We start from the raw sequence: 142,681 nt of genomic DNA, 5'->3' as shown, positions 1-142,681 counted from the left end.
CCAGAAGCCAGAAAGTGATTTCCACCCCTCCCCCACACCCTCTGCCCCAGGCCCAAATGCCTCGCTCTCCTCCCTCTGTCCTCCTATGGTCCCTACGGCTCATTTCTCGGTGAAGTGAGGGAAAGCCGGGCCAGGGACACAGTCCTCTCTCTGGCAAGGCGGCTGTCTGTGGTACTCCTTCCATCCCCAGCCCTCGAGGCTGGGTTTGTTTACCTCTCACCAGTGTGGTGGCAGCCAGGCCCAAGGGAAACTCCCTGGGATGCCCAGCCCCCCCAGTGACGCTCGGGGACCCTGCCAGGAAGACACAGCCTGTTCCATCTGTGTGCAGAGGGGAGGGGAGGCTTCCCACAGAGCTGGGGTGATGAGGCCTGTGAGGCTGAGAGTGCTGCAGGGGGCTCACAGATGTCCACAGTGCCCTCTTTCTTACTGGGGGGGACCAGAAAAATCACAGGCGCCCAACCTTCCCTCTCCACCCAGGGAGCCCCAAGGAGGCTCCTGATGGGGGCCTCTGGAGGCCCTCTGGTGTTGAGAAGGGGGGAGAGGGCCTGCTGGGGTTCTTTGCTGAGTGGGGATTGGGGCCAACTTGCTAGGGATGCCTGGGACGTACTTGATCCCTCAGCACTCACAGACTCATCCGGAGGGCCTGAGCCATATGGGGAGGAGGGTTATCCTGAGGGGACCAGCACTAGGACCTCCTACCGGCCACCTGGAGGCAGAGCAGTGAGACCAGCCACAGAAAGCACCTGGCCACTCAGGGCTGTCCTGGGCACCTTTCTAGCCATAGAAGGATGGGGCTAGGATAGCATTGCAGGCACAGCACACGGGCTACCCCTGTGGTCTCCCTGGGTCTCTGAGGGACCTGCCCTGGGCCACTATCTCCTGCAACTAGGGTACTATTCAGGGTTCCACCAGGGCTGGGGCCCAGGACAGCAGCTGGGTTCTGCCATCTCAGTTGACCTTAGCATGACACCTGCCCCAGCGTAGAACTCAGAACCAGAGGAGGAGGCTGCCAGGCTGAGTTGTGGGGAGAGTCCTCTTCCTGGCGGCCACAGACCTCACAGCCCCATACCCGTCTCCTCCTGCTTTGACCTGTGTCAGGGCTCCTCATTACTCTAAGCTGCTGAGCTCAGCCCTGGGTTAGGCTGTCCTCTTCCAGAAACTGTTAATCCCCCCCCCAGCTTTCCTCCTCCCTCTTCCTGATCTTCCCCCCCCCCCCCCGCTGCTTCCTCCATGGGGAGGAGACACCAGGCAACCAGTGGCCTCCTCAGCTCGAGGAAGGGCTGTTGGTCCCCTGAGGCTCCACACCTAGCAGCTGCGAGGGCAACGGAACAGAACAGACCCAAGCCCCTTCAAGCCCCTTCCTTAGGACAGGGGGGGAACCCATAACCAGGCAGGGAGCCCAGAGGTCTCTTTCTAGTCTGGGGCTATTTGAAGGGACAAGATTTCAAAACACTTCCGAGGGGAGAGGTGGGGTGGGGGAGTGCTAATAACACTGTTGACCTGGGTTAGGGGACATAGCTTGCCCAAGTTCAAGCCAGAGAGCAATAACTCTGGCCTCAGACCTAGACTTCTCACGGAACCCTGTCCTGTTCCCACAGCTTTAAGCTAGTGATGGCAGATGGAGGTCTAGCCAGCAGGTTTTGAATCTCATTACACCACCTGGCTGGGTCTCAGGTTTTACACAGACTCTTCAGAGTCTGGTGGGGGTGTGGGGATAGTACAGGTGCAGAAGTACAATCTGGAGAAGGGATGCTCCTGGTGTTCTGAAATGATACTTTTGCAATACCTTCTCCAACCAAGGCACTGCTTCCATCAAGGTCCCGTGTGCCCCAGCACACTCTCTCACCTCCTGTAGCTTCTCTCTACTGCCCTGGACCCTGAGCCCCAGTAGCTGGATTTCTAGGATGGGAGGAAGGATACAGTTGCCAGAACCACTGTCAATTCTAGAGAGCCAGCCTGCGGGGGCAGGAGGGGCCAGCCTTCACCCAGCAGCCCCTTAAGCCGTTAAAAGTTCTTACATAAGAGGCCAACCCCTGGGCAGAGCTGCAGGGCTAATTCCCCCAGACCACCGCCCACCCCACCCCCCCAAACCCAGCTTCCAGGTCACCTCCCCAAGCTGCTGAGCACCAACAGATGGGACAGGGAAAGAAGTCCAAATCCTCTGGACCGGAAGGACAGTGGGATTGCATTTCAAGCTGCGATACAATCCAGAGATTAGCCACTGTCTCCTTTTCAGTCAGTCCCCTGGGGCCCAGATCAACACCTCCACTCTTCCTCCAGTGACCCTAACAGACCCCAGCAGGGTAAGGGCAGAGGGGGTTTTGAATCTTAGGAGAGACCCTGGGGTGAGCTGCACTGGCCGCCTCATCAGACCTCAGTGAATGGTGAGGAGGGGACGGTGTCCTCACTCGACTCCGAGGAGGCCCTCCATCTGGACACCTACACCTGCCAGGAAGACTCTGAAGATAGTTCTAGGAGGAAACGGCTAAGGAGGAGTAAGCAAAGTTGGACATGGACTCCAATACGCTCGGTTTGAACCCCAGGAGTTGGAGCCACTTGGCTCAGGTGTGTAGTTGAGGTCAGATCCAGGACTAAAATTTTAGGGATCGTTCTTCCGACCTGCTCCCCGGTGCAACACAGCACTGAACCTTTTCCACACTGCCCGCCTGCATCCCCCAACCAAAGCTGGGTGCGGGGCATCTGAGCCCGGTTTCAGGAAGTGAGAGCTTGAGGCGGTAAGAAGGCATGGGTGGTGGGACCTACTCTTCCCCTCCCCCGCAGCGCTGCCTGGTTCCCAGAGCCGCCGCGCCCGCCCCGGATGCGCCCCGCGCGCTCTGCCCTGGGCGTCACCTCTCAGGCTCGTAGCCGGCCTGCAGCAGGCGGGCGCTGTACCGCTGCGCCGCCGTCTCGTGTCCCGGGTGCTGCCGGGCTCCGGGCTCCGGAACATCGGCGGCTCCGCCTCCCTGCAGCGGCGGTGGGAGCGGCCCCGACCCGGCTGGCGGAGCGCGCGGCTCCTCCATGCGGACGCCGCGGCTCAGGGCGGGTGGGCGGGAGCCCCTCCGCCTAGAGGCTCCCCGGCCCGGGCTAGGGAGTGAGCGCAGCCCAGTCTGGTCCGGGGAAGGGGCGGGGCCGCCGAGGCGGGGCCTGCGTGCCGGGGGCGGGACTCGAGTGCCGGGGACCTGGTCGCTCGCGGGAGGGAGTCCGCTGGGCTTTCCGCGCTGGCAATGCTCTCCCACCGGCCACTCTACGCGGCTGCCCAGATTCAGCTCGTCTCTCCCATCCCCGGATCAGCCACAGGATACTGGGAGACGGAAGTGGAACTGCAGAGGACCTCCACCCTTTCCCGCCGTCCAGACCTTCCAGTTTCTCCTGGCCCCTTCTAAGGAAAACCAGAAAAGAGCGCAGAGTATTATCAGAGGCCAGAGTTTTCTTCGCGTCTTGTGTGGGCGCCTCTGCCTCTTGCGAACGAAGGCACGGTCCTTTGAATCGCCTCCTACCGGCCAGCCGCAGACCTACCTTGCTAGGGCAAGATAGGCGGGGAGATTATCCATCTTCCTTTGCCTACTGCCCCCTTTGCCTGCTCAACACACTCCTTTAGACAGGAGGAAAACAGATTTTCCTTAGCCCTTACCTGCCACTACGTGAGGAAAGAACAAATAAGACTGCAGGCTCCTTAAGGAAAAGGGCCTTCTCTTCCCTTGCCTGGGGTACCCCATAACCAGGGAGTGGGGTTGAGCACACAGGTGCTCAAACTTCTTCATCTACTGACTAGAAAGCATACTTTTTCCTCTTTCGTAATTGTTATGACTAGCAACAGTGATTGAGCACCTAGCAGAGTTGGCAAGTAAGAGTCCTTGCCCTCGGGCAATTTCTTTAAGGAGACAGAATAGATAGAAAATAAACGGTTGACAATTCTCATACTATATATTTTTTTTTCACAAAAATCTGACAATCTGAGGGAGCAAATGGTAAATGACTGTGGGCTAAGATGCATTTTAAGGAGGCAGAGTTAAGGAGCAGACTTTTCAGCAACTATTTCACAAAGGAAATTGAATTTACACAATGGTAAGATCTTGGATTTTATCCTGCCTGGTACCTTTTCCTATACATGTACACACCCACTCCCCAGATTCGAGATCAAAACAATTTCTCTAACAGCTCAGCCACACGTGAATGCCATTATAGACAATTATTTTTGCTACAGCCTGAATGTTTGTGTTTCCTCAAAAGTCATATATTGAGGCCACTGTCACCTTCTGAGATGGCCCACACTCTGTCTGTGGAGTGTGTTTCTCTCTAAATAAATCCACTTCTGGGCTTCCCTGGTGGCGCAGTGGTTGAGAGTCCGCCTGCCAATGCAGGGGACACGGGTTCGTGCCCCGGTCCGGGAATATCCCACATGCCGCGGAGCGGCTGGGCCCGTGAGCCATGGCCGCTGAGCCTGCGCGTCCGGAGCCTGTGCTCCGCAACGGGAGAGGCCACAACAGTGAGAGGCCCGCGTACCGCAAAAAAAAAAAAAAAAAAGATTATTACCATGTTCCTGCAGGTATCGCAAAGAGGCAAGGGCAGACTAAGACTAATCTAAATTGTATGCAGTGATAAAGTCATTTTTCTGGTCCCTATTTGTGAACTGATCATTCTAGACACAGAAAGAGCCAAAACACAGGTTTATGACTGTAAACAGGAGAGGTAGTATATCAAAGATGACTGGGATTGGCAGTTAGGTGGGCCTTGGTCCAAATCTGTGTTTCTTACATATATTATATTATATATAATTCTTATATATATATTATATATAATTCTTATATAATTACCAAAGTCACAATCTCTCTCTGAGCCTCAGTTTCCTCATCTTTCAAATGGAGTTACAATATGTATCTCATAAGGTTGCTTTGCCATTAGTGAGATAACACAGGTAAACTTCCCGGCTCACGGTAGGCTCTTAATAAACAGAATGATTATTTTAAGCTAAGTAAGCTGTGGCTAAGTTCTACACTTTTGACCCACAACTAAATGCAATGTATTATAATTTCTATTACATATTCATTCAATAAATGCTCATTGGGCACCTCCTATGTGCCAACTGGGAGTGCATGCTGAACAAGATGGTCATTGTCTCTGCTGCCGTGGGCCTTAACGTCCCCTGGGGCAGAAGACAAACAGGCAGTGGGAGTACAATGTGCAGAGGGTTCTGACAGGGAAGGACCCCTCTCCACACAGCCCAGACTCCTGGGCAACACACAGAACATAGCCAGTTGTTCTGAGAAATAAATGAGTCAGGGTCCGCTTCAAAGATCCCTGGAGGTAGGCAGAATATGAAAAATAAATGACACACATACATGGTGAGTGGGCCCCGGCAGTGACTGAGACCTGGTCTCACTTACAGAGTGGCTCTGTCTTTTCTCCAGAGTTTGTTGGCTACAAATGAGATTTACCAGCAAACTATTCATTAAAACAATCACATAACCTGAGGGCCTCAGTGTGTCATATGAAGGGATTTTACCTGTAGTAATTTCTAGACTGTGGTTCTCAGGACATTTGTGATGTCTGGGGACATTTCTGAATGTCATAACTAAGGGGGGGGAGGGAGTATATTACTGGTGTCTGGTGAGTAGAGGCCAGAGATGCTGCTAAACTCCTACAGTGCATGAGACAGCCCTTCACAACAAAGAATTATCCAGTCCCAATGTCAGTAGTTGATATTGAGAGACTCTGGTCCAGAGGAACTATTTGAAGAAATGGGAACAAAAGAAAAACTACTTAATTTTCCTAAAGCCACAGGACAATGGACTGTTTTGGCTTTTTGTACGTGAAAGAGTTATGTATCCTCACGGGGCCTCCTCATCTGAGAAATAAGAGTATTAGATTTGATCTTGTAGGAAGTCCTTTCCAGTTTGAAAGTTTATGAATCAAATACATTTATAGGATTAGGATGCAATTAACATGGGGCTATAAGATTGAGGGATGGTGGTCAGTCCAGGTGCTAGTGTGTCTGCATTTCTTTACCTTCCAGACTTCCTGAAGTCAGGTGCATAGTCCATTCATCAAAAACGTATGGAATGAGGGCTTCCCTGATGGAGCAGTGGTTAAGAATCCTCCTGCCCTTCCCTCGTGGTGCAGTGGTTAAGAATCCGCCTGCCAGTGCAGGAGAGACGGGTTCGAGCCCTGGTCCGGGAAGATCCCACATGCCGCGGAGCAACTAAGCCCGTGTGCCAAAACTACTGAGCCCCTGTGCCACAACTACTGAAGCCTGCACGCCTAGAGCCCGTGCTCCCAACAAGAGAAGCCACCACAATGAGAAGCCTGCGCTCAGCAACGAAGAGTAGCCCCCACTCACCGCAACTAGAGGAAGCCCGCACACAGCAACGAAGACCCAACGCAGCCAAAAATAAATAAAATTTTTTAAATTACATTTTTAAAAATGTATGGAATGAGGGATTTCCCTGGCCGTCCAGTGGTTAAGACTTTGCCTTCCAATGTAGGGGGTGCGGGTTCAATCCCTGGTCGATCCCACATGCCTCACGGCCAAAAAACTAAAACATAAACAGAAGCAATATTGTAACAAATTCAATAAAGACTTTAAAAATGGTCCACATAAAAAAAAAATCTTTTAAAAAAATGTATGGAATGTGACTTCCCTGGCGGTCCAGTGGTACGACCCTGCGCTTCCACTACAAGGGGCATGAGTTCGGTTCAATCCCTGGTCAAGGAACTAAGATCCCGCATGCCAGTGCGGTGCAGCCAAAAAATAAAAAATGTATGGAACACCTATGGGCAAGGTGCTGTGCTTGGGTGTTAGAGGGATGCAAAGAGGAATTAGATACAGCTCTTGCCCTAGAGTTACCTACAATGTAGGAGAAGGGAAAAAGCAAGGATAACTATAAGACCAAATCAAAGACCAAAATTAATTGAGTATATATGCATCAGACACTAGGATAGACACTTGGCATACTTTTCTCATCAATCCTACTTCCCATTATTTATTATTTTTCAGGCAGGGAAACTGAGGCTCAGGCAGGGTAAGCAGCTTGTCCACAGGCAGAGAGCAATGATTGGTGGGACCCAGGAAAGGCCCTGGGCCTGTTTCCTCCAACACCTGAGGCTTTAAATATCTTCCTAGTAACTCTCATCTTCTCTTCCCTCGTAGGGAACCTGACACCATCAGCAGAGAATCTAATACAAGGTATATAGCCCATCGCAGGGGACTTCAAAAGATAGTTCAGATTATTTTGTGATTCAGATTTTGATCTAAGTATCACTTGAAATAAGTGGAGTTTAGCGTGGAAATATTTTTATTGTGGGTTCCATTTATTATAACAAAGTTTCTGCAGTTGATAGAGCAAAGTTCCTTGCCAACAATTGTTCCTCAAGATCTGATGGTGGGAAGAAAGTGGACTGACCTTTTAGAAGCAAATATGAATATCTCCAACCCATAAAAGCGTAACTTAGGCCAAAAGGTAGCTATCATAATAACTTCTACTTGCACTTTTAACATTTGTAAAGTGTGCATTGATTTGTTCAACAGATAATTATGGAGCACTTGAGGTGTATAATAGTGTGCTAGGCACATTAGGGCACACAAAGGAATCTAGCCTGGAAAATGAAATATTAAAAGCTAAATAACAATATAAAGTAATGGTTCCCAGCTGGGGACAGTTTTGTCCCCAGGGTTCATTTTGAGATGTCTGAAGACATGTTTTGGTTAGGGATGCTCCTGCGTGTTCTGGAATAATACTTATGCAATTGGTGTTTTTGGTTGTCACAGCCAGAGGGGTGCTATGGGCATCTAGTGGGTAGGGACCAGGGATGCTGCCGAAACCCTAAAATGCACAGGCTAACCCCTTACAACAAAGAATTATCCAGCTCAAAATGTCAATAGCACTGAGGCTGAGAATCCCCAATATAAAGCAATTACATTCTCGCTGGTAATGCCAACTATGTTTAGAGAAGTTGCAAGAAGAGACCCAACGCTACAGCTGGAGGAATCAGGGACAATTTCACAGAGGAGAAAGGACTTGCCTGGGTCTCTGAAGGAGTTAGGATTTAGGAAGGGAGGGGGCCTAGAGGGGACATTCTGAGGAGGGAATATTGCATGGGCGAAAGTGCTGAGGGTGAGGTGAACTAGGAGGTTTTGGGAACAGTGAGCAGGCCATCCTGGATGGAGCATTACCTCCACTCCACAGTCTGGGGGTTGGGTCAGGCTGGTGGTGTCACATCTCCAGGTGACAGATGAGGAAACCAAAACACAGAAAGCTTGAGAGCAGATCCTGTGATGGTCTCTGAGCTGGAGAAGAAGCCAGTCCTCCTGTTGCCCAGGCCCTGGGCTTTCTCCACCGTAGTCCCCCTCACCTGAGCCACGGTCCCACCCTGGACCGGTATCTGCCATGAGACGCATCACCCAAACAAAAGCTTCCTTCTGTCCTGAATCCAGCTGTCCTACTCTGGAAGATCACTATTTCTTTATCTGAAAGGACACCCTGTAGAAATCTAAACACACACACACTCACACACTTCTAAAGCCAGAAATGGAGAGAAAGGCTGGTAGAAAATGGAATCACGTTCTAAAGAACACAAACTCAAAATTAATAGTCAGTCAACAGACTAGCTGGGGGAAGAGCAGCCAGGTGCTCAATAGAAACAGAGCAGCTTCTCGCTGGCTGTGGTGCTGTCACATGGTCACCGTGCCCGGGAGAGGGGGGGCGGGGAAGCGGGGGGCAAGGAGCGGGGACAGGTAGGTCTTAGGTAGGTCTTCAGAGCAGATGAAATGGGGAGAAAATCTCACCTGGTGGAGGGAAAGGGAGAACCAGGAGTTTCCCACTCAGACACTCCGAGGAGACTAGACCAAGGTGCTGTGAGGACAAAGGCCAATGCTGATCTGAGGAGGGAGGGTCCAGGGTCCTGGGGAACCATCACAAATCCCCCTTCCTGAGTCTGTTCTGACCACCTGGAGTCTTTCCTCTCCAGTGTACATTTAGGGAAGAAAAGACCCAGAGGCAAAGCATCTGGGAACAGGGTCAGAAAAGGGTGAAAAGGAGAACAAAGGGCGGCTGTTCTAGGCTAGTTGAGATGATGCGGGGCCTGGGACTTGGGGAAAGCACCAAGTGGATTGCCAGGGGCAGCTACAGGCTTCACAGAGTCAAGGAATCATTCACCCGTGCCCTAAACATTGAGAAGGAGGGGGGTGAGGTCAGAGGAGAAGGAGCACGCTGGAGATTAGATGAGAGGTCCTGCGGGAGGCAGAGCCCCAAACCTGGGTCTCACTCCCACGCCTGCCGGCCATCCACATCCAAGGATGGGGTCCATGGGAGGAAGCGGGACCCCGGTGCCGGCATCATGACTCTTCTCCCTCACCCCTCCTTATCCCAGCTCTGGCCTCCAGGGCTTAAATAGACTGATAGCTTTGCCATGTGTCGCCCAGTTATTGATTGCTTTTGCATCTCCAGTGAGGATGAGGTTCTGGTCATGCAGGGTTGGTGCATGGGTGAGCGTGGAGCGTGGATTGGGGTGGTGGGTGGAGATCACTGGTCCAGGAAACATCTATGCCAAGACCACAGCAACTCCTTGTGCCCACGCCCACAGCATCCTCTGCACTGGATCCCCACAGAGATGCCCTTCCCCTCACCCCCAGGGGCACAGGTGGCACCAAAATCCTGTCTTTGAGAACAGTCTGTCCACCCTCCCACGCTTTGAGTTCCAACCATTTCCCAGCCTGGCTGCATAAGAAAAATGTAAGCGATGTGCAGACTGCACTCTTCTCCTGCCTGGGCGAAGGCAGGCCCCGACATCATCACAGACACAGCAAAGCCCGGCCTTCACCCCAGCCCACTCCTGCCTCTTGCCCGGGGCTTGAGCAGAGGGACGCAGGGCACTGGTGGGGCCAGTTTGGGCCCAGGGTGTCAGGGCAGGCCCCCTACCCTGGTCACCGCATGGTGTGGCCTGGGGAGTGGCTACTGTGGGTGCTTCTCAGTCCCCAGGGTGCTCCGAGGGAACCGAAGGCGGGAAGGGGATGATGTGCCCATCCAGGGAGGGAGGGTCATTGGGGATCAACTTTCCCAAGCTTGGAAAGAGACCCCTCCCTCCCTGCCTGCCAGCCCCTGCCTCTTGCCTCCTGCCAGGTCACAGTGGGCAGTGGGACAGAGGGCAGTGGAGAGAGGTGAATGGGGCCTCCACCTCCTCCTTGGACTGAAGGCCTGGATGTTGGGAGGCGGGGAGAAGAGGGGGAGGGCCCAGTCACAGGAGTGGTAGCCCCAGGCCCACCTCACCTCCCCAAGCCTCCCTCCACCCCCAGGCATAGCCTCCCACTTGCCTAATCCGTCCACGGGTACCACTGGGAGTGTCATCTCCCCACCCTGCTCCCAGGCCTTGAGACCCTGCTGGCTCCCACAGGCTGTACTCCCTCCTGCCCCACCCACCCACGCTGTGACACTATGAGGGGATGCTTGGAGAGGAATCATCTGCTCTCCTGTTTCCACCCCTGCCCCCAAGTCCTCCAGCTCTGACCCCAACTCCGTCCTCAGGGTGAGGGCTGCCCAGGCTCCCTGCTGGAGACTTGGGCCTCTTGGCAAATCCCCAGGGCCCCTTGCAGGCTTCAGCCCCACCTGGTTACCTGCAGGCAGGCCCTGTACCCACAGCACTGGCTTCCCCTCCCTTAGGTGCAGCTGGACCTCAGCCCAGAGCCGCTGGGGAGGCTAAGCCACCAAAGTACCCGGAAGGGCAGCTTGGGGGTAAGGTGGGGAGGCAACAGTTCTCCCCCTCAAAGGTACAGAGGTGGGCCTGAGGACCCCAGGCCAGGGTGAGAGCGTGCTGGGATGCCCTAGGCTCCTTCTCCCTCCGTACACTGAAGAAAGGAAAAAGGGCGTTATATCTGCAGTGCTAAAATGCTGGGAGATACTGCCCTGTTTAGCTTCCAGCTAACAAAAGAACCCTCCCAAGACTGAGAGCATATTTAGGAAGTGGTTCGGAAAGCTTACATCACCACTGACCTGCAGCCTAGAAACCTGAGCCAGCTGGGGGAGGGACCCTGGAGCGGGGTGTCTGTGACAAGACCACCGAGCTCACTGGCAGTTCTGCCATTGCCACCCTGGCATGGGACTGGCACGGGGAGTGAGTTCCTGGCACCTGGCCCCAGCCCTGGGCAGTGTGTCCCTAACATCGCGAGCAGGTGGGAGCCGCTGCGGCCACGCTGAACCAGGGCCTCTCTGCACGTGTATGTCCACTCCCCGGCCCATCACACCTTGGCTTCTGCTTCCGGTAATTCATCATTTGTTTTTCTGAAGCTTGATTGTCATTGTGACGGAAGATATTAAACAAAAGGTGAGGTAACTAATGAAGTAAGTTACTTGAAAGAGGTTTGACAAATGTCAAGAGCTGCACATACACGTTATTATTCTTAGCGCTTCCAACCATCAAGGAGTGTCGTGAGTCCTTGCCAGACTCGGAGGGATCTGAGAGTTCATGTGATCCAACTCTCTCATTTTGCAGATGAAAAACGTGAGGCTCAGTGAAGTGGTCTTCCCAAGACCACATGGAGGGGTTCAGCCAGATCTAGTATGCTGGCAGGAGCTAACTGTCCACTGAGCGTCCAACGCTATGCTATACTTATATTAAATCATTCTACACGACAAACTATCAGGTAGAAATATTCATTTTATAGATGAGGAAACTGTCTGAGGAAGGGTTTTTTTTTAATAAATTTATTTATTTTATTTATTTATTTTTGGCTGCTTTGGGTCTTCATTGCTGCGTGCGGGCTTTTCTCTAGTTGCGGTGAGCGGGGACTACTCTTCGCTGCGGTGCGCAGGCTTCTCATTGTGGTGGCTTCTCTTGTTGCGGAACACGGGCTCTAGGTGCTCAGGCTTCATTAGTTGTGGCGCACGGGCTTAGTTGCTCTGTGGCATGTGGGGTCTTCCCGGACCAGGGATTGAACCCTTGTCGCCTGCATTGGCAGGCGGATTCTAAACCACTGCACCACCAGGGAAGCCCCCGCATTACTTTATGCTGCCCCTTTGTAGCCAGCTGTACCCCTGCCACCCCTGGTCCCTGGCAGCCCCTAATCTGTTTTCTGTTTCTATAACTTTGCTTTTCCCAGAGTGTCCTATAAGTGGAGTCATACGATATGTAGCCCTTCAAGTCTGACCTTTTTCACTTAGCATGATGCAGTTGAGATTCATCCAGACTGTTGCCTATATCAGTAGTTGCTTCAACCACAGGTTGTTAATCCACTTATCATCTGAAGGACGTTTGGCAGTTATGAATAAAACCTCTAAAAACATTCACAGGCAGTCGGCCTTCTGTATCCACAGTATTCAACCAACGGTAGATAGCTTGGTTGGGAAAAAAAAAAAAAACCTCCAGAAAGTTCCCAAAAGCAAAACTTGAATTTGCCATGTGGAGTCTATTTACATGGCATTTACATTGTATTTATAACTATTTACATTGTATTCCGTAACATAAGTAATCTAGAGATGATTTAAAGTATATGGGAGGATGTGCTTTAGGTTACATGTAAATACTATGTTATTTTACATAAGGGATTTGAGCATCTGTGGATTTTGGTATCTGCTGAGGGTCCTGGAACCAATCCCCTGAGGATACTGAGGGACGAGGGTTACAGGTTTTTATGTAAACATAAGGCTTCATATCTCTTGGGCAAATAGGAGTGGGATACACAGCGAGTGTTGTTTAATTTTCTAAGAAACTGCTAAACTATTTTCCAAAGTAGCCATAGCATTTTGCACCCCCAGTTCTAGTTGCTCTGTATCCTTGCCAATATTTGGTATGGTCAGGGGTTTTTGCTTGCTTGCTTATTTTGCCATTGTAATAAGTATGTATGAAGAGGGTTTTAAAATTTGCTTAAAATCATACGTATAGTGAGTGGCAGAGCTGATATTTAATTGTAATCTATCTGTCTCCAAAATCCATTCCCCTTCCTCTACACATACTGCTCCTTAAATAATCCAGTTCCTGTACCTTGACTCAGAGCAAGTAGCTGGTAAACCCACTCTGCCAGTCAGAACAGCCTAGGTCACACTGCAGTAAGAACAACAACAAAACCCAAACCCCAGTGACTTCAAATAACAAAGGTTTCTTTCTCATTCATTCTGCATATCCTCTGTGGGTCAGATGGGACCTCTACTCCATGCCCTCCTTACTGTGAACTTAGGCTGATGGAGCAGCCACTAGCTGGAGCTTTACCACTTGCTCTGCAGAGGGGAAGAGAGCTCGGAAGGGCTCACAGAGACGATTAAATGCTTCAGCCTGGAAGTGATACCATCACTTCCACTTCCACCAGATTGGCCATACCTAGTCTATGGCCACCCCCAATCACTAGGGACCAGGGACCAGGCAATGCCATCCTGGCATGTGGTCAGAAGGCAGAGAAGAGGAAAAATCTGGTGAACAGCGTTAATACCTACTATATGTATTGTAGATAATCGTTGATCATTCAGAAGATGCAAGGTAACGCTAAATGAAAAGGGGTTCATATAAAGCATCGCATTATTCTAAAGGTTAGTCTTATCCAAGATTTTCAACATGCTTTTCACAGTTGCCTCAGAGAGCCTTGGCTGGGTGCAGAGGCCCTGCCACTACACAGGCAGGCCCTCCTGCTAATATTTTCCCTGGATTCAGGAAGAGCCCACATGACTTATAAACATAGTTTCCATTAAGGCCAAGCAATGGACTGAAAATCCAACCCTTCAGCCCCTTACTTTGTTTCTCAGATTCATATTGTTATTCCAGCCACTCCCTAACTCCCCTTGATTTGTGACTATGGGCAAGGACCTTCATTCTGAGAGTAGCTGCCAGGTACCCTCTGAGCCTCAGGGTCAGAAAGCTATAGGGCAGCTCAGGTGGGCTAGAGCAGGGAGCTGTGGGGAAGGATACCTCCTCTACATGGTCCTGCCTAAGTCCTTGGACTAGACCTCAGACAGTCTCCAAGCCAAAGCTACCGAGATTAGAACAGCTGAGTATGAGTACTAGAACAGCTCACGTGAATTACGGTGAGCTGGGCAGACAGAAGGCCTCCCTCATTCCCCCCACATCAGCTGTGTGCCCATGAGCAGAAATTCTCTGAGTTGTTTCTTCATCTGGAAAATGAGGAAGATCATGACCTCTGTTAACTTGCTATGAGGAATAGTTTGTAAATGAAGCATCTGGCACATAGTATTTGCTTAATAAAGGTAGCTATTATCACCATGATGCTTAGAGCTAAATAGAAGCTCTGTGCATTTTCAGTCAGACTCTGCTGTGAGTGAGTTCTAGCGACCTGGGACTTGATTTCCCTTGACCTTGGGGTATGCTTAGAGTGAAAGGATGGAGTATTATTGTTAATTGGTTAAAACTAGTGCTTTGTCTCCTAACTATTGAAATAACTATTTCACTGTTATTGTTTTCATTACATATGCACACCTAATTTGCATGGCTGATATATAAGCCCAGTATGAATAGAGATGTAATTAGCAAAAGTCCAAATGGTGATTAAAAAGAAATCTAGAGAAACTTTTCCTAAGATCTACTGCCAAAGGACTGCCAAAGAGCCTTAAGCAAGTAAAAATTAGCTTTCATGTCTTCTACAGTTTTTACATTGCTGTTCAGGTTTTAATTTTCGAGTTTGTAATTATTCAAACTTTATGTATTATGGTATAGTGGCTAATAAAAATAAATAAAATCTGTGAACATTCACTTCAACTTTTTCAAAACAAAATGGGTCTGTCTGATGGTTATACTCAAACCCGTCTGGGGCTGAGACAAGGCTGCCCCCTTCTGGAATTTTCCAATACTGTAATGATTCCTAAAAGAGGCAGGCTGTGGGCCTTTCACCCCAGCTGAGAAGGGGCCCATGTGTTTCCATCATTTCAGCTGTGGGTCTAAAGGTCTCTCCATGCTACACAGAACAGCAGACACAGTGGCCCTCAAGTTTCCTGAGGTTTTGTTACTCGTTGAAGAAAGCGATCACATTTTCTACTTCCCCACGATACATTGGTGTAGTGCTGTACAGTTTAAAGAGCAGTTTCACGCACTTTACTTCACACGTCATAACCCTGTGAATTAAGACTGGACAAAAGTTTTTGTCATTTTACATAGAAGAACAGAGGTTAAGAGACAGCAAGTGATTTGCCTAAGACCACACTACCCCTAAATGGGAAAAAGTTCTAGAATCCAGGACTTTGGTTACCTAGGCTTGTGTTCTTTCTGCCTAACCATAATAAAAATATGACTTTTATTTTTTAAATAGCCTATTTACGATGTGACAGTTCAGTGATTCTCAGCTTCGGCTGAACATTAAAATCCCCTGGGCTACTTTAAAAAGTAATTCCCATGCCTGGGCACCACCCCAACCAAATACATCAATCAGACTCTGTGGGTAGGGTTCCAGGCATCCATGAGTTTCATTAACTCTCCCAGGTGACTCCAATGTAGAGTGTCAGGCGCCATTGTGTAGGTACTTTATAAACACCTCAGTTAAACCTCATTACAATCCCATCAGCTAGGTATTGTTACCCACGTTACAGGTGAGGAAACCAAGGCACAGAAAGGATAAGTCCATTGCCCAACTCACCTTGGATATTCCCTATTACCACAATTCCCAAACTGTGTGTCACGGTGCTCCAAGTTGTCACAGTGAGGTTCCACAAGTTATTTGAAAAATTTCAGGGATAAATTACTCGTCATCTGTCAGGCATCATGTGCACTACTTAGCTGAAGGCAACTCACCGCTTCTACAGTAGATGGCGCTACATGCCTTCCAATGACGTCACTTTTTTTGCAAAACTGGATTTTTCAACATGAAATCAGTGTGAAACAGGAAATGAGTCTGGTGGTGTTCACTCTGATTCCAAAGTTAGAGAAGCAAGGCAATGCCCAAGAGTCATAGATATCCCATTAGTAACTGTGGTAATTTAAGAATGAATTAAAATATTTTCTCTTTCAACTTTTGTGTCATTTTTTTCAAATGGCTATGCTGTTAGGACAAAAATATTTATTAAGTTGTTCGGACCTGACTACTTAATAAAGGGAAATTTGTGGCATTTGGGAAAAAAGGCACTGACACACCAAGGGCATCCACTCTAATGTCAAAGTCACACAGTGAAGACGCAGAGGGAGGATTTGAATTTGGTCAGTCTGAACTGACCCAGAGCCTGAACACTTAACCTCTCCTCTTTTTTAAAAAAATATTTACTTATTTATTTATTTGGTTTCTCCGAGTCTTAGTTGTGGCATGTGGGCTCCTTAGTTGTTGCATGCTAACTCTTAGTTGCGGCATGCATGTGGGATCTAGTTCCTTTGACCAGGGATTGAACCCAGGCCCCCTGCATTGGGAGCGTGGAGCCTTAACCACTGCGCCACCAGGGAAGTCCATAACCTCTCCTCTTAACTGGGCTCAGTCAGTGCTTTACTTCTGTGTCCTGTCCTAGATGCCAAACCTTAAACACTGAGTTAGGAGTCAGCCTGGAAATGGTAAAACAGACATAAATTGAACATTACTATCAGGACCACAAATTATTACCATGTCCTTTGGCAAGTTACAGAATGTCCTGAGCCTCAGTTTCCTCATCTGTAAAATGGGGATAGCAACATCTACACTACAGTTGTTGTGAGGATTAAACAAGATAAAAATCATAAAGCATCTGGTATAGAACTGGTACTCAATAAATGTTCTTTCCCTTTCTTCCCTCCTCACTTCCATGACAGACCTGGAGGCAGAGGGACACACCAGTGTCCACAGAGGTGTGAAACACACACATGTAATCTAACCATCTGCCTGTGCCCAATCGTCAACCTCAAGTACATTGTATATACACACATATATACCTATAATCACAGCACCTTGGCGATTAAATCAGCACAAAATAAACTGACAGAACAATGAAGCAAATAAAGTTCTTGAACTCACTCCCCTTTCTCCACATGGCCTCCATGAATAGCTACTGCTATGGAGAGATCCTCTGCCAGCCCCACGGTATCATGCAGACTCAGTCAGATCCATGCCACTCTGCCTCACCAGTTGCCCAGTATATCACTGTACATGACGCTGGACCAAAGGGCTGCTCAGGACCTGAAAACATCTTCCATTTCATCTCAACACACACACTCGCCCGCCATTGGTTCTTAGCAGCGTCAGCCCCCGAACAGATGACCACCTTCCCAACATGTTACTCACAGGAGGAAAACCCTACAACCAGCCGAGGTACCTGAGCTTTCACCTTCAGATATTATTTCTTTGGGCTTGAAGGCTTTTTATAAAATAGAACTCTCTCTGTAAATCTTACGTCTTACCTGGCAGGTGGTTAAACTTCAGGTCAGCTTCTGGGGAGGAAGTGAAAGAAGAATCAGTGTCCCAAACACATTCATCTCATACACATCTAGTGAGCATCTACTATGTGGTAGGCACAGGGGCATGGGCATGAACAAAGTGCAGTCACTGCCCTCAAGGCTTATGGTCTAAAGGACACAAACTAGGAAACAGGTAATTACAAATCCCATGTGATATACGTTAATACAGGAAGGAAGTATAGGCATATGGGGGCACATAAGAGGGACAGAATCCAGACTTAGAGAATCAGCAAAGACTTCCTGGAAGAAGTGAGATCTAGATTGAAACTTAAAGGATGAAAAGGAGTTAGCCAAGTGAAAAAGGCGGGAAGCATTCCAGGTATAGAAAGCAAGAGTACACAGGATAAGGTCCAGGGATAGAAAAGCATAATGGGAATTAGGTGCCTACAATTGTGCAAAGGGTTGGGACATGGTTATGACCTGCTTTTGAGTCTTTTCAAGTCCAAACCCAGGCAAAATTTTCATGTAACAACCATTTACTGAACTCCCACCACGTGCAAAGAGTCTTCGCTGACGTGGGGAGGGTGTGTGTATGTGAGGAAACCTACACACCACGACAGCAGGAGCCCCACATTAACCTTCCCTATCTTGCCACGTCTGGACACCACCTCCTTAAGACTCTCATGATCCCAGGCTGGCATCCTACGTTGATGGCAGGCCTGGTTTGAGTCTTGGTTCTTATGTGTCCTATGGACATGCTTTGCATTCTGGCAGCCCTGATGAGAGAGTTCCAGCCTCAGGCCGGGCTTGTTTTATTCACCCCTCAGCTTCCAGAGGCAGTGGGTCAGAAGTGAGGGGACAAGGCTTCCCTGGTGGCGCAGTGGTTGAGAGTCCACCTGCCGATGCAGGGGACATGGGTTCGTGCCCCAGTCCGGGAAGATCCCACATGCCGCAGAGCGGCTGGGCCCGTGAGCCATGGCCGCTGAGCCTGCGCATCACGTACCGCAAAAAAAAAAAAAAGAAGAAGAAGTGAGGGGACAAAGCAAGGTGGCACTGCACCCATTCTGAGCTTGAGAGGCCTGGAGACATCTCATTGCTCCTATCAGAAACTTAAACACAGGGAAAGGTGGCAAAGGTGATATTTACAAAAGTAGCAGAGGGTTGGATGCCAGCATTCTGACCACAGCTGAGGAAAGGACGTGGCTTATTCTATTTAAACCTTTGACATTCCCAGGTTGTGCAAGGCAGAAGGTTGGGTGTTGTCAGAACAGCCAATCTCAACATGCTTGCTAACTCATGTCCACGTGGAAGCTCCTGGCATGATGTCCTGGGCCAGTCCGGATGTCCACCCCATCCTTGATTCCAAGCACCTAAAACACACACCTCACCACTTTTGTAAAACACCAAACTCACCATCTTTAAAAAAAAAAAAATTATAAGCAAAATCAGTCAGGATAGAAATGGTCCCCAAGGAGACAGTGCTTCTGAGAAGCCACTGAAGGCTTCAGGCCTGGCTGCTCAGTCCTTGACCTACTTGTAGCCAGGAAAGACCTATGCCCTTCCCAGCTTTTGGAAAGAGTCACTCTGGCCTTGCCTGCCTAGCCCAGCTTTGCTGACCTCATGGGTGCAGGTGGAGGTTTAGGAGGACCTTTCACCTCCTTCCTGCCCACTCATTTCCCTGCTGCAGCCAGGTCCCTACAGAGTGCAGGCAGACACCTGTCACACACAGCCTGACTCCTCTGATGTGTGTTGGAGAGGGGGAGGGGAGGATGGTGTGCTGGACAGGGGACAGGAGTTTGACAGGACTCTGCCACCCTACAGGGATTTATGATTCTGGCCCACCCAGGTTTGGGGGGCTCCCTAGGGCACGGGTAGCTGTGTGGCCATCTTCAGGAAGGTGGAGCAGCTGCCTCACTGGGCTCTAGGACCATTGCCTGCTGGAGGCCCCTCCACGAGAAGGACAGTCTGGACCCAGAGGGGTCTCACAGACAGACCCCTCTGCTAAGCCCCAGAAGAGGGCAGACCTGGTGCCCCCAAGCCACCTCCGAGCCCTCCTACCCTGCCCCGCCCAGCAAGCAGGAATACTGGTTCCTGCGGTAGGTCGGTGAGGGCGGGACTCTCCCCGCCTCGACGTCTCTGTTCAGGATAAAGGTGAGGACAGGCTCCTTCCCCTTAGGGCAGCCCAGAGCAGTTTCCGGCTGAGTCAGCTTCGCGGGGAGAGCGGCTCAGGCGAGCTCAGGGCTCGGCTCGCCAGCAGGAATTTGCCCACTCCCCTCTTCCGGCTCTGGGCGGCCCCTGGCTCGCCCCTGGGCCCCTGGCCGGTGGATGGGCGGATGGACAGACGGCCGCGGGGGAGCCCCGAGCACCAGCCTGCTAGAGGGGAGCCGGGAGCAGGTGGGCGAGTGCGGGGTCCTGGGCCCCTCGGATTGCCGGAAGCCAGCACTGTCCAGCCAGAGAAGGGACTCCTTGACGCCAGCAAGTCAGGGCCCTGCTTAGATTTCCCTTCCCACCTGGGACAAACTTAGTATCCTCCAGGCGCTTGCGTTAACGAGTGGTATTTCCCCGATCAGGACTCTCCTAGTAAAGTAACTATTGTTGCTAAAAGGAAGAAGTTGTTGCCGCTGATGGCCCCTTCCACTCTCAAGAAGCACGAGGAAAAGATATCTAGACACCTGAGGCTTAAGTATGAAAGGGAGCGTAAGGGACAGTTGAGAGTATGGCTTCTAGCATCCTGACCTGGGTTTGAGTCCTGGCTTTGCCATTTTTTGAGCCGTGTCACCCAAGGTGAGTTTCTGTTGTTTCTCAGAGGCCAGTTTTTTCACCCGCAAAATGTATAATAATTCTTATTGCACCTGTTCCTCTAGGATTGCTGTGAGGATTAAAGGAGACAAACGTGGAACATGCCTAACACGGTGCCTGGCACATAGTACCAACTCAGTACGTGGTTGTAAAATGTGCCTTTTATTGGACAGCACTTCATCCCAAAGAGTGGGGATTTCACACAAAAGGAAAATATATTTGAGCAGGCGGGTTTTGTATGGCCGCCCAAATCACAGAGTAGACGACAGCATGTTTCCCACCAGCCACTTCAGTTTCCCTCCTGGATAAAATGTAAGTGAGCAGGACCCTATGGGGCCTTCCCAGAACAGGACTCCCCCTCTTTCCCCCCACGTCCTCTGCCTGCCTTTCGTCTGTAGAAAAACTAGTCAAAGAATAAATTTAATCAGAGAGGTGAGAAAATGCAGAAAGAAAGAAAAACTGTCAAGCAAGACAAAGAAAGACAAGGACCTTTAGTTCCTGCTCAAGAGCAATAGGTAATATTCTGAGCCAGGTCCTTTGAGCTGTTTTGCAGATACTGAAACTTCTTTGTGGAAGAAGTTAACTGTATGCCACCCACAAGAACATAGACCCCAGACCGGCTGGAACCAGAAGGTTGAAGATATCCACTCCCACCAACCCATCAGAGGACTGTCCATGAGCTGATCACACACACCACAATCCTCCTCCCTCACACTGTCTTTAAAAACCTTTCCCTGAAAACCTTCGGGGACTTCAGGTCTTTTAAGCACTAGCGAGCGGCCCTGGATTCCTTGCTTGGTGCCCTGCAATAAACGCTGCACTTTCCTACACCACCAACCAGGGTCAGTAGATTGGCTTTACTGCACGTGGGCAAGCGAACCTAAGTATGGTTCGGTTACAAAAACAGTCCTAATTAAAGGCATCTAGGAACTAGGAAGCTAGAGTGCTTCCTAAAACTCCTAAAACGACCAATCCTCCCATCTGCCACTCCCCACCCCTACCCCCCACCCCCCCGTCCTCCGCCCCACACAAGGTCTCAGCCCAGTCTCCCAGAGCCACAAGCCAAGAGGCAACGTAGATGTCTCCATGTTGGCTTCCTACAATCAGTCTATTATTTGTTGTATTTTGCTTGCGGGATCTGAGTTCCCCAGCCAGGGACTGAAGCCGGGCCAGGGCAGTGAAAGCCTGGAATCCTAACCACTAGGCCAACAGAGAACTTGATATTTGGTTTTTTAATCATAGAGTATAGATTCTTCCCCTCCCATTTGTCCTTGTAACTTACCATTGTCTAATCTAGAGTTGCTTTCTGGAGGCACGAAAAATCTCAGCTGAGTCTGAAAAGATAAATAAGAGTTCATCAGATAAAGGAAGAATAGGTCATTTCAAGTATTGAGACGAGCACAGGAAGGCTCAGAGGCTTCCCAGGACATGTTCTGTGGAATAATATGTGGCTCTGTGTAAAGGAATCTAGGTCCCGGCTGAGGCACTATGGCATAAGAGCTTAGCACATGAACTCATGGGCTATACTGCCTGGGTTTGAATTCCAGCTCTATTACTTATTAGCAAGTTACTTAAGTTCCTTGTGCCTCATCTATAAAATAGAATCATAGTAATAATACCCAGCTCCTGTTGTTGTTGGGATGATTAAATAAGTTGATATATGGAGAGAACTTAGAACAGTGATGGTGCATAGTAGGTGTTTCATAAATGTTAGATGTTACTATTCCCAATTCATATGTAAGCTTTGGAGCAGCCCATCTTTTTCTTTCACCATTCAACCCAAGTACACCCTATACAAGAAACTCTTTGATTAATCTGAAATGCCTATCTGTTGCATACTACCCAAATGCACTTCATTTCTGGATATCAACATTTTAACAAACTCATTCTCTAACACTATCCTGGGGACTTGGTCACATCAATAGAGAAGGAAGTTTACTACAGGAAATCAAGGAGCTGTCTTGTGACACAATGACTCAGTTATACATTCAACATTCTGACAGCAAGTATTTATTGAGCACTTATTATGTGCCAGGCATCATGTTTCACATGCCTTCCCCTAGAGCCCCACACAGGAGAATTAGGTGGAGGGTGATTGATTTAAGAGTCTCAGAAAGATCAACCTTTGTCTCCAATCTTTCTCCTCCTAACTGCTTGAAAGATTTAGACTGATTTCACTTCTTCAAACCCTTCTTAAGGTGATGCATTCTGGTGGGTCAAAGTTCTAGGCTACCTAGAGAGGTCATACATTAGATATTTAATAGCAGTGAGAAGACCACTATCTGAATAACTCATTTTCTGGAGCAAATGGATCCATAAAGGGCTTTGGTGGGGCTGTGAACACTGGAAATCACGTGTTTGTCAATTTGTGCATTTTTCCCTAGGAGTTCTATGTCAGAAAACATAAGAATTAGATAATAGGACAATCTTCCCAATACAAAACACCTAAAACATAGCAAAGATTCTTTTACATGCATAGCAGAGCTTGAAGAAAAAAAAAAGTGGGGGGGGGAATCTATAGGGGCAAAAGACAAACAAACATACAAAGCAAAGAACAAAACATGTGCTGTTGTAGGTGTTGTCAGTGAAGCTGTGGCTGTCCTGAGCGTGCTGACCAATCCTGATAACCGAAACCTGGAGTACAGCAGGGCCCTCAAGGCTATGCTTTCCAGGAAGGGTGGGCCAGGAGAAATCTGGCCACCAGCAAAGGGAGGGGTCAGTGATAGGTGTTTGTCTCTACCTGCATTCTTGACTTGAATAAACAGTTTCCAGTGAGACTTTGCGCTTCCGGTGAATTTGAGAGTAAAATGTATACTACACGTGGTCTGGGAAGACACAAGAGGGAACATTAACAAAAATTGGAAATGGATTGGTGGTTCTTTGAAGGAGCTTTGTATAAAGCTTCTCTGGAGGAGTTCCCCCTCACCCCAGGCTACATAGGATTCCCACACAAAAAGTTTGGACAAGTAGAGCTCAAACTAAAAAAAAAAAAAAAAAAAAAAGCTAGGGAATTCCCTGGAGGTCCAGTGGTTAGGACTACGAGCTCAGGGTTCAATCCCTGGTTGGGGAACTAAGATCCCGCACAAGCTGCAAGGCGCAGCCAAAAGAAAAACAAAAAAAATCTAAAAAAACATAGAAAAAATCTCTATGAACAAATGTCAGCAGACCCAATAAATAGCTGCATAAGAGGCTTTCCAGCTCTGATAATAGAATTATTAGGTACAGAGTAAAAAAAAAACAAAACTTTTTTTTAATGTTTAAGAAAACTAAGAAGAAACTGAAAACATGAGAAAAGGACCATATGCTACCAAAAAAAGATGAAGGTTTGAAGAACAAATCAAATGGAACATCTAAAAATGAAAGCCATAATAGTCACAATTAAAAACTAAATGGGCAAGTTAAACAGAAGATTTAGATAGAATGGAAGACAAAATTGGTGAACTAAAAAAAAAAAAAACTAAAAATTACACAGAATGTAGTAGAGAGAGACAGAAATATGGAAAATAAGGAAAAATTAAGGGACATGATGATCAGAATGAGTAGGACTAATATTCATTGAATTGGCATTCTATAAGGAGAAAATGGAATAAAAAGAGGCCAAGAAGGCTTCCCTGGTGGCGCAGTGGTTGAGAGTCCGCCTGCTGATGCAGGGGACACGGGTTCGTGCCCCGGTCCGGGAAGATCCCACATGCCGCGGAGAGGCTGGGCCCGTGAGCCATGGCCGCTGAGCCTGCGAGTCCGGAGCCTGTGCTCCGCAACGGGAGAGGCCACAACAGTGAGAGGTCCGTGTACAGCAAAAAAAAAAAAAAAAAAAAAAAACTGTTGACAAGAATATGGAGAAACCCTTATACATTGCTAGTGGGGTTGTAAAATGATGCAGCCACTTTGGAAAACAGTTTGGCAGTTCCAGGAAATAGTAAATATAGAGTTACCACTCCTAGTTATACACTCAAGAGAATTGAAAACATATGTCCATATAAAAGCCTGTACACAATATTCATATCAGCATCATTCATAACAGCCAAAGAGTGGAAATAACCCAAATGTCTATCAACTGATGAATGAATGAGCAAAATGTTGTATATCCATAAAATGGAATATTATTTGGACATTAAAAGAAATGAAATTCTAATTTTTAAAAATTGTGAATCACTATATTGTACACCGGTAACTTATATAATATTGTACATCAACTATACTTCAGTTAAAAATGATATGAAATTCTGATACATGCTATAGCATGGATGAACCTTGAAGACATTATGCTAAATAAAAGAAGCCAGACACAAAAGATCACCAACTGCAGGATTCATTCATATGAAATATCCAGAATAATATTCCTTTGAATAGAATTTTTAAATTACACCTTTGCAAATCTATGTACCTATACATCTTTATCTATAGATATCTATATATCCATAGATATCTAGGTTTTGGGGGAAGGTTGCACAAGAGACTGTTGAAAGTGGTTGCCTTTGGAGATGGAAGATTCATGGATAGAGCATAGAGATGGGTTGGAAACCTTGTTTTTATTATTGAGGTACAACAACATACAATTAAATTCACCCTTTTAAAGTATACATTTGCTGGGTCATATAGTAACTCTTTTTTTTAATTTTTTATTTTGTATTGGAGTATAGTTAAAAATGTTGTCTTAGTTTCAGATGTACAGCAACTGTGTTTAATTTCTTGAGGAACTAGCAAACTTTTTTCCAAAGAAGCAACATCACTTACATTCCCACCAGCAGTTTATGAAGGTTCCTATTTCTCCAAATCCTTGTCAACACTTGCTATCCTCTTTTTTATTTTGTTTTGTTTTGTTTTGTTTTGTTATTGCCTCTGGGTCTGAAGGTCTATGAGAAGTGGCATAAATGTTGCTTTTATTTTATTTGTATTATAGGGTCTGTGATCTTTGTGTAGGGGTCACAAGGTTAGAAAAAAAATTTGCTCTCTGTTCACCCTTTAGAATTAGGAAATCAGCCTTATCCACACTAAAAATTTCCCCAGGGCTATTTTTAATATTTCAAAAACCCTGATATAGGACTTCCCTGGTGGCACAGTGGTTAAGAATCCGCCTGCCAATGCAGGTAACACGTGTTTGATCCCTGGTCCGGGAAGATCCCACATGCCATGGAGCAACTAAGCCTATGTGCCACAACTACTGAGCCTGCGCTCTAGAGCCTGCAAGCCACAACTACTGAGCCTGCGTGCCACAACTACTGAGCCTGTGTGCCACAACTACTGAAGCCCACACGCCTAGAGCCCGTGCTCTGCAACAAGAGAAGCCACCACAATGAGAAGCCCACACACCGCAACGAAAAGAAGCCCCCGCTGGTCACAACTAGAGAAAGCCCGCGTGCAGCAACAAAGACCCAAAGCAGCCAAAAATAAATAAATAAATAAATAAAATTTTTTTTAAATTTAAAAAAAAGAGAAAAGAAAGTGCTTTGACAACTAACAGTCCTCTGCATATGTAAGGGATGATTACAATTCATTAATTTTCCAAACATGTATTGTGCTCTTCAGTGGAACAAGTAATTTAAATTTCTGCCCTCAAAGAACTTATAATTCAAGCTTTTACTTGATTTAAAGTTACTTTTCTCAACAAGGCAGTGCAGGAAGGGATACGAGGCCACGTGTATAATTGAGGCTATCTGAGTTTAGTGTGGAAAACTCAAATCTCATTTGATCAAGTGTGGCAGTGGGAGTTGAATCAGGGTATTAGATCCCTGGGGGTAGAATGGGGCAGGCACCCTGTCTTGTTCATTGCTGCGTCCCCAGCACCCAGTACAGTCTCAGGCACATAACATAAGGATAATAATAACAAAATATAACTAACATCAGTTGAGCACATCAGTGCCAAACACTGTACCAAATGCTTTGTCTGCATAAATTTCATTTATTCTTCAAAACGTGGGACTTCCCTGGCGGTCCAGTGCTTAAGACTCCGTACTCCCAACACAGGGGGCACAGGTTCAATCCCTGGGTGGGGAACTAAGTTCCCACATGCCACATGGTGCAGCCTAAAAAAAAAGAAAAACAAAAAAAACCCAGTCTTATTGGAGTAGGCAGCATTAATCCCACTGAGAGAAAACTGAGCCTCAGAACGATTAAGGAGCTTGTCCAACGTCACCTAGTCACTGAGTAGTGGAGCTGAGTTTCAACTCACGTCCAGTTTTCCTGGAGGTCACTGCTCTTAACCCTGAAACACCCACATGAGAAATCCAGTCCTGTTGTATCTCTTCGTGGAGGCACAGTGAGGACAGCAGGCTGGTGGAGCTTGGCGGTACTCACCTCCGAGATGCCCCACCAGCTCCCCCAGCTCTGATTCTACTGCCCCGAGCTACCATCTGTCATGTTTTGGATCCCCAAATGGACTTTCGTACAGAGGAAAGAAAGCACTCCTCACTGTGATTTAATAAATGGAAATCAGTCAATAAGTATTTTAATGTCAATTTCATGTGAGTTTTACTAATATTGAGTTATAATAACTAACTTTATATTTTAAGTTAATGTTCCAAAATTTTATTAATGATATAAGTGAGCTATATATAAATTTAAGTGATAAACCTTAAAGAAAATCAGAGCCTTATCAACTAAAAGTATGCCTATACTATTAAACTTCTAGATCTATAAGTTGAATAACTGGGGTAGGAGGGAGGTAGAGTCCTAAAGGCAAGTAGTTTAGTCTCCAAAATGCTTCACCCAATGCTTATTCGTAGTGACATTTAATAAATAGTTGTTGAATAAATGTGTGTAAAAAGGAGGAAATAATCATAAACAAAATTAAAAGCAAATAGATGGGGAAATATTTTCATAAATACAATAAGAAAGGGCTCAATATATGAAGAAGGGCTCAAATATATCAAGAACTTGGAAAACTGATACAAAAAATATGAAATCTTTAATAGAAAAATGAAAACACCAAATAAATGAAGAATGAACGAATGGTTGGCTTGGAGCTACCGGAGAGATGCCTCTCCTGGAAGTCAGCACCTTAATTTTGCAAGAGAGCTTTGGGGACCATATGACGACAAGCGGACTTCAGGAATGTGAGAAGAGGGAAGTAATCAGAAAATGCATGGAGTTTAGCAGGGGAGCTGGGTTAGACCTCTTTCAGACAAGCCAGAGAGAGCAGGAGAGGGGTTGCTCTGGGGACTGACTGGGTGATCAGATGTCCCAAGTTGGAGAAAGCAGCCAGAAAAATCAGAGATATTTGGAAGCAGGAATGTGGCTTTACTGGGAAGAGGTTGGAGGGTGAGCTCACCCTCTGGGGACGAAATTCAACTCTAGCAGGTGGACAGCAGTCTTTGGGAGAGTGCTTGGGGAGGGGCAGGGCCAGCTCTGTCCTGCCCTGACAGGTCACAGGAGCCCAGCCTTGGGAGCAGGGCGAGTCGGAACGTGGGCTCTGATGATAGTAGCAACATGTCTGGCATGTGAAAATGTCTTTTCCTTGTGAGAAACCAGGTGAAGCGATGTGACTCAGGGGCTTAGCAAGTGCAGGACTGGTTACTGGGCTTGCTTCCAGGCCCTAGTCTTGTCCCCAGATCCTGGAATGACTTTGACTTCATGCCCTTCCCATTAGGGGTCTCATAGCTGAGAACTCATCCCCAGGAGATAAGGGTGACTTTCACAGTGCACACCCTTTGTGGGAAAGGGGCTGTTCAGGTGTGCTGGCCTCTGGAGCTTGGGGGACTTCCCTCCTTTCCTGGCTTGGAAGAAGTAAGGGAGCTTCAGGCAGCCCATGTCCACTATTTACCAGGTGATTCACTAATCCAACTAAAGAACCTCAACTTCCTGCAGTGATGAGCCCAGCACATAGTTTCAGGTACACAGATCACCAATAGTCACATGTCCCTTGACTAAGTGACCTGCACAAGGAGGCTGTGAAAGCTACATGCCCAGGCACTCCGGGCATCAGGAGTCACACTGACAATGAGAACATCCACAGGCTTGGAGCCACTGACAGTGCAAAGGTTCCTAGTGTGCACATGCTTGCCCTGAAGCACACACACCCATCTTGGTGTGCACACTCAGAGCCCCCTGAGCTCTACATCCCCCTACACACCAAGCTCATTCTTTTGGGTAGCCCCCATTTTGAGGAAGTACCAAAGCTGCTTGGTTCTTTTGCTGTGAAAGGAGATTCTCCACAACCCTCTGCTCTTCTTTCTTCTTGACTTCTCCCTGTTTAGCAGAGAGAGAAGAGGCAGGGGACAGCTATGAATTCATTCCAGAAGGCTGAGAATGGGAGGCTGCCAGGACCTCATAAAAGCACTGAGTTATAGAATCTAATCAGCTGGAAGGAACATTACAGAGCTCGGTCCATTTGTTTCACTGGTGAGGACCCTGAGGCTGAAAGGAGAAAGAGACTGGCCCATTGCTCTGGGCTGGGAAGGGCTGAGCCTGAGTTTGGTGACGTGCGTGCGTGGGACGGGCAGAGAGGGTACAGGTTCAGTCTAGCTAAAGGGTTTGGTGAGCTCAGGGGGCTTACTGATCTTCAGTGCTTGCACAAGATAGGAGATTGATCAACAGATAACCACTAAGCATCTGGTTTGCACAAGGCATAGACTAAGGAGATAATACATCTTTAAGTCTTAAAATAACTCTTCCTCTCAAAGTGATTACAATCTAACAGTGGAGAGAAGTGAATAAGCAAAATGTTTGTGATAATTTTTAGGAACAGTACAAGAGGTTCTCTAGACAGAACATGCTTATCAATCGAGAGGCATAAACAGTGAATGCTATGACATCAGGAAGCAATACTTGAATATGCAAAAGAACCACTGGTGGTGGTCTGGGGAGGTTTCCAGGGCCAAAGAAGAGAGCTGGGAGCCTAAGATACTGAGTAGTTTTAGTTGCCTTTCCGGATCCGTCAGGCCAGTGGGTTGGTGGGGGCAGGCTCAGGAGGGACCGGGCCATCCTGGTTGAGGGGAATGCAGGGGCAGATTCTGGCTGGACAGTGTTTCCCCACGGCAGCTTCTGCCCTTCTTGGCTGGGATAAGAGGCAGCAGGGCAGCCTGCATCTTCACTAGCCGACTTGGAACAGAGCCAAGGAGTTAGTCAGCTGGCAGCAGAAATGGCTGGGCATCTGTGTCTGGGGGAAAGGTGCCAGCCAGCCAGGAAGAGGAAGAATGCGCCCATGTGTGCACATATATGTCAATACAGGGCATGTGTGTGTAGCCACACCCAGAAGAGGGGGAAGTGTTATTGTAACTATGAATGAAAACAGCACAGAAATCAGGAGACCCCCATTGCCTCCCAAGTTCTCTATCCCAACGGCCAGCTCCCTGATAAGATGGCAGGACACCTGCCACCCCCTGTGGCTCCCGCTGCCACTTGCCAGGTGGCATGAAGCTCACTCCATGCCTGGCTTGGTCACAGCTGGCCTGGGCTCCCCTGCTCTCAGAGAGCCCACCTTGATCGCAAGACAAGAGGACAGGAGGGGGAAAGACTTCGTCTTAACGCTTAATAATTTTATGATTCCATGAAGGAAGGAGAGAGCAGAGTGTCAACACACAGATTTATCCCAAACTCTTGGATGGACATAATTTGGTAGATAGCACAAAAAGAGAAAACACTTTTAAATACATGTTTTGAGTGAGTTTCCCCTTTGATGCTTACTACCTACAGAAGAGAAGACTAGACCGTCCACAAGCTTTTACTGAGATGAGGAAACAGGGTTTCTTCACCCCAAATCCTTCCTAAGCTTTTTCATTAACATTTTTTCAAAACATTCATTGATTTTTTTCTTATTATTATACAATATATGCTTATAGTAGAAAATTGGAAACTATAGGAAACTATGAAATGAATCCATAATCTACCATCCACCCACTTTAAGAACTTCCACAGGCCCTCAACATGCCTATCATATGATGCCCCCATCACATTAAAATACACCCACATCCCACATTGATGGTTATCGAGATGAGTTGAAATTGTCTAGTTGAGATAATGTCATATTTTGGAGACTTTTGATTAAATGTTTTTTCATTTTAATTTTGCCTTTTTTTAATTTAATTTTTTTTTTTTTTTGGTACGTGGGCCTCTCACCGCTGTGGCCTCTCCCATTGTGGGGCACAGGCTCCGGACGCGTAGGCCCAGCGGCCATGGCTCACGGGCCCAGCCGCTCCGCGGCACGTGGGATCTTCCCGGACTGGGGCATGAACCCGCGTCCCCTGCATCGGCAGGCGGACTCTTAACCACTGCGCCACCAGGGAAGCCCCTCTGGAGAGTTTTTATCATAAATGGGCGTTGAATTTTGTCAAAGGCTTTTTCTGCATCTATTGAGATGATCATATGGTTTTTCTCCTTCAGTTTGTTAATATGGTGTATCACATTGATTGATTTGCGTATATTGAAGAATCCTTGCATCCCTGGGATAAATCCCACTTGATCGTGGTGTATGACCCTTTTAATGTGCTGTTGGATTCTGTTTGCTAGTATTTTGTTGAGGATTTTTGCATCTATGTTCATCAGTGATATTGGTCTGTAATTTTCTTTTTTTGTAGTATCTTTGTCTGGTTTTGGTATCAGGGTGATGGTGGCCTCGTAGCATGAGTTTGGGAGTGTTCTCTCCTCTGCAATTTTTTGGAAGAGTTTAAGAAGGATGGGTGTTAGCTCTTCTCTAAATGTTTGATAGAATTCACCTGTGAAGCCATCTGGTCCTGGACTTTTGTTTGTTGGAAGATTTTTAATCACGGTTTCAATTTCATTACTTGTGATTGGTCTGTTCATATTTTCTATTTCTTCCTGGTTCAGTCTTGGAAGGTTATACCTTTCTAAGAATTTGTCCATTTCTTCCAAGTTGTCCATTTTATCGGCATAGAGTTGCTTGTAGTAGTCTCTTATGATGCTTTGTATTTCTGCAGTGTCCATTGTACCTTCTCCGTTTTCATTTCTAATTTTGTTGATTTGAGCCCTCTCCCTCTTTTCAGTTATTTATTTATTTATTTATTTATTTATTGGCTGCATTGGATCTTCGTTGCTGTGTGCGGGCTTTCTCTAGTTGTGGCAAGCGTGGGCTACTCCTTGTTGCAGTGTGCAGGCTTCTCATTACGGTGGTTTCTCTTTGCTGTGGAGCACAGGCTCTAGGCACACAGGCTGCAGTAGTTGTGGCTCGCGGGCTCTAGAGCACAGGCTCAGTAGTTTTGGTGCACAGGCTTAGCTGCTCTGTGGCATTGTGGGATCTTCCTGGACCAGGGATCGAACCCATGTCCCCTGCATCGGCAGGCGGATTCTTAACCACTGCGCCACTAGTGAAGTCCCTAAAGTCTATTTTACCTGATATGAATATTGCTACTCCAGCTTTCCTTTGATTTTCATTTGCATGGAATATCTTTTTCCATCCCCTCACTTTCAGTCTGTATGTGTCCCTAGGTATGAAGTGGGTCTCTTGTAGACAGCATATATATTGGTCTTGTTTTTGTATTCATTCAGCAAGCCTGTGTCTTTTGGTTGGAGCATTTAATCCATTCACATTTAAGGTAATTATTGATACGTATGTTCCTATTACCATTTTCTTAATTGTTTTGGGTTTGTATTTTTAGGTCCTTTTCTTCTCTTGTGTTTCCCACTTAGAGAAGTTCCTTTAGCATTTGTTGTAGAGCTGGTTTGGTGGTGCTGAATTCTCTTAGCTTTCACTTATCTGTAAAGCTTTTGATTTCTCCATCAAATCTGAATGAGGGGCTTCCCTGGTGGCGCAGTGGTTGAGAGTCTGCCTGCCGATGCAGGGGACACGGGTTCGTGCCCCAGTCCGGGAAGATCCCACATGCCACAGAGCAGCTGGGCCTGTAAGCCATGGCCGCTGGGCCTGCACATCTGGAGCCTGTGCTCCGCAACAGGAGAGGCCACAACAGTGAGAGGCCTGCGTACCGCTAAAAAAAAAAAAAAAAAAAATCTGAATGAGACCCTTGCCAGGTAGAGTAATCTTGGTTGTAGGTTCTTCCCTTTCATCACCTTAAATATATCGTGCCACTCCCTTCTGGCTTGAAGAGTTTCTGCTGAGAAATCAGCTGTTAAGCTTATGGGAGTTCCCTTGTATGTTATTTGTTGTTTTTCCCTTGTTGCTTTTAATAATTTTTCTTTGTCTTTAATTTTTGTCAACTTGATTACTATGTATCTCGGCATATTTCTCCTCGGTTTTATCCTGCCTGGGACTGTCGGCGCTTCCTGGACTTGAGTGGCTATTTCCTTTCCCATGTTAGGGAAGTTTTCGACTATAATCTCTTCAAATATTTTCTCAGGTCCTTTCTCTCTCTTCTGCTTCTGGGACCCCTATAATGCGAATGTTTTTGCGTTAGTGTTGTCCCAGAAGTCTCTTAGGCTGTCTTCATTTCTTTTCATTCTTTTTTCTTTATTCTGTTCCGCAGCAGTGAATTCCACCATTCTGTCTTCCATGTCACTTATCCATTCTTCTGCCTCAGTTATTCTGCTGTTGATTCTTTCTAGTGTATTTTTCATTTCAGTTATTGTATTGTTCATCTCTGTTTGTTTGTTCTTTAATTCTTCTAGTTCTTTTTTAAACATTTCTTGCATCTTCTCGATCTTTGCCTCCATTCTTTTTCTGAGGTCCTGGATCATCTTCACTATCATTATTCTGAATTCTTTTTCTGGAAGGTTGCCTATCTCCACTTCATTTAGTTGTTTTTCTGGGGTTTTATCATGTTCCTTCATCTGGTAAATAGTTCTCTGCCTTTTCATTTTGTCTATCTTTCTGTGAATGTGGTTTTCGTTCCACAGGCTGCAGGACTGTAGTTCTTCTTGCTTCTGCTGTCTGCCCCCTGGTAGATGAGGCTATCTAAGAGCTTGTGCAAGCTTCCTTGCACAAGGAAGGGAGGGACTGGTGGTGGGTAGAGCTGGGTGTTGCTCTGGTGGGCAGAGTTCAGTAAAACTTTAATCTGCTTGTCTGCTGATGGGTGGGGCTGAGTTCCCTCCCTATTTGTTGTTTGGCTTGAGGCGATCTGACACTGGAGGCTACAGACTCTTTGGTGGGGCTAATGGCAGACTCCGGGAGGGCTCACGCCAAGGAGTACTTCTGTGAGGTTCTGCTGCCAGTGTCCTTGCCCCTTGTCCCTGCAGTGAGCCACAGCCACCCCCCAGCCTCTGCAGGAGGCCCTCCAACAATAGTTTGTAGGTCTGGTTCAGTCTCCAATGGGGTCACTGCTCCTTCCCCCGGGTCCTGATGCACACACCACTTTGTGTGTGCCCTCCAAGAATGGAGTCTCTGTTTCCCCTAGCCCTGTCAAAATCTTGCAATCAAATCCCACTAGCCTTCAAAGTCTGATTCTCTGGGAATTCCTCCTCCCGTTGCCGGACCCCCAGGTTGGGAAGCCTGATGTGGGGCTCAGAACCTTCACTCCAGTGGGTGGACTTTTGTGGTATAAGTGTTCTCCAGTTTCTGAGTCACCCATCCAGTGGTTATGGCATTTGATTTTATTGTGATTGCACCCCTCCTACTGTCTCATCGTGGCTTCTCCTTTGTCTTTGGATGTGGGGTATCTTTTTTGGTGAGTTCCAGTGTCTTCCTGTCCATGATTGTTCAGCAGTTAGTTGTGATTCTGGTGCTCTCACAAGAGGGAGTGAGCTCATGTCCTTCTACTCCACCATCTTGAACCAATTTTCACATCTGAAATATTTTTGAGAGTTGTTGTAAAGTCTATAGGCCGCAGGCACTGTGCCTGTTGTGACTAATGGATACAAGGCCCTGCTTAGTGAAAAATACTGTTAGTGTTAATATTTAAGAGTATATCCTATCAGTCTCTCAATATATATAAATTTTTCACTGTTAACTTATATGGCCCATATAGTTTTACTTATTTGTTTGTTTGTTTATTTATTTTTTGGGCAGCGTTGGGTCTTCATTGTTCTGTGCAGGCTTTCTCTAGTTGGGGCAAGCAGGGGCTACTCTACCTTGCAGTGTGCAGGCTTCTCACTGCAGTGGCTTCTCTTGTTGCGAAGCATGGGCTCTAGGTGCGCAGGCTTAAGTAGTTGTGGCACGTGGGCTCAGTAGTTGTGGCGCACAGGCTTAGCTGCTCCGCGGTATGTGGGATCTTGCCACACCAGGGATTGAACCAGCATCCCTGCATTGCCAGGCGGATTCTTAACCACTGCACCACCAGGGAAGTCCTATAGTTTTATTCATTTATTTATTTAATAAATTCTATTTATTATTTATTTTTGGCTGCATTGGGTCTTCATTGCTGTGTGCGGGCTTTCTCTAGTTGTGGCAAGTGGGGGCTACTCTTCGTTGTAGTGCGCAGGCTTCTCACTGTGGTGGCTTCTCTTGTTGAGGAGCATGGGCTCTAGGCATGCGGGCTTCAGTAGTTGTGGCTCACGGGCTCAGTAGTTGCGGCTCATGGGCTTCAAAGTGCAGGCTCAGTAGTTGTGCGCTTGGGCTTAGTTGCTCCGTGGCATGTGGGATCTTCCCAGACCAGGGCTTGAACTCGCATCCCCTGCATTGACAGGTGGATTCTTAACCACTGCACCATCAGGGAAGTCCTGTAGTTTTAAATACAATTTTTCCTACTGTGAATGGTTCATCCAGCATTTCCCAAATGGAGATTGGGGACAGAGGTCTATTGTGCCTTTAGGACTCTCCCTCTCTCTCTCTCTCTCTCTCTCTAACACACACACATACACACACACTATGCAGGCTGCAGCCTCTGAGTGCAGGTTCTAGAACCACAAACCTGTGAGGCAGAAAGACGTAGAGATAGCTCATTTCCCTTAGTCCTGCATTTCACAGAAGAGGAAACTGAGGCCTGGTGAAGTGATTTGCCTCAGGTCAGTGGGTAGTTAGTGCCAGAAGCTGACTCCGAATTGAGATCCCTGGCCTAGATAGGGGTGAAGAAGCCACTGTTTGCCTCGGGTGCCCTCTGCCCATGCTTTAGGGCTGGCTCTCCCCTCCATGGGCACCCTGCTCTGGTGCTCTGCACTGCCATAGCCCTCCCATGTCCTCCCACTTCCCACAGCTCCCAGGGCTCTTGCCCTGATTTCCCCATCCAAACTCACTCGGCTATTTTCCACTCATTGCGTATGTGTCATTGTCACAATGCTGCATAAGCAATTAATTTACAAAATGTTAGTAAGTTAAAATTTTTCTTCTAATGGTGTAAATAACAGTTGCATATGGGAGAAAATTTGAGGAAAAAAAGAAGCCCATAACCATATCACCCAGAAATGATCATTGTTAAAATGTTGTTGCACAATAAATACAAATAAATAGAACCAATCATTGAGCAGCTGTTCTTTTTTTTTAAATGTCAAATATCTGATATACAAAAATTATTATTCATTCATTCATTCAATATTTATTGAACACCTACTATATGCCAGACACTGCTCTGGGTTTAGGTATATATTAACTGACAAAATTGTCCAAGTCCTTGTCCTCAAGGAGCTACCTTCTAGTGAGGGAAGATAGACAATTAACTAGGAAATATAAAATAGGTTTGGTGGTGTTGAGTACTATGAAGAATAAATGAAGCAGAGTCAGGGAGATGGAGAGGGTGAGGAGTGTTGTTTTGTGTAGGGTGATTAGGAAGCCCTCTCTGAGAAATGACATTTGACGGGGTCCAGAAGGGAGGGAGAGAGTGAGTCCATGCATTCAACAGATATACATCAAATGATGTTTTAGACACTGAGTATACAGCAGAAAATAAGACAGACTTTCCACCCTGGGCCATGGTCCTTCTCTTTACTGCAAGACACCTGCTCTATTCTACCCAATGGCTTGAAGACTGAATTGTTCAGGAAGGGAAGGTTGAAGAAAAGCCACACTTAACATTTTAATACAGACTTCAAAGGTCTAAAATTAATCAGTATCTACCTTCCTCTTACAGAAGACATGCTCAACTTTCTCTGCTCACCAGTTCTATCTTAAACCTTTACCATTTTTTTTTGTTAGTTCACTTGCTGGTTTTATTTTGCCAAAGTAATCATTATCATTAAAAATGGTTTTAGGGGGCTTCCCTGGTGGCACAGTGGTTGAGAGTCCACCTGCCAATGCAGGGGATGTGGGTTCGTGCCCCGGTCCGGGAGGATCCCACAAGCCGCGGAGCGTCTAGGCCCGTGAGCCATGGCCGCTGAGCCTGTGTGTCCAGAGCCTGTGCTCCGCAACGGGAGAGGCCACAACAGTGAGAGGCCCGCGTACCACAAAAAAAAAAAAAAAAAAAAAGGTTTTAAATAGTCATTATTTGTTTAGATTTATTCATATGTTTTCTAAATGACTACTCACATTTTCTTGCATCTGACTATTTCCTTCTAATGTTCAGTTTTCTTCTTAGATACATGCTTCAAAAGTTTCCCTAATAAGGGTCTATAGCGAATTCCCTGGTGGTCCAGTGGTTAGGACTCTGCGTTTCCCTGTGAAGGTGCGAACTAAGATCCCACAAGATGTGTGGCGTGCCCAAAATAAATAAATAAATAAATAAAATTTAAAGGCCCTATAATGGTTAATTCTGTTTTTGTTTGTCATCTGAAGATATCTTTTTTTTTTGGGGGTATGCGGGCCTCTCACTGTTGTGTCCTCTCCCGTTGCGGAGCACAGGCTCCGGACGTGCAGGCTTAGCGGCCCTGGCTCACGGGCCCAGCCGCTCCGCAGCATGTGGGATCTTCCCGGACCGGGGCACGAACCCGTGTCCCCTGCATCGGCAGGTGGACTCTCAACCACTGCGCCACCAGGGAAGCCCTGAAGATATCTTTTTAAATAATTTTATACAATTTAAAAGTTACTTTCTGAGAATAGAAACATGCATATGTATGGCTGAGTCCCTTTGCTGTGCACCTGAAACTATCACAACATTGTTAATAGGCTATACTCCAATATAAAATAAAAAGCTAAAGAAAAAGGTACTTTCCATTTACAGTTATTGCAAAATATTGACTATATTCCCCGTATTGTACAATACGTCCTTAAGCCTGTCTTACGCCCAACAGTTTGTACCTCCCACTCCCCCACCCCTATACTGCACACACACCCCCACCACTGGTAACCACTAGTTTGTTCTCTGTATCTGAGTCTGTGAAGATGTCTTTAATTTGTCCTTCTTTTTAAAGAATAACACCTATTATTCAGATATAATTCACATGCCAAAATTCACCATTTTAAAGTGTGCAATTCAGTGGTTTACAGAGTTGTGCAACCATCACCACTGTCTAATTTTAGAACATTTTCATCATCCCCAAAAAGCTGTCACTCCCCATTCCCCTCTCCCTCCAGTCCCTGGCAACCACTAACCTACTTTCTGTTTCTATGGACTTGCCTATTCTGGACATTTCCTGTATATGGAATCATGCAATACGTGCCCTTTTGTGTCTGACTTCTTCACGTAGCATAACATTTTCAAGGTTCCTCCATATTGTAGCATGTATTAATACTTCATTTTTTATGGCTAAGTAATATTCCATTGTACCCCATTTTATTTACCCATTCATCAGTTGATGTACATTTGGGTTACTTCCATTTTTTAACTATTATGAATAATGCTGCTATGGACACTTGTGTACAGGTTTTTGTGTAAACCCATGTCTTCAATTCTCTTGGGTATATACTTAGCAGTGGAATTGATGGCTCATACGGTAACTCTATGTTTAACTTTTTGAGGATCCGTCAAATTGTTTTCAGCAGCCGCTGCACCATTTTACATTCCCAAGAGCAACGTATAAGCGTCCCATTTTCTCCACATCCTCATCAACACTTGTAATTTTATTTTCTGCCATCCTAGTGGGTAGGGGGTGGTATCTCATTTTGTACATCCTACCTTGTGAGTTTGTTTTAACACAAACTGTAGCATATACACTTGCTTTATCCATTGAATTTTGTGGAAATCATTTTCATACGTGCAAAACTACTTATTCTTTTTTGCTGGCTTCATGGGAACCCATTGTATGAATATGCAATTCTGCTACTGGTCATAGACTTAACCAGTCCCCTACTGATAAGCTCGCTGTTCTATTTTTTTCCCCCAATCTTCTGTTATTACAGAAAGTTCTGCAATGGCTGCCTCATATTCTATTCTTCACATGCAGGAGTTGCCTGTAATGATCATTCCTAGAAGTGGAATTCTAGATTAAAGGGCATGTGCATTCTTTTATTTTTGTAGGTATTGCGAAATTGATTTCCATAGAGAGTGTACCAATTTATACTCATCAGCAATGTGGACACATGTTCTTTAAATGGACCCAGGAGCATAAGATCAAATTTCTGAAGCTAATGTATTCTTAGTATGTACTCCTGTGTTAGCCAACTATTGAATCACTTCTTTTGAGGGGCTTGGGGATAAGGATACACCTCACATGGAGCTTTCCTTGGTTAGCAGTTTCCAAGGAGGAGGTAGACCCTGAAGCGGGTTTGCCTTGGAGCTCTATCCACCCTTCTTTGGTGGAACAGTGGGGACTCACTGAAGATGCTGGGCAAGATAATCATTTGTTCATTTATTCCTTTTATCAATAAATATTTATTGAAAGTCTCCAACATGGTGCTAGGTGCTAGGATGGAATGAAAACAAAATTAGACCAGATACTCCTTGCAGTGACTCAGGTTCTTGAAGGGTAGCAGACATTAACACAACTAAGAGTAAGGTAACAAACAGTGAGTGAAATGTATATCATGCTACTTGAGCCTGTAGCAAGGGTCTGAGGGTCAGCAAAGTGTTCCCAGAGGAAACATGTTTGAATTGAGATATGAAGGATGAATAAGAGACTAGCTAGAGGGAAGTCTCTTTTTCTTTTGGTGGAAAAAGCATGGTTAACACATAAAGAAAGGAGGTAATAATACCTACCTCATAGGGTTGTTATGAAAATTAACTTAAATAATTTATGTGCTGTATTTAGCAAAATGCTTAGCATGTCTGTTACTAGGAGAATGTTTATTTTGTTTCCACTGTTCCATTCAGTCATGAGGAATAGTAAAATTCCAGATCCCCAAGCAAAGCACTGCCACCCTAACTATGTTCTTACTTCATTTTTCTCAACCAGCCAGTTCTCTCTCTTCCTCCATTTTTGGGCTCCCAAGCACTGCAGTACATCTATAACAGTCCACCTTAGAAGCTAATGAGATTAATAACTACCACTTATCTTGTCCTAATCTACACTAAGTACTTTACATCCATTATTTAAGCTAATCTTCATAACAATCTTAGTAGGTAAGAACTATTACTACTCCCATTTTATAAATGAAGAAACCGAGGCAAGAAGAGCCCAAGGACAATACTTAGCAAATTGCAGAGCAGGGTTCAAACTCAAGTCTGACTAATTTCTAACCACTACCCTACCATGACTTGGGTTGCTAGTTATCTTTCTTAGGTCTTGTTTACCCAACCAGGTGACAAGCGTATTTTAGGATAAGAACCTGCCTTTATACATTTTAGTAAAGCAAGAGCTAATATTTATTAATCATCTACTATGTGACACATACTTTACATGCATTATTTCAAATCCTCACAACAACTCTGTTTTATATATTATTTCCCCCATTTTACAGATTAGGAGACTAAGGCTCAAAGGGATTAATTAACTTGGCCAAGGTGGTGGAGACAGGACAAGAATCTTGATATAGGTACCTACCCAGAGATGATGGTCAGTAGCATTTGTAGTTCATAGATGAGAAAGCACTGGGCTATATTCATCCAAACTCTGGTTGTTTCCATCTGGCGTGATGTTTAGACCATGGCAGTGAATATGGGGTAGGGAATTGCTGGAGAGGTGCCCATCTCTTCCTTTGAGTTATGTGAAAATAAAATTTTAGAGCTCCCAATAAGTAGAGCCCAAAGGGTTATTGTGGAATTCCTGTTTTCACTCACTGAACATAGTCTACTGTGAGCAAAGTCCCTCACTGGGAGTTTTGCAGTAGAGGATACAGATAATTTTAACACATACACAATGTTTTCTATGTGCCAGGCACCATTCTCAGTGCTTTATGTCGATTAATTCATTTAATTTCCAGGTGAGGACGGTTATTATCCCATATAACAACTGAAGAAACTAAAGTACCTAAAGGTTAAAGGTTTCGCCCAAGGCCTCTAACTAGCAAGGGTGGGGGACACCGGGTAATGTGATTTCAGAGCTGGAGCCTCTCCTAAATAACAGTGCAAGAGGAGAGCCACTGAGTCCAGCGAAAAAAGGAGACGAAACTCTAGTACAATGAAGAGCCAAAAATTCCTTCGGGCTGAGTAGAAAAGTTAATTTCAAAGTGCCTGCCTGCCTGCCTGCACGTCTCCATCTGCAACGTTCTCCCTTCCTGGCAGCCTTTCCAGCCCCTCCTCCTCTGACAGCGGACTGAGCCAGGAAAGTAGGTTAAAGGTCGCAGCTGGGATTTGGCTCTTCCTGACTCGTTTAGTCCCTTTTCCGCAGAGCACGCGGAGCCCGCAGAGACGAGGGAGCTCCTGGATTGTGACTCGTCCAGTCCAGGCACGCGGAACCGACAGTCCTAGCACTCAGTGGACCTGCTAGAGTCACCAGCCCCCGAGCTTTGGCCCTCTCCCCTCCTCCTCCCCAGGAGGAAGGCAATGAAACCACCGACAGCCTTCCGCGTGGACGTTCCTCCCCAGGGGCCTCCCCACTCCCAGCGTGTCCCCAGCACTCTATTTCCCGAGATCCGCCATTGGGTGCTCTCACGACAGAACATCGACATTTCTTGGGCTGGGAGGGTGGTGCTTAATATGACTTCCCAGCACCCAAATGGGCATAAAGTTGGACTGTGACCTCCTAGCTCTTTGGTTCAATCGCAAAGCATCCTCAAACTTCATTTAGTGGCCACATTTTAGACGAGGAAACTGAGACTCTGCGTGCAAAGGGACTCACTCAGCCACATGCAATTAAGCGCAGACACCAGGGCCAGGTGTTTCACATTTTCTTAATGTGACAAACTCATAGAAAACGGAATTTATGTTGTAAAAAGTTCTCACCATTCCAGAGATATCAATGGCAAATTAAACCTCAGGACTTGGAGGCTGAGGGGGTGGCGTCTGGAATCCTGGTACCTCTAGGAAATGAAACAAAGTCAGCTTTTCAGTCCCTGGAATGGAGAAAACTGGGAGCAGAGGGTAGGGTGGGGGTCTGAGGCCCTCTGACAGTCTGTGCTTTGTTGAAATCTCTGGTGAAGAACCCATCCCCCCGCCGCCCGGACTTCATCCCATGCAATATGCGGGCCCTTGGATTGGGGCGTCTCAGGTGTATCTTCCACCGACTTGGTATGAGGGAAAAATGAGCTTTCTGATTCCTTCAAAAGTTTCCTGCAGCACGAAAAGGCAGTCGAAGTTAACCCACACGCCTTGTCCCATTGCCCACCTCAATGACTCAGAGCCGCAGGACGTGCGTTTCTCGAAACAGCCCAGACCACAAGCGCAAAGAACCGCCCCGGACCCCAGACCGCCCTCGCCTAGGGGCGGGGCGACGGTCTTGCGTGAGTCAGCGCTCCAGTGCGCGTGCGCGAGCTTTGGGCCGCACCGCGGCTATAAGTGCGTGGTGTGCATCCTGTTCCGCGCTTTGCTGCGGGCTGAGCTTTTGTCTTCGGAGAGGCTTTTGGGTTGTCATCTCGCGCTGCTGGTTGGCCGACTTTCCTTCCGACTCCGCACTACCAGATATTACAGCGAGCGGGCCACTCACGGCCCTTCCTCCTGGAGGTGAGCGGCCCTGTGGGCTTCCCGGCTGCCCGCCCCCATCCCCTAGGCTGCTTGCGCCGCGCGCCTCCTGGCAATCCCCGCCTGGGACTACGCTGCCGGGAGCGTCCCCCATCGCTTCGCCGCCACCCAGGGCCCCACTCAGCCGCCCAGCCCTGCTTTCTCGCTAGCGTTGGGTTAGGCCCCCATGCCGTGCTCTCCCAGAGCACCCTTAGCATCTCCTTACTGTCACAGCCCTTGGCGGGTTGTTGTAGTAACTGCCTGTTTTCTTGCCTGTCGCCCCTGGACTGTAAGGCGCGTGAGGGCCGGGTTCGTGTCTGCAGGGCCTCCTCCGGTAGCCTTAGTACCTTCCAAGGTGCCTCACACGTTGTGGATATTCAAGGTGTACTTGTTAAATAGGTGAACTTGATAGATCTGACTCCCTTAGAATTATTTTGACTTTCAAAAAGTTTATGGTTGGGCTTCCCTGGTGGCGCAGTGGTTGAGAGTCTGCCTGCTGATGCTGAGAGTCTGACGGGTTCGTGCCCCGGTCCGGGAGGATCCCACATAATGCCGAGCGGCTGGGCCCGTGAGCCATGGCCGCTGAGTCTGCGCGTCCGGAGCCTGTGCTCCGCAACGGGAGAAGCCACAACAGTGAGAGGCCCGCTACCGCAAAAAAAAAAAAAAAGTTTATGGTTAACTCGAACCTGACTGAGGTGTGAGGGAGACTTCAAGGCAGGTTGCTTTTGCTTTCTCAAGGGCGTCTTCTTATATTCCCACCTCCGCCCACCCTCACCAAAACCTTGCTTCAGGAAGGTTTCTGGTCCGTGGACTGTGGAACAGGGGTTGTGCATACCCGACAGGAAAAGTAAAAGTTTTTTACTTTAAGGGAAGTAAAAGTCTTAAGGAATGCTCTTGAATTAGTCCAAGAGGCTAGACTAGTTCCCCAGCCATGGAGTTTACGGTGTAAATATACTTGGAGATTCTGCTATGGTCCTTGTCCCCCTGGCTGGCTGGGCCTCCTGCTTAGCTCCAGGGTCAAGGTCAGAGGCACGCATATCCCAAAAGGCTGGAGATTAACGTCGCTCTCTTTCCTCAGGATCCAGAGGCCTTCCAGAAGCAGAAGGCAGCTCTACTGCTCTACAGAGGAGTGGGATCCTTTGAGCCATGAAGCATATGTTGAACCTCTATCTCCTAGGTGTGGTGCTGACCCTGCTCTCCATCTTCGTTAGACTGATGGAGTCCCTGGGGGTCTTACTGGAGAGCCCATCTCCTGGGAGCTCCTGGACCACCAGAGGTCAACTAGCCAACACAGAGTCCCCAACAGCTTTCCAGACCATCCATCCAGAGGGGTGTGATAAGACCTCCCTCCACCAGCTGTAACCTTGGAACATTGGCCTAAATACGTCCAGCTGTACCAGTTCCTGGGTAGGCAAGCTCAGCATCAGTGTTATCAGGGAACTAACTCTTACTAGGCCCTTGAAGGGCCTCTCCACCTGCATACTCGTTGCTCTGGATAAAGCCTATTTAATACACTGATGTGAGTGGGTCGCCTGTGGCTGTGGAATGGAGTGATCTCACTCTTCTCCCCAGTCCGCCATATGCTTTGCTGTCCTTGGCAGCATGGCTCTGTCTTCTCTTCGATGGGGACTTGTGCTGCAACTTCAGCTGTTGGGAGATCGTGTTATTTTCAACCCTACTTTCTAAGCATCTGCTAAGAGTTCCTTTGGGCTTGGGTGTCTTATGGTCAGTTTATTTGGTGTTCAGTTTCTCTTCCATGAGAGCTCCTCTCTGTGTGGATAACAGTTGAAGAGGTGTGTGGGTTGGCTATAGGAAGGGGGAAGGGGGAGTATTCTATGTCCCGTTCTCATTGTTTTACATTTTTAAGTCATTCCTCCAACATAGCGTATATGTATGTGTGTACTGGTCTGAAGAGGGCAGTGGGATGACAGCGCCTGCTCAGGACGTGGGCATTTTGGCCACCGTGTGGCTTAAATAAATTTTTCTAATGAAATAAAGTTGAATGTATATTTCTACAATGTGTCTTGTTGACTTCTGCCCTTGAAATTAGTGGTAGGGAAGGGTCTTAATTCGCAGATCTGAGGTTTCACATCTTAAAACTTTGGAGCAGGAAAGTACATAAAACGCTTTGTTTAAAATATAAAGTTGGGATTTCCCTGGTGGTCCAGTGGTTAAGGCTCTGTACTCCCAGTGCAGGGATCGTGGGTTCGATCCCTGGTCGGGGAACTAAGGTCCCACATGCCGCATGGTGTGGCCAAAAAAACCAAAAAACCAAACCAAACCAAAAAAATACAAGGTAAATAAACCTCTGAACTTGGAGGCCAGCGTGCTTGGGTCTGCCCTGTATTAACCAGTTTTCTGAGCCTAGGCCAAGGCCATTATAGTTCTCTTGACTCTGTCCATATCTAAAGAAAAATGATCATTTCTTCCAGCCCCTCACCTTCAGTCTCTGGAGAAAAGAAGACTACCAGTCCAGCAGGCCATGGCTTTTTTGTCTACGTTCTTATCCACCAGACTGATACTCAGTTCCGATTGTTCTCCAGGTCAGCTGGTAAAATGTGTGGCCCTCACAGATGATTGTTGCTGCTCTCCCAGACCTAGCAACTTGGCCTTTCCATAAAAATAGAGGTCTTTTTTTTTTCCTTCAATTCACCCCTCCTCCATCCCCACCCCATGTTGAAGCACATTCCCTCCTCTGCCTGTGGTAATTTACACACTCGTGTTGGTGTACACATCATTTTGTTTACGGTGAGTTTGATTTACTTTTGCCAAAGGGTAAGAATGGTGCATGGTGTCCTCTGCTAAGTCAGTTTTACTTCCTGAGTGTTCTTAAGCTTAAGTGCCACTACCCTAGAAACCAGTGGTTTGGGCATCATTTATTGCACTATGGTAGTCATTAGAGCTGTTTACAAATATTTCCAGCTTCCCACTTTCTGGGCACATGATAAGATTGTACACCCTGGTCTTTTGTGGTTGGCTGGGCTTATGTGCCTTGTGTTGTAACAGAGTACTCTCAAAAATATAGTTGGCTTTTTATCTCTGATTTCAGGCAGTGTCATGTGACAGTAGCTGCCCTTTTCTAGACATATTTCTTAAATTTGATGTCTTTTCTCATTCTCGTGCCTCCCCAATTACTTTGGGGCATTTTGATCTTTTCAGTTGGAGAGCTGCACCTGAAGTCTCTTCCCCAAGCAGTTTAGCTTAATTGAAATGGTTTACTGGGTGCCACAGCCTTAATGAGGTCTTGGCTCTAAAACAATTTAAACTGCTCAGAGGTTTTAAAAAAGATATGATGGCCATACCGTTGTTTTGATCTTTCTTATGAGTAGGGTAAGCAACTGTCCCTGTGCCTGGCAGGGTTGCAGTACTTTCAGTGTTAAAACTCGGACAGTTCTGGGCAAACCCGTACGGTTGGTCACCCTCCCTACAAAGCTGAGTTTGAATTGTCACTAGAGTTTGAATTGTCATAGGAGGGACCTTTGTCACTCCAAACATTTCTCCATTTTATCTATTCCCACTTAGGGTTGAGAAGCAGTTGCTTCTGTGAACCAGTATGATTTCCGTAGTCTCTCTGGATCCCTATGGCTACTTGTAAGCTGGCCAGTTCTCTTCTAAACTCATCCTGCAGTGCTTTGTCAATGCAACCGATTGTATACAATTCCTGCTGCTAAAATTCTGTTATCTGATGCTTTCTCCTAGTTTATTAGGTAGATTATTAAAGTATGACTTCTAAGTTACTGCAGGCAACAGTTTTACCAAATACTTTGCTACTATATGACATGGATTGCCATCCTTCCAGCCTCCAATAAGATTTCTCTGCTGCCCTCCACATGTTATTGTCATACATATTAGGGTTTTTGTTTTTGTTTTTTTTGTAGTATGCAACACCCCCCTCTAGATTCCAATCTCCGCATCAGTCAGGACAAATTAGGTTATGCTGCAACAACAACCCTGAAATCTTCGCAGCTTCAAACAGAACAATTGCCTAAGGATGCCCTACCTGGGGGCTAGTCAAGAAATATTCCCTTCCCTCAGGGTAAGGGGCTTTCATCACATCTGCAGAGGGGAACATCACAATCACTAGGCTGCTGTGTCTCCCACTTGTCCCCTCTCTCCTTACTGCATTTATCCTGTCCCTGTTCCACCAATGTACATTAGATGTGTAGCACATGGCTTGTCTTTTTAGTTTATAGTTCTCTAGCTCACGCCACATCTGAAACTGGTATAGGAACTACTGTGCGTCACTCAGATTCTTTAATTTGAACTTGACGTTGTGACTGTAGGGAACTCTTGGGTTGTTTCCTTTGGTGGGGGGGGAACGTATAGTGAATATATTCCACCTGCCGAGGAATAGTGAGCTGGGAGATGATACTGACTAGCAGGGTCATTAGTAGTCCTCATTAATGTTCCCCCAATATTTCTGCCCTTGTCTTCCAAGCACATGATAGAATCGTACTTCCTGACATCCTTGTGGTTGGATGGGGCCATGTAATTAGTTCCAGCCAATGAGCTGTGAGTAGAAGTGACTTGTGTCAGTTCTAGGTTGGAGCGTTTAAGCACAGGTTCAAAAACCTCCAAAGCCCTCTTTTTCCTTCTGCCACAGTGACCAGCAATGCTCCAAATGGAACTGTTCATTAGTGTAGGTCCTGGAGTGAGGATGCCACGGAGTAGAGCTCTCAACTGGTTCCTGATGAACATGTAGTGTACATGAGAAAAAAACCTTTGTTGTCTTAAGCTACTGTGACGTAGGGTTTTTTGCGAACTTTGCCTATCCTGACTGATACATTGCTTACAGCCCCTACTGGGTGCCAGGCATTGACTAAGATCTCATCACTACCTACCTCAGATAACATACACAAGATGAAAGGGGGGATGCATATAAACAAATAATATTTCATGGTTTTATTATAGAATAATGTGTATAGGACAGTGGCTATGTAAAGTTATTTACGGCAGGAGATGGATGTTAAGGAAAATCTTCTTAGAGGATCTGAATTTTATTTTATTTAATTTTTAATCTTTTTATTTTGGCCAAACCATGTGGCTTGCAGGATTTTAGTTCCCTGACCAGGGACTGAATCTGGCCCACGGCAGTGAAAGCGCCGAGTCCCAACCACTGGACTGCCAGGGAATTCCCAGAGGATCTGAATTTTTAAAAATGAATAGGCTATCAAGTTAGGAAAAAGATTCCCAGTAGAGCAAACAGTGTGAGGAAGGGCATGGAGATGAAACTAAGCACAACATATTTAGAAAACTGCATGTATTTAAATATTTTAAAATATATATTATTAGCTTGAAACCTTAACTCTAGTGCTATCTCGTCGAATGGAAGGAAAGGAAGGAAATACTTCAAGTGTATGCTGTGTGATGCTTTCTGGGTTTGAAGGGCTGCACTGCTAAAGCTTAAGGTAGGTATCAGAAGATTAAGGACTGGAAGATATGATCTAGTTTAGCACTGTCCAGTAAAGATATAACGCAAGCCACATATATTATTTAAAATTGTCTAGTGGTCGTCACATTGAAAAGAAAAATAGGAAAAGGTATTTTAAACAAATTTTAGTTAACCCAATATATTAAAAATATTTCAATATGTAATCAACATAAAAAGTTATGAATGAGATGTCTTACATTCTTTTATTTTTGTACTAAGTGTGTATTTGTACTGGTGAGTATTTTATACTTACAACACTTCTGCATTTCGATTAGCCACATTTCAAGTGCTCAGTAATCACATGTGGCTAGTGGCTAGTGTATTGGACGGCGTCTTTTCATTTTACTACAGAGGAAACAGAAGGAAACTAAATGACTTAGACAATATCACTGAATTAATTGGTGGTCCATATTTCCAGTATGCAGCTCTTTTGTCTACAGCACGATTTTTTTTTCTTTTTCAAGGATTCCTCAAAATTCGGTACAGCAAAATAGGTCAACAGTGAGCTTTTTCACCCCTGAGGTAATTCTTATGTGGGCACGTGTGAGATTTTGTTTCTAAGCAAACTTCCTGTAACAAAATTAAAATTATAAAATGGCTATAATTTACGATGTTTATTTTACATGCTGCTTTGCTCATAGAATATCAGTAATGCCAACAAACTTGATTTGCTTTACAATGCAAACATGCCAACTTAACTCATAATGCATCACTTGAGTGCTGTCTTTATTACTGTTTTTTTTTTTTATTACCCTTTTCTCCTAGACCTTGTCCATACACATCAGGCATATCTATATTGTAAAAGTATGAGGTCAATTTGGACTCCTTTTCCCCTTTTGCTTAATATGAAATGCAGAATTAAATAATTGATAAAAGCAGGTCGTTTTATGTAATCTGAGGAATTCTAAATTGGAGAACGTTATATTCATAAGACTTATTAGAATTAGAATATTTATGTAAGAAGGGGTAGGAAAAGTTAAATGCACTATATTGGCATAAATATGTAGAAACATTGTCTAAAAGGATAAACGAGAGATGACAGCAATGGCTTCATTGTGGGAGAAAGATGGGAACTGAGCCAATGACAGGGGTGGGAAGGAGATTCTTCGTCTCCCTTTTGATACTTTGTGATGTTTGTATGTGTGAATGTGTTACTTGTTCAAAATTTTATTTTTAAAAATGCCTATAATCAATCTTTTCCTTTTATAATGTCTATTTTTAAAAGACTTCTGGACTTTTTAAAAATAAATTTATTTATTTATTCATTTTATTTTCGGCTGCGTTGGGTCTTCGTTGCTGCACGTGGACTTTCTCTAGTTGCAGTGAGCGGGGGCTACTCTTCGTTGTGGTGCACGTGCTTCTCACTGCTGTGGCTTCTCTTTTTGCGGAGCACGGGCTCTAGGCGCATGGGCTTCAGTAGTTGTGGCACGCGGGCTCGGTAGTTGTGGCTTGTGGGCTCTAGAACGCAGGCTCAGTAGTTGTGGCACACGGGCTTAGTTGCTCTGCGGCATGTGGGATCTTCCCGGACGAGGGATCGAACCCCTGACCCCTGCATTGGCAGGCGGATTCTTAAGCACTGCGCCACCAGGGAAGTCCCGGCCTTCTGGAATTTCGATTGGGATTTTATTGAATCTACAGATCAATTTGGGGTGAATTGTCATCTTAATATTGAATCTTCTAGTTCATGAACATGATATATCTCTCCTTCTGTGGTGTTGATAAGGAATTTTGTGTCTATGTTCACAAGTAATGCTGGTCTGAGGTCTGTTGCTTTCTTTTCTTGCATTGTCTTTATCTGGTTTTCGTAATGCTGGATTCATAAAACAAGTTGAGAACTATTTCCTACTCTGTTTCCTGAGTTTGTATTACATTGACATTATTCCTTAAATGTTTGATAGGCTCCTCCAGTGAAGCTCTGTGGGCCTAGAGTTTTATTTGTGGTGCGATAACAAATTCAGTATCTTTGATTTTTCCTAAATCAGTTTTTTAAAAGTCAGTCAAAGGAGCTTCCCTGGTGGCGCAGTGGTTAAGAATCCGCCCTGCCAATGCAGGAGACACGGGTTCGAGCCCTGGTCCGGGAAGATCCCACATGCCGTGGAGCAACTAAGCCCATGCGCCACAACTACTGAGCCTGCGCTCCAGAGCCCATGAGTCACAACTACTGAGCCCACGCACCACATCTACTGAAGCCCGCGCACTCTGGAGCCCACGCTCCACAACAAGAGAAGCCACTGCAATGAGAAGCCCGTGCACTGCAACGAAGAGTAGCCCCTGCTCGCCACAACTAGAGAAAGCCTGCGTGCAGCAACAAAGACCCAACACAGCCAAAAAATAATAAATAAATTAAAATACATTAAAAATATATGATAAATAAATAAAAATCAAAGTTTTTTCTAAGTCAGTTTTAGTAATTTCTACGTGATGCCATTTGTATAGCACATCTAAGCTGCCAAATTTTTTTTTTTTTTTTTTTTGCGGTACGCAGGCTTCTCACTGTTGTGGCCTCTCCCGTTGCGGAGCACAGGCTCTGGACGCGCAGGCTCAGCGGCCATGGCTCACGGGCCCAGCCGCTCCGCTGCATGTGGGACCTTCCCGGACCGGGGCACGAACCCGTGTCCCCTGCATCGGCAGGTGGACTCTCAACCAGTGCGCCACAAGGGAAGCCCTAAGTTGCCAAATTTATTGGCATTAAGTTGTTAAAACTATTTCCTTATTATACTTTTAAAATCCCCAAGCTCTGTAGTGATATCTCCTCTTTTCTGGATTGGCAATTTGTGTTTTCGCTCTTTATTTTAGATCCTGCTAGCTACAGGTTTCTCAATTTTTATAAATTTTATTGCTCTTTAAAAAAATATTAACTTTTGGGCTTCCCTGGTGGTGCAGTGGTTGAGAGTCCACCTGCCAATGCAGGAGACATGGGTTCGTGCCCCAGTCCAGGAAGATCCCACGTGCCGCGGAGCGGCTGCGCCCGTGAGCCATGGCCACTGGGCCTGCGCGTCGGGAGCCTGTGCTCCGCGGCGGGAGAGGCCACAGCAGTGAGAGGCCCGCGTACCACAAACACAAAAACAAACAAACAAAATTAACTTTTGGTTTCATTGATTTTTCTCTGTCCATTTCTATTTCATCAATTTCTTCTCTTTATTATTTACTTCATTCTATTTAATTTAATTTGTTCTTTTTTCTAGCTTTTTTAGATGGAACTTAGATAATCAATTTTTGGACTTCTGCTATGAGCATATAAAGCTATAATTTTCCCTCTAAGCACTGCTTTAGGTGCATCTCAAAATTTTTGATATATTGTGTTTTCATTTTCTAAAAAATATTTTATAATTTCCCTTGTGATTTTTTCTTCAGTGATGGGTTATTTAGAAATATGTTGTTTAATTCGCAAATAACTTGACATTTTCCAAATATTTTTCTTTTATTGATTTCCAATTTAATTCCATTATAAGAAAACATACCCCCTGTAATTTTAATTATTTAAAATTTATCAAGACTTGTTTTATGGCTCAGCGTATGTTATACCTTGGTGAATTTTTAAAAATAAACTTATTTATTTTTATTTTATTTTATTTTTGGCTACGTTGGGTCTTTGTTGTTGCATGCGGGCTTTCTCTAGTTGTGGCGAGCGGGGGCTACTCTTCATTGTGGTTCATGGGCTTCTCATTGTGGTGGCTTCTCTTGTTGCAGAGAACAGGCTCTAAGCACGCAGGCTTCAGTAGTTGTGGCATGTGGGCTCAGTAGTTGTGACTCACGGGATCTAGAGCGCAGGCTCAGTAGTTGTGGTGCACGGGCTTAGTTGCTCTGTGGGATGTGGGGTCTTCCTGGACCAGGGATCGAACCCGTGTCCCCTGCATTGGCAGGCGGATTCTTTTTTTTTTTTTTAACATCTTTATTGGGGTATAATTGCTTTACAATGGTGTGCTAGTTTCTGCTTTGGCAGGCGGATTCTTAACCACTGTGCCACCAGGGAAGTCCCTTGGTGAATGTTTAATGTGCACTTGTAAAGAATGTGGATTCTGCTATTGTTGAGTGAAGTGTTCTCTAACTGTCAATTAAATAAAGTTAGTTAATAGTTATTCAAGTGTTCTGTATTCTTATTGATTTTTCTGTCTACTTGTTCTGTGAATTTCTGAGAAAGGAATGATGAGATATCCGACCCTAATTATGGATTCGTCTATTTCTCCTTTTAGTTCTATCAGTTTTTGTTTTCATGCCTTTGAAACTGTGTTATTGGATGTATATACATTTAGGTTTGTTTTGTCATAATAAATTAAACTCTTTATCTTTTAAAAATGTCCTTTATTACTTGTATTATTCCTTGTCATGAAGTCCTCTTTGTATGTTATTAAAATAGCCACTCCAGCTGACATATGATTAGTGGCTGTGTAGTTTATCTTACTCTAGCCTTTGACTTTTAAACTTATTTCTTTATATTTTAAGTGGATTCTTGTACATAGCTGTGTTTTTTATGCAGACAATATGTGATTTTTAAAAAATATTTATGTATTTATTTATTTGGTTGCACCAGGTCTTAGTTGTGGCAGGCGGGCTCCTTAGTTGTGGCATGCGAACTCTTTGTTGCAGCGTGCATGTGGAATCTAGTTCCCTGACCAGGGATTGAACCCAGGCCCTCTGCATTGGGAGCACAGAGTCTTATCCATTGCACCACCAGGGAAGTCCCAATATATGATTTTTAATTGGAGTATTTAGGCTATCTACATTTATTATAATTATCGATAAAGTTGAGTTTAAATCTATCATCTTATTATTCCTTTTTCTAAGTTTCTTCTGTTCTTTGTTTCATTTTTTCTTCTTTTCTTTCTTCTTTTGGATTAACAGAATTCTTCAGTGTTCTATTTTACCTCCACTATTGATTTGTCAGCTATACGTCTCTGTTTAATTTTTTTTAATGGTTCCTGTATTCTAGGGTTTACAATAGACATCTTTAACTTATTATAGTCTACCTTCAAGTAGTATTATACTACTTCATGTATAATGTCAGAGCCATGCAACAGTACACTTTTATTTCTTCCTTCTCATCCTCTGTGCCATTCTTGTCATGTATGTTACTTCTACATGTGTTCCAAATTTGATGTTACATATTACATTGTTGTAATTTTTAAACAATTGTTATTTAAAGAACTTTAAAAATTATATGCAATATATATTTTAAAATTTTACTTACATATTTACAATTTATAATGTTCTTATTCTTTGTATAGATATAGGTCTACATTTTTTATTATATTTGGAAAGTTTCCCACCCTTATTTCTTCAAATATGTAGCTAAGACAGCACTGACCATGTCCACAACTCTGATCAGACTACATTTAGTGTTGTAGTGATTCTTCCAGTATGTGGCATACCTTGTACATAGTAGCTTTTCAGTAAATATTTGTAGAGCCATACACAGGATATTTCTTTAACGCTTTTTATTTTAAAATTTATTTATTTAAAGAGGAAATACAGGCTCATAGTAAATAATTCAAACCAACAAAAATATGTGTACTGTGAAAAATAAGTCCTTTTTTTCACCACAGTTACCAATGCCCTACCCCTCCCAAGGCAACCACATTTTTATCCTCCCAGAAATTTCTGGGCATGTTCAAGCATGTTCAAAGAATATATGGATATATATTCTTTTAAAATTCTTTTTACCCAAGTGGTAGCATACTAGATATACTGTTCTGCATCTTGTTTTAACTTAATAGGTCTTGGTAATCATTCCATATCAGTATGTATAAAGCTACCTTATTCTTTCATTGGCTGCAAAACATTACATCAGGACTTCCCTGGTGGCGCAGTAGTTAGGAATCTGCCTGCCAATGCAGGGGACACGGGTTCTATCCCTGTTCCGGGAAGATCCCACATGCTGCACAGCAACTGAGCTGGAGCGCCACAACTACTGAGCCTGCGCTCTAGAGCCCGCGAGCCACAACTAGAGAAAGCCCGCATGCAGTAATGAAGACCCAACACAGCCAAAAATAAATTTAAAAAAAATTACATCATATGGGTTATGGTTAGGGTTAAGGTTAGGGTTTGTATCATAATTTAACTGGTGCCCTGTTGATGGATTTTTGTTACTGCAAACAATGTTGCAGTGAATATTCTTCTACTTATTTCACACTAGAACTTTCTACACAAGTAAGTGAGGTACTCTAGCACATGTGGTCATACTGATGTTCTCTGTGTCATTTAAATTTTTGGTTTATGCTACAAACATTGTAAGAGAAATTTCCTATTTTTTGTTACAAGGAAAGGAGAAAAAATGTCAAGCACAGAGAGCACTGTAATTAAGAAAGCAAAAGTAATAACCTTAAGTGTGTTGGAATGTTTAGATGCCTGATATTATAGACTTTGCATCAATAAAAAGGAAAAGTTTTCTCTTCTAATGAGCAAGTCTTAAGAAGAAATGAGCTAATGAGATATAAGCTCCTGCTTCTGATGCAACAGCTTTGGGAAAACAATGAGAAGCAGGTTTCCCTTCTGATGATAAGAGAAACACCAGGAGATTTAACCCCGGTCATGTGTGGACTACAGCAGTGTGTGTCTTAAGAGTCTAAAAGACAAGAGAACTAACTTAACCCCTTGGCTTTTTCCTTGAATAAGCGCCAAAGTGAGAGAGCCTGTAGCTGTACAGCTGAAGTCTGAGAGGGATAACTGATGGCTCATCCCTCCTCGACTTCATGCTACCTGAAGAAGTCTTTAAGTGAAAGTTTGTCCTGATACTAGGGACAGGAGACTGCAGTGGGAGGGGAGGAGTTGGTGCCACCACAATGGTGTGATAGTAAATGTTTAACAACCAGCTTTCCGAGGGAAAAAATATATGTATAATACGTCTAAGTATACATGTTTTGTTTTGTTTATTAATAAACATCTTTGTTTATTTTTTGGCTGCACTGGGTTCTCGTTGCTGGGTGCAGGCTTTCTCTAGTTATGGCGAGCAGGGGCTACTCTTCATTGCAGTGCATGGGCTTCTCATTGCGGTGGGTTCTCTTGTTGCGGAGCATGGGCTCTAGGCACGCGGGCTTCAGTAGTTGTGGCACATGGGCTCAGTAGTTGTGGCGCACGGGCTTAGTTGCTCCGCAGCGTGTGGGATCCTCCCGGACCAGGGCTTGAACCCGTGTCCCCTGCATTGGCAGGTGGATTCTCAACCACTGCACCACCAGGGAAGTCCAGTATACATGTATTTTTTCTTAGTAAATTTTACTTTATAAAATTTTACTTAATAAAATTTACTTTATACATAGCACACAATTTACAACTAACAATAGAATATACAATACTCTTTATTGTAATTTTCAGATAGTCAATTGATTTTCATAGAAAGCTTTCATGGATTTTTGTCAAACTTTGTATTCCTAGCCAACCTGTGTAACTGACAAGCCAGTGTAGTTCTGACATGAATGTTGGCTGATTTTTCCACTTACATTAATGAATAAGGGGAATGTGAAATACAGTTGCATGTTGGAATTGATCTGTTAATGTTAAAGACAAGCAACTTCTTTACTAATTTAGATAATACCTTTCAAATACTGGAAGATCATTTCCTCAGATGTCTTTTTTTTTTTTGGGGGTGCCCACAATATAACAGCTACAGACACACTTTTAATCGGCATCATTGGCATTTTCTCTATCACCTTAGACAATCAAAACAACAATAAATCAAGGCCATATTTGTAGCTTTGGCTGATTTCCATGGTGTAAGTAACTCCCAGCATGGCTGGTCTCAAGACAGTGACCACCATGAATTTTCTGTACACACTGAGAAGAGAGAGGCAGTGGTAGCACAACATCATGTATCATTTCTACCGTGTAGATGTGATAGATGCAGATAACCTCAAGGGAATAGAGAGACATGAAATATAGTAAAATAATTAAGAAGTGATGAGTTTGGGCATTTATTACCTTGTTTTTTATATAACTTATTTAATTGTAAGTTTATATTATTAACTTTTTTTTTTTTTTTTTTTTTTGCGGTACACTGCTGTGGCCTCTCCTGTTGCGGAGCACAGGCTCCGGACGCGCAGGCTCAGCGGCCATGGCTCACGGGCCCAGCCGCTCCGCGGCATGCGGGATCTTCCCGGACCGGGGCACAAACCCGCGTCCCCTGCATCGGCAGGCAGACTCTCAACCACTGCGCCACCAGGGAAGCCCTACATTATTAAATTTTTAACAATGGCTGTGTTTAACAACTGGCTCATTAAAATTCCTGAAGATTTAACAGTTGGTTCTCATGGTCTTTTTTGTGATGCTCCAGCATACACTGTATCACACTTCCTCATTTGCTCACAGTTTCCAAATAAATAAACCTCTTTGGTTTGTTAATAGCCTGGTGTTAAAAAAAAAGAAAAAAAAAAACAAAAAAGAAAATTATCCCATGAGATGGGGGAGGGAAGATTGGGCTGAACTGCGGGCCCCATCCTGAGCTCTCCTGGCCCAGTGAGGGCCTGACATCAGGCGAACAGGTCACATTTACAGAGAAAATTTTTGTGAGAGGCTTCGCCCTGAGTAGGGAGGATTGAAGGCTGTGGGTTTCCCAATAGCCTCCCTTGCTGCTGTGCAGCTCGCAGTCTGGCCATAATCTTGGGAGAATTGTTTTCCTTGTGTGTGGGGAGATTGACTGAAAATTGGAGCAGGCTGGACTTCCCTGGTGGTGCAGTGGTTGAGAGTCCGCCTGCCGATGCAGGGGATATGGGTTCGTGCCCTGGTCCAGGAAGATCCCACATGACGTGGAGCAGCTAGGCCCGTGAGCCATGGCCGCTGAGCCTGCGCGTCCGGAGCCTGTGCTCCGCAACGGGAGAGGCCACAACAGTGAGAGGCCCGTGTACCGCCAAAAAAAACGAAAAAAAACAAAAACAAAATGGAGCAGGCTACATTATTGCTAGTTTGTAGTAAATAGGAAAGGGGAGAAAAACACCCTGCTCACTCCCCAGTCCTTCCTTGCCTCTTCTTTTTTTTCCCCTTTCCTGTTATTACCCGTCACATTCCCTGATGTCATTCCTGCCATTGTGAGCCGACAGGCCCTTCCCAGCCTGGGGGACAGCCGGTAAGTCAGGAGGGGAGGTGGAGATGTGGAGGTGGGGGAGTGGTGGTCACACCAACACCGTGGAGTTGGGCTGGGTCTGAGTGGAGCCCCAGGGATGTTCCCCAGCCCATCCTTCCCAAGAACCAATGAGTAAAATTAGGAGCCTCCCACCTGAGGTCATGGAACCAGGCCCTGGAGTGGAACTTGGGGTGGAAGACGGCCTCCTCTGTCAACTGATTCATTCTCCAGAATTCAACTTGTTCTCTGACTCGGTGGTGTTTGAAAGCAACTTTATCCAGGTACCCTTGTGCAGCTCAGGGCCAGCTCTCCTTCCCTTTCCAAACCTGTTCCCGGGGATTGGTCCAAAGATGCCAAGGCCTTTGAAAGCCCTGGGGAGGAGGAAGAAGCCAGGAAAGCCAGAGAAACGAGAGGGTCTGGGTCCCAAGTTCACCTCAGTTTGTGCCCACAGCATCACGGGACTCCCTGCAGGTCAAATGCTTTCGGGAAATAGAGTTACACCTGCAGAAGGAGACAGCAGAACCCACTCTCCAGGCAGGTTCATAGGCACCCTCCCGGGGCCGCTAGTCCACGCTGGCTGATTAGAGGGGATGAAAGCAGCTGTAGGAATCCGTGCTCTGAAACCCAACCTTCTTTCTGGGATATTATTATACAAATACGCTTGCATGAGACCAAGGTCCCTGGATAAATTAGCCTTGCCCAGATTCCACCATCCCCCAGAAGAGTAGTAATATGACCTATGGAAGTGAGTGTTTGTGGCCTGGGAAGCATGGAGACACCAGGAGTGCAGGGCAGTCATTTCAATCCGTGTGACATCTCACCAAGGTGCTACCCGCTTCCCTCCAGTGGTCTGGCTGGTGACCACCTGTGCTCCGTTGCAGGTATGGCATAACCAGTCAGCAAGCTGTGTGAGAGGCAGGAGATGCAAAGAGAGATCAGATAGTGTCCCTGGACAAGAAGCTTGTGAATTGGTAAGTTTAAAGGACATAGTATAAAATGGTAGCTGTTAAGAAAGCTCGGCGTCAGAGGGTTTGGACTAGCCGAACCCCAGAGCATGCGCAGAGCACTCCTTCAACCTGGGCAGTTGTGGAAGGCTTCCCAGAAGGCGGGGTCGTAAGCCGTTCTTTCAGGTCTTGCTGAGACTTCGGTAGAAGAGCAGGGGGAGGACCTTCCAGGCGAGAGGGACTTCAAGTTCCTGGGTGAAGGCAGGAGGCTGGAATGCACGGGAGGGTCTGCAGTCAGGAATCCATGCAGTGGAGTTGAATTCACAGAGCAGCGAGCTACTCTCTGACGAGGTCCCCCAAAGGTTCATGGCTCCAGGTGCCCTCTGGTCCCTGCACCGCCCCAGGGAGCTACAGAGCTGGGCGATCAGCTGGCAGCATGGGGGGCGTGGGGGGGGGCGTGCTCATGCCTAACACACACTCAGAGGAGAGTTAGCAGTATCGTGGGAAATCCAGACTCAAGATATCAAATTCTAGTCATGTCCTTGGGTGTGAGATTATGGCGGCAGGTTTATTCTCCTAATATGTTCTCTTTGGCCTAGTATTAAAACTGTTTAGATTCTCTGGATGGACGCTAGGTGACTCAGGCAGCAAGAGACTCAGACTGTGCCAGGGAGGGGGAAAGACTGCCTGTGAAGCTGGCCCTCGGCAGAGCTAAAAGCGGCCTTGAACTTATGCTGTTCCCTCCCTTCCCTCCCCTCAGCATCACCGTCACTAACGTCACCGCCAAGAAACCTCACCCGCAAACATTTACTTATTACTCTCAGTGTGTGTGGCCCTCTGTGTTTTGTAGCGCATATGAATTTCATTCCACAACATGGGCTCCAAGAAATGTTCCTTTTTTTTTTTTTCCAAAAATCAAAATTCACTTTTCTTGGGGCACCATCTACTCAGGCTTGTGGGAACTAACGTTTCAGTTATTCCTGGGGCTTTCGCCTGGTCCCCAGTTCCACCACGGGCTATGAATGGCCCCGATGGTCTTACAAAGCCTAGGATATCGGGAGAAGGCCCTCTGGTCTTGGGAACGCAGGGGTCACTCCTCAGGTGTTCCTTACCCTGGTCCCTGTGGTTCCTTAGAGGCCACAGACCTGGTGCTTCTCTGCCCGCCCTGGAGAGTGAGGTAGGGGTGTCTTAGCTGAGACACTGTGCCCCAGTGCCAGGCATCCATCTCCCTGTCCTGCCACAGCCCCGAGTGCTGCAAGAGAACAGGTCCTTATTACACTCAAGACCCAGCAACAAGCCCGGCACTCCCTCGTCTTGGGAGAAGCTCCCCAAACCTCCCTCAAGATGGGCTGCCTGGGTCTTCTCCGTTCAACAGCTCTTTCCTCACTCTCCTCCCCTTCTGGAACTTTCTTCTCACAATGTCCCTTCCAGACCATTAGAAACCTGTGCTGGAGCTTCCCTGGTGGCGCAGTGGATAGGAGTCTGCCTGCCAATGCAGGGAACACGGGTCCGATCCCTGCTCCGGAAAGATCCTCCATGCCGCGGAGCAACTGGGTCCATGCTCCACAACTGCCGAGCCTGTGCTCTGGAGCCCATACACCACAACTCCTGAAGCCCGCGCGCCTAGAGCCCGTGCTCCGCAACAAGAGAAGCCACCGCAGTGAGAAGCCCGCACACCACAACGAAGAGTAGGCCCCACTCGCCTCGCCGCAACTAGACAAAGCCCGCATGCAGCAACGGGGACACAACACAGCCAATAAATGAATGAATGAAGAAAGAGAGAGAGAAAGGAAGGAAGGAAGGAAGGAAGGAAGGAACCTGTGCTGGCTTCTTACTAGTGCATCCTTTTAAAATTAGTAATGCAAAGGACTCTAAGAAGGGCAGCACAGCGTTCCTGTCGCCCATGAACTTAAGTCTCTCTGGGGAGACCCACAGGAAGGATAGATTCAGGTCATGACCCAGTCCAGTGTGCCACACACCTGCAAGAAGCACAGGTGCTCTAAGCCTGTCGCCAAGTTGAAGAGCCGTTTTCTAGCATCTGTAACCTTCCACCCCTGTCTTCTGCTTCTCTCTGACCCATGTACCTGGGGCTGATTTCTAGGTCACTAAAGCCGGGAACTGGATGGATGTCTGTGACGGGTCTACCACTGTGATCCTCGGGGTGACCTCCTCGGTGCCCTCCTTGCCACTCCCCAACGTCCTCCTGATGGCCAATGTCACCTGGCCCCAGGGTCAGTTTTCCACCTGTAGCACACCTGATAGTGCCCCAGTCATCACCCTCAGCAGGTAAAGAAGGGCTTGAGGGAGGGGCCGGAAGGGGCAGGATGAATGACTGCGTTGTTTTGCAGCTGGACTTTACTTATTTATTTTTTTATTTTGTGGCCTTTGTGTTTGTTTGTTTTTTTAGCAACATAATTTTCTTTTTTTAATTGGAGTAAAATTGCTTTACAATGTTGTGTTAGTTTTTGCTGGACTTTAGCTGAGAAGAAAGAACAGTGTTCTTTAGCTGATGAACTATATAGACTTCATTCATTCATTTGACAAGTATTTACTTAGTATCTATGTGTACCAAGCACTGTGTTTGGTGCTGTGGTAGAGCACCAATCCCTGTCTCGGCCTAGTTTTTGAGAATCTTAGCTTCCTTTTGCTTATTTTTTTTTTTTGTCAATATTGACTTAGAGGTTTTCAAAAAGAAAGGTGAGTGATATGATAGTCAAATAGGATTATGAGGTGTTGAGATTGAAAAAAAAATACTGGATGTATAGGAGACCTCTGTCCATTTTCTTAATCTTTCAGCACAGTTAATCAGGATCTAGGGAGGAGGAGACCTGAAAATAGAGCCAGAAAACCTTAGTTCCATTTCCTACTTAAGAAGATCTAAACTTGGGTAAATCACTTAGCTTCTCTGAGCCACAGTTTCAAATTCTGTAAAATGGAATTACTACTACTTATCTTTCCTTCATCAAAGGGTTGTTGTGAGGACTAAACGAGATATTATACATCGACTCTCAGCCATTGTTATTGGTGTGGGCAGATTCTTTAATAACTAAGGCCCTGGAAATCAGAGAAGAGTCGGTCTTAGTGATCATTCCCACTCTCAGACTATGAGCTTTCTCCCTTGGGTGTCCCCCAAGCGGAGGTCAGCACCTAGTGAGGTTGACCCAAGCTCTAGGAAGGCACCAGCTTGGTTGATTAAAATCACTGATGCCTCTGCCATGGGAATTTCCTGATTGTGTCCAGGATTCTCCCACTGAAGTATGTGGAGCTACGAATCTGCGACCGGCTACAACGCATCCTGAGGGTTAGGACAGTGACTGAAAAGATCTTCTACCTGAGGCTCCACGAAAAACACCCAGAGGCTGTGTTTCAGTTCTGGATCCGCTTGGTGAAAATTCTGCGGAGAGGTCTGTCTATCACCACAAAAGACCCGAGAATCCAATTCTCTCACTGCCTGGTGCCCAAGTTGCCCTGCAGCTCCACCGAAACAGTAAGTTTCACCAAGATCCCGCCAAGAGATCCGTAGGGTCAACTGGGAATCGGAAACATATCACCTCCCGAGAATTGATGGGTATTACAGTCTAGTGTTGTGTGGGTATGAGCAGACTTCTTTTTCAAGGGTCAATGATACACACACACCAAATTGAGGTCTACAGACATAAAAACTAAATTAATTTTGTTTTCCAAAAAAAGAGCTATAAAGTACTTCATTCACTTAAAAATTGTTTGCTGTTTTTTGCTGTTTTTTTTTTTTTTCAGTGTTATAAAGGAATAATGCTCACTGAAGAAAATCAGAAAATTACAGAAAAATCACCCCTACTTCTCTCCAGCCCCAAGCAATCACTTGGAACATTTTGGCATATTTCCTTCTATTCGTTCATCTTAATTTTTAATTTATATATTTGAGGACATTAAATATATATACATTTCTGAATGTTGCTTTTTTTTCCAATTTAGATTATATCATAAGCATTTTCCCATTTCTTTCAGAAGCCCTTTATATACATCATTTTGGTAATTTCATGCTATTCAGTTGTATGAATGGGTTAAAATTTACTTCACCATTCCCCTAATATCATTCATTCAGAGTTGTTTCATTCAGAGTTGTTTAACATTCAGAGTTGTTTCTGACTTTTCATTATTGTAACTGATGCTACAACAAGCATTTATGTATCGTCCACATTTCTGATTGTTTTCTCAGAATTGATTTTTAGAAGCAGAATTCAAAGGGTACAGACATTTTTAAGGCTCTTGATACATACTGCCAGATTATTTCCAGAAAGTTCCTACCAAATTATACTCTCTCCAATAATAGGAGTGACTGTGTCACTGTATCCTTATCACAATTGAGAAGTATAAATTTTAATTTTCTAGTATGATAGGCTGAAAAAAAGTGGATTCTCTGATTTTTCAGTGAATCTGAACACTGACCTTTTTTTTTTGCATCGGCTCTTGTGTTCTTTGGCCATTTTTCTCTTGGCAACTTTGCATTTTTCTAAATTGATTTGTAAACCAGAGCTTTTTATATATCAGGATTTTTAAGCCTTTAATCTCAAGTTTTTGCAAATATTTCCCCTAAGGATTTGCTTTTCCCTTTTAGTTTATTTAAGGATTTCTTTTCTTTTCTTTTGACCCATAGAAGGCTTTCCCAGTACCTGCTTAGGGTAGAAGGTCAGGAAGGAAAAGTTTGATAGATTGGATAACCTTAAACCTTCAGATTTCAGGATGGAAACACTTTCCTCGTCTCATGTAAGTGGCATACTTTAGGCACTCTATCACTGACTTTGAAAGTCAGCTCTGCTGCTCTGGTTCACAAGGTTCAGAGCCTGTGCTCTGGGCAGATAGCCACAGCAGCCCATCAGGGAGAGGAGGCGATCCTGCTAGGGCCCCATTTTTGGTCTCATGATTCGAGGGCTTGATGTTGAAGGAGCAGGTTCCCAGGACTAGGCTGGCAGACACAAGTGAGTTCCTTCAAGGTTATGGCCCGAGGAAGCCAAGGGCTGTCGGGGAGCAGACCTGGCCATCTGACTGCACATTTCTCCATGCAGTCTGGAAGCGGCCTCCTGTCATCCTGCCAGTCCAGTGAAAGCTCCATGAAAGCTCTTGGCAGCCGAGCAGACCAGTGACTGTTTCTCGAATCTCTCAGGAAGGTCCCAGCTCACAGCAGACAGGTGGGTCCTCCGTGCAGGCAGCACTGGCATCCCTTCCCGCAGCACAGAGCCATGGTGCAGGGAGGGGTGGGGGGCGGGGGGCGGGGGCGGGGCAGCAGTCAGTGACACCCTCTGCCCACCCATCTCAGTTCCTTCTCTTCACTTTAGACCTTTGCATGTGACGTGTCCCCTTAATTTCATTATAAGCCTGTCCTTGGGAACAGGGTCAGTGGCTGATTGATCTTAATAGTCCCTAGGTAAACCCTAGTGTTTTCATATGGAATGTGTTCAGTAAAAGGAGTGAGGGATGAATAAATTAATAAAGCAGGCTCGTGGAGTTATATATTGACTATCTCCAGTCCCAACTCGCAAGGGTCCCTTGGGTAAGACAATCCCAAGGCCTCCTTGCCTCACTTGTCTATTCTGTAAAATGGACAGAATAGACGTTAACCCACATGGGAGACCACTGCTGGCTCCGAAGTTTTACTAATCTACTAAGTCATTGCGTTAGATTCTTTCTGTAACAAGAGATAGAAAACCAAAGCAAGATTGTTCAGTCGATACATTGAAGAAGTACAACTTGTAGGGTATCATCAAAATGCAAAATTTTTTTCCTTTCCTTTATAATTTTTTCAGCGGGAGAAGTTGTCTTCTTGCCCCTGGATAAAAGCTGATCTCTGAGCAGGTCCCATAGCATATATGGGCTCCCTCTTAGAATATAAAAGAGTTCTTTGGTCCCTTTAAACTGCAAAAGCAGCATCAGTTCTGAAATTAAAACATCCAGTGCCTGCAAATTATCAAAACTCTAAAGTGATCACATCACCCCCCTTCAGTCAGCTTGGCCTCATATTAAGATGGCCCTTCATGTGGGGACTGGACCTTCGCTCCTCTCCTTCTGTTTCCTGATTTTAAAGCTGGCTTTTTCTCTTAGGAGCTTTCTTGGGTTCCTTGAAGTCCTCACCCCAATGCAAGGCCCCCCGCTCAGGCCCTGGCTCTGCAGGCGTCCATGCACTCAGGCACTAGCTGTCAGAGTCCCCTCACCTTTAAGGGAGTCCTTGCAGGTAGTGTCTACAGTGGCTCGAGGCGGGCTCTTTCTCTCCGGTACAGTTGACATCTTGTCCTCAGGAAATGTCCTCTCAGACTTTGACCAGCTACTGGAGGGAGGACTGTGCCTCCTAGACACAGAAGCAACTCCTCTTCACTCTGTCATCAAAGAAACCTGCTCTCCCGGTTCTGCCACCCTCCATTGTTTCCTGGGTGGGAGTTGTGCCCCACCACCTACTGGGTCTCCCAGACCCCAGGGGCCACTGCTCAAGGTCTCTGGGTGTTCCCAGGAAGCCTCTGTGGTTTAGCTGGGGGGGAACGAAGGAGGAGCTCTGTACAAAGGACTCTCCACACCTCCTCTCTCTCAATGCTTTCATAGCCTTGCTCTGGGGCAGGGTCCCAGCTGTGGTCATGCTGGGTCAGTTCTCCCAGGTCATGGTGCACCTTTATATGTACTTTACAGTCTTTTTTTTTTTTTCAACTTCAAGATAGTATTCTTGAATTCTAATGTAAAATTTTCCTCTTTGGGTACTCTTACTATTTGTATGTTGGATCATCTTTGCGTATCTAATTACCTGCCACTTTCTCTTTTTTATTCTTGAAACTCTCCTGCTTCTTCCCTTCTGTTTCTCTTAAGGCATTATCTGCTTCGTTTGTTTTTGGGTTCTTTCTGGCTTTAGGCTTCATTTAGGAAGTAATTTTTATTTCTTTAGAAATGTCTAATTCTTTTCTCAGTTTTATCACCACATTTGTAAATCTTTTATTTATATTTTGTATTTTTATTCTTTAGGCTGCACCACGCAGCTTGTGGGATCTTAGTTCCCCAACCAGGGATTGAAGCCGGCCCTCGACAGTGAGAGCACAGAGTCCTGAACACTGGCCCACAAGGGAATTCCTATAAATCTTTTTTTTTTTTTGCACTACGCGGGCCTCTCACTGCTGCGGCCTCTCCCATTGCAGAGCACAGGCTCTGGACGCGCAGGCTCAGCGGCCATGGCTCACGGGCCCAGCCGCTCCATGGCATGTGGGATCTTCCCGGACCAGGGCACGAACCCGCGTCCCCTGCATCGGCAGGCGGACTCTCAACCACTGCGCCACCAGGGAAGCCCTATAAATCTTTTAAATTCTGACTTAGTTGTTCTTTCATATGTTCTGTCCTTGTCTTAACTTCTTTTAGCTCATTTTGAAATGCTAGGTTGCACTTTTCATTTGTTTTGCAGGCACATCTTTTTAGTGTGCATTCATTGTCTGTAAGGATTTATGATGCTTCATAGCCTCTTTTCTTTTTTTTTTTTTTTTTTTTTTAATTTTTGGCCGCCTTGGGCGGCATGCAGGATCTTAGTTCCCAACCAGGGATCGAACCCGCATCCTGCTGCATTGGCAGGCAGAGTCTTAACCACTGGACCGCTGGGGAAGTCCCAACCTTTCTTCCTTATATAATTTTGTGTTGCCTTGGATTATGATCTCTGATGTAAACGTTTTTCCTGAACCTTTGCGGGTGAAGGGCTGGTCAAGGCAGCTTTCTGGTTTGGGCTCCCGAGCTCCCTCTTGTGTCATTTTTGTGAAGTGTTTATGGCCTTGTATTTTTTACGATTCCAGGGCTGTGTTCCTCTCTCCTATCTTTCCCTGACCTTTCTCTTTTCTTTGCTTTTATTGTTCCTGTCCTACTCAATTTGGATTCCATTTCCAGTGGTTTTTCCTTGTTTGAGGACGCGTCCTGCAAGGGAGAGTGTTCTGGTGGTTTTGAGAGTTCTTAAGGCACATACTTCACCAGCCTCTTCAGACTGTACCATGGACCCCTTGCACTTACTTCCAGTTTCCTTCTTCTCAAATTGGCTGGCTGCACTTTCCACTGAGAAGCTGTGGGAGATATAGGAGCTCTCCTGTCTACAGGCACATCAGATGCCCTGTTGCTTCTCTCTCCTTCCTCTCACACAGATACTGACACCCTGTGGGCCCTGGAGCTGTCTGTAGCTATAATATTTTATCTGAGCTTTTCTCAAACAGGCCTTTTTCTGTGGGACTCATGTTGGCCTAAATTGGAGGGGCAAGGGTTAACCCCAAAGAGCCACTGTAAGTTTGGTTCCATATCAGAGATATTACTGGCTCAGGAGAAAAAAAAAATTTTTTTTAACGTAAGTTTTATTTATTTATTTATTTTTGCCTGTATTGGGTCTTCGTTGCTGTGCACGGGTTTCTCTAGTTGTGGAGAGCAGGGGTTACTCTTCGCTGCAGTGCACGGGCTTCTCATTGCAGTGGCTTCTCTTGTTGCCGAGCACAGGGTCTAGGCATGCGGCCTTCAGTAGTTGTGGCACATGGGCTCGGTAGTTGTGGCTCGTGGGCTCTAGAGCACAGGCTGAGTAGTTGTGGCACACGGGCTTAGTTGCTCCGCGGCATGTGGGATCTTCCCAGACCAGCGCTCGAACCCATGCCCCCTGCATCGTCAGGCGGACTCTCAACCACTGCGCCACCAGGGAAGCCCCAAAAGTTTTTATATTAGTTTCTCAGCTTGGAAGTTCTTGTACCATATATCATTTCAGACCTCAAACCAGTATTGGGACAGTCCCAAAGATAAGAATTTCCAGCAGAGACTTTTGTTTTGACCCAGAATCCAAGTTGATATAGATGAGCTTGTGGCACTGGATGGATTTCTTTCTGGTGTCCCAGATTTCTTTCTGGTGCCGAGAAGGTGGCTTTGAAAGTCCTGGACTTATGTAAATACCTCAGTTAATACCCTACCTAGCTCGGGCCCAAGACTTTATCTCCTGTGTCACGTGGCCATAAAAACCCAAGGCCTGGGTCACCAAGACTGGCCAGTCCCTCAGGCAGCCCCACTTTAGCTCATACTTCACTGATCTTTAATTTTGGTCCCTGGGATTTTTACTTTACTTTTTGTGAGTTTGACAATGCATTTAAAATTGTGTAGATTATATTTTATCCAGCATTTCTAGGTGTTTTGTGGCAAAGACATTTTTAGATATTAGGCCATATTGCCAGTCTCTGGCTAAATAACCCTAAAATTAATTTCATTGGAAAAAACAAAACCTCACTGTACTTATTTCTGAATAGTAAGTGTGAGTGATTTTTATTTTCTTTTGGGTGCTTTTTTATAGGTTTTTTTTTCATTTAAAATAAGCATGTATTTCACTTAAAATCAAAATTTTAAAAAATTTTAGCCCAGTGTGTGTTTTTCTAGACACACAAGTGGTTGTGATTATTTTTTCAGTTGTTATTGTTTTGGAGAACTGTCTGAGGTTTTCTTTGCACTTATGCTGATAGCTGGCAGACTATAGTGGGCATCAGGCAGGTCCCAGTGGGTTCAGGTCTTGCCTTTGACTCATAACATGTTACATTCTCAACACATGAAAGCAAGGCTTAAGATTTGGAGGGGTATCTGTTCCACTTCAGCAGAGATGCCTTCTCTCCAGCCTCCCTCCCGCTTGGCTTTCTCTGCTCAAGTTGCTTGTAGGTACCTCATGCCATAAATACGTGTTGTCACTGCCCATCATTTCCATATTTAGATCTAGGTTCAAGGCACTCATGCTGGAAAAGACGTAATTTTAAAAGTTTCAAAATTAGATTCTTAACAATGCTTTCTTTTTCTTCTATTGCTTTCAATGACCCCAATATCCTGGGCTACTCCAGAAACACCGATACCACCACTGAAATAGACAATTTCAACTGCTCTGACAAGACACCCTCTCCAGTGGCATCCCCTGTCAATTCGAATATACCCATGAGAGCCACCTTGAACCACAGTCTCTGGGAGCAAGAGAATCCAGTGGAGCACTTCCTGCAGGCTCCTGTAGCCGGTTCCCTAGGAGAGAACTTCCTGGGACCCTAACACCTAACCAAGACAGGGTCATCTTCCCAGGCTTCATTCAGTCCACTTGCTACAACCTTCTATAATGCTCTTTTCCTATTGTGGCCCAGAAGACCATGGGAAAGGTAAGATGGTGTTTATAACAAGGTGCTTCGGTACTTCCACCAATAAACCTCCAAGTGAGTCCCTAATTGTTATAGGTTGTGCTATGGGGGGTGGAGGTGGGGAGGGGCTGGAGAAGGACTAATTAGGAGCAATAGCTCGCTCCTTGGGAAATAAATGGAAAAAACATTCTATTAGCTCAGTTGAAACTCCCAAACAGCCGAGCAAAGCCAAGAAAGCCAGTCCGGAGGAAAGGACCTGGGGAGCAATCCAACTTCCTCTTACAAAGGGATAGGGGGAAACAGAGACAGGGCTGCTACAAGCCCAAAGTGAAAGAGTCCTGAGAATGATGGCGATCAACTAGGAGATGTTTTTGTGTTGCCCCACTTACCTCAAACAAGAACGTGAGTCTTCCTGCCCCATTCCCTGTGTTAAGGTAAAGCTATGAAAGGTCATCCTGGCCATGCAAACTTTGGTTGCTAATGAAGATGGGGCTTCTGTCAAGGAAGATGGTGACCCCCCATCACTGGAAGTCCTAATTGATTGACTCTTCCTACCCAGGACCTAATGAAACCCAAGTGGAAGACACAGTGTCTGTGTATATCAGGGATAGAACAGGACCCTTGACCAACCTCTGGACAAATGGGGAATACTGACTTGAGGAATACTACCACAGCATTCAGTAGGCATTTATCCAGCTCCTGCTAGGTGCCAGACACTGCACCAGTTGCTGGGTATATTAGAGAGAACAAGACAGATGGATATGATACTTGCCTGTAGGGAGCATATGGGAGAGATACTGAGCCCTGTTTTGGAGACACAGGAAAGCCATTTAGGTTGACATGATGTTTGAGCCACCTGGTCTGCAAATCAAGGCTGGAGGACCTGCTTCCCTATAGTTCACACGTGGGTAATACAGTGATGGAAGGAGAAGGAACACGACTGCCCGCCCCTCGTGCACGCTCAGTTGGGCTGAGTGGTAAATCCTAGCTAGACTGGGTCAGAAAAGACTGAGCTGAGAGGATGCCTAGTGTTTGTTGATTTCTTCCTGCCTCCAATAAAAATTAAAACAACAAATTTCCTTTCAGCATGTTACAATCAAACAAGCTGAGCATTGTTGGTGCTGGTGAGGGACATCTAGAAGCAGAACTTAGAAAAGACTAATGTGAAGGGTGACGACCCTTCCCAATTTATGCCTGTTGTTCTAGTATCATTATTAATGTGTACGCATTCCGCTCTCAAAAGTATCCCTAATATGATATGTTTACAAACATTCAGGTGATCTCCATCCTCATTTCTATTGCCTTGGTTTAAGCCTCCATCAACTCTCACCTAGATTATTGTGGTAACCCCAACTGATCTCCCAGATCTGTCATCATTGTAACAATAATAGCTAATTTCATTAGAAACTTACTATATGCCAAACACTATGCTAAGACTTTACAAAGAACACTTAAGCGACACACTCATTAGGATGTAGATAATCTATGATCACATTTTACAGATGATGAACCCGAGCCACAGAAAGGTTCAAGAACTTGCTTAAGGTCATATAGGGAGCGAGTAGCAGAACCGGGACCTGAACCCAGTCCGTCTAACTCTGAAGTTCATACTCTTATGAATTCGATTTACTCCCAATCCATTTCCCATCTATACTTCTAAAAAGCCATCTTTCTGAAACATAAATCCCTCACTTCACTCTTGATAAAAGCAAGGGTATCCCTTGCTTTTTGTATCCCTTTGATACACAATGGCCAGGCCTCTCTCTCCAGCCTCTCCACTGGCCACTGCTGCCCTTGAACCTCATGCTTCCACCATGCCAGATTTCTTGTGATTTCCGTAATACACCATGTGTTTAGATAGTGCAAGGATGTGGCACATCCTTCACTCTATTCAAATACCTGTCCTTGCATTTTCTACCTGTTGCTCTCATGATACTTGTCCTTACTGAGGGAGTTCTTCTATGCTACCATTGTGCCCTGCGTGTATCCAGTTTACAGCATTTCTCACTACTGTAGTTGCTTGCCTGTCTGTTTCCTTGGTGGGACTATGAGAAGAGATACCATTTTATATTAAAGTTTTCTGATTGCCAGTAAGAGAAGCTGACTCTAATTTAAAGCAAAAGGAATTTATTGGAAAAATATGAGTTGGCTCACGGCCTCAAAGGGACAGCTGAAAAGTCAGTCTTGGAATGCACTGACACCAGAACACCTCTGGGGATTCAGGTAAGGATAGCTAATTGAACATTTCATCAAATGCTGCAGCAGGCTGGGTGGTTTCCCCAAAGGAAATTGGGGGCTGTTAGAAAAGAACAATTAGGGGAATGGATGTCTCGTGGCTGATAGTAACAAATGTCCACCACAGTGTGACTTTGTGTTCAGAGAGGCACTCTGCCATGGCCTCAAGCATCTCTGTATATCCTTGCTGAGGAAGCCAGATTTCAAGGCCTAGCTGTCCTCTGACCTTGAGCCATTTGTGTAGCTAGTCACATAGGCAGTTAAATAGATCAAGGTGACTAACACATGACTACCTTACGATGACTTGCTCTTGGGGAAGGACACTGGTTTGGTTACTGTTGAGTTACTGTTTGCTGAGCCCTTAGACCTGGGTTCCTCAGCTGCGGTGTAATCCACTGCAGGCATAGCCCTCACCTGGATCCATCATGTTGCCCTGTGGGGATCGGGGGCCTGGCACTGCCATGCTGATGCTCCTGCTGTTTGCTGTGCTGTTATAACAAACTGTCTTGCTTTGGTCCATTGACTCCTTTTTTTTTTTTTTGGCTGCATTGGGTCTTTGTTGCTGTGCGTGGGCTTTCTCTAGTTGTGGCGAGCGGGGGCTACTCTTCGTTGCGGTGCACAGGCTTCTCATTGTGGTGGTTTCTCTTGTTGTGGAGCACGGGCTCTAGGTGAGCAGGCTTCAGTAGTTGCAGCACGCGGGCTCAGTAATTGTGGCACGTGGGCCCTAGAGCCACAGGCTTCAGAGTTGTGGCACTCTGTAATTGTGGCTTGGTTGCTGTGCAGCATGTGGGATCTTCCCGGACCAGGGATCGAACCCTTGTCCCCTGCATTAGAAGGTGGATTCTTAACCACTGCGCCACCAGGGAGTCCCGATCTATTGACTCTTGCTGTCTACTTTGGGCAACTTTGAGCTTTTGGTAAGTCCATCTGATTGCTTCCTTAGTCGTTTTCTTTGGAGTCATTTCTTTGTTTCTCCTTGCCATCCTCTGTGAGACCTGGGTTCTTCTCTGGTACTGTCCAAACCCCTCGTATACACTCTTATTCTATAATTATTTTCAGTATTAAAAATAATCTTCAACTAACATAATGCCTGTGTTTGGGGTGGGGTGGGGGAATCTCTCTTTATAGGGAAAACACAAAGCCTCCTCAATTACTGCATCCATTTCCGAATTTGGGTTCACTGGGCAATGTCTATTCTTCCCCTGGTTTGTTTCTATCTTGCCTTTATATTCCAAAAATTCTATATCAAATGGTAAATTGAAATGCTCCAAATACACCCTATGTATAATAATGAGAGAAGGAATAACATAAATTGTATATTTCACCACAAAGAAAGAAATACAGGTGGAAGTTCTTGTTTCTGCGTCTTGGTAACCAGGCAGTAGCTAGTATTTATGACCTTCCATTTCAGGTACATCTCGCTTTAACGAGCACCTCAGCCGGTCGGGATTCTTCTCTTAGTAGGGAGACCACAAAAACTTAATTCCTGAAAAACCTAAGCCCTCGCTGGTCTTGCTGTGTAGGGTCACGTGCTCTTCTGTTAACTGAGCAGGTGCTGTAAAGAGGCATTTCAAGGAACATCTGGGTTCCACTCCTACTCCTTGCTGCCCGTATCGTGTAGAAGCAACACTTTTTGCCTTTGATAGTGAGTCAGTGCTCTCAAACAACTCCAGAACCCCCTTTTATACATAATCGCCATGTTCCCCTAATGGCAAGAGGAGCCCAAAATAGCAGCATCAGGCTCAGTTTTCAATCAGTGGAATGATTTTTGTGCCTCTGGTGCAATCATTTCCATCCTTAGGTATAAAAATCTCCAAACTTTGGACCTGAAACTTACGAACATTTTCCATACAGCTCTTTCTTTGGAAACTTCCGCAGGATGCACTCCATTAAAATTCCTCAGAAGGAGGAAAACATGGACCCAGGTAAGGGTTGGGTTCAATGTGGGAGAGAAGTGAAGGAAATCCAAGATGTCGATGAAGGGAGAGCCTGGAATGACAGCAGAGCAGTTGGTTGTTATTGGAACTAAATGTGCCTAAGTGTGTCTCCACAGAGGTCACACTGGTGGAATACCTGATGTGCTTGAATGTAATGAGAGGAGGTTTACACATATGGCAGAGTTTAGGGGTATATTAAGAATAGTATATAAAACCAAGCAACCAAAACGATGCTATAATTATTAACTCCAAGAAGAAAAATTGTACTGAAAAGAAATATAATTCAAGTATATGCTTTGTCTGTGACTATTCATAATAGTATGTACATTTAGATAGAATATAGATTTAATCAAAGATAGCAAGAGCTGTATTTGGAGGATGGGTGAAAGGCAATTGTGTGGAGGTTGGGGGGAAGGTGTGGGAGAGGAGGGAGGTGATAAAGAGGACATCTTCATCTTTTATAGTTGGAAGTCAGTAGCTAATACCCAAAACTCAAAAATCAAGAAGTAACAATGTAAGTGTGTTTTTGAGAGATCCGAGGATAACTATTCAAAGAAATACCTAAAAGAGTTTATTTATTTCTGAGAAATGAATGAGGCAATGGAGGGTATGTGGACAAGTGACTGCTTTTTTTTTTTTTTTTTTGGCTGTGTGACATGTGGGACCTTAGTTCCCCCACCAGGGTTCGAAACCACACCCCTGCAGTGGAAGCATGGAGTCTTAACCACCGGACTGCCAAGGAAGTCCTGTGACTGCTGTTTTTGATAACAGGCCTTGATTTGACTTTGTATACCATGTTCATGTAAAATGCTGATGAAAATAATTTAAAAATGAAGATCAAATAGAAATTATGCAGGAGAAACTTGCATCTTGCTATGCAGTTGATGAACAGAAGTATTGGCTGTACAGCTGAGGTCCCTCTGTCACCCTCCTCAGTTAATCAGTTAGGTCCTCAGTTCCTTGAACCCCAGAGGTGAGGATTATTATCCTGAATTTGCTGCTTATAATTTACAATTAAAAAAAAATTTATATATATATATATCTCCTTCTAGAAGCCTCCCTGCCCTTTTGTAATACCTCTAATCCTCCCTCCCCTTGAGTGTAGGCTGGATTTAGTGACTTGCTTCTAATGAATAGCAAGTCACTTTCAAGGTTGGATTATAAGTCTGTATGTCCATTTTGCTGGCATTCTCTCTCTGGCTGTTCTCATGTGCTTGCTCCAATAGGGAAGACCACCTGGCCAGGAAACAAGGGTGGCCTCCAACTAGCAGCCAGCGAGGAATTGAGGCCCTCAATTGAGGCCCTCAGGCCAACAGATGGTAAAAAATTGGATCCTGTCAACATCACAGGGTGAGCTTGGGAGTGGATCTTGCTCTCCTTGAACTGTAGGGTGACGGTGATCCTGGCCAATACTTTGATTACAGTCTCATGAGAGACCCTGGGCCAACACCTCCATTGCAGCCTCATAAGAGATCCGGAAGCAGAGACCCCAACGAAGGCATGCCTGGATTCCTGTCCCATAGAAGCTGTGAGATAATTAATGTGTGTTTTGGGGATAAACATATGAAGTTTTGGGAGTAACCTATTATGCAGCAATAGATAACAGATAGATATGTATATCTCTATATATCATTAGGTATCTCTATATCTGTCCATATATTATATCTGTATATCTATCTACCTACCTACCTACTTACCTACCACCTACCTATCTCTGAGTGGTTTGTAGGTGGTTTTACCCACGTGCATGTTTCAGATAGGGATAAAATGTTTAGACAGATGACGTTATATTCTGTATGTTCCTCTGAAACAGTTTTCTTACTCAACATTGAATCTGAGGCATTCCGTTTTGACTGACAGACTACACAGTAGCCTTTTGGGTCCCCTCACTGGTGTTAACTCAGAGTCCCCGTGGTCCCTGAATGTTTGTGCATTTCCCTTTTACGAGGGCACATTATCCTTGTCAGTGGCCTAAAGTCTTTTGGGGGATGCTCAGGAGAAAGATTCCTAGTAGGTGCTCTATGGTGTTTATAACAGGGTCCTCGGTTAAGGGTTCCGGCCTTCCCTTCATTTGAGGAGCTCTGGGTCTGAGTATTGACTGAGGCTGGAAAAGTGGTAAGCAGCCGTGATTCTGTAACCCTATTCCTCAGAGCTAGCTATCATCATTCTTTTGATGATGCAAATGACCTTAGTCACTGCCTATCAATTTTATTCCTAGAGACCTTAAGTCAGCCCTGATGTTTTTAGTTGTCAACAACCAAGTCTCACTAGTTCAGGCATAAAATGAACATTGCACAGGCTATCCAATAGCTGACACACTCTCCAGAAAGGTAAGAGAGAAATGGCTTGAAGGCTTATGCAGCCAGGACAAAGAATGATGGCCCAACCACAGCAGGACTGTTCCAACAAAGACCCCACTCCCCACTATTGCACATACACTACAGCTCCCACCAGTGACCCTGGGCCAGGAGTCTTCTCAAATCAGACACTTCTACTGCCACCTGGCCCAGAAAACGAGACTCTGTGCAGTGCTGGCTTCCTTATAGTCTCACTCCCAAGCAAGTGAGTCTGCTTGGGAGAACCCAGGTTGCAGGATGTACCTGAGCTGAAACAGAGTCTGGCTAAGTAAGGTCTGGCTTCCTCCCAAGCGAAGTAAAACTCACAAAGTGTAAATCCCCAAATAGAAGTACCAGCAGCCAGAAGCCATGAAAAATGTCCCCAAAGCACCCTTAATTAATTAACTACAGACCCAGATCTCAAAAGGTCAAACCATTCTCAGCTCTGATTACCAAGCCTGACTATGCTTCTGCTCCTTGAGCGCTCCCCAGAATCCTCTTTTCCCCACTGAGCTCTCCACTGGAGCCCATTTACTGGCTTGCAGAGAGCCTATTAAACGTTCTAATGCTTTCTCAAAACCTTGGAGATGTACAAGTATTCAGGGTCTTCTCAAAGGACAGAGTTGGATGAGGACAGGTACATGATAGATGAGTCAGTATTCTTGCCTCCCAGAGCCTTTGAGTTCCTCTTTCTACATCGTATCAAGGAATTTCTGGCCTCTCACTGTTCTTTTTTTTTTTTTTATGGGGGATTTTTACACTGAAAGGACATTTGCCATCACTTGTATATTTTACACATTTTTTTAATTTTTGAATTTTATTTTATTTTCTTATACAGCAGGTTCTCACTAGTTATCTCTGATTGTTCTTTAATGTGAACTGGGTTGAATGCAAGCTCACTTTAACCAACACAGGAAACTATGAGAAACATACAGAGCTGTGAGAAATAGCACAATCATTACATAATCTCTGGGAAGAGCACCCATATCAATAAAATCAGTCCTATCTAAAATCATGTTCTCCCTCTTTGATGGAGTGCCTTAAACTTTATTCTAATAGATATTCCCAGACTTTACAGATACAAATTGTCAAATTTCTACAATATGTTTTCCTGGGTAAATACTTTCTCTTCCCTACATTTATTTCTACACTTATCTACCCAACACCCACTGGACATCATGGAATCGAATTCCGGTTATCAGCCTCCTAACACTGAGGGGAATTTTTAGCGTCCTCCTGCAAGAAGGGAAAGGCTTCCTCTCACAAGGGATAGGCAGTGGGAAATTTCCAGAAGGATTTGAGGATTTGGGTCTTCCAAATCTTGTCAGCTATTCCCGTTCCAGTCGTTAGAGATTCACTCTGTTTCATTGTGCCTCTCTTTTACATAAAAGACTGGATTGAAGCTGTGACTTCGGCAGTCTTCAAAATTCAACCCGAAGAACCAGATTCTGAGTTCTTTGAAATTTTTTTCTCTTTCTTTGAGTTATTCAGTGTCATCAGAAGCACCCATTGTACCCCAGTGTCCTGGAAGTCTTCATACCCTTTATATTGTCCTAAGGCAGCAGCCACCTTGTTCTCCAGATGCCCTCAGCCAACAAATGGTCCTCATTATCAACAACTTATAATTTAATTAGCTGTGGGCCATTGACAGGTAACTTCCCCTCCCACAATATTGCTGGAATCTTGCTGCATTCTATTCCATCTTGTTAGGGTAATCAACTCCCTGGGGGCCTATAACCTGCAATCCACTCTCTAGTACCAATTTCGGTATCAGAGTCCTTTAGCTGCAAGCAATAGGAACTACTATATCTTCGGCAGAAAAAGCTTGGGTTTTGTACCCCCCACCCCATGCCATTGGAGGCTGACTCACAGAATCAGAGACAGTTGGAGAAACAGGCTTAGAAAATGCAGACCCAGAGCAGCACCAAGGATGTAGGACTTGGATTTAATGTACACTTTGTTTGGGACACTGTCACTGGCTTTAATGGCTCCGCCATGTTTTCTGTCCTTGTGGTTTTCCATTTAACATTCAATGACCCAGGAACCTAGCTTTGGCCTTGTTCCTACCTGTGCCAGTTACCTTCCCTTTTCTCTCCAAACCCACTCTCTCCCTTCTCCACCCTCTCCATGCCCCAGAACGCCTATGGTTCCTGCCTGTTGTACAAGTTGATCTGTATAGCCTACATCAAAGGGCCCATTGCCTGTGGTCTCGAGGTGGGTTTGGCCAGTGGGAAGTCCAGGTAGGAGATCAGAGGGAGAGGGGAGGATGGGGTCAAGACAATTATTCCCTCCCTTGTAGTAGCATAAGGCTGGCTGTGTGTCCCTCAACAGAAGGAAACTGCTCCTCTCATGGCAGCCTCTTCCAGTCAACTATCTCTTTCTGGTTCCAGTTACTATTCCCTCCCCTCACCCTTCAGGTCCATTATGGACTTAGCTAACTGGATGCTCCCTCCTGAATTTTATATCTTGAGCAAGGATGTCACTTATCCCCACAAACGAAGGTGTGGCAGTGGGGGCAGCATCCTGACCAGGTACTGCTGGTTATGTGACAGGGGCGGGGCATCCATCCAGCTTATTGCTCCTCTTTTGATTCCTGACAAGAACCCAAAATCCCCCGAGTCTGGTTCCCTTAACTTTCAGCTGTTGTCAAGACCTCCCAATAGTCTTCCAAAGAATTCTCTTCGGCTTAGGTTGGCCTGTCATTTCCTGTGTCTACAACCATGAAGTCTAATTGATGTGCCGCTATCCCCAGAAAAGTGGATGCTATGTAAACATGGCAACCACAGGTGTCTTATTCATTTGTGTTTCCTCCAGTGCCTGGTTCCTGCCTGGTACCCAGTTAAAGGTTGTTAAGTAAATCCATTTCTGCCACAGGCAGCTCTGGCTGCCCCATGTTGTTCCTCCCCGCAAACGAGGGAAGAAACTACAGCCTTTGCTGAATGAACTTAGTGAAATTGACTTCCCAGAGACTATTTCTTAGATGAAAATAACACAACATAAGGGATTGGCAAAGCTTTTAATGGCCAATAAACACATGATTTAAAAGGGAAAAGGGATAAAACGTTGTTATCCAGAGTCATTTAGAGCCTACCAGGACACGACATTTGCAAAAAACAATCCCCCAAACAATGTAAGAATGCATCTTAAAGTTTCTGAAATGGAATTCAGAGAAAAGAGAAAATGTCCTCAAGGAATAATACCAAGATGGACCCACTTAAAATGTGTGATGGAAGTGAGATGAAATCTTCACAAATGCCCTCGTAAGTCTCAAGAGAAATAATCAACAGCGGGTCTATTAAGACTCTAGTGGTATTGATGAGACAGCAGGTAGGGGAAGCAGAGAACCTGGGGACAGTGAATATGTAGAAATGAGAGGTCCTGACCTGCATCCTGGGGCCACCAAGGGATCCACTAATGAACTCTCAGAACCACAGGCCATTGATTTAGAAAACAAAACAAAACATGTCTCATCTTCAGCAAGAATCCTGTCGGTCAGTTTAGCCAGAATCCTCCTTACCCCTGATGCTTCCTCTTAGTAATTTTCCGTCCACTTCTCCTCACCCTGCTCCTTGGCTATAAATTGCCACCTATCCATCTTGCATTCAGAGTTGAGCCCGATCTCTCTCCCCAGCTGCAAAATTCCATTGCGGTGGTCCCTCCACCTGTTGTGTTAGTCCCCCCACCCCTCTTGTCCCAAATAAAGTCTTCCTTATCTTGCTTAAAAAAAAAAAAAAGCCCACAAGGGGTCAATCTTGAGAAATCCAAGACTATGGCTTCAAAAGAAAAACAACCACTGAGAATGGTGAAGCTTCATAAAATGAGCATTTTAAATGAAAATCTAGGGGCTTCCCTGGTGGCGCAGTGGTTAAGAAATCCGCCTGCCAGTGCAGGGGACACGGGTTCAATCCCTGCTCTGGGAAGATCCCACATGCCGCGGAGCACCTACGCCACAACTACTGAGCCTGTGCTCTAGAGCCGGTGAGCCACAACTACTGAGCCCGCGTGCCACAACTACTGGAGCTTGCGTGCCTAGAGCCCATGCTCTGCAACAGGAGAAGCCACTGTAATGAGAAGCCCTCGCACCACAATGAAGAGTAGCCCCTGCTCGCCACTAGAGAAAGTCCGCGCGAAGCAACGAAGACCCAATGCAGCCAAAAGTAAATAAATAAATAAACATATATTTAAAAAGTTACCAATGGCAATTTAAAAAAATAATAAATGAAAATCTAGAATTATTAAATCTAGAATTATTATCTAGCTCACTTTCAGGAGCTATAACTTGAATGGAAACAACCAGAAATACAACAATCTAGAAATACAACAATCTAGAAATACAACAATCTAGAAATACACCGAGAGAGGATTGTTCAGGTTTTTGAATCTGTCTCTGATTCCTGCCTGACTTAGGATAAATCAACTCATTTCCCCATTGGAGAGATACGTTTTTTTATTATGCCCCCAAGCAAAACCCTGTTTTTGAATGTTAATAGTTGCAACAATAATCGGGAACACACCATGTGTCCATGACAAACAAAGAAGTAGTCATAATTTATTCTAAGTTGGTCTTATAGCCCCCTAAAGTCTCCACGCTGCCTTGCACAAAGAACGAAAGGAATTTCTGTCATACCTATCCCTCCCCTCACCACCATTCAAGGGCCATGCCTAGTTGCAAGAAGAATGTGGCAACTAGTGGTATCGGATCATCACACACGCGCACTCGGGACATTCCATTTGTAAACGCTTTGAATTTTTCAAATTGTCTCCACTTCTACAATCTAATGTAATTTTCCCAATTGTGTGAGATAGCTGTTATTTTGAACTATACCTTACAGGTGAGAAAAGTAAAGCCCAGAACAGCTTGGCAGGAACTTTGGGCAGCTTGTGAGTCTCAAAGTCCAGAGGGCAGTAGGGCCAATGGCCTCTGGGCCTCTTCTCATAAGTGTCAGTCCCTCTTGCGCCCATTTCTGTCAGCCGTCATCACTGAGACCTTTGGTTGCAGGCTCAGCCCAGCCTAGTTGCTAAACCAGGGGCCCAGCCCAACCCCAAGACCCGGATTCTTAACGATGTAGCAGAGCGAATGACTGGCACCAGGTGGCGCCACACTACAGGCGGGACCCCAGTGGATTGGATCTGCACCTCCCAGCCCCCTGGCTGAGTAGGCTAACCCCAGGTACTTTATTAACTTCAGAATAACGCCACAGCGCCTGATTGACTATTTGGGACCTCACTTGTCAAACTATAGTGGGCTTTTACTGTTTTTCAGAAGCCAGTTCAATACACCTTCAAGGGTATTTTTTTTTTTGTAACTACTGCATTCTGAGTACAGGTCTCTGATTAGCTTTCATTCTGACTTCTAAGAGTCATACACAAGCATTTACATATTAGAATATATATTTTTATTATAGTTTTTCCTTTTGTATGACAGTTGAGCTAGCACATCGATTTTGAAAACCTATATGTGTATATATTTATATTTCTATATGGTACAATCACTGTATTTTATTTCAGAACAGCAGAAGAGGTGTTACGAAATATTTGCCATGAAAAGGGGACTTGGGTCGGGCAAGGTTGCGGACGATCATATGGGAGTATTGACCTTCTCCTGGATATTTCCTGGTTGACTTGATGATACTTGAACAGACAACTTTAAGCCTTCTTTGCTGTCTCCACTTTCTCCTGCTCTCACCTCACCCTGGGGCTGCTCCTTTGCTCTGCTGGTCCCACACCTCCGTAGCTCTCAGGGAAGCAAGTCCCTGACAGCATCACTCGTGCCCTGGTGCAATCCCATGAGTGCCATGGCTCCCTCCTAGGCTCTCTCCCGCCCTTTCCCAGCCCCTCAGCTACATCCTGCCTGTTCTGCCCTCACTCCAACTTACTTCTCATCTCCAATCTCTTTTGGACTGTCTGTCCAGGTGAGATCTTGGGCTGTGCTATCTCTCCTGATGGCCCTTTAAATGTCCTTTTCTCTAGTTGGAGATGCATCCTGTTCTCATGGAATAATCTTTGTCAATTCAGCCTGGAGATCTGAAAAACGGTGAGCCCAGCTGAGCTTTCTGCCTCTGCAGAGGCAGTGCTCTGATCAATAAGGGCTTCTACTCTTGAAGATTTTTCTTACTGTTGTTTTCCCTGAGCTGATTACTCATGACTCTGGCTGCCTGTCTCCTTTTGGGGGTGGTGGGTAATTTGTGAGAACACACACAATTATATTAACTTGCTTTCTTTATTATCAGGCCATACCTGGGTTTTCTGTTTTCCCTATCCTTTGGCCACCACGTAACCTCTTTCCTGGTTAGAGTGTCACTAGTTAAAATTTTGCTGTTAAAAAAAATATATGTGTTTACTGTGGATGTCAGAGGGAGTAATTCTGTGACATGCTTCTTTACAGAGTCTGCTGATAATCCACCAATATCCTTCATCCTTAAATAATAAATAATAGAACTCTACAGTTCTACATGGGCTCATGGCCACCCAGCGAAAAGCTACATTTCCCAGCTTCCCTTGTATCTGGGTGTGGCCATGTGACAGAATTCCAACCAATGGGATGTGAGCAAAAGTGATTATGCCATTTCCAGGCCATGCCCTTAAAAGGAAAGAGTGTACACTCCCCTTCCCCTTTCCCCTTCTCACTGGCCAGGATGCAAACATAATGGCAGGAGCCAGAGCAACCACCTTGGAACCCACCTGTTGAGAATAGCAGAGATACTCTTACCAGCTATGGACTGCTTACCTTTGGACCACTAAGTAAGAGAGAATCAAAATTCTGTTTTGTTTGACTCACTGTATTTTGGGGGCTTTTGACTACCTAGATTATACTCTAAGTAATACAGCTTCATGTTACTACCTTTACCCAGGAGCCTGTACTTCCTTATTACTTGTACTTATTTGTGTTTTCTTATTTCAAATTTTATGTTTTATGTCTTCCTTTTTTAAAAAAATTTTATTTATTTATTTATTTATTATCTTCAGCTGCATTGGGTCTTTGCTGCACATGGGGTTTCTCTAGTTGTGGCGAGTGGGGGCTACTCTTTGTTGCGGTGCACCGGCTTCTCATTGTGGTGGCTTCTCTTGTTGTGCAGCACGGGCTCCAGGTGCATGGGCTTCATTAGTTGCGGCATGTGGGCTCAGTAGTTGTGGCGCACGGGCTTAGTTGCTCTGCTGCATGTGGGATCTTCCTGGACCAGGGCTCAAACCCATGTCCCCTGCATTGGCAGGCGGATTCTTGACCACTGCGCCACCAGGGAAGTCCCAGTTTTTTTTAAAAATAGTGACACGTATTTAAATGGAACATATTTACCATGAAGATAATAAAGCTTAAGCTTCAGGGTTCCTTAATCACAGGGGCTATTCCAAGGCCCTAGGAGGACCTCCAGCAATTTTGTATCATATTTTTGTAGGATTTTAAAATTTCATTTTTTATGCTCCAGCATTTTTTTTAATTGTGGTAAAAGACACACAATGTAAAATTTACTATTTTAACCATTTTTAGGTTTACAGTTCAGTGGCAGTACATACATTCACATTGTTGTGCAAACAACACCACTACGAATCTCTGAGGCCTGGTCATCTTTCCAAACTGAAACTCTGTACCCATTAAACAATAACGCCTGACTCACCCCTCCTTCCAGTCTTTTTTATTTTTAAGAGTCTCCAAAATTGTATAAGCTTTAAACCCCACAAAACCTGGGCCCAGCCTCAACTGACAACCAGATATCCTGATCATTCTTTTTTTTTTTTAAGATTTTTTTGATGTGGACATTTTCAAAGTCTTTATTGAATTTGTTACAATATTGCTTCTGTTTTATGTTTTGGTTTTTTGGCCCTGAGGCATGTGGGATCTTAGCTCCCTGACCAGGGATTGAACCCGCACCCCCTGCATTGGAAGGTGAAGTCTTAACCACGGGACCACCAGGGAAGTCCTTCCTGGTCATTCTTGAGAAAGCTTTTGAAATGATACCCAACCCTGCCCAAGTGACTTTAGCCTCAAACCAAAGGACAGTCAACATAGTCGAGGAGACTCTAACCAAAGTGCTCATCAGTAAATGCGCAAAAGTCAACAATTGTGACAGCATCAACATCAATGTATACACAGAAAAACAAAACCAATAAATTACTCATATTACTGGAATATATATTTATACAACTTTTTCCAGAAATTATGTTTGTCATTCTTAAGGTCCAACTTGATTGTAAATTAACCCTATTTTCTTCATTGCTTAGAATTATTGGTAAATAGTACCATAATTGCCTGTAAAATTTGCCCAGAAGAGTAGATAGTCATTTTATATAGTTCTATCAGCTTGTTTTAAGTCTGGCTCAAAGTCACAGAAAACCTTTATTTCTTTCATACTTAAAAGAAGTCTGGAGGTACAGAGTTCAGGACTATATGATAATTTTATGATTCGCAATGAATTGGAGCCCTTTTATCTTGCTATGCTACCATCCTTGGCATGCCACTTCATGGCCCAAAAGGGCTGTTCCAGCTCCAGCCGTCAAGTCTGTATTCCAGTCAGAAGGGAAAAACAAGGAGTGGAAAAGAGCATATCCCCTTCCCATAATGATTCCTCATAGAAATTTCACCCAACACTTGAGTTTACCTCTTTTTTTTTTTTTTTGTCCTATGGCTTACCTAGCTATAAGGGAGGCCAGGAAATGACATATTTATTCCAGAAACTTGTGTCCAACTAAAAACCAACCATTCTATTACTAAAGGAATGGAGAGAATGGATATTGGGACAGACAACTAAGTATCTGTCAAATGTTTTTTTAAAGATTCAGTGTGCTAGTTTTTGAGGTTTGATGGGGGCAGGTAGGAAGGAATAGGAACTTAAGGCACCATTTTATCATTGTGTAGCATTTTGTTTAGAGCTGAAAACTTGCTTCCTCACAATTAGCTATTTAGACTGGGTGCTAAAAAGCCACCCTCTACACACCACAAAAATGGGCTCAACAGGCTTGTAAAGAGAAAAAGTCATCTTCCATATTGAAGGGAATGTTTGAATGTCTCAATGGCCAAATATATCCAAACCATGTATCTAAGCCAATAAGATTTACTGTTGCAGGTAAGCTTTAACTGTGAAAAGCATCATATCCGCGTATGACTGCCATCACTTTTGTACTGTATGTTGTTTCCAGGGAAATGCAAACCACAGGATGCAGTCTCTGACCCCATCCTTAGAGAATGTTACCATAGAGGACATTTCTCCCACGTGGTAAACAAAAGAAAACAAGGAACGTGAGTGCAGAAGTTGCTTTAGCCATGAGGGAGCCGATAGAGCAGGGGCGTAATGGAAACGACTCAGAGAGGGAGCTGAATGAATCAGATAAGGGAAGCCTCGTGACCTTTCAGCCTTCTCCCTGACTTGTTAATGAAACACAAAAATAAACCTCCATGCTTGTACTTTGCATATGTTGGTTGTCAGATTGCTTTTCTAAATTGACTGTATTTAACCTTGATGGTGAATGTTCCTTGATGATTAATAGATTCTGGAATTTTGTCCAAACTAGAATGTGATTTCTCCCTGAAATAGACTTGAATAGCAGTCAGGCTGCTTGGTTCTTTGCCTCTGATCTAGCCATCCCAAGATCTGGGCTCTTTCTTCCTCTGGCTCAAGGATGAGGAAGTAGGGCTTGTTGATCCAGCAGAGCTACTTGTTGGGATTCTGTTCCTCTCAGCTGGTACCCTCACCAAGCCGGCCTCTGGGTAAGAAACTACTTGTTTCTACGGTTCTTCAGTGTGACTTCCTCAGGGAAATAAGGCCCGCAGAAGTAGCCAGCCAGCTGTAGGAGAACGCAGAGCAGGCACCTACAGCCCCTCAACTCCTTCCAGAAACAGCAAAGGCTACTGCAGATAAACCAGGGTATGTGGGGCCCACATGGTACAAAGCTCAGGAAGGCTGGGTTTTAAATTGACAACAGCCTTTAAAACTCTTTGGGGAAAAAAAAATAAATAAATAAATAAGAAAACTCTTTGGGGGTAGTCGCATTCAGAGTAAGGGAGGGTTGAAAGGCAGGGAGGGTATTTTCCTTTTAGAAGCAGAAGGAGATTCCTAACAGCCTTCCTTCTTTGCTTTGTGCCTGGTTCAGTACTTTCTTAGCAAGTTCTGGGGGAGCTCAGGTCCTGAGAAGGGCTGGGGCCTGTCAGGGCACTAAACAAGCTGTGAAAGCACCCTGGAGGAAAAGGGAGGCTCCTCTGCATTTCCCTTTCCTGCAGGCCTGCCCTGGTTTTTCATGATGTCATCCATTCATCATTGTGATCTGATTGGTGGTCCCAGGCCTTGGCCAGCTGCCCAAGGCCAGAAGGGAAGAGAGAGATCCCAGGACAAATGCGCAACAGGCCCCTGAGCATGTGCGGAAATGCTGTCATCAGTTCCACATAGAAAGACTTGGAACAAATCGAAGAAGGCAGCCAAAGTCACAAGATCCTATCCAACCTTCCCTTCCCTGAATGCCTGGGAAGAATTCAGGGGCCTCTTTCCTGTGGATAGGGAACCAAATCCTGGAGTGGGCCTGGGTGTGGAGGAGGCACTGCTCTGCCAGATGGTTCATTCTCCAGAATTCAACCTGTTTCCTGAATCAGTGGTGTTTGAAAGCAACTTTGTCCAGGTACTCTTGGGCCGCTCAGAATGGCACTCCTTGATTCCTCTAAATCTGTTCCCACAATGTGACGGAGAGTCTGTCCCTGGAACTGGAGTGGAGTGACAACTGAGGCAAAGAGAGGAACCTGAGGCAAGGCTACCCCATCTGACCCTGACTTTGCAGAGCTCCGGATAGGTTTTCTCCTGCAGTCACTCTGGGGAGAGAGGTCAAGTGTTGTCTGCTCTGAGTGGAGGATTTGGTAGCTTCCTCCCTCGATTTACTTCCTCCTCCAGGCTGTCAGCTCAAAGCAGATGAACAAAGAGGCAGTAAAATGAGCTGCCCTTTGAGGGTTCAGAACAGAAATGTTGGTGGGTGAAAGAATAGGAGCTGGACGCCCAGAGAGATCTGGGCTCAGAGTCCAGTCCACTGCTTTCTTATCAGGAGGTGTCATCAGGAAGGTGACCTGCACACCCTGAATCCCAGTTTCCTCTATTGTAATAAGGGTGGGACTGACCTGGCTGTTCCGTGAAACACAGGAGGCAAAGGCCTTAGTGCAACGGCACTCAGTGCATTTTTGTTTCCTTGTCTGGGCTCCCCTCAGGCCAGATGGAACCCAGAATAAACAGAACTTGGAAGTTACAGGGACCTGACAGTGCAGAGAAGGTGCAGGAGATAATAGGGCCCCTCAAGAAAGTGCCAAAGGACAGGTTCTTCAAAGAAAATCCAGGAAACAGTCTGGGGAGGATTCACAGAAGTGTGACACACGTCAAGGAACCCTTGTGGGCAATTGCTAATAGTAGGTAAAGTAAATACTGGTACAGTTGTTTAACCAATATAGGTTAAAACTGTGGTTCCCAACAAGCGATGATTTTGCCCCTGCCACCAGGGGGCATTTGGCAATGTCCGAAGACATTTGGGGTTATCGCAATTTGTATGGGGGGAGGGTGGAGATTGCTCCTGGCATCTATTGGGCAGAGGCCATGGACGCTGCTAAATATCTTACCGTGCACAGGACAGCTCCTCCCCCACGCAAAGAATTATCCAGCCCAAACTGTGAATGGTGCTGAGTCTGAGAAGCTCTCGCCCAAAACATACTGCTGCTTCTGCCAGTGCTCAGACTGTGCCCTGGGGGTGCTGCTTTGCAGGTCAAAAAGAGCAGGAACTGGATAGACATCTACAAAGCCTCCAACACCATGGCCCTTGGGGTGACCTCCTCTGTGCCCTGCCTGCCTCTTCTCAACATCCTCTTCATGGCCAACGTCAAATGGCACCATGGGCAGAGCCAGACATGGAACCAACCAACTACAGCCCCCAAGATCATCCTGAAGAGGTCAGCATCCTGAAGGGGGGCAAAGGGGGGCCATAAAGTGGACAGGAGTGAGGGCCAGTCTACACGCCCTCTTTCCTTCTCGCTGCATTCACTGCACTGAATTCTTAGGAAATCTCTCCACTTGGGGCCAAGGGGCAAGGAAGCCAGGCAGTCTGGCAGATGAAGCACTGGCTGGGAGATGCAGGTTCTAGTCCTTATGCAACTAACTAGACTCAAATAATTTTTGAGTCACAGGTTACTTGCTGCATTGCAGTCTTCCTACTGGTAAAGTGAGTGGAACGAAATCTCACTTGGAGCTGTAACATTATGCTTGTCGGGGATGAAACGGCCCTTTTAGATGTTTGAGCCTCTTCTGTAGGATATCTCAGGAATCTCTAGATATTCCCAGAAGCCCAAGCAAACCCTTCATTGCTCCATGTTGCTTCGGTGATAGACCTCTCCATTATGTTCTAGGTACACCTATGGCAAGTGCAGCCCAGACCCAGCTGACTAATACTAGATCCAAAGCCAACTCCTTGAATCTTAACTCCTTTGGGAGGAGTAATGGAGGCATTGAGGTCAATGAATGGACAAGCTGGACAGTGGGACCCAGCTCCTGTTGTGCTCTCAAGAAGGAAATTGAAAAGCCCTATGATCCCAGCTACCTTACTCCCGGGCTGTCCCTCTCAAGCAGGATCCAGGGAACACCAGCATGAGAATCATGGCAGGATGGGTAGAGGTTAGAATGCAGATTCCAGGGGCTCACCCCAGACCTACTGAATCTGAATCTTTGGGGTTATCTTGAGGCGTCTGCATTTTAAACAAGCTCCCCAGGTGAATCTGATCTCCCCAAAGTTTGAGCACCACTGTGCTAAGCATTCTCTCTCCTACCCACCAAAGCCTCAGTTCTGAAGGAGACACTCCTCATTTTCATGAAGACAGGGTTGGATCAGAAGCAATATGTGTCTTCCCTCACGCCTTCAGGATTCTCCCTTTGAAGTTTGTGGAGCTCCAGGTCTGTGACCGCTTTCAACGTGTCCTGCGGTCGAGGACAGTCACGGAGAAGATCTACTACCTAAGGCTCCACCCTGACCATCCTCAGACTGTCTTCCACTTCTGGATCCGACTGGTTCAAATTCTGCAGAAGGGCCTGTCCATCACCACCAAAGACCCTAGGATTCTCGTCACTCACTGCCTGGTACCCAAGAACAGCTGCAGTCCCTCAGGAGACTCACAGGTAAGTGGGCACCATTGGCTCCTCCAGCCAAGGTCAGAGCTGAGCTGTAGAGCTTCAGTGAGCTGATACGGGGGCACCCTGGGAAGCCTTGCCTTGGGCCTTTTCTAACCAGCTTTACTGATTAAAATTCACCTGAGTGTACAGTTCAGATTTTTCAGTAAATGTATAGAGTTGTGCAACCATCACCACAATCCAGTTTTAGAACATTTCCATCACCTTAAAAAATTCCCTCATGCCCATTTGCAGCCATTCCCTGTTCCTACTTTCTGCCCTAGGCAGCCATTGATCTGTCTTCAATCTCTACTCATATTTCTGAAACATTTCATATAAATGGAATCCTATAATATATAGGCTTTCATGTCTGGCTTCTTTCACTTAGCATAAGGTTTTTCAAGTTCATCCATATCATAGCATGGGGCCAACTCTAGGGTAGAGTCACAGATTATCAATAACTTATTCCTTTCAGTTGCTGAATCGTATTCCATTGTATAGACATACCATGTTTTATCTATTCACCAGTTGATGGACATTTGGATTGTTTCCAGTCTGGGGCTATTATGAATAATGCTGCTGTGGACATTTGTGTACAAGTTTTTGTATAGATGTATGTTAGGGTATGTTTTCATTTGTCATGGGTAGATTTCAAGGAATTGGAATTGCTGGGTCATATGGTAAGTTTATGTTTAAACCGGCAAACTGTTTTCCAAGGTGACAGTACCATTTTACATTCCCTCCAGTAATGCATGAGGGTTTTAGTTTCTCCGCATCTTCACCAGCAATGGTATTGTTGGAAATTCCCTGGCGGTTCAGTGGTTAGGACTCTGTTCACTGCTGAGGGCCTGGGTTCAATCCCTGGTCAGGGAACTAAAATTCCACAAGCCACATGGCCAAAAAAAACAAAAACAAAACAATGGTATTATCTTTTTGTTTGTTTTTTTGCGGTATGCAGGCCTCTCACTGTTGTGGCCTCTCCCTTGGCGGAGCACAGGCTCCAGACGCAGGCTCAGCGGCCATGGCTCACAGGCCCAGCCGCTCCGCAGCATGTGGGATTTTCCAGGACCGGGGCATGAACCCGTGTCCCCTGCAACGGCAGGTGGACTCTCAACTACTGCGCCACCAGGGAAGCCCAGTATTATCTTTTTAATTAAAGTCATTTTAGTGGATGTGTTATGTTTTTAATTAGGGTTTCCTGTCGAGCAACTTTACATGGGCCTATTAGTCATTTATATATCTTCTTGGTGAAATTTCTATTCAAATCTTTATTGAAACTTAAATATATATATATATATTTAATTTATTTATTTGGTTGTGCCAGGTCTTAGTTGAGGCAGGCCGGCTTCTTAGTTGCAGCTCACCTGCTCCTTAGTTGTGGCATGCAAACTCTTAGTTGTGGCATGCAAACTCTTAGTTGTAGCATGCATGTGGGATCTACTTCCCTGACCAGGGATCAAAGCCAGGCCCCCTGCAGTGGAAGCGCAGAGTCTTAACCACTGGACCACCAGGGAAGTCCCTTGCCTATTTTTAAATTGATTTTTTTCTTCTTATTGAGTTGTAAGAGTTCTTTGCATATTCTGGATACAAGTCCTTTATCAGATGTATGATTTGTAAATATTTTCTCCCAGTCCGTGAGTTGTCTTTTCATTTTCTTAATGATGTCTTTTGAGGAGCAAAAGTTTAAAAATTTTATTTTATTTATTTATTTTATTTATTTTTATTTTTGGCTGCGTTGGGTCTTTGTTGCTGCACACAGGCTTTCTCTAGTTGCGGCGAACAGGGACCACTCTTCATTGCAGTGCACGGGCTTCTCATTGCGGTGGCTTCTCTTGTTGCAGAGCACGGGCTCTAGGCGCGCAGGCTTTAGTAGTTGCAGCGCGCGGGCTTAGTTGCTCCGCAGCCTGTGGGATCCTCCCGGACCAGGGCTTGAACCCGTGTCCCCTGCATTGGCAGGTGGATTCTTAACCGCTGCACCACCAGGGAAGCCCAGAAGTTTAAAATTTTGATGAAATGCAGTTTATCAATTTTTCCTTTTATGGATCAGGCTTTTGGTGTTGTATCTAAAAACTCTTCGTTCAACCCAAAGTCACTAAGATGTTATCCTATATTTTCTTCTAGAAGTCTAGAAGACTTAGCTCTTACATTTAGGTCTCTGGTCCATTTTGAATTAATATTTGTGCATGATGTGAGGTAGGGGTACTTTTTTTTTTTTTAGCCTGTGTATATACAACTGTCCTAGTACCATTTGTTGAAAAGCCTATCCTTTCCACATTGAATTGTCTTGGCATCTTTGCCAAAAATCAATTGACCATAAATGTAAGGCTCTATTTCTGGCTTCTCAGTTCTGTTCCATTGATTCGTTTGCCTATTCTTGTGCCAGTCCCACAATGTCTTGATTAATGTAGCTTTATAGTAAGTTTTGAAATTGGGTGTTGTAAATCTTCCAATTTTGCTCTTTTTCAAATTGTTTTGGCTATTCCAGATCCTTTGCATTTCCATGTAAATTTTAGGATCAACTTGTCGATTTCTACAAAAAAAAAAACCACCTGCTGGAATTTTGATAAGGACGTGGAATTTATATATCAATTTAGGGGAAATTGCCATCTTGACAATATTGAGTCTTTTAATACATGTATATCGAATGTCTTTCCATTTATGTCAATCTAATTTAGTTTCCCTTAGCAATGTTTTGTAGCTTTCAGTTTACAAGTTCTACACTTCTTTTGTTCAATATATTCCTAAGTATTTGGTTTTGTTTGTTTGTTTGTTTGTTTGTTTGTTTTTTGCGGTACGCGGGCCTCTCACTGTTGTGGCCTCTCCCATTGTGGAGCACAGGCTCCGGACACGCAGGCTCAGCGGCTATGGCTCATGGGCCCAGCCGCTCCGCGGCATGTGGGATCTTCCCGGACCGGGGCGCGAACCCATGTCTCCTGCATCGGCAGGCGGACTCTCAACCACTGCGCCACCAGGGAAGCCCTATTCCTAAGTATTTGATTGCTGTTGATGTTATTGTGAATGGAATTGTTTTCTTAATTTAATTTTTGCATCAGTCATTGAAAATGTACAGGAATACAACTGGTTTTTGTGTATTAATCTTGTTTATTAGTTGTAGTAGTTTTTGTGGATTCCTTGGGATTTTCTACATATGTGCATACATTCATGTCATCTGCGAATAAAGACAGCTTAACTTCATTTCCAGTTTGGATCCATTTATTTGTTTATTGCCTTATTGCATTAGTTAGAACCTTCAGTACAATGTTTAATAGAAGTAGCAAAAGTAGACACCCTTGCCTTGTTCCTGGTATTAGGGGAAAAACATCCAGTCTTTTATTAAGCATGATGTTAACCATGAGATTTTTGTAGATGCCCTTTATAAGGTTCAGGAAATTCCCTTCTATTCCTTGTTTATTGAGAATTTTTATCATGAGTGGGTATTAAATTTTGTCAGATGCTTTTTCTCCATCTTCTGAGATGATCACATATTTTGTCCTTTATTCTATTAATATAGTATATTACATTAATTCACTTTTAGATGTTAAACCAGCCTTGTGTTCCTGCAATAAATTCCATTTGGTTACAGTGTGTATGATCCTTTTTATATATTACTGGATGTGGTTCACTAGCATTTTGTTAAGGAGTTTTGCATCTATGTTCATTAGAGATATTGATCTGTAGTTTTCTTGTGATAGCCTGGCTTTGGTATCAGGGTAATACTCACCTTACTGAGTAATTTGGGAAGTGTTCCCTCCTCCTCTGTTTCTGAGTTTGTGACGATTGGTGTTACTACTTCTTTAAATATTTGATAGAATTCAGGGAAGCCACCTGGGCCTTTTTGCCCCAGGCCTTATAGTATAATGAACAGAAGCCTGACTTGAGTTACAACACAAAATCCATGAAGGCCGAGATTTTTATCTGTTTTCATCACTTCGATTCCCCAGTGCCTGGCACGTAGTTGATATTCAATAAATATTGAATGGCTATGAGCAGTGTGCACAACTGGGGCATCTCTGGGGTATCACAGGCAACAGGAAAATAGGCAGTTTTACTCTGGCATAAAAAGTAGCTCAACGTAGGATATTTCTTAGAGAAATGAATTTGAAAAACATTAAATTCCTACAATAAACATTTAATCCCCTTCCATTTAAATATAAAACCAAGTAGCATAAGCTTTATTAAAGTTTATATTAATAGGCTATTCAATAACATTAAGGTATGTTAATAAGAATAGCTTATCTACTAAATTATGTTTAAAGTTTTCAGGGACAATGTTATTCTTGGGACACCAAAGGATATTTATAACAGTATGGAGGTATAAACAAACAGATATGGCCTCAGAATTGCCTCTCTATGCAGTTGGCGTGGCTCTGTCTGATAGGACAGCTGAGTTCTAACCTTTAGGGTCTGGACCATGATATTAGGAAAATGCAGAGACGCTGAGAACTTAACCACCTGGTTTTGCTTTTTTCCTCCATCTAGTTAGTGCAGAAGAAACTCCAAGCCTCCCAGCCCAGCGAGAGCCTCACGCAGCTGATGGCCAAGGGGGAGAGTGAGGCCCTCTCTCAGATCTTTGCCGACTTGCACCAGCACAACCAGTTCAGGTACATGACTCAAATCCAGCCAGCATGACGTTCCAGATGGTCTGTGCTGGGAGATCCAGAAACCAAGTTATCTTGGTTAATGGGCACAGGGAGGTGCATGAAGTATTGCCCCTCAGTATCCAGTCTGTATTCTTGACTCAGGGCAACCTTTTCCTGGTCTCTTTGCCTAATTCTCCTTCTCCACAAGCATCGTGGGCTTGACCCCAGAGGAGGAATTTTATAAAAAATGGAAAGTAGCTTCTTCAATATTAAGAATAAATTAGTAACACAGGTGGAAAAGTAAAACCTAATTTCTAAACTCGTTTCTAGTCCTACAGAAAAGTAATCAAAACGTTGTTTAAAATGTCATCATCTGTCCCTGGGTTCCGTTACCTACTTACCTGGCCTCTGCTTGAACTTTATGGAGCTTCTATAGTCACTTTTTTTTTTTTTTAACGTTTTCTGGAAAGCTCCCTCCTGCAGGCCTGTCTTCTCCATGCCTGAGGAAATGTCCTTACATGTACAGATGACTAAGGGTTGCGTCTTAAGACTGGTTGGTATGAGAGAGACAGAGGTCGAGAGCACTTAGACCACAGGGCACCACGGCCAGAGAGCAAAGATAAAATGGGAACCGGGGTCCTAGTGAACTTGATTTGTTGTGTCAAAGAAAAGGAAGAACAGAAAAAAATTAGTAAATGTCACCAGAAGAGAAAAACGAGGTGTCAGAGAGAAGGAGATTTTTGTCGTAACAGGGACCAGCAACTCAGAGACAGAATTTAAAAAAAGAAAGTTTTCTTTGTGAATGCCAGTGATAAACTGAAAACCAGGAGAGCTCAGAGGATGCAATCCCTCATAATGGGTAAGAGCTCACACAACCCTGGGCCCAAGTCACCACTCTGACTATGAGCCCTTGGGGGCATATTGCTTAACTCTGCTGGGCCTCGGTTTTTACACCCATAAAGTAGAAATTGTGGTACTGCCAACCTCAAGCAGATCGTGTCAGGATTAAATGAGCTCACGTGCATCAAGTGCTCGGCCTAGCCTCAGCAAATTTACAGGAGGATGTAATAAACTCTCAATTAATATTAACTTGCAGGGGATTCCCTGGCGGTCCTGTGGTTAGGACTCTGTGCTCTCACTGCCGAGGGCCCGGGTTCAGTCCCTGGTCGGGGAACTGAGATCCCGCAAGCTGCGAGGCACGGCCAAAAAGAAAAAAATTAGCTTGTATTTTTAATTCTAACTTGAGCTGGAAGTAGAAAAACTATTAACACAAGAAAAAGATTTGTTAGTTGCCCGCTGTTAAAGAATTTATACTGGGGTTGTCACTCTGTATATCATACAGAGATCTGTAATGAAGGAAGATGTAAGATGGTAAGATGTCACATTGCTGAGCTGGAGAGCCCTGGACTCTAATGGAGGAAGATATTTGATATCTAATAGCGAGATATTTTGACTGTCTTAGAATGTTAACTTACAGATTTTCTTTATTACTCTGGGAAGGACGGCTTCTGTTTATACCTCACTGGTCACAATTCAGTCACATGGCCACACCCAGCTGCAAAGGAGGCTGGGAAATGCAGCCTCCATTCCACATAGCCATGGGCCCAACACAAAATTAGATGTTCTGCCCCGGAGGGAGAAGGGAAAAGGGCATGCTCGGGACCTACTGGCAATCTCTGGCACAGACAGCTTTTAATATCTCCAGGAGGTCAGAGGAGTCAAAGACCTGAAGGAGAAACATGCACGAGCCAGTTAAAGGGTGGAGAAAGCTGTGCAGGGTAAGGCAACAAATGAGGCTTCGCCCTGAGGAAGCAGCTTGGTGAGTGCAGAGAAAGGGAAGGAAGGCCAGTAGGGAAGTGGGGATGGTGGTAGGACGACATACATAGAAGTGGGCAGGGACCAAGCCAGGCAGGGGCTGGGAAGCCATGCGAATGGATTTAGGCTTTAAGTGTAATGGGAGCCTTAGCAGCATTTTAAACAGGGAAGCGGCGTGATCCCATGTACATTTTAAAAAGGTCATGCTGGCTGTTGCAGTGACAGTGATTTGAAGAGAGGGAGGCTAGGTGTGGAGGGACCAGCCAGGGAGCTACGGCAACTGAGTCTGGGCTGTCATGTACAAGACGGATCAGAGGGATGTGAGAAACAGGGAACATTGAATTTTTGCTTCCTTGTCTCAATAATTGCTTTGTACAGACATTTAGTTTCTTCTCTTTAATTTTTCAGCATGAAGCCCCGAGTGATGATTTTTCTCCTCGTTTAGGCAGGTTCTAGTCTGGTTGCGGTTATAGCAGTTTTTGCACGTTGGCAGCAACATGCAATGTACAGCAAATAAAATAAATGGCCAAGACGCAGGACCAAACAGATGGAGTCACACCCACTCCACCTCAGCAAAATCAGCAGCCTGGGTTCTGCTGCCCAAACTCCACCCCATCCCGCCTCCCCCTTCCCTATTTTTTCTTCTGCTACTTTAATATGCGTCACACCCACCCAATATAGTCACAGCTGGCCTTTTTCACATTTATATCTGCCTCTAAAGCTTTTGTTGCATCAGGAAAAATATAACTGGAAACAAGATTTAAAATGAGAGTTTCATGCTCTATTCTTTTCCTTTTGATTTCCATTTTCTTGATCCTGAAATGGCTGGAGTTCCAGGAGCAGCAGAAAGACAGAGAAAAAAAAGGACAGTCCAGGTAACGGAGGGCACGGGGCACCCTTGTCTCGGAGAATTTTCTGCTCGGCAGATATAGGAGTAAGATTGCCTCTAGTACCCCACCCCAACTTTCCTGGTGCTGTCAGGGTTGCCGTCATCCTCCTGTACCTTAGTTTGAGTTCCTCCGGGATCTTTGGCCACCATAGTCAATTTGGCATCAAATCCTATTAATTCCTTTCTTTCAAATGTTTCTTATATTCTTTACTTCATTTCTACTCCCACAGATCCCACCCTAGTCCACTTTATCATCTCTTGCCTGGACCACGGCAGCGATCTGCTAGTTCATTCATTCATTTATTCATTCAAAAGCATGCACTGAGCACTTGGTAAGTGCCTAACACTGTTGAAGGCTTTGGAATCACAGTGAAGAAAGACACAGCACCCGCTTCAAGGGGTTTATAATTTTTGGAGTCAGATGGGTAAGTCCCCAAATTACATAACCTCTCCTTCCAGGCAACATTCAAAGCTCAAGCCTGGGGTGCCACAGGAGCACAAAGACAGGCCTCCCTCCCTCCTCCCGGGAAGCTGTCCCAGAAGGCCTGGGGTCTGAGCTGAGTCAGAGAGGATAAGTACGAGTGGGCTGGCCAAGGCGGATGAGGCGGGGTTTCTAGGAAGAGAGGCAGAGTCTGTGTGAGACAGCATGACCCATTCTGGAAACAGCAGCCCTGTTCCCGATTTATTTCTGGGTTCTAGTTTACCCCAGATCCACTCATTTTGGCATGGATGATCCTGCATGAACTTTCCCCTCGTACCCATCTCACCTGGTCACTGTCCCCTCCTCAAATGGGAGCCCTCTGACTCCTCCTGTTCTCCAGCCCAAATCTTCTGCTCTGGTCAAACCTCAGCTACCCTTCCCCATGCCTTATTCATCCCCCTCTCCTCCCTTCCTCCTGATGCCACCCTAAATCCTACCTAACCTTTCAGGTCCACTCACGACACCTTCCTGCCCAGACAAATCTCTCCTTGCTCATAACCTCTCACACAACATACTATCCCTGATTGTTTCATAGGCTTAAGTCTTGTTTCTTCAACCAATACTAAATTTTTCTGGTGCCTCTGAATTTCTACAGTGGCAAGCACAGGGCTGGGAGCACAATAGGAGCTCAATAAATATTTGTGCACCACACCACTAAGAAATTATTCCTCCAAATTGGCTCAGGAGGCAGTCAGAATATCATGTTATATTTAGAGATTTAGAGGAATGTGTAGATCCCAGGGGAGCTGTGCCAACTTTTATCCAAACCAGGGGTTGCAGCTCAAACATCTGCAGGGGGTATAGAGGAGTAAAGAGTCTAAGTGTCATAGATATAAGAAATGGCTGGGTTTTCTCTCAACTCTGTCATTGGTAAAACAACAGCTGGGCTGACACTTGGTTTCAGCATTGAGGAGACAATAGGGAGTGGTGGGGACAGTGGCATGAAAAAGTGAACGTTTCAATTAAAGCTTCAACTAATTGTTGCCACGCTGCAACACAAGCCTGGGGTTGCCAGATACTCTGATTTTTCAAGAAAAAACAAAAATCTGAATTTTTATATCACATACCCCCTCTCCCCACTTCATAAAATACTAAAGTACAGTACAGGCCAACACTTAGTGGGCAAACAAAAGGTATCCACAGACCAAAGTGAGCCCGGAGGCTGCCAGTTCACAACCCCTGTTCTATATGGTAAATAGAGCTGATTGCTGGCCCATGTTTTCTCCAAGTCTAGAAGTGCTTTCTCATGTTATGTGACTGCTAATACAATGGTGATTCATTAATTAATGTTTTTCCACATACATTCAAACACAGACACACACACACACATACACACATACACACACATACACATACACTCAAAACATACCACATGAGATTAGAGTTGAAGAAGACAGAAATAGAGAATATTTCAAACTTATTTCTAGGATTTGAGAGAACAGCTAGAATTTCAGACTCACAGGCCATCTGTGTCGTGGGAACTGTTGTTCCCAAGATGCCCCTAGGCTGATTTCAATTAATCATCCTGGGGTGTCCTCAGGACCCTGTTCTTTCCTCAGAGCTGAAGGAACCCCTCTTTTCTCTTTGGGCCAGGTAGTGTACCCTTTCAGTTTGGAAGGACCGTCACACCCCAGCCTCTTGGAACTTCTGGATGACTAGAGAGAGAGAGAGAGAGAGAGAGCGTGGGCGCTACATTTGGAAAAGCCAGCATCCCCAAGCTTACCTGTGTAGTTGAATCTTTCAACTCCCTATCAGTCGGTGGTGTGACCTATCACAGTGCTTCCCAAAATATCACGTGCAAATGATCCCCTGAGGATCTTGTTAATATGCAGATTCTGATTCAGTGGGTCTGGGTGGACCTGAGACTGCATTTTTCACATGCTCTAGGTGATGCCGAGGCTGCTAGGCTGCAGCTTTGAGTAGCTGAAGCCAAGTGGACCAGGAACAGGCTCTGGCTTCAGGCCATCTGGGTTCAAGGCCATTGCCAGTTCAGCTAGCTGAATCTCCTAGGGAAATTCACTTGGTTAACCTCTCCAAGCCACGTTGGTTGCCTCCTTTTACTGGTACTGCCTTGTTCACATGACGTAGTGGTAAAAACACGGGCTCTGTTGCCTGGTTATCTGGCCTTGAATTCTGGCCTTGCCTCGTCATTTTGTGACCACAGGTAAGTGACTTAAACTTGCTGGGCCTCAGAATCCTCATGCAGCAAATGGGGACTGTGGCAGCACTGACCTCTCAGGGGTTGTTGTGAGTATTAAAAGAGCATTGACGCCTGTAACTGTTTGGAACAGTGCCTGGCCCATAATAAGCACCTCGCAAATGTTGGCTGGCCTCTGTGAGAGTGCTCTGTGAATTAAAGTACACAAATGCATTCCCTTTTTGACCTAGAAAAAAACCGTCCCAGCGAAGGCTCCATCCCTTGCACCCGTGACCTCAGTTGGAGGGAGTCGTTCACCTATGGAGAGTGGGAAAGAGAGAACCCCACTGGGCTGCAGCCCCTCTCACTCCTCAGCACTCTGGCAGCCTCCGCCGGCCCCAGCTGGTACCACTCATAGGTACGGTGATGGGGTTAATCCAGCTGCCATCCTGGGACAGGCCTGGAATTCTACCTCAGGCCTGGGTTCAGGTCCTAGGGTCCTGGGGATGATTCCAGGAGGCTGTGGGGTGGGAGTGGGGGGGCCTCTTTCTTTCTTTTTTTTTAAATTATTATTTTATTTTTTAATAAATAAATTTATTTATTTTTGGCTGTGTTGGGTCTTTGTTGCTGCGCGCGGGCTTTCTCTAGTTGCAGTGAGCGGGAGCTATGCTTCGTGGTGGTGCGCGGGCTTCTCATTGCGGTGGCTTCTCTCGTTGTGGACCACGGGCTCTAGGCGCTCAGGCTTCAGTAGTTGTGGCTCGCGGGCTCTAGAGCGTAGCCTCAGTAGTTGTGGCACACGGGCTTAGTTGCTCCGCAGCATGTGGGATCTTCCCGGACCAGGGCTCGAACCCGTGTCCCCTGCATTGGCAGGCGGATTCTTAACCACTGCGCCACCAGGGAAGCCCTCAGCCCTCTTTCTTCCTGCCCTGTTCTTCTTTACCTCCAACAGGCCTGAGTGAAACCCTAAGTATGGCACCTCCAGGGCCACCAGAGGCCCCTGGGAGTTCCTGCAAGTGGCTCTGAAGGGACAGAGACTAGCAGGACGCTGTCGTCACTAGAGCTGCCTTCTCCCTGCAGTGTGGGAAGCATGAGGGTCTGCCTCTGCAGCGGGGAGGGGGGAGCTCCTTTTCCTTCCCTGAGCTCCTTGGGGGCCCCAACCTTCCACTGAGGAGAGTGGGAAGGAGCTAGAGGCCCTAGCTGGGGCCCAGCCCTTATCTTCCCAAACTCCAACCCTCATTCATCCATCCATGTATTCATTTAACAGTTATTCATTAAGTACTTCCTTTGTGCCTCTGTCTGACCAGAGAGACACCCTTAAAGAAGGTAGAAGTGGTTATATGTTTTCCAGAGTAAAGTATTATCAATAAACCACTAACTCTTACAAGTTACCTGTTATTAATAGTTGACAATTTTAAAAATTAACAGAAGTATCTAGGTGCCCACAGAAGAGCTTTTGAGGTGTTATATCTTATTGAAAGTTTTTCGCTCCTACTCCTACAGGAAGTTCTATTTGAGCCACACTTTCACACTGGAGAGAATCTATGCAGCCCTCGCCAACGCCACTCTGCAGCATTCAGCTTTCTGAGGGACTCTATCTGGATGGAAGGGAGGAGAAAGCTGTAACTAAGGAAGAACTAGAATAATCTCACGCTGACAACATAGCCTTTCCCTGGAGAACCACTTGGGAGCATGGCTCCTGGATGAGAAGCATTATTCCAGCATCATTCCAGTCCATAACTTCATGTCCTCACCACTGCACATCACCACACCTCACATCCGTTCCAGCACAAGAAGGTGTGCGCTCAGAAGGACCAGGACCAAGAGATGGAGAGAAGGAAGGAAAGAGAACCAGGACCAGAGAAGAGGTGGAAGAGAACAAAACAGGGGTGAAGAGGAATGTGGAGGGTGGAAATCAGAGAAGAAGGAAGATGCAGAAAAGTGGTGACAGAAAGAAACAGAAGAGAGGACAAGAGAAGTACACCTCTGAGAGAGGCCTCACCGAGCTTCTATTATCTAATTTAAAACTTGAAAGTAAGGCCATATACCAAAAGCGATATGTGTTTTCTTCTCCGCTCAGATTCCTCTGGATAAGGAGGAGGAGACAGAAATGAATTCCAGCCAAAGGCTTCTCCTTAAATGTCCCTTTTTGCCAGTTTCTCTTGCTAGTCCCTCTTTTCTGATTCAAGCTTTAGACCTTCTTCCTTAGTGCATTCCCTAACTTGAACTTGCTAGCCTGGCCCTGCTGTTCCAAATGGCGGTTTGGGTTTGAGGCTGCAGAAAGTTTCCTGCAGGAGGTTGTTAAGACAAGGTCTGTGAAATAGGCGGAGTTTCTCTTTTGTGTTCAAACTTTCAAAGTTTACTATTGTCTCAGCCCTACAAACACTGGCTCACTTCCTTTTGCATATGACACCCCCTTGAAATGTTGACATATCTTGTTAGCGCTTATTAGAGATTCCAAGGAGAAGAGACACAGGCTCAAAGCACAGGTAAATCAGAGGTTCCAGGCTCGAAGTATAGGTAAAATCAGCGGTTCACAAATTATAGATCAAGAGAGTCACTAAGGAGGGTCTGTCAGACGGCCCATGGACTGACCTCTATTTAAAATGCACAATATTTCACATTCAATAAAAACCAGACTATGAGTATTTCAGAAAAGCTACCCAACCTTCTAATTGGAAAGCTTTTTTGGATGTCTTGCTTTGATTTAGGATACCCTAGGAGGGTCTTTTTCTTCACTGAAGTGGGTTTTTTTTTGAGGGGGGGGGGCAGTGACAAAATAACTTTTTTTTTAAACTTTTTATTTTATATTGGAGTACAGTTGATTAACAATGTTGTGATAGTTTCAGGTGATTCAGTTATACATATACATATATCTATTATTTTTCAAATTCTTTTCCCATTTAGGCTGTTACATACTATTGAGCAGAGTTCCCTGTGTTATACAGTAGGTCCTTGTTGGTTATCCATTTTAAATACAGCAGTCTGTACATATCAATCCCACACTCCCTAACTATCCCTTCCCCCCATTCACTGAAGTGGTTTTCAGACTGAAATGGTTGGAGGGCTAAAAAGTAAGTTCCTGGACCACCATCACTCTTGCCAAGGATGAGTTATGTCCTAATTCTTGGTGTTTTCAATATCCACATAGATGATCCTTCCCATACCCTGGTCGCTGTTACTGTCCTTCACCCTCCTCAGCCACGGACCCCCCTGATTTTATCCTAGAGTTTGTCATTAATAACTGCACCCCACCCCATTATTCCTACTCTCCAACTATGCCATCTCCTATATTTCCCTGAGTTCAATAATCCTTCAACCCCACCAGTCCTGCAATCTCTTGCTCCTTCTGGGTTTTCACTATCCCTCACTCTCCTCACATCCTCAGTCCCTTCCCCTCCAGCCTAGATTCCAGAATCCATCCTGAATATTATCACTCCCTCTCAAGTACCCTCAGCACCTTTGTGTCTCTTCCACTTTATTCTACTCACCGACCAAGTCCAACTCTCCACCAACTGCACCATGCCACTAAACTTGCCTGGAGAAAAACCACATGACATACTAACCATTTTCACCTTAAAGTCATCATCTCAGGCCTCAAGAGGGTCCTTGATGTTGCCTGGAGATCATACCATGTTCCCCTCATATGTTCTCTCTGTTGAATGGCTATTTCACATCTTCTCCCTCTTTAAACCCCCCACTGCCTCCTGATGACCCAGCTTCCCATTTCACTGAGAACACAGAAGCAACTGAAAGAGAACTCCAAGTTCCCACCACGATGCCTACCACTTATCTGGAATCGGACCAGTAGATCAAGTTTCTCTCCGTATTAATATAGAAGAACTGTCTCACTCTAAGCAAAGTCCAACTTTTCCCCTTTTGTACTGGATCCCATCCCATCTCCCCTTCTCAAGGACATTGCTCCAGCAACTCTCCCCTCTCCCTACATCATCAGTTTGATTCTCTCTCCTAGGTCCTTCCCATCAGTAACAAATGTGTTGGTATTTCTCCGAAACATAACTGTTATTTCTTCCATTTGAAAACATAACAAAATAAAACAAAACCTCTCTTGGCCCCTCTGCCCACTCTGCTCCCCTTTATAGTAAACTCCCTGAAAGGGTTTCCAACATCTTGCTTCGCATTCTCTCTCTAACCCCTCCACTGCCCCACCAAACCTGATCTTCACATTGCTAAAGCCAATGGTCAATCTCTCCTCAGCTCACTGTTAGTGCATAACATACGTGATTTCTCCTGGAAACACTTCCTTCACTTGGCGTCTAGAGCACTATGCTCTCTTCCTCCTTCACTGGCTTTTCTCCTCAGTTTCCTTTGCTACTTCATTCTCATCAACACCCCACCACCACCACCACCATCTCCAAACACTAGAAATTTCCAGGACTCAGTCTTGGGTCTCTTCTAATCAAAACACATGGTTTTATACCACACATAAACCAGTTACTCCTAAATTTATATCTCTAGTCCAGACACTGTGAGCTCCAACTGCCTACTTGACATCTCTGTTTGAATATCTAATAGGCATCTCAATATGTCCAAAACTAATCTCTCAATAGTATCCCTCAAGACTTGCTCCCCACAAGGTCTTTTCTATCCTAGTAAATGCAGCTCCATTTTTTTACTTGCTCAGAACCTTGCCGTCATCCTTGACTCCTCTCTCTCCACCCCATTTCCAACCCATCAGGAAACCCTTTTACACTATTGATACTTTCAAGATATATGCACAATCTGACACTCCTCACTGTTTCTACTGTTACTACCTTGGACCAAGCCATCATCACCTGGATTGTTGCAAAAGCCTCCGAAGTGGGTGGCTTGTTTCTAATCTTAACCTCCTCAATCTAATGTGACCCTTTTAAAATCTTAGGTCATGTCACTTCTCTGCTCCAATGAGAAGTGGAAACCTTCCAGTGGCTTCCCATCTGTATTAGTTAAGGTAATGCTACCTCTGTAAGAGATAAACCCCGATATATCAGTGGCATAAAATAACCAACAGAAGTTCATTTCTCACACACAGAAAAGTCCAAAAAGGGTGTTCATGGAGTGGCTCTTTAACAGGACCCTGGGCTCCTTCTATCTTGTGGCTTGCTATCTGCACTACACAGTTTCCAGGGTTGCCACAGAAAGAGAAAGAGCTTGGAGAATGGCATGTGGCAGGTTTGCATGGCCAGTACTGGAAGTAGTGGACATCATTTCTGCCTCTCTTCCCTTGGCCAGAGCTCAGTCACGTGGCCATGCTGTAAGGGGGCTGGGAAATGTCTAGCTGTGTCACAGGATGAAGAAGAAACAGTTTGGTAAATAATTAGCCAGTCTCTTCTACATCACTTCACTCATAGTAGCAGCTAAAGTCCTTACAATGGCCTAAAGGCCCTGCATGGTGTCCCTCTCCCCTTTACCGCCATCCCTGCTACTACCTCCCTGACCTCATGTCCTCCACTCTCCTCAGTTACTGTACCCAGCCACCCTGACTTCCTGCTGCTGCTCAAACACTCCAGCAGGCTTCAGCTCAGGGCCTTTGCCCTCGCTGTTCCCTTTCCCCGGGATGTTCTTAACCACCTTCAGATGTTCACTCACATGTCATCCTCTCCATAAGCCGTCCCTGGCCACCCTCTCAAAGACTGCAATGCCACTGCTGACAGTCCTGACACCCACTTTTCTCCCTTCCTGCCTTATGTTATTCCGTGGTACCTATCACCACTTCTCATTCTATATATTTTGCTTTTTTATCTTGTTTATTGGCCGCATACCAGAATATGAGCACCATGAGAGAGTTTGTTCCATTGCGTTCACTGCTGTATCCCCAGTGCCTAGAAGAGTGTCTTGCATACAGGAAACAGTACATTCATTTGTGGAGTGAATGTTCAGCAGCACCACATGAGCAGAGTTGGGATGCTTGCAGAACACCATCAGCCTTTTGAGGCCGACATCACGATACCTGCCATAAACAGTCCTTCAGTGCTTCTCTCATAGACAGAATCCACAGTTAGATGGGCCTTTGATACAGCTATGGTGACACTTCTTATGTGTGTCAGCCCTCATGGCCTTTTCCTCCTCTGCTTTCCTTCTAACTCTTGGGCTCCCATGAGGCCTAATCTGTTTTGCTCTCCTCAGAAAGCTCATGTGTTCTCATGGCTCCACCAGCTGCTGCCTGGCCAGTGACCCTAAGTATCTCCTCCAACCTATTGGTTCTTTCTTTATCGATGTTCTGCCATCACCTTAACTCATCATGTTTTGAATTCAACGCAGTTCCCCCGTCTTCCACTCATCTAGCTCATTCTCCCAGTTTCCTATGATTACAGCTTTAATTTTTTTTTTTTTTTTTTTTTTTTTTGCGGTACGCGGGCCTCTCACTGTCGGGGCCTCTCCCGTTGCGGAGCGCAGGCTCCGGACGCGCAGGCTCAGCGGCCATGGCTCACGGGCCTAGCCGCTCTGCGGCATGTGGGATCTTCCTGGACCGGGGCACGAACCCGTGTCCCCTGCATCAGCAGGCGGACTCTCAACCACTGCGCCACCAGGGAAGCCCTACAGCTTTAAATTTTTGAATGCACCTTCTTCATTTCCTTCTTCCAAGGCGTCACTGAGTCCAGGAAATTGTTGTTCCCACTTTTAAAAGTTCCCTTGTATAGAAGTATTCATTTGCATTTCTCTTGCTTTGCCTAGGCCAAGCCCTCATCCACAGGGAATCAGGGCTGACAGGCCCCATCTCTGGCAGAGTCCCACTAGCTTATCCAGCTTCTTCTAGGACACTTCCAGGATGGTGGCTCTCCCACTAGGCTGCACGTCCTTGAGGGCAGGGACCGTGTCCTATTCTTTGTGGGTTCACCAGCACCTAGTGCAGTGCCTGACTTCAAGGAGGCATTTTCAAAACAGTTTTTTAAATATCTTCTGATGCAACCTATTCTATTATAGTTAACCCCTATTAGGAGATGCACCTCCCTGAAAGAACACTTTCAACCTCATTCCATCTGCCACAAAGGTACAAGCTTAGAAACCTTCAGAAGAAGACCCACAATTCCCACTGCCTTCAGCTCAGGCTCCTCAGAGCTCAGGCTCCCCCCTTCCCCTCCTTTTTTTTACATCCCTCATCCCCTACCTGACCTAAGAAGTTACCTCCTACTCTGTCCCCTGCTTGCCCTTGTTCCTCTTATTCCTTTTGCTGAATAGGGCATTCAGGAATTTCTTAGTCTAGCCTGAGTCACACCTTCTTAGGAAGCCCTCTCTGGTTGCCACCAAGGGTCAGGGCCACAACTGAATTCCCACTGGTTGTCAACCTCTCATATTTTTTTTTTTTTTTTTTTTTTTGCGGTACGCGGGCCTCTCGCTGCCGCGGCCCCTCCCGCTGCGGAGCACAGGCTCCGGACGCGCAGGCCCAGCGGCCGTGGCCCACGGGCCCAGCTGCTCCGCAGCACGTGGGATCCTCCTGGACCGGGGCACGAACCCGCGTCCCCCGCATCGGCAGGCGGACTCCCAACCACTGCGACACCAGGGAAGCCCTCAACCTCTCATCTTGATGTTTAAAGTAAACTAAGTTGCTTTGTATTTAACTCTCTCATGAGCATACTACGTGTCTCAACTGGATTTTAAACTATAGAGGCTTTATGTGCTAAGAACACAGGTTTATAGTCCATTGACATTGCAAACATAGTAGCCCTTATTTAATTTAACTTTAATTTCATGACGTGAAAATGAATGAATAAGTTAATAATTTCCTGTGTTCCTCTTCAATCAGGGACATTCTATGGGTTCCACCCATTCAGTTCACTTAACATTATAAGGCATTTACTTTGAACTGGGCAGTAAGCTCAAAGTTGTAGGTACAAAGATGAATAAAGGCAGATCTCTCCCCTGGAGCTTTGTCTGGAGGAGGACAAATGGATAAGCAGCATTATATAGCAAAATTTGGCAAAGTGTACCAAAGATGCAAAGTGCTATGAAGGTAAATAAGGGAGGAATTACTATGCTTAGTGAGGTCAGGAAAGGCTTCTAGAGCTAACATCTAAACAGTGATTTCTGTGAACCGGGACTTCTATTGTCATTCACAAGGCAGAGAATCTGGAAAACGCCCTCACTCCTGGTTGATAATGAAAGACTGTGGAGATGTGAAAGGGCGGGCAGTTAGGAAACACCGAGATGGTGGTGGCCCGAGCGCGACACCCGAGAAGTGGTGGGAGATGAAGCCGGAGCCAGCGACTGAAGTTCTGTACGATACTCCATTTAGGCGTCAGAGCTGAAGGGAAAGGAAGGGATGGGATTATTCAATATATCAATAGTTGGCGACTGATTAATTCAGATTAATTAGTCGGATTAATTCGGCCCTGGGTTCTCGTGGGCATGAAGATAATTAGGATAATTTAAGAAGCCCTATGGAGGCCGAGTCAAGCGCTGCGAACCAGGACGTGGCGGTCGGACAGCCGCGCCCACACGCCCCCCGGAGTAAGGGGCTGTGGCCCGCCAACCCCACAAGTCCAGGGACGAGAATTGGGAGGGAATCCTGTCCACGTAACTCGGCGCGCTCGCGGGGACGTGGCGCTTTCCAGCCAATCCGGACCACGAGACCGTAGGGCCAATGGCTGTCCGGGGAAGCTGTGCGTCCGCGGCGGGCTTGTTGGTGATTGGTCCGGAGGCTGCCGGCGTGGAGGACAGCGGCGGGGCGCGGAACCGCTTCCGGTTGGGCGGTGCTTGCGCGCCAGAGCTGAGCCGGTGGGTGAGTTGCAGCCGCGGCATCCTGGGCAGTGGGCGCAACGGGGAGAGGTAAGTACCACCGTGCACGTCCCTTCGCCGCCGCCTCCCCCTTGTTCACTTTCTTTTTGTCCTCTGGGCCTCGCTCCCGGCGCGGCAGGGCCTCCTTGTCTCAGGGCCCCTGTTTCTGCCAGCTCGGGGTTCCGGGGCCTGAGGCTGCTAGCGACTGCCCGACCCTCGGTGCGCAGCCTGGGTCGGAGGCCGCCGCTCGCCTTCCCTTGCGCTTGGGGAAGGGGCCTGGGTCCCTGCGAACTCCGGCTCCCGGCTTTGCGTCCTGTGGGGTACAGTTTCGTGCCTGGCTTGCCACGTTGTCTGGCCCTGGGCCCCGCCAGTCACCAAGCCCCTCGTCCGAAAAGGTCACTCTTGTTTACCTCCTGAAGGTCGGAGTGCAGTCAGATAACGGTATTGTTACAGCTCCCTGCCACTTCCCACACTTGGGCCTGCTTGTGTCCGCCAGCTCCGCCCCAGGGCCACATCCCGAGAGGACATCTGCATCTGCCAAGAAGGTCGTGTTCGCTGACTTTGAGGGTGTAGAAACAAGGGGGAAGAAAGCATGAAGACACTATGTGATTTTTTTTTAACTCTCTATAATTTTAAAGAAAAGACGGAATATTTCGAGCTTCCATGTTTGGCCTCACGCTTCGGTCAGCGAAGGAAAGTAGTTTTAAAAGCTTCATTAAAGGGTTGTATCTTTACCTTGTTTCGTTGCTTCTAGCTCCACACCCTAGTTCTGATTTTTGGCATACTGTGTTCATCAGTAAACTTAATTCCCTACAGCTGCCCTGATTAAGAGTCGAGTGATTTGCAGTTCCAAAAGCTGCTTTTGCATGAAGGCAAAAAGCTCCCTGGGTCTCCTACTAAAACGTCAGGGCCTTTGATCTGAATTCCTAAGTGTACAAAGTCCCAGAATAGTGTCTTTGAGAGTTGAATTACATTCACTTCCTGGCATGAACCATAAAGTCTACGTTAATGAGTCAGGAATAAGGTTGCTTCTAATTTGTTTTTGTAGCTTGGAGGTAGAGAACCGTGGAATTTTTGATAAATTATTCTTTGCCATAGAATGGCACTTGACACAAGACAAATGCATGTTTGACCTCATTCAGTAGATTTAGTTAACCGGGTTCCAAACGGTGGTCATCATTGAAGAATTTATGTATTGTACTACAAATGAGGGTCCAGAGGTAACCTGTAAATTGTATTTGTGTGGCGAGAGATCTGAGCTTACCTGGGCCTAATCTGAGATTTTCAGGGATTCAGCGGTCTCCAATAGGATTCTTTTGAGAATCACAACTAGGAGAAACATGAGCTAACAAAGATGAATTGAGTATGCCTGAGTGGATAGTAGTACTCAGATACAGCTTTGAAATCAACTCTTAATCATCACTGTTAATATAATCGTTTGCTTCCATTCATCCAGTGATGTGTCAAAAGATACGGCATTTTATGTACATTTCACCAGTACTGGAGATCAGTACACTGATTTTAACACACATTTTCTCTGTGTGTGGCACACGCATGGTATAGCCAGGGATAGCCATTAGAGATGCTTGCTAGGCCTAGTTGTAGGGCCTAGTTGTAAGGTCCTAGTTCCCTGTCTTTATGAACTCTTAAATACGGATGTTGTTGATGCTGTGATTTATGTATTAGAGTTAAGACAGCTGAAATAACACTTTTCTTGTTGCTGGCTGATGGCCAGATCCGGTAAGGGGAATTGGGGGTTGGGGAGCACTGGCAGCTGGCAGGAACTTTGTTGCTCCCAAGTACAGTCCAACTAATCCAATAAAATGTTTTGGTGTACAGAAAGTGCAAGACACTGTGTTAAGGACTATAGAGGGGAATTAATTTATATTAAGCTGAGATCCCTGCCTTCCAAAAATGTACATCTACAGAGGAGCTAAGGAGACAACTTAAGATAGCCTATGATCCTTATTGTGGAATGGTACGAACAAGTCTTATAAAAGTTGAGAGGAATGTGTGCAGATCACTTCCAGCTGGAGTGATCATAGTAGGTAGGTCTTTTCATCTAGGATTTTTAAATTATATTTATTTACATTTGGCACTAAAGCAAGGATTCCCAAGCATTTTATGCATGTTACACATGCACAGCAAATTACAACTAGAAACCAAAACTCTTGTCTCTACATTTTACATGGTATTCCTACAGTAATTAATTATGTATTGAAGTTTCATCTGCCAAAAGGAAACTTTGATTCTCCCAGAGTTTCTAAGAACTTATTTCTTAAAGGAAATTTTCTTTACTCTGTAGCAAGAAAAATTTTAAGTTTATACTGGGTTGCTTTGGTTATAGAACTAATGAAACCTGAGTAATAGTTTGTCATTTCAAAGCTTTTCTTCTACAGCCAAAGTTTGCACTTTTATATACTCAACTGTCTTATAAACGTATGCCCTCAATTACACAAATAATTTAATTAGGATATATTAATGAACTAGAATGAATTAGAATATATTAATGTAAATTTGTTCCATCGATCACTAGAGAAATGTTGAATAAATGGTTTGTCATTATCATAACTTTTATCAAATCATGAAGGGTGACATTATTACTTTTTTTTTTTTTTTTTTTTTTTGCGGTACGCGGGCCCCTCACTGTTGTGGCCTCTCCCATTGCGGAGCACAGGCTCCGGACGCGCAGGCTCAGCGGCCATGGCTCAAGGGCCCAGCCGCTCCGCGGCATGTGGGATCTTCCCGGACCGGGGCACGAACCCGCGTCCCCTGCATGGATCGACAGGCGGACTCTCAACCACTGCGCCACCAGGGAAGCCCGACATTATTACTTTAATATGATAGTCCATTGGTGGTACTTGTACTAAAGTCTGAAAGTGAAGAATGTCAGATAGATAACCAGATACCTTTAATTCCCAGACTTTATAACCTGAGCCTTAGTATAGTTAAATTGCTGTCAGGCTCTTGCCCTCAATCCCCAATTGAAGTAGACACTTAAGCATTGAGATTCTGCTTTTGCTGCACTATAAAGGAATGCCTTTTTTTCTCCCCCCCCTAAATATCCAACTCACAGAACTGGAATTTTACCACCACACCCATTTCTCCCACTATTAACATTGAGCAGTGGGTCTTTGTTCAACCAGAATAACTGTGGGGTCACCCGCTGTTAATGTTCTTGAGAAGTTGAATTTAGTCTAGACATCTAAATTCCCCTGAAAAAACTTACTTTTAAGTGTTCTGTGACCAGTGGATTTTTATAAAAAATGATTGGGAAGGAGGGGAGAAATGGCATGAATTTAGAGCTGTCAAGCAAATTTTTGAATGGATAAAACTAATTCTTAAGGCTTATCATTGTTTTTGAAAGAAATTCAAGTCTATGCTGTTACCTTTTTTTCCTTATAAATTAACTGGAACAATTCATGAAAATAACTTTGCAGGAGACCATTATTGGTGACATGTTGCAAAAGTATGATAGTAACATGATACCTTTTCTGTTCTAGCCCTTTATTTGTGTCTCTAACATCGTGTGATGCAGTAGAAGTATAATACAAGCCATGTATGTAACTTTAGATTTACAGGTGAATATTTTAAACATGTGAAATTAATTTTAATAATTTAATCCAGTACACACAAAAATACCATTCTTTTGACATAAAGTGTAACACACCACTTGTTAATTCACACTAGCCACATTTCAACTGCTTGGTAGCCACATGTAGCTAGTAGCTCTTGTCCTGGACAGTGCAGGTCTAGTTTTCTGTTTGTTCAAGAAAAAATATTAAATGTTACCCTTGGTGAGGGAGGGACAGAATTTGAGGAAGAGAAACTTATAGGTCATTTGAGAAATGGGAGATGGGGAGATGCATTTTTCACAGCCATTGATTTACCTTTAGATCACATGGTAAGTTCACAGGCCTTCCTCAAAAAAGAAAAAAAATCTCAAATAACCTAACCCTACCACCTGAAAGAATTAGAAGAACAAACAAAACCTAAAGTCAGCAGAAAGAGGAAATAATAAAGATCAGAGAGGAAATAGAGATTTAAAAAACAATAGAAAAAGTCAGCAAAACCTAGAGCTGGTTCTTTGAAAGGGTAAACAAAATTGACAAACCTGTGGCCAGACTCACCTGGACCATATGGTAAAAACTCATACAACCAAGTCCTTCATTTATGTATTATATTACGTTTTCCTAATGTTCTGTTATCCATTGATGAATAGCTGTCATGACGGAGAAAGAGAAGGATCTTAGCTTTCTATTATTTGGTTTCCATTTGGTTGAAAAGAGAAAGATGCTTCAGAAATAACTGCACTAATGTAGTTCTTCAGATGCCTTGTGTAAGAAGTTGTTTTATACTCCTTCTCACATTGTCCCACATTATATATCCTTTGTCTTGAGAGATATCCTTTGTTTCTATTTAGACATTTTTATGTGTATATGGATTTAGATAAATTTAGTAGTCTCTTTTTTTAGTGTCTGTATTCATAAAACAAGGGGCCTTTTGTTAGTTTCTAATAGCCAGGAGTTGATATATGTGGGCACAAAGTGCATAGTTTTTAAAACTTACTAAAGTGCAGATTTTTCATTGCCCACTGCAGAGAGAGAAAGGTAGGACCATTGCTTTGTCCAGCAGGTGGTCCTTGATGACCTTTTTAGGCAGTTTCATCAGTAGTGATAGAAACCTAGATTTCAGGGTGACAGTAGGTGGTGAGGAAGCGGAGACAGCAGTTTCTAGAGACGGTATGGGTGAAGGAAAGGGAAGAGCATGCTTGAAGGAATAACAGGGTCTGAGAAAGACTGATTTTGGATTATGAAGACCTGAGAAGTATTGATTGACAGAATGGAGGAACCTGTAGAGGGGCAGGATTGAAAGTTTAATTGAGAAGGGAAAGGATAGAGAGATGGATAAATGATAAAGCTGAATCACTTGGCTTTTATTCTGAAATTCTTCTTTTGTCACTGTATCAAGATGTTACACCTCAATCTTAAATGTAGTTTTCCCTCTAGAATCAGTGAGTCAATCTGTTACATTTCTTTATGTTACACAGTATCAAAACTTTACACAGTATCCTTCCCAGGCCCTGATAGTGTTAGTGGGCTTAAGCATTAATTCATATTAAAACATTTGGGGTTTGCAGAAGTTGTCAGGGTATTATGCAAGAGTTGTTAGAGTATTATTCTCGGGATGTAATTAGTCATTTATAAAATTTTCCTAAATGGGAAGCCCCCTTGTTAATAGACATAAGGAAAATCCTCTGTTGCAGTGACTCTTGATTTTACTTGATTCTGTAAGCCTCTAACATTATAGATATTATTTGGATATATCACAAAATAACAACATAAAACTCATTCCTTATCTCTGTAAAGGATTTTATTTGTCTAAAGAATTATTTGTAATTTGAAATGGAAGTTTCATTTTGTCCTAAAATAAAGGCATACTGTGATGTTTGAGAGAGCCACTGAATCTAATTTTCTCTTTACTGTTCCACTGATCTGATTGATTGTATTCAATTATTGGAGAGTGGGCTGGAGGGTTATTCTCCTAGGGCAGTGTTACTTTACTTTATAAAATAGGATTTGTGTCTTAAGAATAAATATGTGTTTTTCCTTCAGTCTCCTTTTCCAATCTGGAGAAATGGCTTGAAAATGTTTGCTTTGCTACCTAAAAATGCAAAGAATTTTTATGCTATTGTTTAGAAAGTAATACACATAAAAAGATAATACACGACTGTGTGCTCATTTACAAAAAATAAGACAACACAGCAGTACAGTAGTGAAGTTCACTCCCCACGAACCTTACCTCCCCACCCCATCTCTTCTCCCTTCAGCGTAGGGCTTATTGCTGTTTACAGATAGATGTTTATCCTTCCACACCATTTTCGTGCATATATGTTATATTTTATACAAATATAAACAAGCTGGGGAGATTGTTGGATTTTGCTTTTTATATAAATGAGGTCTTGACATTGTTTTACAACATGCTTTCTTGTTGTTGTTTTTGTTCACTGAACATATCTTGGTGCCTTGTCAGTTTCAGTGTGAATAGGTCCGCTTCATTCTTCTTAAACTGTGTTGTGTTCCACAATATAGATTTAATATGTATTTACCACTTCTTTTGTTTAGTTCATTTTCCTTTTTTTTAAATCATTATAAACTGTTATCATTGAACATCTGAATTGAAGCGTCTTTGTATATAAATTTGGGTATTTTGATGGGATAGCACGAAACAGAACATTGATAAACTTTCAGAAGCATAGCCAAGTCCTAACATTGGTGAACAGCTTAAGAATAGTACCACCTTCTTCCCCTTTCTCTGTGGGTCTTAGGGCAGTGCTGCCACATTGTTTCCTCTGATGGGTTTTCATGAGTCTTAACAACTGTCCAGCAAAATTACGGTTTTTGTGTGTTTTTGAAATGGGCTGTTGGGGAAGTGACTGCCTCCCATTATCTCCTTAGCTAACATTTCTGTTTGTCTTTTTGGCGTTGTCCTAGTTACTCTAGAACACTTTCTACTCTCTGTTGATATATCCTTCTCTGCCATTTCTGGACCTCCCCACTTAGCTGCTTTCCTATTGAACACAAATAGTGCCCTCTTATGCCCTTTTACAGCCTGAAAGTTACTCAAGGAGGCCTCAGGTTGTGCCTTTGTATAATCAGCTAAATTGTGTTAGCATTAAACATATTCCTCTATTTGCTTTCCTTCCACTTTTAAGGAATTTTTATATGACGTAACGTGCTCACCATTAGCTGCGCTAAGCATTTTTTAGTTTATTAAATCCAAAATGCTTTGTAAATCCCAGCAAATACAATGTAACTTCTTTTAGTTACTATTTGGGGGTTACAAGGAGATGGATACATTAAAATATGGCTAATTTATTGGCGTATTTGATTTCTTTATCCCTTGACACAATTCACTTCCTTCCTTCTAATTCCCAAAACTTTGAGGCAGGATCAGATACATGCAGTTTCTTCGTATTAAGTGTACTCTCAAGTCACATTTCTTAAGATATCATTATGGCCATTTGAGAATTTGGTTAGAATACTGGTTCTCAACCTGGCTGCCTTTTAAAAATATTTATGGTTAAGGGTGGGGTTCAATGGTCACTTATAAAAACTCCCCAGGTGATTTTAGGGTACAGTCTAGGTTGAGATCACTGAGTTACAAGCAATGCTGAAAGAATTTTTATAATTAAAAAAAAATTATATATAAAATATGAGCCTTAGATTAGATAGTTCCACTGGTGACATCCTGGGGAAGGTGAAGCCTGTGGCTAGTTTAATCTGCAGATTAGGACAAGATAATGCATTTAACTTTCATGTGATGCTGTGTCCCTCTGTACTGTAGCCTTGTATTAGTTTCCTAGGGCTGCTGTAACAAATTACCATAAACTACGTTGCTTAAAAGGACAGAAGTTTATTCTCTTGCAGTTCTAGAGGCTAGAAATTAGAAATCAGAGTGTTAGTAGGGGCATGCTCTCTGAAGGCCCTAAGGAAGGATCCTTCCTTGCCTCTTCCTAGCTTCTGGTGGTTGCCAGCAATCATTGACATTCCTTGGCTTGTAGATGATCTCTAATCTTTGCCTCTTTCATAATGTGGCATTCTCTTCTCTGTGTCTGTATCCAAATTTCCCTCCTTTTATAAAGACACCAGCCATTGTATTAGAGCCCATCCTACTTGATTACATCTGCAAAGATCCTATTTCCAAATAAGGTCACATTCACAGGCACCAGGGATTAGGACTTCAGCATATCTTTTGGGGGGACACAGTTCAACCTACAACAGGCCTCATGCCCAGTAACCACCTACCCATCCAGTAAGGGAGTCACTGATCATAAGAGGAAACGAGTGAGTGATAATAGGAAATTATAGAAGTTTATACTCACCACAAGGGGAGAAGCCTTCAGAATCTGTGTTCTGATAAAGGACTAGTTAAAATATGAAAGCCTGGGAAACTCTTTCCCCTTGATTTTTTTATTTTTTATTTTATTTTATTTTATTTTATTTTTTGGCCATACTGCACAGCATGCAGGATCGTAGTTCCCCACCAGGGATCGAACCCATGGCCCCTGCAAGTGGCAGCATGGAGTCTTAACCACTGGACCGCCAGGGAAGTCCCCCCTTGATTTGTTTTTTTGTGGGTTTTTTTTGATTTATTTATTTATATTTGGCGGTGTTGCGTCTTCGTTACTGTGCACGGGCTTTCTCTAGTTGTGGCGAGCGGGGACTACTCTTCGCTGTGGTGCGCGGGCTTCTCATTGCGGTGGCTTCTCTTGTTGGGGAGCACGGGCTCTAGGAGCACGAGCTTCAGTAGTTGTGGCACGAGGGCTCAGTAGTTGTGGCGCATGGGCTTAGTTGCTCCATGGCATATGAGATCTTCCCGGAGCAGGGCTCGAACCCGTGTCCCCTGCATTGATAGGCAGATTCTTAACCACTGTGCCACCAGGGAATTCTCCCCCGCCCTACCCCCCACCTTGATTTTTAATTTTACAGTTTTCTCTAAAACGTTAACCTTTCTGGACAGTACTATAGGTTGTCTGTCAAGAGTTCTAAACAGTTTCTAGCCTGCAGCTTCTCTGCGATTTTTTGTCACTGTTTTCGATAAAGTGTTCCAGCCTTGTGCTTGTTCATCAGAATCACCTGTGACTGCAGAGATTCTGAACGTACAGTGTAGAGCTGGGGAATCTGTACTTTGAACAGTATTCCAGGTGGTCCTTATACCTGGGTAGGTTTGGGAAACACAAGTATACAGAATGATAAGGCAGTTATCCATCACTGTACCGTCTCAGTGGCTTGATCTTTGAAGGTGATCATTGGTTCTTATCTGACAACCATCAGAATCACCTGGGAACCATTTAAAACTACAAATGCTTGGGTTCAGCCTCAGAGATTCTAATTCAGTAGGGGAAACTTTTTTTTTTTTTAATAAAGCTTCCTAGGTGATCCTAATAACCAGCCAGGTTTGAAGACCAGACCACTGATACAGTACAAAGGTAAAGTATTTGGAGTCAGTAGGTCTGGATTTAAATCTTGGTCCTTTCACTTTTAAATCTTAGGAACTTGGGCAAAAGGATTAAAGTTCTACTTTGGTGTTTTTGAAGTGAGACCACTTACAAGGTGGATGTTCCTAGTAATTCCTTGTTCCTGTAATTCCTTGTCAGCCTACAATCAGATGAAGAAAACTGGTGAATATTTCTCAGAGTAAAACTGGAAAGTCTGATATCCTACCACACTTTTTTTTTATGGATTAAGTAATAATATTTGGGATAATATCAAATTAATATTGTAACTGGATGTGAGCTTTTAATTTCTTGTTTCATTATTAAGCATACTGCTTCCTGAATGAACTACCTTTCTTTTTTCTTTAAGATCTGATTATCATGGACCTGCGACAGTTTCTTACATGCCTGTCCCTGTGCACAGCCTTTGCCTTGAGCAAGCCCACGGAAAAGAAGGACCGTGTACACCATGAGCCTCAGCTCAGTGACAAAGTTCACAATGATGCTCAGAGTTTTGATTATGACCATGATGCCTTCTTGGGTGCTGAAGAAGCAAAAACCTTTGATCAGCTGACACCAGAAGAGAGCAAGGAAAGACTTGGGTAAGGTGCCAGCTCTCAGGGAGCTAGTTAGAATAATGACATTTCTTTATAAATCAACTCATTCTTTTTTTCTCTTTTGGCTCAGTCACTCAGTAAAGCTGTATTGAACTACATCTTCTGAAAACTAACCACAGAATTGCTACCACTAAAATTTAATTAAGCGCTTTCCTGCATTTCTCCATTGAATAATAGTTTTTACCTCGTTCTACAAAGCAAAGTCATTTATGCATAAAATTGCCAAATACTATAGGACTCAGCTTAAACTGCATCATCTTGACCCCAAAGGAACATTACATGGGGGTTTTCTCAAACCTGTTGCTTTTAATTTTTAAAAACTATCTGTGACCTATTTATTACTGACCATGCCAAGTCTTTGAGTGGATAATAAACTGCAAATTAGACTCCTGGACTGACTAATTTCTGTAGAGTTTATGGTTTCCAAGGATGTCCTTCACCCTCTTTGGTTTCATTGTCAGATATTTGCTTAATCAAAAACAAAACCAAACCAACCTTGCCTTTTTTTTTTTTTAATGTGGACCATTTTTAAAACCTTTATTGAATTTGTTAAAATAGTGCTTCTGGTTTATGTTTTGGTATTTTGGCCGTGAGGCACATGGGATCTTAGCTCCCTGACCAGGGATCGAACCCGCACCCCCTGCATTGGAAGGCAATGTCTTAACCACTGGACCGCCAGGGAAGTCCCTCAACCTTGCCTTTTAGAAGGTTGTAATAAGCAGTGGTCTTAATGTCAGAGTATGTGTTGCTATTTCAGTAACAGCTGGGCCATAGTCAGGTTCTGTGGCTCTCTCAGCAGGCATCTTTTTATTTAAAGAGTTGATTTGGTAGAATTCCAGTTGATTATTTCTGAGGATCTGAGAATGTCTTTTTTAGCTCTTTCAAAGCCTTGCTTTTTAAGGAAATGCAGGTTAATTCAGTGAACATTTTCTCCTCAATGAAAGGCTACCATTGGTGTAACTTTCTGAACTATATTCAAGAGATTTGTCTGAAAAGTTATACCACATAGGAATTTCCAAAAATATTTTGCCCATGGATAGTGCTGTGATTAGAAGACGTTATAGGATTTGCTTTGGGTGGTACTTCAAAATAATTATTCTTTCAACGGGTTTTCTGCTAACTGAAGGATATAATATTTTATTCTTAAACACTCACAGAAACAATAAAAAGATTTTGCTGTGTAGAATGAGAAACTCCTAAAACATTTGAAAGTAGATAGAGAAAACAGAAATTTATCAAAGAGTTAGTCTTCTGTTAGGTTGTTTTTCTAACTTTGAGGGACCATGCTCACTTTTAATTTTAATCTTATAACTGTGCTAACATTCCAGGCTGAAAATAGGGATGCATGAGGGCGTTCTCAGTCTTCGTGTCTTGCATAACGTGCATGTCCAGCCTACATTTTGGTCTGCACATGTCTCTGTGCAGAATTACTGTTAAATAATGAAGGGCCCTTAGGTTTGGTGTTCTGGCTCTGTGTAGGTACTGGAATAGCTCTGCTAACAGTCTTCAGTAGAGAGAAAATGTTTCTTTTCGTCATCAGTAAATATCAAAAGTTCAACACATGAGCGACTCCATATTTGATTAGAATAAGATGGTTAAAATCATGTTTTTCATGGAATGTATGAATGAACCAAGTACTATTTTCTTCTCCCAAAATGGAGATAATGGCAAATATTTCCAGTTTATAAGGTGATGTACTGTTGCAAGCAAGAATTCCAGGTGAACTTTTTTTTTTCTTTTAACTTACTGTGGCATTTCTAAACATTATTTGGTACGTGACTGTACATCAGAGGTTGGGAACAACAGAGTCCCCCTTTTCCATCTATCTAGGAGGCCAGTAACTATTAGGAGATAAGATCATTGTCTATACCTCTAGTTGCAAAAATTCACTACTATTTTTAAATCCTTAGTTATAATACCTAAAAGACTTCAGGAAGCACTTAAAAACAATTTTAATATCCAGTTTTTAGTTCCTTTTTCTTACGAAGAATGTTGACAAATAGAAGATTTTTTCTTGTGTATGTATTCTCAACCCCACCCCCAAGAAGTCTAAATATACTTAATTTTCATTTATGTGTCCTTCAAATGATTATTTATTTTGAGGTGGTGGTCCTCAATAAAGTTTTCACCCGTGATATATTTGCTGTAGAAATGAACTAGAGCAGTTCATCATCCTTTCTTGGGTCACAGGCCCAGTCCCTTTGGCAGTCTAGTGAAAGCTAAGGGCAAGCGCCTACATATGAATATATATAAAATTTTGCTGAAAATTTCTGGAATGTTGTGAACCCTCCTGGAGCCCATTTATTGACCCAGGTTCTTAAAAAGTCAAAGGATTTGTTTGATGCCTTTTGAAATGTAGAGGCATATGTTACCTCTTAGACATAATATAAGATCCACTAGGTACATTGTGTCTGTCGTGGAGTGAGTGCTTATTTAGTGGCATCATGGATCTGTAGGGTTCTCCAGTATCATAGAAATATAACACCATTAGCTTCATAAATCTACACAGGCTTTCAAAGATCCGAGTTTAGAGCTTCATGCCTAAAATAGGACATGCCCACTTCCAATGTACTTTCACAACTGCCTGCAGGCTGGATAGCTAGCAAGATAGGGATGGCTTTTTTATTTTTAAATGGTTTTGTGGTTATTTTTGTTGTTGTTTTTAAAATATGTTACAGACCATATGTGGCCCACAAAGTGAAAATTTCTCCTTATCTGTCCTTTTTCAGAAAAAGTTTGCTAACCTCTGAATTAAACCATTTGGGATATTTCTGTTGGGATGAATAGAATGGCATTTAGCCAACTTCATTAGGAAAAGCCCATCTTAAACAGTCAGATGCCTTTTTTATCTGAGTGTTCCTTCTCTTTAGGCTGTTTATAATAGTTTAAAATTTTCTTTCGGGAATAAGTACCTTGCCCTTTTTTTCTTAATGGTACAGTGGCAATCTTGGTAGCCAATACCTTACGGACACAAACTGGATCCCAGTATAGATAATGCAGAAGTTTGGGGGCGCTTAAAACTTAACTTATTAATATTGTTAAGATTCTACAGGTTCAAGTTGCAAAAAATTTTTGTCCCGTGTCCATGTAGATAGAGGAGGATATTTGAGGTGACTTCTTACTGCTTTACCTTTTAACATTTTAGAGCAAAAGCTGTAAGATTCTCTGAAGGAAAATGCTTGTTAATTACAAGATTTAAGTAATAGACAATCATGGCTAACAGCATGTCAATATCAAGATGAATTTGTGTTGCTTGTATTCTGTGATTCTAATCACTTTCCAGTGTTGTATTCATGAGATGAATACAAACTGGGGAAAAACATTATTTGCTACCAAACGACAGTCTTTTTCAGTCCTACAAGTAACAGAGCATAGGAGTATGCCAAGATATCAATTCCATTAGAAGTTGTTGGGGTTTTTTGTTTGTTTTGTTTTTTTGGCCACACTGTGCGGCATGCCGGATCTTAGTTCCCCACCAGGGATCGAACCTGTGCCCACTGCAGTGGAAGCACGGTGTCTTAACCACTGGACTGCCAGGGAAGTCCCCCATTGGAAGTTTTGATTTAAAGTTCTTGTGACTTTACATAGGCTGTCTTAGCTTCTATAAGTAAGTGACTGCATCTTTAAACAGAAGTTTTCATATCATGCACATATTTTGAAATCCTTAAATAAATCATTTAAAAAATGTCTGTCATTAACATAACAGATCTAGAAGAAAGAAACTCATGGAGGGCAAAGTATATTGATTCTTTAGCTTTGTAGTTTTGCTTTATCATCTGCACCCTAACCCTCTCAGCTTATTAACATTCTCATAATCAGGGATATACATTCTTACCACATTACTTCTTCAGAGCTCTCTGGTTTTGTGGTTATGTGTAAAAATCCAGTTCAAAATAGTGTATAATAAACTGCTAGCCATTTTTAAAAATAAGCATGCTTCTGTCTCTGTGTACCTGTTTTGGGGTTTTAAAAAAAGTAATCTTGACTTTAGGTATAAGTGATCCTGGAACTATATTTGATATCTTTGTATTTTTAACAGAAGTGTTTTGTTTTTTGTTTGAAAACACAGCTGAATTTTTTTAAAGTCTGGTTTAAATTTTTGAATTTTTAGAAAACCAAGTCAGTGGTTGTGATCGTTTACCCAGAAATTGAGATTCTCGTAAAAGCAATAAAGAAAAATACAAAGATTTGCGTGTTGTTTGATGCTAAGAGTGGAGAACCCAGATAGGAATGGATATTCATTCACTCCTGAATTCTGACCATCGGCTGAAACCTACCTCTAAAGGGATAGTCCGGATTCACTTTTGGATCCAAGTACACCAGCCATGGACTGTGCTTGCCTTGTCTGGATGGCTCATTTCAGACCAGCAACGGGCACTTAAGAGAAAAATTTTCAATGGCCTGTCTGGCAGTTTTGTTTTGGAAACAATTTTTATTTCCATGCTTTAGCTCTGGGCAACACCTGTGCCCACAGCACACACCTGGCTAAGTCCAGAGCCTAGTGTCCTTTTAACCTCTTGCTGGATTTCTCTGCATTTTCTACAGAAAGATTGTAAGTAAAATAGATGGCGACAAGGACGGGTTTGTCACTGTGGATGAGCTCAAAGACTGGATTAAATTTGCACAAAAGCGCTGGATTTACGAGGATGTAGAGCGACAGTGGAAGGGGCATGACCTCAATGAGGACGGCCTCGTTTCCTGGGAAGAGTATAAAAATGCCACCTACGGCTACGTTTTAGGTAGGTCCCTACTATCTGGGGGAAAAAGCTTTGTGGAGCCGGCACTTTGAAACGTAACTGTTTTGTCTTGTAGAGTGATTGTAGATAAAATAGACGCGGATAAAGATGGGTTTGTGACGGAGGGGGAGCTGAAATCCTGGATTAAGCACGCCCAGAAGAAATACATATATGACAATGTTGAAAACCAATGGCAGGAGTTTGATTTGAATCAAGACGGCTTAATCTCCTGGGATGAGTACAGAAACGTGACTTATGGCACTTACCTGGGTAAGGGGCAAGATGTCAGCCTGGCAGAGACCATGGTCTTGAGTCAAAGAAACAAATGGGTCACACAGTGAAGGAAAGGAAGAAATTATGCGTTTCTGAGATAGTTTGATGCTGAGCTAATTCTCCTTCCCTTTATTAATTTTGAAGTTGTATATTGTGTATTTTTTTAAATTTGTTTTATTTTGGTTTTCTAAGGTCTGACATCTTTTAACATTGTTAGCATTTCAGATATATTTCCCCATTTTTTCTTGCTGTCATCCCGTAGAGAGACCATTTTTGTAGTAGATCTTGTTTAAAAGGCTGCATTGTTCCAACAATGCAAAGCAAGAGGCTTTGAGATGTCTCAAAGCCTGACATGGTCACATTAAAGTGTTGGACCTGAAATTCAAACCAAATTAGATTTCTTTGTAACTGGTGAGAATAGAAGGAAAATTACTGTTTTTCCTTAATAAAATAAAGATCAAATATAATAGCTTTCCTTGATGAAATTTAACTATTTCAGTGTGTCTGCTTACTGAAGTTTAGAAACGAATTATTTCCCATTTGTTTTCTCTGGCACATGAGTTTATCAGCCTGCTTTGCAAATGCTTCAAGGCAAATAAATGTGACTTTGATTGCTTTCTGTTGATTTGGTAGCTTGTATGCTTGGGCCACCTGTTAGTCATTTTCTTTTACTTATTATACTTGCCTGCTGTTGAATGCTAGGTGGCGATCTTACTGAGTTGATGACTTAGGGTGTTTTTGTTAGTGAGATTCCTCTATTGCACATGGTTACAGTTTGAGGCAAGAATGTATAAATGTTACTTCTTGCATCTTTATTCTGGAAATTAAGTAAATTTCTGGGTTAAAGCAGGCATTCTCCATCACCAGCTAACAAGCAGTGAGTGTATGATGGTCTGTTTCCCCCCGCTGGATAGCCAGCTGTCCGTGTTAATTACAGGACTGCATGCGTTTCTGTTGAACAGATTTTTATTTCTGTATCAGGCTTGTTCTCATTCCTAAGACTAGAGTGGCAGTCTCTCTCTACGCTTGACACTTACCCAAGAACCAAACATATCCTTCACCCAATTAAAAACACGTGTATTAAAAAGTCAGTGCAGATAGAGAGGCATGCATGCTTCTTGCTCTCTGACTGAGACCCAACACCCTCTGATTTATTTGGAATTAATTATAAATGTAAAGCAGTGGGCAGGCTATTGGTGATCTCAATAGAACGGTGTGTTAATAATCTCAGCTCAGACCTAGTCACTCACTTGCTGTCCAGAATGAATCTTAAACTCTTTGTATGATTATGTGTTGAGAGCTTTGTTGCCTCACAGGGCAAATGATTCAATGTAGTGGGTATTTCTACTGACTGAGACTGCATAAGCTGAAGCTCTGGCTGGAGAAACAATGTCTTTATAAGGCATCTTTCCCTGGAGGCCTGTGGCTGGACAGTACTCGGGGTAATGAGGTGCCTTACAAAAGTGCTGAGGAGTTTTTGTGAAAGCGTGTTCTTGGTTCAGCTGAGTTCGGGTATAAATCACTTTAGCTTTTAGTCTGCTTTCCACAAAAGGAGCATTAACCCTGTCTCTGCCACAAGTAAAATGTGAGATACTACGATCCACCCTGCCTCCACCAGAACTAGACCAAGAGCCTACCCAGGCCAGATAGCCCAGTAAACTGGTGCTTAAGACAGACAATGGCACTCTGAGCAGTGATGATAGGCACGTGAGTTTAGTCATTAAAAATAAAGTTTAAAAAAATAAAAATAAAGTTTTAAAGCTTCCTTTTTCATCCTTATATATGTGCATGTTATCGGGCTACTTGATTCCAGTCACCATGGTTTAACTAAGGAGAGAAGGGCTCTTAGCTAAGAATCTACTCTTAATATATAAGTTGGCTTCTGTTATCTTTCTTATTTATGTTACATAGTTTGTACTGAAGCTTTATTTGTTTAGAAGAAATGACTTAGTATCTGAGAAAGATCGTACTTTCCTTAAATTCTTTGTCTCTAACCTGTTACGGCTTTGAGTATACACGTATACGGTCCACAAAGCCTCATGATTCAGTCAACTATCTGACTAAATTTTGACACTCAACAAAGAATGAAGCTTCAAGTTGCTCATCTCTCAAAATAGAGCAGTAGTTTATTGTTGTTGTTTTTAACTGTGCTTAAAGTATGGAAAGATTGAACTACAGTATCGAAAGTCAGCAGTGTAATGTTACTAAGGGACCCTGTGGGTCATTTTTATAAAACTAGTGCTGTATCTTTTTTAAAATTTGACCAATATGTTGTAGGAACAATCATTTCTTACCTTTAATATGGTGTCTTTTCCTTTCAAAATATCTTCACATGTTACCTTATTAGGTCCATACAGCAACTCAGATTGAAAAGGGTTTTTTTTCCTTTTCTGCCATTAACTCCACATTTTTTCAACTTAAAGAAACAAAATTTCATTTTTCTAGATTCTTACGGAGAGACTAACTACTGCTTGTGCAGTTCAACATCCTAACAGATGGATAAATCCAAATTTAATTTGGTTGTAATTTAATATTTATCTTTTGTAACAGCTGTATTGAAGTATAACTGACATACGATACACTGCACGTATTTAAAATGCACAATTGATGAGTTTTGACAGATGTATGTATCGGTGAGCTCATCACTGCAATCGAAGTAAATGAACATTTCCATCACCCCAAACAGTTTCCTTGTGTCCCTTTATAATCCTCAAGGCAACCACTGATCTGTTTTCTGTAACTCGAGTTTATTTGCATTTTCTAGAATTTTACAAAAATTGGGGAGGAGGGGTAGTGAACAGTATTTGTATCTCATGGTATATTTCTGAGGTGGCTTAAGAAACTAAAGTGTGACCATTCAAAGTGGTGTTGTTCTGGTACTTGAATCCAGATGGCCTATAATGGGATAGAAGGCCTTTGATGTCTGGCTTCTTTTGGTGGGGGGCAGGGGGGTGCTGCATTGTGCGGCTTGTGGGATTTTAGTTCTGCTGACCAGGGACTGAACCCAGGCCCCCGGCAGTGAGAGCTCAGAGTCCTAACCTCTGGACTGCCGGGGAATTCCTGATATCTGGCTTTTTAATGAGACCCTAATGTTTAATCGACATAGCAGTGGCTAACATTCATTAAAAGCCAACTCTGTGCCAGGCACTGTTCTAGCACTTAACTTCTATTTATTTGCTTAGTTAGCCTCATAACAATCCTATGAGGCCAGCACTGCTATTATCTCCATTTTACAGATGAGTAAATTGAAGTACAGTTAAGTTACTTGCCCAAGGTCACATGGCTAAGAAGTGGTAGAGTTAGGATTCAAACTCAGTATGACTTTAGAACCACCGCTGCCCCTTGGATATATCTAGAAAACTCAAGCTCTGTGGTTGCCCCAAGAGCAGTGACAGTGAAGCATTACATAACGGATTACACAGTCCAGGAGCCAGGGTTCCATGTTGAATGGCAAGCATTTGCATTCAACTCAGACCTGATTTTGAGGTCTTTGATTACCAAAACTGAATGTCTTTATACTGCTGCAATTTTACCTGAGTAATCAAGAATTAATTCTTCAGTGCTTGGTTTATCTTTCTTGGAAATTGATTCCCCATACATTTTTATGTTTTCTGGAAGTCTTTTAAGATTTGACCTAAATTTTTCTTTTCTAGATGATCCAGACCCTGATGATGGATTTAACTATAAACAGATGATGGTTAGAGATGAGCGGAGGTTTAAAATGGCAGACAAGGATGGAGACCTCATTGCCACAAAGGAGGAATTCACAGCTTTCCTGCACCCTGAGGAGTATGACTACATGAAGGATATAGTAGTACAGGTGGGTGGGGTGAGAGCAAGGATTCTCAATGGAAACTTTCTCTTTTTGTTGCTTACACTTTCCTCTTTAGCCTTTCCTCTGTATTTAGAAGAATGACTTGCTATACAAGTGCTGGCCAGATTGAGTCCAAGCTCTGTCACTCTGTTTTTCTGTGATCTCGATGGTGCTTTAAGCTTTCTGTTTAGTATGACAATACGTACCATCAGATTGTGTATTTTGCGATTCATTGGTGGCTTTGTACTGTAAGCATGAGGGGAAATCCTATTTTTTAAACTATCAGGCACTGAGTAATGACAGTGATACTAAAGAATTTTCACAGAAGACAGTTACTGATAAAACATAGACTATAGCTGTAGATGTACTCACTGGTCACATCTCCTGTTAGAGTTAAGCATGACTAGGGCTACCAGATCATCATGGGCTTGATGGGGTAGTTCACTATTAAGTGTTCCTTCAAGAAGACTTAGTTATTTTAAGCTGAAGCATAAAAAATTGATAATATTTTACCATTCTTTCAGCTAGAAAAACCACAATTTCCTATGGATTAACCATACCCACACACATCTACATAAACGTGTGTGTGTGTGTTTTAATGAATGACAAATAATTGCCTAAACTAACTCATCCAGATACTAAGTCTAATTACTCTCTTCTGTTTAGGAAACAATGGAAGATATAGATAAGAATGCTGATGGTTTCATTGATCTGGAGGAGTATATTGGTAAGTCTGTTTCTAGTGTTTTTCTTAGAAGAAGCTGAGAAGCTTTGGAAGATATGTTCACCAACAGAAACAATTTACCCCATGGGTCAACTCTCAGCACATCGTTAAGTCAGACCGGTGTGAGGAATAGGGGGTCATGATAAAGTGTCTGTAGCAGCACTGGCAAATCAGAATGTAAATGTGAGCCACATATATAATTTTAACTTTTCTAATAGCCACATCAAAAACAATAAAAGGAAACAGATGAAATTTATTTCAATAGTGTATTTTATTTAGCCTAAGATTCCAAAATACTATAATTTCAACATTTTATCAATATAACTCATTGAGGGTTTTTTTTTCTACAAATCTTCAAAAGTTTATTTTACACTAAAGCACATTTCAGTTTGGACCAGTCACATTTCAAGTCCTCAGTAGCCCCATGTGGCCAGTGGCTACTGTAGTGGACAGCACTGAAATAGTACATCCCAGATGCCCTGTGGAATTGACAGTAAGGAGTTGCAGGGAGCCTAGACTGGCATTAGGAAACGGAAATAGGACAAAAGAGACAGTTGGATGACTAAGAGCTGTTGATTCCTCTTAGTCTTTCCTTTTCGCTGTATTCTATTCATGTTTTCTGTCTAGATTCTCTAATTTGTTTCCTTTCGTCTTTTTTTTAAAAATCACTCCTTTCTGCCATTTTTCCTTTTAGTTGTCTGGTTTTGTTTTCTTTTCTTTTCCTTTTTCTTTCTTTTTTTTTTTTTTTTTTTTTTTTACTTTTTTGACCACACCTCGGCTTGTGGGATCTTAGTTCCCTGACCAAGGATCGAACCCTTGCTCTCAGCAATGAAAGCTCGGAGTCCTAACCACTGGCCTGCCAGGGAATTCCCAGTTGTCTGTTTATTTTAGATGCTACTATACCTTCAAATTGTCTGATTATTTTAGATGCTATACCTTTCTCTCAAGTAAAGCTTTTTTGGCCATGCCGTGCAGCATGTGGGATCTTAGTTCTCCAACCAGGGATCGAACCCGTGCCCCCTGCAGTGGAAGTGCAGAGTCTTAACCATTGGACTGCCAGGGAAGTCCCTAAAGCTGTTTTTATTATCCTCAAAATAATTTCAAGATTTTCCCATTGCTTTAAAAAAAGGAGCTGCCTCTTAACAAGTAGTTGAGCAAATTGTTACACAATTAGTGTGATGGAAATTAGCATAAGTAAAGGAGAAGAGATGGAAGATACTACAGATGTCTTTGTTACAAATGTTATTCCATTTTAAAAGATATTAGATAATTTTATATTTCCAATTATTATTTTTACTCATAGTAACTTAATTCTAGTGCACCACTGGTTTTGTGTTTCATAAGACAATTTGTTTTTAGGCTTCTGATCTTTACCTGGAATGTTTATTTTAAGTGTGAAAGGGAGACTTAAGCCCTTACCTCTATCCCTGTATGTCACTTCAGTCCATTGAACAAGTCACTCCTTTACTCAAATTTTGTCTAATTATACCTGCTATTTATTTTCTAGAGTTATTCCAGTTGAATTACTCCTTGAATACTCTTTTCTTCTAAGACTCCATGATGTACTTTGAGAGGGGTAGGCAGTGGGAAGATGGAATTTTTTTCCAAAATGATTTTTTTAGTGGAGTTCATCAGCACAGTGGAAATAAATGCCTGGGTGCATTTACTGAGCCCATTTCAAAGTCGACTGTTTCTTTTTTTTAATATTTTATCTTTTAATTCTTGGTTTTTGCCATTTTATCACCATTGCTAAAACGGAGGAACTCATTTTGAACCTCTTGAGAGGAATTAAGTTTTATAACAGTTAAGTACCATCATTTACCAAGCACTGGGGCCAAATAAAGAGATACTTCTGTCTCCCTCCCATCGTATAGATCAGTTGTTTCTTGAAACTACTGAAACTATCAACTGTGTGTGTATGACTTTGTTTTGCAAATCATCAACTAATGCAAACGCTTTTACATCTTGGGTGCCGGGCTTTGTAAAGCTAAAAAGTCTCCCAAACAGTATCTTCCAGTTTCTAGGGGTATGCTAGTTTCTGCCCTGTTGAGAGGAAAGATCAAAAAGAAACAAAGGGTCTTTGCCTCTTACATTTAGCATTAATAAGTCCCCAGAGTTATACTGTTGAGCCATTTAAATTTATTACACAGCATTGCAAGCATACACAAAATTAAATAGAATAGTATAATGAATCCCCTGTACTTACGCCCAGTCACAGCAGCCATCAACCCATGGCCAATCCTTTTAAATCCATATCCACGTCTTACCTCCTTTATTATTTTGAAGTAAATCCTAATCAGCATCTCATTTCATCTGTAAACATTTGGTTATATCTCTCTTAAGATACATATGTATCTCTAAAAATTTTTAAATAAAAGCTCAAAAAATTAGTAATTCCTTAATATCATTATATAGGTTGAATTTTTTTTAATTGTATTTGTTTGTTTGTTTATTTATGGCCATGTTGGGTCTTCGTTTCTGTGTGAGGACTTTCTCTAGTTGCAGCGAGCGGGGGCCACTCTTCATCACCGTGCGCGGACCTCTTGCTCTCACAACCTCTCTTGTTGCGGAGCACAAGCTTCAGACGCACAGGCTCAGTAGTTGTGGCTCATGGGCCTAGTTGCTCCGCGGCATGTGGGATCTTCCCAGACCAGGGCTTGAACCCATGTCCCCTGCATTGGCAGGCAGATTCTCAACAGCTGTGCCACCAGGGAAGCCCAGGTTGAATTTTTTAATAGAAAATTAAATAGTATTAATTCTTATCCTTACTTTTCTAGCTTTAAGATGCACTTACATTATGTTGTATATTCTAGCTTCTATTAAAAGCATGTCTTTCAGGAAATTCCCTGGTGGTCCAGTGGTTAGGACTTGGCACTTTCACTGCAGGGACCGGGTTTGACCCCTGGTTGGGGAACTAAGATCCCGAATGCCGTGTGGTGTGGCCAAATTAAAAAAAAAGAAAGAAAGAAAAATACGTCTTTTAAACGCACGTTTTCCTAACGTGCGTTTCCTAATACACACGTATTCCCTATTTCAGAATTTCCCAATCTGTATACAGTGAAAGGTCTCCCTGACCCTCAGGACAGCTAGGGCAAGGTGCTGGCCAGTGGATCGTACAAATACTGTGTTTTCTGAATGTGCTGTAACATGAAAAAAGAATTGGCAAGACCTGCTCTGAGACTCCCAATTTGTGTTGAAGACAGAAAGGAGTAGTTCTACTCTTAACCCTCAAGTTCAGGAAAATGACAGTGCCAACTGCAAAATGCTGGAAATAGTAGAATTTAGTAACAAGTTTGATGTCCTTTATTCAAGGGAAAACAATCCATGGATCGGGGGAGTAAAGTACCTCACAAGCAGTGGAGCATTCTTCCTAGGGGGTTTTGGGCAAGAGCAGGCTTTATAAAACATTAGAGGGGCAACTCAGATGCAGGACATGATTGGCTAGGAGGTCAGGGATTTCCTTATTAAGATAACAGGTCATCTTTTCTAAGGGTAAGGTAAGTTGACTGAAGCTGAGCTGGAGGGTTGTGATTGATATATGTTAGGTTTTCTTAGCAGTGTGGGCTGACTTAGGTTTAGATTTGTGGCATGGGCCGGGCCACTGGGGCAGCCTCCATTTTATGGGTCCCAACATACAGATTACTTTTATCACAGGTAAATAACTGTTTAGAAGTTACTTAGACTTATATTAGGTGTGTTCCCATACCTTACATGAAATGCATGTACACTTACTTTGATATAGTGTAATTTAGGAGTCTTCAGACTTTCACTCATGTAATTCCTAAAAGAATTTTGACAGTAGCTAAGCCTGTGTGCCACAACTACTGAGCCTGCACTCTAGAGCCCGGGAGCCACAACTACTAAGTCTGTTTGCTGCAGCTACTGAAGCCCGTGCGCCTAGAGCCTGTGCTTTGCATCAAGAGAAGCCACTGCAATGAGAAGCCCGTGCACCACAACAAAGAGTGGCCGCCGCTCGCCGCATCTAGAGAAACCCCACGCGCAGCAACAAAGACCCAACGCGGCCAAAAAAAAAAAAAAATTTTTTTAAATACTTAAAAAAAAAGTATACTCTGTAATTGGTTGGTGGACAGTTTGACTTATAGACCTCTCAAGTTTTCTTTAGGATTTAAAACCACATCTTTCTAAAACTAGTGGTCAGGTTAATTAGTAGTGAAATGGAATGTAGGGAACAACTATCTTATAAAGTTGGTCTTTACCTTTCTTTTTATTTATTTTTTTAAAAAGAAATTTATTTATTTATTTATTCTTGGCTGTGTTGGGTCTTCATTGCTGCGCCGGCTTTCTCTGGTTGCAACGAGCAGGGGCTACTCTTCGTTGTGGTGCACAGACTTCTCCTTGTGGTGGCTTCTCTCACTGCGGAGCACAGGCTCTAGGCACGTGGGCTTCAGTAGTTGTGGCACGCGGGCTCAGTAGTTGTGGCACACGGGCTCAGTAGTTGTGGCACACATGGGCTTAGTTGCTCCACAGCATGTGGGATCTTCCTGGACCAGGGATTGAACCCATGTCCCCTGCGTTGGCAGGCGGATTCTTAACTACTGCTCCACCGGGGAAGTCCTGGTCTTCACCTTTCTTGACGCTAGTCATCTCCCTTTGTTTCTGCATTTTTTTTTAAAGGATTCTCTTTGCTCTCATATCATTCAAGACCAACAGCGGGAAATATTCTTGTTGCAAGATCAATAATCACACATCAGGAAAACTCCTTGCTTCTTAAGGTCTCTCTGACCTAAAATACCCTTATAACTGCTATTAGGTTCCAAACTGATGAATGAGGAAAAAGGGTCAGGTCAGATTTGCATGGGGCAGTCTTTGAGAAACGACAAACTCATCTTCTGTATGGATGTGTATTCACACAGGTGACATGTACAGCCATGATGGAAATGCTGATGAGCCAGAATGGGTAAAGACTGAGAGAGAACAATTTGTTGAGTTTCGAGATAAGAACCGAGATGGGAAGATGGATAAGGAAGAGACCAAAGACTGGATCCTTCCCTCAGACTATGATCATGCAGAGGCAGAAGCCAGGCACCTAGTCTACGAATCCGACCAAAACAAGGTAAGTCTGTCCAGGCCCAAATAATCTATCAGTGATGAATTCTGTTTCTAGGGGATTGCCTAAAAAATTCCTGTTAAGGTACATAGAGCATTTAAGGTCTTAATTAGTTTGAGTCTGCTATGGATCTAAAGTTGGCGATTGAAAACTTACAGGGCAGCGCTAGCTCTCTGATCTCATTTTAGAAATCCCTTTGCCCAATGTTCCCAGCATTGGAGAAATTTAGGCCTCAGAAAGAGCCTCTGGATGTAGCCTGTGCCCAGCATGCATCATCTGCTATCTTTGGAACCCCAGGAAATCTTCTTTGCTTTTTTGTTGTTATTTCCTTTGTTCTTTTATCTTTTACAGGCTCATTTTGCCTACTCAAAGCTGGTTGTTTCCTTCTTAAATCAAGTATGCTTTTTAAAATTAAATCATTTGTAGGAGCTTATAAATCAGCTTTTCTCTGAAACCTGTTAAAATTACCCTTGATCAATTATCTGAGAAGGCATTCAGTTCATTAAAAGAGTCGTGTTACTACTGAGCCCTGTCACCTTTTTCAGAGATTTGAGTGCTCTCCTTAGAGCAAACTGAAAATCAATCTAAAGTTGGGGGATTCTAGAATTCTAAATGTTCTTTTATTTAGACTGATCTTCGGTTTTAATGTAGTTTCTTTTTTCTTTTTTTAAATTATTTTATTTATTTTTGGCTGCGTTGAGTCTTTGTTGCGCGCGGGCTTTCTCTAGTTGTGGTGAGCGGGGGCTACTCTTCGTTGTCGTGCGCAGGCTTCTCATTTGGGTGGCTTCTCTCGTTGCGGAGCACAGGCTGTAGGCACAGGCTTCAGTAGTTGTGGCTCGCGCAGGCTCTAGAGTAAAGGCTCAGTAGTTGTGGCGCATGGGCTTAGTTGCTCCACGGCATGTGGGATCTTCCCGGACCAGGGCTCAAACCCGTGTCCCCTGCATTGGCAGGCGGATTCTTAACCACTGCGCCACCAGGGAGGCTCCTAATGCAGTTTCTTATTGAGCCTTTTTGAGCGTCAGTCTGTTTTGAGTTCTTGCTCAGTCACTTCAGTAGCCAGGTGCTGTGTCCTGAGACATGTGAGAAAAGGAAACTGATGTAGTCATCCCTTGGGAATCTAGCCTAGATAATTCTTGAGATGAGTATCTGAGCCTTCATTTGGGGTTCTGTCTGGAATATGATTGGTGACTAGGTCATTTTGGAGTTGAAGACCGTGCTTGATATTAGCATATTTCATTGTTCCTGTTAGACAAAGACTTGATTCACTTTGAAGTATTTTTCCTGCTATTCTTGACTATCTCTTACCCATATCTAGGAGATGTCCCACATTTTGCTCGAAAGGGAGCGTTTTCTTCTCAAAAAACAAACCCATATCCCTAGCATTGAGCTATTGAGCTATATTATTTCCATCCTTCCACTTAACTTCCTTGATAAGAAAAATGTATCAACTGCTGTTTACTCCCTCTTTGCGTGTGTGCGTGTGTGTGCGTGTGTGTGTGTGTGTGTGTGTGTGTGTGTGTGTGTGTGTTGGGGGTGGGCAGTGAGGATTGAGTTCACATTTAATTTAGTGGGAATTAGAATCGTAAATCTTGACTAACCCCTGTTGTATGTTAACAGTGTTCTAAATTTGAAATAAGAAATATATTTTGCATCAATTCACTGTTCTCTCTACTTTCAGGATGGCAAACTTACCAAGGAGGAGATTGTTGACAAGTATGATTTATTTGTGGGCAGCCAGGCCACAGATTTTGGTGAGGCCTTAGTACGACATGACGAGTTCTGAGCTGCAGACAGAGGAACCTACATTTCTTCAAAAGTAATTTATTTTTACAGCTTCTGGTTTCACATGAAATTGTTTGCGCTACTGAGACTGTTAATTACAAACTTTTTAAGACGTGAAAAGCTGTCTTAAAAATCCCGTCCCCATTCCTCCTCCTCTCTGAGGGACTGGAGGGAAACTGTGCTTCTGAGGAAAAACTCTAATTAGTACACTTGTGTTTGTAGATTTACACTTTGTATTATGTATAACATGTGTGTTTATTTTTGTATTTGTTCTCTGGTTGGGAGTATGATATGAAGGATCAAGATCCTCAGCTCACACTTTGTAGGCAAACGTTAGCCCTTCACTCTGTCTCAACCCTTATCATATAATTTTTATAATTCTGAGTTAATTAATTTTAAGCCTGAGATCAATAAGAAATGTTCAAGAGAGAGAAGAGGGAAGAAATAGTCCCCACAATTCATATTTAGAGAGATAACACTTAAACTTGCCTATTGAAAAGTATCCTGCATAAGTTGGAGGGGCCGAATATTTCATTCAGCTGCTCCAGGTCCAGGTCCTGGCATTGTCTGGGCAAGGACCGATCCCTGTGCTGTAAGAAAGCTTGGCTCAACTTGATTTCATTCATTCTTTTTTTTTCCTTCCCTGTAAGACTAGCTGTTTGCTAATTTTGTCAAGCACAGCTGTGGTGGGAAGAGTTGGGGCCACTGTCTTGAAAATCAGTCAAGTACTGAGTGTGATCTCTTTACAGAGCTATACATAGAAACAGCTGGAAAACTAAAGGAAAAATACAAGTGTTTTTAGGGCACATGCTTTTTTCTGGGTATGCATCTATTGAAGTGCTCAAGACTGTCTTGCCTATTGAATCACTGTAAGTGCCCCTATTCAGCTCCTATTTCCCCAGGTGTTCCAAGGAATTAATCTGCACTGCAGTTAAAATGTACTCCTTTCCAATCATGTCATTGAAAGTGCCTTTAATGAGAGAAATGATCACTGAATGAGGATTCTCTTAAGAAACTCGAAGATAAAATAAAGAGAAGATTATTTGGACCACCTTAAATGAAAGCTTAGAACCTCCTAGTGTGGTGGGATTTTTTTCTTTCCTTTCTCCTTTGGACGGTGGTTAAATAGCAGTATTAGTTAGGGGCTTGGTTGCAGTGTTCTTATCTTGTGGGCTGGTTTCCAAAAACCACATGCTGCTGAATTTACCAGGGATCCTCGTACCTCAGAATGCTAACCACTTACTACCAGGCCTGTTTCTGTGTCAGCTGGAGAGCTTGAGCTAAGACTCAAAGATGAGAGGGCTCTTTGGTTTGAGGACCATCGCTCACCCTTCCTGCCTTCGACCCATCACTCCCTACGTTCCCATCTCCCCACTGCCAAAAAAAAGTTTATCATGAATCAACATGGCCAACCCTGATCAAAGAGAGGGACATTGTAGAAGGAGCTGAAGAAAACACCTCTGTTCCCAACTCACTTTACCTATATTTTACATAACAGGAAACTGTCCTTTTTGGTCCCTTTCATACAGATGGACCTCTTTTGAGAAGAATTATTATATTCCAAGTTTTTAGCCCTCAGGTTACTAAGACAAATATATATATATATATCCGTTATTATTTCATATATCTTTCTGGATAATACATTCAGGTGGTGCTGGGTGATTATTATAATCTGAACCTAGGTGTATCCTTTGGTCTTCCACAATCACGTTGAGGTGGGCTACTTGGCCTGGTAAAAAGCCGGATATCGTGTAACTCCACCCCAGCCTTTGCATTGAGCTCTTGAGAGTGGATACATTCTTTTAACCCCAGTATAAGGGAGTGGAAATTCTCTGCCTTCCAGATTCCCCATTTTTCTTGTTAAGAGCAGGGATAATTAATAATGCCCACCAACCCTGGCTTGGAGAGGGCACGTCATGAATTGTGTGGCAGGAGATCCTCATAGGTCACTAGGTACAGAGAACCCAGGCCTTATGTTAAAGTCACGCACCTAGAAAGCAAACCTCCATCTGCTAAGACAGCAACTTCTGGATGCTGGGTGCTCATCAGTAAGCATTGTACTCTAATCTCTAATGATCCCCCTGGATTTTTTTTTTTTTTCTTTTGGTTTAAATCAAGCCTGAGGCTGGTGAACAGTAGCTGCACACCCACATAGTGTGTTCTGTGAATGCTAGCTCTCTTGAATTTGGATATTGGTTATTTTTTATAGAGTGTAAACCCAGTTTTATATTCTATAATGCAAACAGGTACCTATCTGTTTCTAAATAAAACTGTTTACATTCACTGTGGGTTATGAATGTCCTTTATTTTCTTAAGAAATGGAACTCTTGCTTAGAATTATGGGTGTTATAAAATGGCACAGAAAAAGAGCTCTCCTGGAAGGTTTATCATACCCCCCACCCCAACCCAGAGAAGTTACTGCCTTCTCCCAAATTGGTTACTCTTTTCTTCCTATTCCTGAAATCTTCTAGCATCCTTCTACAGCTGTAACCCTTCTCTGCTTCCCTTAGGCCATATAACTGGAGAGGAGCCCAGCTGCTCATTACATAATTGCCTGATACCAAACACAAGCCATTTCTGAATGTACACACATTTATCTTGATTTTTATTTCAAAAAATCTCTTCTTCAGGGGGTGGGGAGAGGGAGTATAAGGTAAAACAGTTTTTTGAACATTTTGTATAGTTTATAAATGGTATTAGATGTGCAAATTCATTTTGAGAACATGAAGGGAATTAAACTATTAACTTTAGTAAATACACAGCTTAAAACAGATATATAGGTTTAGCCAGATAGGAGGTGTGGGGGGAAAGGAAGCACCTGGAATATTCATGCTGGTACAGGGGTTTGTGGGCATGGCTGTCCCAGCCAAAGCGATAGCAATTACTGGCAGTGACAGCATAAGAAAGTTCTTTCAAACTCATTTGGGACCTACTAAAGGGTTTTTTTAAGGTTTTTGTTTTGTTTTATTTTATTTTATTTATTTATTTTTGGCTGCATTAGGTCTTCGTTGCTCTGCTTGGGCTTTCTCTAGTTGTGGTGAGCGGGGGCTACTCTTTGTTGTGGTGCGTGGGCTTCTCACTGCGGTGGCTTCTCTTGTGGAGCACGGGCTCTAGGCTCGCACGCTCAGTAGTTGTGGCTCGCAGGCTCTAGAGCTCAGGCTCAGTAGTTGTGGCGCACGAACTTAGTTGCTCTGCGGCATGTGGGATCTTCCCGGACCAGGACTCGAACCCGTGTCCCCTGCATTGGCAGGCGGATTCTTAAACCACTGCGCCACCAGGGAAACTCTAAAGGTTCTTTTTTTAATGTCTCTCCCATTTCTAAAGTGTTTCCGTAAGTTTGTTTTAATTCAAAATGTATCATCTTTGAACAGATCCCCAGTAGGGAAAAAATGTTACTAGAAAGGAAAATAATTGTTGTGTACACACTGAAAAATCATCAGCCAGACTGCTTTACAGTTGCCGTGTATGTAGAAATCTGTTCTCCAAGTGCTGTAAATTCTGCCACTTAAGAGTAGAAACTGGGCTTCCCTGGTGGCGCAGTGGTTGAGAGTCCGCCTGCCGATGCAGGGCACGCGGGTTCGTGCCCCGGTCCGGGAAGATCCCACATGCCGCGGAGCGGCTGGGCCCGTGAGCCATGGCCGCTGAGCCTGCACGTCCAGAGCCTGTGCTCCGCAACGGGAGAGGCCACAACAGTGAGAGGCCCGTGTACCACAAAAAATAAAAAAAAATTTAAAAAAGAGTAGAAACTGATGATTGTTGAAATGGCCTTTGGGGTGGTCTGAAGTAGACCCAGCTGGAACAGTAGCTTTGTGTAAGTAGGAAGGAAATAGTAGGAAAATGGAAAATTGACCTCAAATTGCTATCACTCCCCTTCCCGTTTTCTGTGTTGTAGTAGTTTGGTTTTTGACAGGCAAGGTAGAAATTTCCTTAAATGTAAAATCCTTGTTGCTGCAAACAGGCCAGTATGGGGCCAACTTGGCTAGAAGAGACGGTAGAAACTTCCATTTTCTGGGAGCTAGACATGTCAGACTCATCTGTCATGGGCCTTCCACACACCATCTCCATGATGCAAGCTTGGAACTGGAGGAAAGAGCAGAATTGGAGATAGTCCCCTTGGTAGAGCGGTACAGAGGAGATAACATCAGGAAGCATAGGGGAAAAAAGATCTCATTCTTTGTATCCTCAAAGCCTTGCACAATGCCTTATACACAGGATCTCCTCAGGTGGTTTTGATTATATCTTCCCAATACTGAGAGCTAGCTATATTCCAGGCTAAGACTACGCACTACTCCTGGGTCTACAGTGATGATCCCTACACATTCTGGCTAACTCTGAGAATGTGTAGAATTTCACTGTTGGGAGACCTCACAAACCACCCTGCCCCATAAGAGCACTGTCAAAAGTGACCCCAGAATAGCCCCGCCCACCCACCCCACCATTACTTGAAAGCGCTCCCAACTGGGGAAGGACTGCCAATTCTGTTTCTGTCCAGGAGGTTTCGCATTCGTTTTGAATCCATCTCTGGAAGTGAGGAAACAAAATAACAACTCTCAAAGCAGAGTGTTAGCTCTACACGGCAGGAACCCTCCTTGATTTGTCTGAGTTTGGGTTATTAGCTTAGATTCAGGATTTGGGATAGGAAGCCACCTGGTACCTTCAGATGATAAGCTGTTTTAGAAACGTACGCATGTGTTGTGATCTCTGTGTTTCACATAAATGGTCGTGCAGACTAGAAGTTGGAAAGGATTAAGAACTCGTGAAATGGAAATTTAGGGGCACTGCTGATCTATCAGTTTTTCAGTGAAACGGAAAGCCTTTTCACTTCTCATCCTGCCCTTTGGAGCAACTCGAATTTTATGGCTCAAGTTGTCTTCCCTGAGTTCTGTGATCTTGTCTGGATGACCACGCCTTCATCCCTGGGCTTACTTACCAAGTGCTTTCTAGCCTGCTAAGGGTTTCCATGCCTTCCCTGTTGACCCCTAGAAACCCTTTGAGTGGAGTCCCAGGTGCTTGGAGTTAAAAGTCATTGTTGAGAAGAACCAGGTCTTAGGAATATAAATAGAGAGCTTTACCTGCTTATTCATGAAGCAGTAGATGATGGGATTGTAGACGCAAGCACTCTTGGGGAAGAAGGCAGGAATGGTGACAAACCGTAAGTCCACCCCGTGGTTATGGTTGTTGACTATATACATGGCCAGGGCAGCGTAGGGCGTGTAACAGAGACAGAAGGATCCCACCATCATCACCACCTTGTGGCTCACCTCCCGCCCAGCCTTCTGGGTTGTAGCTGCCTCCTGCTGCTGAGCTGCAACCTGGAAAGAGCACAGAAAACATCACACCCTCTTATCCCTGGCCCTGAACTCCTAGATCTCTGGACTCTTCAACTAGGGGGCCATCTACTCTAATTGTCTCTCTGCTGTCCCAGCTTTTGGCCTAGTCCCTCTGTTTCCCCCTCCTTGAGGAAGGCAAGATGGAGGCAGCTCTCTGGTCTGTGACGATGGAAAAGATCACATGCGTCTCTTGACATACCTGAGCAGGAATGACTCCGCCTTATTCTTCATTTCATCATCTCCCTGTCCCCACTTCCTTCACTGCTTTTTGATACCCCTCTACCTGACTGGACGTTTCTGAATGTTTTATGTTCTAGAGCACTTACCCGCTCTTCCCTCTCACCTAGAGCCTTGTGATCCCTTCCTCCCTGACCCTCACGAAAGGCACTCACAGCTCTGAAGACCCCCAGCAGCTGAGAGTAGGAGAAGCAGATGAGGGAGAGAGAGAGGCACAGTGTAGCAGAAAATGAAGAGAAACCAGGTATAGTACTCGCTGTAATATTTGGTGCCCACGGTGCAGGAACACTGAAGACCCTCGGGGACAAACCTGCAAGGGACCAAGCACTTACTCACTGTGAGGCTCAATTAGTAGAGAGGGAGATGAGATTCTTGGGTTGTGTTCTCCACTTAGAACCCAGAATGACTTCAGGCAGCGGGTGTTTTCTGTCCTCACCAGCGAGCCTTTAGCAATTGCAACTGCAGGGTAAGCTTTAGCACTTGTCTCCCACAGCCCTTTCCCTTATTTATTCCACCAGCTCTTTAAAAATTAGAGGTCAAAGACTATACCCAATTCCCTTCCCGCCCTCACAACCTGAGCTTCTAGCTACGTCAGCAAAGCGGCCCCGCACTCTCACCGGCTCCAGCCAAAGAAGGGTGGGATGGAGACACCAATACCAATGGTCCAGGTGGCCAGGACCACCATCAGTGCGTGCTTGGAGCTGAAGCGGAAGTTGCCGAAGGGCTTACAGATGATGATGTAGCGCTCAAAGACCAAGAAGGCCAGTGACCAGCCTGTCACCAGACCTGTGATGAAATGTGAGGGTAAGAGGGTAAACAGCCCCACTCATCCTGGCAGGCAGAGTGGAATACAGATGGGGTGGAGAAAGCACAGGGAGGGAAGGTTGGAGTGGTTAGTGAAGTAGAGTTTGGGACTCGGTCAGACTTCTAGTCTGGGTGGCTTTATATCTCAGTATGCAAAAGAGCACCAAACTTCTATCCCCCAGACTCCTCTTTGGGGCCCACTCTCACCCAACAGCCTGGCCCCTGGTTCCAATCATGGAGCGGTGTCCTTTGCCTCCCCCCAGCCCCCTTCTCCTGCAATACCTGCTGTACGGCCCAGGAAGGCCCCCAGAGCACAAACATGGCGGCCGAAGACAAAGTATCCATGACAGCTGGTGATGAAGACGACAAAGACAGAGAAGATGCAGTAGATGAAGCCCCCCAGGGATACATTGACCAGAATGTAGTTGAGTGGCTGCCGCAACTTTCTGTAGCGCAGTGTGGCCACCAGCACTGTGGCATCGAGTGGCGTCCCTACAACGAAGACAAAGCCCGTGAAGGCTGCCTGGAGGTGGAAGGCCCAGACAGGGGCGAGGCGGTACTGAGGCCCATCCCACGGCCCCACCAAGATGTTCTTGAACAGAAAAAACTCCTCCTCCTCCGACATCTTGCTCATGGGATGTCCACCACCCCCTCTGATTCCCCTTATAGATCATCCTCCCACCACCACTTCTCCCCGACCCTGCCAAAGAACCTCTCCTCCAAAGCCACTTTGGAGCTCCCTGAAAGATCAGTGCTGATCCTAAGCTTCCTAAGGACAAAGTTTGGGATTAAAGACCCTAAGCCCCCACCTAAACCTTTTGTGACCCCAAAGCCGATTGTATGTTCTTCAGAGGGTAAGAGTGGGCTCAAAGGATCCGGACATGCAACGGTCAGGTGCTGTAATGAATAGGAGTGGGCTCATTAGGGCCTGGGAGACGCTGACCCATGTTTAATGAAGACCCTCCATCACTTTTTCTTCCCTTTGAGTGGACCTATGGAAGGCACCCTTCTTCTTTGACTTCAGGCACTACTACATCCCTGTAGGTGTTTACACCCCATCTGCCCCTTTGTGGAAGGTGCCCCCTAAGTGTCCCTCTCCAGGGATCTTGGGCTCACAGCCAGCCTGGGAAGCAGCCTCAGGCTGCAGGAAGGGGCAGGGAATGGAGAGTTCCCTGGAGCACCTTAGTAACAGCCTTCATGGAACAGTTCAGGGGCAGCTCGACAATGCCTAGAGGTCTAAGGCACCCCAGGCTGCCAGCTTCTTCATGGTGAGTCTACCCAGAGAGGGAACCTTTCCTACTCAGACCTCCCCCAGCCAGGTCGAGGTTAGTTTGCTCACTGTCCCTCTCATGCCATGTTCACACCTGCCCCTGCCCTTAGCTCAGCAGTGCCCAAGCTGCCAGTCATCCTGTCTGCTCATCCAAGACCTGCCCAATGAATTACGTAATTCACTGTCCAGAAAGTCAACACAAACCAACTGTTCTTCAGATTATGACAGGCAAGAATGGGGTTTCACAAAGGAGACATCGGTGTGATATAATAATGTCCTCAACAGCATTCCTGAGTAGCACAGCAACCAGTTTCACAGGATCGGGTCTCCTGCTGACTATTACCCTCAATATGGGCTCCACACAAAGCACGATTCAGAACTGGACATAAACCAGAACCATTCGGCTGGGGGCCAAATACCAGCTCTGCCAGGCTACTCTAATCCAGAGGACATTTCAACTCTCTAGAGGCTTGAAAGGCATTATTCCCTAACCTCTCTAATCATTGCTTCTCCCTGCTTAGTTTTTTATCAAGTGGATTTCTGTTTCAAGTGGATTGTATATGCCTGGGGCTCAAAATTCAAAAAGTACAAAAGAATATACAGTGAAAAATACATCTCTTTCCCACCCAGGCTCCCAGTTCCCCTCTCCAGAAGCAACCAGTGTTCACTTTTTGCTGTGTTTTTGATGCGTAGGTTGAAATGATGTGTTGAGCTTGAAATGTGTTATGACAATGTTGTCTGTTAAATACTGACCAGTCAGACTCTCCAGGCACGTGGTGAGATGAGAGAAAGTTCTACATGCTCTTGTGAAAATGAGGAATCGTCCAAGGATTTGCCTGAATGAAAGCCATCCTCACGCCTGGGAGGAAAGAGGAGAAACCACCCCCACCCACCCCGCCCCGAGGTAGAGCCATGACTCTTCCTAGAGAATTTCATCTGCTGGCTTTGAGGGCCAGCAGGGCCTAAACTCCTACAGCCTAGATCAAGGCCACAGTAATTTTAGCCTGGAAAACAATGCATGGTAGATGGCAATGGATTTCCACCAGGGCGGCACTCCTCTCCCCCACCCTGTTACCCTGGAGACATTTGGAGGTATGTGGGGTGGGAGGGGGGTGTTTTATGGCTGTTGGCAAAGAAGGGGATTACTGGTATTGAGTGGGCAGGACACTGCTCTGTACAGGCCACACTGAGAATGATCCTGCCTCAAATTCCAATAGTACCCCCAGAGAAAAGCACTGGCTGGGGCCCAGTCCCGGTCTCAGCCCTGAAACATTCTCAGCAAAGTCCCCCTGGCGCCCTTGCCTGGAGACACCTCACTCCTTGGCACACCCAGCGAGAGAAACAATTAGGAAATGTGTACTGAGGCAATGGAATGACGCGTTGAGTGGCTTTTATTTATAAGCCAGTTTAAAGCTGGGGAACAGCTACCCAAAAAAGTCCCTTTGGTTTGAGAATAGATGAGCTGTTGCTTTTCTCTCTGGCCATGATTGGTTAGTGGAGCCAGTCGTCTGGTCCAGACACTCTGGATGGGGATAATAAAACTTCATCCCCTGGGTACAAAGGAATGTTAGCCAATATGTTCTCTAAAGCGAGGGCCATTCTTCCCCATATCCAACAGACGCGTTGGTTTATTAGGAAGCCTGCTTTTGCATGGATGGTGGGAGGGTTTCTTTAGGCTTATGGCTTTTACCTCGAGCCAAGTAATGAAGATCCCCCTGAATATCTGTTGCCCCTGGTGGTTTTTTGGTGCACACTCCTGGCTTGCTTTCTTTCCCTCATTCACGCATTCATTTATTCCACAGACATTTGCTAAGAGATGCCTACAACAGCAGTTGTGCTGTGAGGATGAAATGAGATTAATCTGGTAGAGTGCTTACCTAAGGCCAGGTACACAGAAATGCTTGGGAGTTGTTTGTTTCGTCAGCAGGATTGCCAAGTGCCAGACACGAGGCTGGATCCAAAGATCAATAAGACAGATCTCTGTCCCCCCAGAAGCTCCCAGCCTCCTAGAGGGAACCCCCCTCTAGGGGGTCAAACAAGGGTCCTGGAGGTGTGATGGATGTGGTACAGTGGCAGCACAAAAGAGAGAGCCAGACAGAGCCTACTGGGTCTCCTACAAGGCCCCAGTTTCTGATGTGTGACCTCTCCCCTCACTCTCATTTGGGGAATCCCAGCCTGAAGAACCCCACGCAGGCCACCCTTAGCCGATCGGCAGGCTCTTCCCTGAAGCTTTCCTGGGTGGGATGAACAGGGCAGGCTGGGGTGAGGAGGAAGTGTGGGTATTTACAGGATGTATTCCCATCTCTGGTTTTCTAGAAAGTCTGGATAGCAGTGTGTATCGCATTTAAAACACGCTTTGGATTCAGATAAATGTGCTTCATATAAGTCGAATTTGGGCACGTTTCTTTTTCTTACAGTGGGGTGACAGCTATCTCGCAAGGCTGTTATGAGGTTAAGTAAGATCTGTAAAGCACAGATCACACTGCTCAGCCCACGGTAAGCATTAAGTGGCAGCTTTCCGCTCATGTATTTTCTCCTTGCCCTCATGTTGCCATCATAATAACCCCTTTCCTTTGTACAGCACTTTACAGTTTGCAGAGTGCTTTCACATACGTTTTCTCACCTGATCCTCAAATTACCCTGTAAGGCAGACAGGGCAGGTGTGACTTCCCCACCTGACAGATGAAGAAACTGAGTAATTTAGCAAATATCACCTAGTCAAGGGTGATCTGGGACAGACTTCTTAGTCCCCACCTAGGAGGCAGATGAGTTTGGAGGATTTTTTCTGGTGGTCTCATCATGAGGTAAGAAAGAAGAGTGCTTCTTCATGGGTGCAGGAGATGCCAGGCAGGCCCCCTCAGCCCTGGGGTTCCCGGAAGAGGGGCTGGCTGGAGACTGGCTCCCTCCCTGCCCTTCCCCAGCAGCACCCCACGAACTCCGCTTGGCAGCCCTGAGGGAGAACTGGATGGTCACGGGGAAGATGGGACCTTGCCTAATCACCGTGTGGCTCCACAGTGGGCCAGGGAGCAGTGGAGAGAGCCGAGGGGCAAGGCCTGCTGGAGTGCAGCCGACCTGGGCTGGGAGCCAGCCTGGACGGAGGAGAGAGGCCCTTCTAGGAACCACAAACTGTGGCTACTACTGATGTAGCAAAGAAGACACAGCTGGCAAAGAGTAACCCTCAGTGGCTCTTTGGTCTAGGGCTATGATTCTCACTTAGGGTGCACGAGGTCCCAGGTTCAAATCCCAGATGAGTCCTACTTTTGCTGGATTTTTCTTTTTTTCTGTTCCCCTTTCCCCGCCACACAAGTATACGTTGCCTGCCCTTTCTCAAGTTGAAGCAGAGATGACCCAGTGGTGAGTGAATAAAGGACCCTGAAGACAAGCTGCCAGTCAGTCTCCCCATTAGCCATGGCCTGTATATACCCCATTATTTCCGCTGAGGCTAAGCGGAGCAGAAGGGGATTGGCATAGCTCCAGGAGCTGAACCTGAGAAGGTGGAGCCAAAGGGTTCCCTCGTGTTAGGCAGAAAGCCTCTCAGAGAGCCTCAGATAGAGAGCGG

General features: G+C 44.5%; 6 protein-coding genes across 11 annotated transcripts in view; 4 read left to right on the top strand and 2 right to left on the bottom strand.

The window, feature by feature from the left end:
- Positions 1–2,996, bottom strand: part of IMPDH1 (inosine monophosphate dehydrogenase 1) — a 16,890-nt gene extending 13,894 nt beyond the window's left edge. The window contains exon 1 of one of the 4 annotated variants that reach the window (XM_030853711.3): positions 2,851–2,996. The gene's annotated coding sequence lies outside the window, so the exon portion shown is untranslated. The remainder of the gene's footprint in view (positions 1–2,850) is intronic. The other 3 variants (XM_060305363.2, XM_060305364.2, XM_030853715.3) reach the window with 3 other exon arrangements.
- A 38,517-nt stretch (positions 2,997–41,513) lies between these two features.
- Positions 41,514–45,013, top strand: HILPDA (hypoxia inducible lipid droplet associated). Its single transcript, XM_030853719.2, is given in 3 exon segments — positions 41,514–41,696; positions 42,772–42,996; positions 42,999–45,013. Coding segments are annotated over 2 exon segments (189 nt in total). The 5' UTR covers positions 41,514–41,696; positions 42,772–42,839; the 3' UTR covers positions 43,031–45,013.
- An 11,146-nt stretch (positions 45,014–56,159) lies between these two features.
- Positions 56,160–78,856, top strand: GARIN1A (golgi associated RAB2 interactor 1A). Its single transcript, XM_060305361.1, is given in 8 exon segments — positions 56,160–56,176; positions 57,055–57,144; positions 59,219–59,403; positions 60,358–60,604; positions 62,163–62,213; positions 62,215–62,285; positions 66,954–67,256; positions 78,743–78,856. Coding segments are annotated over 5 exon segments (732 nt in total). The 5' UTR covers positions 56,160–56,176; positions 57,055–57,144; positions 59,219–59,239; the 3' UTR covers positions 67,153–67,256; positions 78,743–78,856.
- Positions 78,857–82,430: 3,574 nt separating this feature from the next.
- On the top strand, positions 82,431–97,212 carry GARIN1B (golgi associated RAB2 interactor 1B). 2 transcript variants are annotated; one of them, XM_030853669.2, is made up of 6 exons: positions 82,431–84,345; positions 85,464–85,648; positions 86,612–86,864; positions 91,335–91,456; positions 94,082–94,125; positions 97,009–97,212. In XM_030853669.2, exons 1-6 carry the CDS (start codon positions 84,097–84,099, stop codon positions 97,173–97,175), a joined length of 1,020 nt encoding a protein of 339 aa, XP_030709529.1. In that variant the 5' UTR covers positions 82,431–84,096; the 3' UTR covers positions 97,176–97,212. The 2 variants fall into 2 exon arrangements, with proteins under 2 accessions (XP_030709529.1, XP_060161345.1); XM_060305362.1 differs by lacking the exon at positions 82,431–84,345 and having other exon boundaries at positions 84,458–85,648; positions 86,637–86,864; positions 94,088–94,125.
- An 8,186-nt stretch (positions 97,213–105,398) lies between these two features.
- CALU (calumenin) lies at positions 105,399–133,765 on the top strand. 2 transcript variants are annotated; one of them, XM_030853724.2, is made up of 7 exons: positions 105,399–105,520; positions 114,838–115,069; positions 119,897–120,090; positions 123,747–123,913; positions 124,574–124,634; positions 129,506–129,705; positions 131,378–133,765. In XM_030853724.2, the coding sequence occupies exons 2-7, from the start codon at positions 114,849–114,851 to the stop codon at positions 131,480–131,482; spliced, it is 948 nt and encodes a 315-aa protein (XP_030709584.1). In that variant the 5' UTR covers positions 105,399–105,520; positions 114,838–114,848; the 3' UTR covers positions 131,483–133,765. The 2 variants fall into 2 exon arrangements, with proteins under 2 accessions (XP_030709584.1, XP_030709582.1); XM_030853722.2 differs by lacking the exon at positions 119,897–120,090 and adding an exon at positions 119,630–119,823.
- A 1,643-nt stretch (positions 133,766–135,408) lies between these two features.
- Positions 135,409–138,486, bottom strand: OPN1SW (opsin 1, short wave sensitive). Its single transcript, XM_030853725.2, is given in 6 exon segments — positions 135,409–135,561; positions 136,554–136,793; positions 137,204–137,257; positions 137,259–137,358; positions 137,666–137,834; positions 138,135–138,486. Coding segments are annotated over 6 exon segments (1,068 nt in total).
- Between the last annotated feature and the right edge of the window lie 4,195 nt (positions 138,487–142,681).

Source organism: Globicephala melas, chromosome 9 (genome assembly GCF_963455315.2).
Source record: "Globicephala melas chromosome 9, mGloMel1.2, whole genome shotgun sequence".
In the NCBI taxonomy this organism is placed as follows: Eukaryota; Metazoa; Chordata; class Mammalia; order Artiodactyla; family Delphinidae; genus Globicephala; species Globicephala melas.
This window is presented reverse-complemented; position numbering and strand designations above follow the sequence as displayed.

What these genes read in the sequence shown, in the direction of transcription:
- GARIN1B (XM_030853669.2), top strand. Translation starts at nt 84,097, where the DNA reads ATGCTGTCATCAGTTCCACATAGAAAGACTTGGAACAAATCGAAGAAG. An exon ending in GTCCCTCAGGAGACTCACAG is followed by an intron (nt 86,865 to 91,334) that starts GTAAGTGGGCAC and finishes TCCTCCATCTAG; the next exon opens with TTAGTGCAGAAGAAACTCCA. An exon ending in CACCAGCACAACCAGTTCAG is followed by an intron (nt 91,457 to 94,081) that starts GTACATGACTCA and finishes AAATGGCTGGAG; the next exon opens with TTCCAGGAGCAGCAGAAAGA.
- CALU (XM_030853724.2), top strand. Translation starts at nt 114,849, where the DNA reads ATGGACCTGCGACAGTTTCTTACATGCCTGTCCCTGTGCACAGCCTTT. An exon ending in GACTTATGGCACTTACCTGG is followed by an intron (nt 120,091 to 123,746) that starts GTAAGGGGCAAG and finishes TTTCTTTTCTAG; the next exon opens with ATGATCCAGACCCTGATGAT. An exon ending in TGAAGGATATAGTAGTACAG is followed by an intron (nt 123,914 to 124,573) that starts GTGGGTGGGGTG and finishes TCTTCTGTTTAG; the next exon opens with GAAACAATGGAAGATATAGA.